This window comes from Perissodus microlepis, chromosome 23 (genome assembly GCF_051167445.1).
Source record: "Perissodus microlepis isolate ML-2025 ecotype Zambia chromosome 23, ASM5116744v1, whole genome shotgun sequence".
Classification (NCBI taxonomy): Eukaryota; Metazoa; Chordata; class Actinopteri; order Cichliformes; family Cichlidae; genus Perissodus; species Perissodus microlepis.
Window position 1 is genome coordinate 22005054 of NC_140482.1, and position 144179 is coordinate 22149232.

General features: G+C 41.6%; 4 protein-coding genes across 6 annotated transcripts in view; 1 reads left to right on the top strand and 3 right to left on the bottom strand.

Annotated features, from left to right (window-relative positions):
• The window catches only part of LOC146361395 (receptor tyrosine-protein kinase erbB-4-like), a 363843-nt gene extending 355879 nt beyond the window's left edge, over window positions 1–7964 (bottom strand). For all 3 annotated transcript variants that reach the window (XM_084922478.1, XM_084922479.1, XM_084922477.1), the window contains exon 1: window positions 7543–7964. In XM_084922478.1, the coding sequence (XP_084778604.1) occupies window positions 7543–7609 (67 nt within the window). In that variant the 5' untranslated portion in view covers window positions 7610–7964. The remainder of the gene's footprint in view (window positions 1–7542) is intronic.
• Window positions 7965–12755: 4791 nt separating this feature from the next.
• Window positions 12756–21362, top strand: LOC146361397 (receptor activity-modifying protein 1-like). Its single transcript, XM_084922496.1, has 3 exons — window positions 12756–12976; window positions 15362–15500; window positions 19184–21362. Exons 1-3 carry the CDS (start codon window positions 12922–12924, stop codon window positions 19437–19439), a joined length of 450 nt encoding a protein of 149 aa, XP_084778622.1. The 5' UTR covers window positions 12756–12921; the 3' UTR covers window positions 19440–21362.
• An 87-nt stretch (window positions 21363–21449) lies between these two features.
• Window positions 21450–24714, bottom strand: LOC146361398 (putative methyltransferase DDB_G0268948). Its single transcript, XM_084922495.1, has 6 exons — window positions 24562–24714; window positions 24287–24447; window positions 23104–23317; window positions 22872–22975; window positions 22651–22788; window positions 21450–22099 (listed from the first exon to the last, which is right to left on the bottom strand). Exons 1-6 carry the CDS (start codon window positions 24667–24669, stop codon window positions 22012–22014), a joined length of 813 nt encoding a protein of 270 aa, XP_084778621.1. The 5' UTR covers window positions 24670–24714; the 3' UTR covers window positions 21450–22011.
• A 13407-nt stretch (window positions 24715–38121) lies between these two features.
• LOC146361399 (Krueppel-like factor 7) lies at window positions 38122–89686 on the bottom strand. Its single transcript, XM_084920932.1, has 4 exons — window positions 89288–89686; window positions 59193–59820; window positions 49455–49578; window positions 38122–43301 (listed from the first exon to the last, which is right to left on the bottom strand). The coding sequence occupies exons 1-4, from the start codon at window positions 89387–89389 to the stop codon at window positions 43250–43252; spliced, it is 906 nt and encodes a 301-aa protein (XP_084777058.1). The 5' UTR covers window positions 89390–89686; the 3' UTR covers window positions 38122–43249.
• Window positions 89687–144179: the final 54493 nt, after the last annotated feature.

Sequence of the window (144179 nt, forward strand, 5' to 3'; positions counted from 1 at the left end):
GGTGGAAAACTCTTGGGCAATGTGCACATGATGTCACATGAGAAACCTCAATAGAAGTCTAGGCGAAAATAATTTTCTATCTTGACCACCCTAAAGACTTTGCTGCTGAGTTTATGGTCATAGTTACTGGTTTTGGTCACACTGATTTTAAAAAAAAAAGCCACTGAGCCTGCAGCTTCAATCAGACCTATCCCCACTCGTCACAGCTGTTTGTTTTTTTCAACCAAGCTAGCGATGCTGGAGTTGAGGCTTCAAAACTGGACCAGTCGGCGACATCACAGTAACTAGGTTCATCTTGTATACTGTGTATGTAAGTGAGGCAATCACCATAGAATACTCGCATGTTAAAAGGCCCTAATGAAACAAGACAAAACAAAATTTTTCATAGCCTAAAACAAAACAAATGGTCTCTACAGCTAATTTCCTCCTTCATAAGCTAGTCAAGCTCAGTGTTTTAACAAATTAAATTAAATATTATAAGTGCCTAAAATGATCATTATTAGATGTGTAGCTACTTTAGCTAGTAGGTCGATGTTGACAAAGGAACAGTGTTGCCAACTTAGCGAGTTTGTTACTATATTTAGCGAGTTTTCAGACCCCCTTAGCTACTTTTTTTTCTAAAAAGCGACTAGCAACAACTCTAGCGACTTTTTCTGGTGTTATTGGAGACTCATTTATGACGACCTATTGACGTGAAAGCGCGTATCGCTTTTACTCTCAACAAGCAGCGGGTGCTGCCATGGGCACCTCACTTGTGCCAAAGCGCTCACGGGCGGAGGATAGTCCTCCCCCAGCTTCTATCAGGGCAGGAGATGTTCGCATCTATGCATCCAAACTGCAAATGAATTGCGCATGAGCGAAGCCACTGCTCCCACACCTACTGTAACGCAGTCAGTTCTTCTTTTACTATTATGTTGTTTTGTGGATCACAAGGTTTAAAACTACTTATAAACACACACACACACACACACAAAGTAACTCCACCAGAGCGCCTATTTCGGGTCACTTTTGCCGGTCCAAGCCCAAAAAAAGGAATAGGGTTAGAACTGTGACATTAAAAAAAAAAGTTTGGTTTGGTTACTTCTGGCTCCAGAAACTAAACCGGTGGGGCAGGTCACAATGGCTAGATCTGCAATTTCATCAGCTAGATGCTAAATAAGTCATTTTGCTTACTGGTTGTGTAAGCATAGTGGCTAACTGTGTTAGCAGCTAGCTGTATTAGCTAAACAGTCTTTAAAAAATCTTTAATATTAAGTTTTTAAAGCTAACCCTAACCGAGACTAAGATGAGCAATTACTGAAATACTTGACACAAAATTAAACCCATTTAAACCCTTGCAAGTCTCCGATTGCACACAGAGACGCATACACACATGTAAGTGACAGTTTGAGTGGTGTGTGAAGGAGCTGCCGACAGCATGTTGTCCATGAAACAAATTGGGTGTCGTAATTAAAGCTGGAAAAAAAATGAGCTGTTTTCCATTCTCCCTGTGTGCTCGATGACAGCCCTGCGCGCACACACACACACACACACACGACTAATGAAAAACAGAAGGAGGAGAGAGAGTGTGTGTGTGATTTTTGAGAAAGAAGCAGAGTAAGAAAGAGTGAGGAAAGGCGAGGAAATAAAAAAGAAGCTGTTAATAAAATGTGGAAAGAAAAGCAGAAGTGAAGGGAAGTGAAAGAGACACACAATGAGCGATGCTAATGAATGAGAGCAGGATGGAGACAAGGTGTGCGCGAGGGGAGAAGAGGAGACGAAGGGATTTGGAAACGGAGGAAAAGGAAAGGAGATGACAAATGTGCCGGACAGAAAGTGGAAGAGAGGTAATGAAATAAAGGACAAAGTAAAGGAGGTTGTGCGAGCCAATCCACACTGCTCGGCAAGATCAGTGTGTATTTGCGATGCTCGATAGTGTGTGTGTATTCGGGTTTTGTGTATGTGTGTGTGTAGGAAGCCCCTCAGACGCAGGATGGAGGCATTTGTCTCTGAGTGGAATTACAAGTGGCGGGTTGAACAAACCCTCCAGTGGTCTAGAAGAAACAGAAGAGGAAAGGAAAAAAAAAGATTCCTCTGTCTTTCCTGTCTTTTCTTTTCCTGGGCCGTGCTTCGCTCAGTGTGTGTGTATGTGTGTTTGCATATGAGAAAGGGAAAGAAAGAAATCAGAACCACCCAACTCTAAAACTACATTCAGTGAGAAAATACAGCTGCCTTCCGCTTTAAAACACACAGCTCACAATGTCGCAGAATCAAAATGCATGCAAAAACGTAAAGAGTGCGTGGATGCGCTGATGTTTACAGTAAATCCTTCTGTGTTTTCGGGCGAGACTTAAGTCTTCCCAAAAAGGCGCGGGGGACATCTGTGCCAGGCTTCGATTGGCCAATCTAACTCACACTAGGAGTTGGCACCGGATGGCTCGGCACAACCATAGCCAGCCCTGCTCATCATTAGGAAGCACAAGCACGGGGGGTGGTGATGGAGGGAGGGGGTTCAAAAGTCTGTCCTGCCAAACACACAAACACGGCGCCAGAGACGAAGAAGCTTCGGGATGATTACAGAGGCCAATAAAGCCGCTATTTTGCACCCGAGTCTTGGATGTTTTCCCTCCCATGCTGTGCAGTTGTGATTCCGCATGTAAATATTTGGGCGGGACGCAAACTCGAGAAACAGAGGCCCCTCTGTACAGCTGGCGGGCGAACAAAATGCCAAGCAAATGGGCTCGTGACGTCGCTGGATCGCTCTTGAATGCATGGGAAAGAAAAGTAGGAGTCAAAAAGAGATGACTTTTTTTTCCTTTGAAAAAGAGAGCAAGAGAGAGGACAGCGTCATCTTTGTTCGGCCCGTGCAGATAATAATCTGAGTGCTGATTCAGCCGGCGAGTACCATGAGAGGTAGCGCGCTGCTGTCTCAGGCCTTGGAAAAGCGTTCCATCACCCCCATGCATCACATAGTCATTTGTAAGGCTTCCCTTACGGCCCGCTGAGACTGTCCGGTTATGACAGAGGAAGCAAATAACAGCCCACACCTCAATGTCACCCTCGCTGAACTGCGATTATTATTATTCTGTGCAAACTGCCGTGCGTTATTCCGTCTCTTTCAGCAGAAGACACTGACAAATGCACAGAAACTGTACAGATCTCCATCAGCTCGCACCGGCATATATGACAAACATCCAGCTGAAGCCTGGCACGGGTCGAGCCTGGCAGATATCAAGTTATGATAGCGGTGTTGACTAATTTAGAGCAAGATTGAATTCCTTCACCCCCCTCATCTCTCATGCTGTCAAATAAAGGCCTCGCGGTCTAGACTGATCCTATCAAAAAAAAGCTTAATTAGCTTGTAATAAATTCTCATTTCCGTCAGTCTTCTACAAAGCCTCGGCCAGCTCCGTGTGTGCCAGCTGACAAACGCCCAGTAATTTGATACTGGCATTCAGCGGGTTCCCTTCCCGCTGCCCCTTTCTCCCCCTCCGCCATTTCACAGGAGATCTTTAAATGTCACCCAAACACACACACGTGTGAGTGCAGCATTTGTCAGGCACTCTCAAGAGCTGGAGGGATTAAAATGTTTGAGCCAGTTGTTTCAGGAAGCAGAGGTAAACAAAAAAAACCAAAAAGAAAGCGGTAGATGAGGATGGTGAGACTACCGGTGTGTGCTTCTTTTATTAAGGTAACACTGGTAGATATCTGTTGATAGCACGTGACCATTAAAAGAAGAAGCTGCTTGTGGCTAGGCAGAGATTTACATCAGATGCCCTTCCTGACTCAACCTCAAAGGGGATTTGTGTCTCTGTTTGGAATTGAACCAAGAAGTGAATATGTTAGCCACAACACTAAGGAGTCATCACTTGCTAATATATTTGATAACCATATTTTTTTCTTAAACGCGGCACGGAAAACTTGATTTCCACCCATTAAATACCTGTAGACGTCATCGATTACTGGAAGGTCCCAGGCGCTTACAGCCTGTTAAGTTCTGGGAATCATCTGAAACAAACCCTCACTATCCTGATCCTGATTACCCAGCATTTTGACCTACACGTTAACATCGCAACTGCCAGCTTTTCAATCATAGCAAAACTTTATTTCCTGTCAATTCCTGGCCTACAAATTCCTGCAAACAATCATTAACCTGCACCTCCGCAGCAATGTGCAGTCCCGTTTGCTGACTCAAACACCGCTTTTCATGCAACGAAATCAAAAGTTGCAAGCCAAAAATTCTCCCTGTCGAGCTCTGCCAAAACAACGTGTTCAAGAGAAAGCCGTCATCTGTGATGTGACATTTTCATGGCACATCTTCTCAAGACACTTAAGAGACTAACTCAGCCGCCCCCATCCTTCAAACAAGTGCAAATCTGACTGAACACACATGACTAACCCTCTTCACAACTACAAGGACAGAGTGTGACTGTTTATTCATGACCTCAGAAAGACAAGTTTGATACAACACCTGCACTGATACACTCTTTCACAATCATAGTCCCTGCACTTGGACCAGGTCAGATATCCCAAGTGTGGCACATTCTCTGGGTTTCCAAGTCCTTGAGTGGAAGTCGATTTATTGAAGTCGCACTCTGGTTTTTTGATGGAAGACTTGCTGAATTTGAAAATTCCCAGAATTCTCAAAGGTTTTTTTTCCCCTTCTTTTTTATTTCCAGGCGGAAATTAAGTAAATTAATGAATTAATTTATGTATTGTTTCACAGTGTAGTGGTTAGTACGTTTGCCTAACATGTGAAATGTCAGTTGGAGACACTGATTGCAAAATCACATATGCAGATCCAACCGCTCTGGTGACCCCTTTCAAATAAAGGAGCAGCTGAAGGAAGCTTTAATCAATTAGTTTAGTTAATTAGTTCACTATTTCACCAATATATAATTCATGAGGCTGAGCTGATTATTATATTCATGCTTCAGACTGGCTCTGTTAGTCAAACTGATGGCTGGATTAACCAATCGGTAGATGATCTGGTTTTTGCATATTATTCAAATTGCTTTCATACAACACGCCTCATTCACGTCATTCTTTTCTACGTGCAATAAATTTGATGAACGCATCAAGAGCAACTCCGGTTTGAGTATACTACCCACGGTAGCTTTTGCATGCACACTGGAGCAGCCGGAGACCGAGCCACCAACCTCACTCTCATGATCTGCTCAGTTCCAGCTTTAGCCTCCTTAACCCTTTTCAAGCTACCAGGACCAGGCTGTATATGTGTTTAAAACCCCAAACTGCATGATGTTCAAACAAGACGGTCAGTATAAGAAGCTCTGACTAAATTAGGTGCAGGTTCAACAGCATCAGTGTGTTTTTTGTGCTTTAATCACACACAGTCCTGGTTATGGGGACAAAAAGGTACAAATCCTCCTAAGCATCTCTATTAACAGGCTTGCTCCTTCTGACCTCACACCCGGGGAGCTGTAATTGGCTGATTTTGGGGGATGTTCTCTCAGGTGGAAATTTCATGCATTGTCACACATGCCAGTTTACTTCTTTAGTCTCAAATCACCAGGAACATTAGGGCTGAGAGAAGTCAGCCAAGGCTTTCTTTTTCTTTTCGCCTTCCATGAGTTTAAAATGACAAAGCTGATCGGGCCCGTTTCCACGTGGTCATCGCTGATCTCTGAATGACTTTTGTGGGTTTCACATTTGTCTAATTGAAAATGAAAAAGCTCTCTGGCTGTGTGAAAACATCCACGCTTGGCACAGATGAGGCGCCCACATAGTTCACAGCGTGTGCACCCCTGTAGACCGGCTGACTAGAAGGACCGCTTCAGACATTTGTCTCGCAGCAGGAGACAGATTCAATCACCATTTTATAAGTGAACATCTTTCGCCTTGACTTACTTCACCCTCGCACGGCTTCACGTGGGATTGATATATGATGTGTGCTGTCATTTTTTATACCTCCAATAAAGACGGAGAGAGCGAGAGAGATGGGGGTGGGGCGGTGGGGTAGTTATAGGAAAGAGTGGAAAGACAGCACACTCAGAACTGCTCAATGCACACAAACACAACATTTTCCCCAAGAGGCATAGCTCAGATTCCTAGGCTACAATTTGCATCACAAATATCCCGGAGTGGGAGTGCATGCACGGAGAATAAATAAACCAGCGAGGGTGCCACTTTACTTCCCCATTCATCCCGGGTGTCACCCATCCATCCGCGCATCCACCCTCTCCATCGCCTTGCATCCAAAGATCCACACGGGACTCAGGGAGAGAAAGAGAGAGGTGGTGTGTATGTGCAGAGGCCAAAGAAAAACAGAGCTGTCTTTAGAGGCGGGAAGGGGGGAAAGCATCCAGGAATTTAATTTGGAATCCTTGGAAGTTTGGGGCCAAATTCACCTCTGAACATGAATCTGACAACTTTCCTGTTGTGCCGCCTCATAAGTGCGTTTCTGTTTGTTTTTCCTTGGCTCAGCAGTCTGTGCCAAACACTTGATTGTGTCAACTAAGAGCCCAGATTATGGATCACTTACTGAACTCCAAATAACTGGACAGAATTCCAGAAGAGATATCTCACCAAACCAAATCAAATTAGAATTATCGATGAGTAAGCGTGGGAACAAAAACCCATTGGAGAAAAGAAAAAAGTTGAACTTAATGATTTACTTCAAATAAGAGCGCAATCAAATCATGCATCATAAACAAAACATCCCAGCGGGATTTAAAACCTCAGCAAACACCCTACAGGGGCGCCAAAGGAAGGATCTGTCAGAGCACATAAATAAAAACACCATTAACTTTACTAAAAATTGACTGTCGAGTGTCACTGACGCATCCGAAGCCAAAACAGGCACGCTGAAGAAGCATTAAAGTGATTTTCGTCAAGGGACCGACTCCACGGGGGTCGCGATGATGATGATGAAAGCGAGATGTTTTCCCACTGCCTGTATAGCCCTCAGAATATCTGCTACATCTAAATTATTCAAAGACAGTAAGGAATTAAAAAAAAACTGTGCCACTGGTGCAGCCCGAGTCTTATATATAAATATATTAGTCTTCGAGTCTTCTGGGGAATTAAACTGAAACGATGGCGCATTCATTCATACTTAGTGTAGGGATCTAAATAATCGAAATCAGCGCAGATTCGCAGTCTGTTTGATGACAGATGTTTTTTCTTTGTTGGGAGATTTCATTTGGTGTTATCGTTTTCGAACCAGCATATCTCGCGTAAAAAAAGAGAAAAAAAAGAAAACTGTGTTAAAACGACAGAAGAAGGACAGTTTGGGGAGCTTTATTTTATTTTACGCAGAGGCAGTTGAATGACAGTTTCCTGTAGGTGCGAGAGCGATAATTGAAATCAGCACCAGCGTGCCAGGATGTGAACTTGTGTTAAGTTTTGGACCAGAAAGAGTCAGAAACCCGGCGACCTTCAGTTATCATTTAGTGGAATTATTGCTAAAGTCTCTGCGGGGACAGAAAAGGATCGACTCTGTTGCTCTTTGGATGTCTCAACTCTCACTTCATCTGTGCTTTTCAAGTCAGACCCTGACCGAAAGACGGAGGCTCAGAGACGCGCATCCCCAAAAGCACTCACCTGATTGCGCCGCACAGGATCCGATCACCGCCAAAGTGACGAGGACGCAAGCTGGGAAGAACTTCATCTTGGGGGGCGGGAAGAAAAAAAGCCTGCTTCTCTTGTTAACTCCCGTAACTCACATGTCCAATTAAGATATCCTCGTTGATCACACGCGTAAAAAAATTAACCAAAAGAGAGAGCGAAAGAGAGAGATAGAGCGAGAGGAAGGAAAAAGAAAAAAAATAAAACCCCGTCGGAGTCTTCTTTTGCGCTTCTTGGACACCTGGCACCGTTTCCGTGCGCCGTGGAGAGCTTTTACGCACCGCGTCTCGTTCTGTTTGCGTGTCGGTTCCTACTCCAGTGTTTAGGTCGCTTTCCACCGCGGATACTCTGAGCCATTTACTCCTCACACTGCCATCGCGCCGGTGGCTGGGGGGAGGGAGGAGGAGGATGGGGGGGTGGGGGGGATGTGCGCGCGCGTGTGCGTATGCGTGTGCGTGTCGGGCGTCTGAACACGCCTCCTTTGGTATGACCGACACCTCCTTCGCCCTATTAAGTCCCATTCAAAAGATTTGGAGCGTTTAATACTTTTTTTTTTTTTGGAAATCCGCCCATACTACTTATCGCCTCTCCTGATTGGCTATTAAGCTCCAACGCTGCCGTCGATACACCTGTTAGGAGCAGGTTTTGTTTTGGTTTCTGTTTGGCTGCTGTGTCGGCCACTGTGCTCTTCGTTATTGCTGGGAAGACAAATTACTTAATATCTGATCCTGATCATGATGTAGGAAGTAGTTTGTTTAGGGGGGTATAATGTGACAGACAGACAGAAGACATCAGTGGAACACCCCACAGTGTAGTTTCAGCAACACCACGAAAGTTTCCTGCTTCGCCAGCAGGGTCAGCTTCTGCAAATACCCACCGCTACGAGGCACAGCCTATAAAGTTTGATTGTGCTGGTGTGAAGAAGCCGCAGTGAAGGCAAAAAGCTGGAGCAGTGTACCATTTTCAGGGCCACTCATTTTACAAGCCAGTCTGCCCACAGATATTCTGCACTCTGCTTTTTATTTGTGGACTGACGTGAAAGTATGAAACGAGCTGGCGAATGGACGAGGACAAAAAGATATTGATTTGCGATCCGTGTAAGGCGAAAACTCGACCGTAACTGGAACTATTGGAGAATTAGTGTGAGGACCATCCTTGATACAGCCTCACGGTGCCTGAAGGGATGGTTTATTTAGTGTCCTTTGCTGCTCTCTAGGGGAATTCACGGGGAACTGCTCGGTTCTGAGCCTTTTGATCATAAAGCTGCTGAGTAGTGCTGTGCAGTACTGCACATTTTGGCATCAATATGATACCAAGTATTGCCGAAATACTTTCTCCGAAAATAATAATATTTTAGTTAATGCAATTCACTGGGATTCATACTGAAGTTAGAGAATAAAAAGTATCAAACTTATCATTGTAGTATTGATCCGATGCCAATACGAGCCCTGATATTGATACTATTGATATAATTTCGATCCACAAACCTCTGCTGCTGAGGGACCTGAAGTGAAGGCCGTATCTCCTCAGTAGCATAAAGACGGACATCAGGACCTTCACAAAAATCATTAAATGGGTTACTTTGTTTGCTTTTCCATCACAGATGTGTGTGTAATCACTCTCTAAAGTTTTCTGCATTTGAAAAGTCACATAAATATTAAACTGTTTTCATACAAGCTGCAGATTATATTGGGATACACACAAAAAAAGGTACTTTAATGTATCTGTAGGGGGCACAACCAAAAGTGAATGGGAGAGTGAACTCCAAGGCACTGCCTTTGTGCATTTGATAGTGCACAACGGCAGCTATTTGTAGCTTTTTGCTTTGTGCATTCCAGAGATCAGTTCTGTACCTCTATAATTGTGCAGCTTTTAAAAAAATTAAACCTTTAAAAAAGGTCAAAATTGTGTATATGGGGTTGTCATGGTTCCCCAAGTAATTGTGTGTGACTTTTTCAGCTTACCTCCCTTTAGCTGAAGATGTGGCTGCCCAGGGCTCCTGGTGCACCCATTTATCATCGACACTTATCATCAATTCAATTCAATTTCATTTATATTATACCAAATTCCAAATTGCAAAGTAAATGCCCTACAACCCTTATAGAGAAAACCCCCCAACAATCATCTATGAGCAAACATTTGGCAAAAGTAGGAAAGAAAAACTCCCAAAACTCAGACCTGCAGGGGGTGAGGGCAATGAGACAGGGCAAAAATACACAGTATACAGTTTATAACCCGCCACTCGCCATTCATCAGGCTGTTGAGCTACCCAGTGTGGTAGCATCACTCAGTCTTCTTTGGTATTTAATGATTTGTTGTTTACATGCCAACCTTACCTGTAGAATCCTTCCTGGTCCATCAGCCTGGCTAGCTTCTGGTCATACCTACAAGCGCCACTCTCACCGCACTCAAGAATACTTACCTGACCCTGTGGAAAGCAGTGAATATTCACCTGCGTTGGAGATTCTGAAAATCAGAATCAACTTACCTGAATGTGAAACTGACAGAATTGGAGAAAAAAAATAGTACAAAGAAACTTTGGCAACTGGACCAAATCCTTTCTTGAGTGTAACTTGAGTTTGATTCTCAGTTATATTGTGAATACTTACCAGTTGTTGTTCATTAAAATTATTACATTTCTTCAATCTGTGTCCTGCAATTAAGTCTTATGCGCAAATCACAGCAGGGTACAGATTCATTTAATAAAAATATTTTAATATGCAGTTGTACACATGGACAATAGGTTGGAACATCTGAACCTAAAGATGCAACTTCACCAGGTAACCTGACACGTAGTCTTTAGACTGTTTGAGGAAATCTGAGAACCCAGAGAAAATCCACCAAGCGTGAAGTGAACAAAAGATGCCACAAGTTCAAACCCAAGAACTTTTTACTATGAAGTGACAGCGCTAACCTCTTCATCACAGTGACACTAAATATATGACAGATACAGAGTGAAATACGTATCCATCTGTTTTCATAACCACTCACCCAGTTCAGGGTCATGAGGGAGCCGAAGTCTGTCCCAGCTATTGTTGCATAGATACACCTTGGATGGGCCATCAGTCTATCACAGGGCCTAAAGGTTTTCTGTTTAAAAAAATGAACATTGAAACAATAAAATGATCAAATCTAAGCGTTAATATTTAGAGTTAATATTCTGCATTTTTTCTTTTTCTGCTGTCCGTTAAAATCTAGAAGAAAAGTTGCCTTGTTTGGTCACACGTCTTAATCTTGTTCAAGCAAATGTGGAGACGCATTAAACCCGTAGTCTTCCTAATGATCAGGATGGGACGACTCTTTCCTCTGGTGATTTTGTTTCTAGTTTCAAATCTACTCCAATACAGCATAATGAAATGGTCCAATATTCATCAACTTAACACATAAATATCAAATACATATAAATAACATGTTGGATGGAAAATAATATGTTGGATGGTTAATGTTGATCTGTAATGAGTGTAAGCTGTCAGTCTGCTGTTTACCTCGGCCTAAATATACAGATGTGGACAGTATCTGGATGTTCACATCTGCATATTTAGGAGGCTGTAAAGAGTCCAATACAAGTTGATGGGTCTGTGAAGCTCACTTTTGATGACATTGATACTAAATGAGTTGTTGAGGATGTGCTGAACCTTTCTATCAGCAAGAATAGCAGTTAGCCTCTGTTAGCCTCTGTTAGCTGCTGTTAACCTCCGTGTGTTGCTGTTAGCTGCTGTTAGCCTCTGTTAGCTGCTGTTAGCCTCTGTTAGCTGCTGTTAGCTGGCATTGATGAAAAGTTCTTTGAAGCAGAGCTAACATTGTTGGACTAATTGAAAAAACTGTCATGTGAAAATGTAATCACATGTTTTTTTTAGAAGGAAAGTGCTACTTTTAGGACATCCAAGCCTAATAATTACCTTAACTTGTAACTAGCTGTTATTATTGTTTAGCCAGTTAATTGTCAGCTGTCCAGAGACGATAGAGTCATGTGTCTAATCTGCTGACAATAAACTGAGCATTCAGTTACTGTGGTTCTGTTATTTTGGACCAGCTGCCTGCTGACATGAGAATAATTACATCTGTGCACGCACTAAGGAAAAAAAAAGAGTCATAATCTTTCTATTCACAAAGGCCAACACTTAATTGGTGTTTTGTTTTGCTTTGTTTTGTTTTAAGGCATTTTTTGCCCACACAGGTTTTAATGTCTTTATCTTCTGTGTTATTAAATATATGCTATATGTTACATAAGTTATATGTAATAAATGTTATTAAATAACCTCAAAAATACTTACAGTACCTTTTAAGTATTAGCATTTTGTGCCATGATTAAGATTTGCTGTTTGCAGACATGGAAATGAACAAATTCACTATCAAACACCAAAATGAACAAAAGCTTTTTAGCTCCACAATGCCTACAAACTTAAAGAAGATCCAGCTTGCACTCTGTCAGTCTACACTCTGTAAAGTCAGCCACATGAAAACACTCATCGGAGCCACGGGATTACTCTCTCACACACCCATCGGCAGAGACAGCCACGCTGGGTGGCAGCACAATGCAGAGCAGCGCTGAGAATACTAATCAATCTGTTCCTGTGCAAAATTCCTCAGATAAAACATTCAATTATAGACATTGCGAGCTGCATGAGATTTGTGCCGATACGAGTGTGACATGAAAATGGGAATTCTGCCTTTGTGTGCTGCTGCTGTGAAATGGGGTCCCAGTGTGAGCCCACCGCCGGGGATGTCTCTGGGTATTCACACTAATGCATTAATCCTAATACAAATAAGAAATGGGGAAAATGTGACATTTAATTAAAGAGTCGTGATGAGTCTGATGACATGCTACCTCACAGTTGGCCTCTGCTGTGAGAGTCATGTATATATGAAAGAAAATCATCCAAATTCTAGATGTTAAATGGTTATAATTGGATTATTCAACAAAAACGTAAATACTGAGGCATTAAAACAGCATACTAGTGTTTTTTCCAGACTCTAAATTGCTGCTATAAAGCATGCACTGTACACTGAACTAATTTTGGTATCTGACTTTGTTTTGTCCCCTGTGAGCAGTTCCACGCAGAAAGCAGCCGGACAAGGGGCTCAGATGACAAGCAGCGCTTCTATGATTAGGGCTGCAGCGAGGAGGGGAAAGGAGGGTGCCACAGAGAAAGGTCAGGGGGGCTTTTACACAAAATCAGTTGCCGCCTTCTTGTTGACAGCACACCGTGAACTGCGGTTAATTTGTTTCTAACGTGGTGGCACCGTGACGTTCCTGACTCACTGGCTAGGGCTATTGGAGTTAGAATGAGGCTTTGCCGCTGATCTCCGGGGAGTGAGCAGAGTGCGTGAAACTTTTTGGGGTTTGTGTTCAGCATGGCTCTGGAGACCGCCTTGCTCCTGAAAGCAGGGTTTGTGCTGCTGATGGCAGGTGAGTCCATGGTACTCAGGCAGAGAGTCGCTATAGGTGGATTAATCTTAAACCTTGTTTATGTTTTTCTTTGAAAAAAAAAGCAGGTCTTTGAAATGTTAGTCTATTTAGAAATTATTAACAAGTCTTGGTTGATTTATGGCAGAAAAAAGGACGAGGGAAGTTGGGATTTTGTTTTCTTGGGTTTCTCGATAATGTTTAGTCTATGAATAGACTTGATCTGTTTGTTAAAAGTCCACTATGCTCAATGCGCTTTTCAGAAAAACCCACCATTATTCACTCATCCCTACATTTCACTAGCATTTGCCCTCATCTCCCTTCTTGCATGCTCAGCAGGCCATTGTCATTGAACGTAACCAGTCAAAAAGAAAAAAACATGGAGCAGCTGTGTGAAGAAGTGCATTTCATGGTTTTACATTTTCAATAACTTTGTTTCAACATTTGAAAATGAAGGCAAATGTGATAGCATATGACCCATGTGACATGTTAGAGAGTAAAGTGGATTATGTCTCCAACATTGCTTGAACCTCTAATATGAAATTCTTGGGAAACTTTTGGGAATATTGATCCAAAAACACACTGGGAATTCCTTAAATTCATCTAGAAGGAAAGACCATATACTATTAAAGAATGATGTAGCGGTTGTGGGTTCAGCAGTTGCTTTCGGGAAAAAGATGTGTTTCATTTGGGACCATAATTTACAAAAGGAACTCTTGTTGAATTTCACTTGAAATAGGAATTTAGATATAAACTTACCAGGAAAAAACAATTACTGAAACCTACAAAAATGAGCTGAAACTTGAAAAAACTATAGAGAGGGAGTAGATTACCTAATCTAAATTCAATTGGGAATTTGTAATTACTAAACATCACCAACAATATGTGAGTAGGTTGTGGTGCTTAAAGGTTCTTCAGTCAAATACAAAAATATCCCCCACACAATCACACCACCAGCAGCAACCTTAACTGTTGATACAAGGCAGGATGACGCCATGCTTTCATCAGCTGACATCAAAATCCGAGCAGAAATGGACACTCATCAGACCAGGCAACATTTTCCAGTCTTCGATTGTTCGATTTTTCCACACAAACTGTAGCCTCAGTTTCCTGTTCTTACTGACAAGACTGGCACCCAGTAGGGTCTTCTGTTGCTTTAGGTCAGCCTCTTCAAAGTAGGCATTTTCACTCAGAGAACTGTCGCTCACTGGCTAGTCTCTCTTTTTCAGACCCTTCTCTGTAAAACTCTAGAGATGGCTGTGTGGTACCCTTTGAGATGAAGAAGTCACAGCATATTCATATTTGTTGATGATTTTTAGAGAATTTGCCAAAATGTACCATATTTACCAAACTTACTGCTCCTAATGTAGGTTTTCCCTATTAGTTAAGCCTAAATATCATCCAAAAAACAATGCATTTCAATGAAAGCCTTTTAAAGGGTTAATGTCAGCATGGAGCATTAATATTTGTGGGAATGATTTCAAACCCCATCATCTAATAATCATGAGAATCAGCTTTTAAAATCCATAAATGTTGAGTCTCAGAGACGCTGACAGAATTTAAGATTCCCATTGGACTGATGCGTGTTTCCTAACCTAACAGAGTTGAAGGCAGAAAGTCAATAGAGCATAAACCTTCAGTCAGAAGAACATTTGTCAAACTATGCCTCCATTTTCCTGGAAATTGTAATCCAAATACAATGCTGGTTAACAGCCAAGTTGAGGGGCAACTGTGAATCCTCCAAGCGGCAGTTGCCATCAGAGGCTGGTGAAACATGACTGTAGATGATAGACAAGCTAATATTCACTCCCTTTTCAGGAGATTACTGTGCGTTCGTTCAGATCTTGCTTTGCCACAACAGTTTCTCACATTCTTCTTTTGTAGCATCTCTTTTGAAGCTCCCGTGTCAACACGTTCAGTCTTCCTTTGAGTGCAGGGAGAGCCAGCAGGGACAGAGCAAACATAATGGGCACACAGTCGGCCCTTATCTGGCCCAAACAGACTGGAGATCCACCATGTTTCTCGATCGTAACAACAACCTGTTTGTTTCCACGCAGGCGTTTTACACCAGATTAAGCCTCCCTCTCCTACTGTACTCCTCCGTGGTGCTACATTCAGCCTTGAGTCCTGCGGGATAGCCGCGGTCTGCCTCCACGTTTAGAGGCTGTTTACACGCATCTCTGAAGTAAACAAATGGGATTGGGACTTTGCCTGCAAATTAAAATCTTTTCTTAGTGAAAGTAACAGCCTAATAGGGAAGAAATGGCCCAGTAGGAATAACCATTGCCAGGACATGACCTTGTTTGCTGCACAAACATATGCTGCTACAGATATAGATTTTTTTATTTTTTTAAATACTTTTGTCTTACTTCTGTTTTTACTTTGTAGCTCAAGTCCTTGCATCAGTGTCTGGCTGTAACAAGGGAGTCTACACGTTTCTTATCAATGATCTCTGCTTGGCGAATTTCACATTCAACATGGAAAATCTGGATCGAGGTATATGGTGCAGCTGGAAGGACACAATGGAGTGAGTTCACTGACTCGAACATGCAAAAGGGAAGAAACGCATGGTGGGACATAAAATCACAAATTGCCCTGCATGAATTTGTACTTGTAAGTCAAAAAAATTGCAATTCATAGAGTCACAACCTCCACACAGACCCTGGTAAACAGCAGATATTGTGTGTTGCAAAGCAGCTTGCAGATGGAGCAGCGGCTGTAGCCAGGGTGGAGCAACTTAGTTTGCTTCACGTGAGGTTTGCCAGGTACACAATTAGAACAATATCAACTGAACAGTTAGCTTATTTTGGCTGGCTTTGAGATCAGTTTAATGAGATTTCTTGACTTGCTGGTCTTATGCTAAATTCAATAAATAATTACATTGTTACTGTTACATACAGCAGAGTGCCTTGAGCCTTGAGCCACTCCTCATATTTTTAAATTGTTTGCCTTGAAAGTAGGAAATAGGTGCAGTGATTTATTGAAATGTGCAAACACACATGTAAATACAGCATTAAGGTAAGCACATGTAAGCTAATGGGCTTGAAAGTGAATATTTGGTGTGACCACTTTTATTCTTCAGCACAGTCTGAACTCTCTTAGGCAGCTTTCTTGTCATGTCTTTAAGTCGTCTTCAGGAATAGTTCTCCAGGCTTCTTGAAGGACATTCAAAGCTCTTCTGGCGTGTTTCTGCCTTTTGTTCTGTTCTCTGTCAACATGACCCCACACTGCTTCAGTGATATTGAAGTCGTGTTCCACTGTGTGTGATTTTTTTATACAGGTCTTTTACTGCATTGGCAGTATGTTTGGGATCATTGTCATGCTGAAAAATGAAGCTGTTGCCAGTCAGATGCTTTCCAGATGATATTACATGGTGTATAAAAACCTGATGGTACTTTTGTGCGTTCATAATTCCACAAATTTTTACAAGATCCCAAACACCACTGGCTGGAATGTCATATGTGGATTCATCCCTCCATCAGACCTGTTGTCACTGAAGCCACCCTTCCACTTAGACCATTTTTGATGAGGCTTCAGTGAACAGTAGATAAATGAGCTGAAGGCACAGATGTATCTCTTAAAGACCTGACACTTCTTAAGGGCATGAATTTTAAATACTGTTTGTGTGCTATAAATAGTTTTTAGGCCTGCTACGTCTTCTGTTGTCCACTCTTACATCCTCAGCGATTGGATGGCTCCCAGGAACTGGACTGAAATGAGTGAAAAGCAGCCATTGTCCAAAGAAAAACTTTTGAAAGGCCTTCAGAAAGCCTGGAGAACTGTTGCTCAAGAACACTTTAAAAAAATCACAAGACAGTCTGGCTCTTTGGAAGAGAGTACAGTGGGTTGGCGTCAGTGTAACAGAAGAATGATGGTGAGAAAAGCTGAAGTCCTCATGCTGTCATGTGCATGAGGATTTTTTGATATCTCAGTCATTTCGCAGTTAAACAGCTATAAGAAGCAGCTGATGGCAGTGTTCTGGATTCACACCCAGACTATATAAGTCTTTAATATGCCAACATTAAGGCCTCGTGTTTATATCATTCACCTCTAAGTGAGTACTAATATCTTAGCAGGTGCACTGACAGACTGGTATTTCTGAGCTTATTAGAGGCAAAAAACTTGTTTATCTATCTGTTTATCTGTTTACTCTCTCATGCACCAACACCAGGGGAAAGCTTTACTGTATTTGTTGGCCATTATATCGTCTCAGTACTTGGTGGCTTCGTTTCCAAACCCTGACAGTCAGGGAGTGAGTCAGACAGGAGGATGAAGGGAGCCGGGGGACCCAAAGAAGAAGCTGCTGTCAAAACTGTGTGATTTCCCTCCTGGTTCACAGTCCTCACTTGGTCCAGCACATAACTGGGGGTGGTGCTCTGTGTGTGTGTGTGTGTGTGTGTGTGTGTGTGTGTCCATGGGTATGTGTGCTCAGTTGTAACTCATAAAGAATTTGCACAGGCAGTTGGAGGGGCTGGCAGTTGCATCACCAAACTCCTAGCAACAACGTTTGACGCCACTGTTCAGGCTCACAGGAAAAAAGCCGGTACAGAGAAAATTACAAGTATTGAAAAAATATTTGTGGATTCAGGCTGTATAGTAATAATGACAAGTAAAACATGAATTCAAAGACCAGACATGTACCATTGCTCATTTTGGTACAATCAGTCTTTTTACTCCTGTTATAGCTTTCCTTAATTAGGTCTGACATGGACTCCACTTCACTCATGTACTGAATATAAGACAGTTGTCATCGTCTGGTTTATGGACTGATGTTTTGAAGCCAAAAGTTTAGCATTTTGACGTTCATTTCCTTTGCTCCAATTAAAATAATTCTGAATGAAGACTTTGGGTCAGTTGATTATCTGCACTGATGCGCAGCCACCTAATTGTAACAGCATGAGACCTGATAAAGTGATGAAGCGCTTTCATCTCCTTCAGTGGCTATTTTACTTCTGGCACCAGTCTGATCATATCTTCCTGTTGTCAGATATCCATCACCTGTTCAGCGCCGATGGTCATGCACACACTTACACTTCGATAGAAGCATCGGAAGGAACTCAGAGTTTAGTATCTCACCCAAGGATACTTCGATTATCTGGGGATCATATCACCCAATTTTCAATTGGTGGACGACCCGCTCTACCTTCTAAACCACAACTGCTCCACAGCAAGGGGCATGAGCGGGTCATGGTCCCTGGCTTTTCCAACCTACATGTCCAAGTATCCTTGAGCGAGATACTAAACCCTGAGTTGTTTATTATTTATGAAAACGTTTGTGCTTCTGTCTCTGAAAGTTTCAGCACTGGACCTTATTAGAATCGTAATACAAGGTACATGTAAACGTAGCTGCTGAGGCACAGGAAAACATTTTGGTGATGAGGGAGAAGCCAAATACATGGACTGATAAATGACAAAGGTAATGCAACGCTAAATACACAAGGAACTAACGAGATATAGGGGAAATCAGTGACCCAGGGACGACAGTCACAAAGGGGGAGAAAAGGCAAATTAAGGAAGTAAAACAACAGTTCACAAACAGGTTGGAGCAGCTAGAGATTCAACCACCAACTCTCCAGTTAAGAGATGACCTGCTGTACCTACTGAGCCACAGCTGCTTCATTAAACCATCTCAGGATGGCCACTGTCGAAGTCGTCGTTGGTGCTGACCCCAAACCTAAGCCTAACTAACCTTAAACAAGAAGATCAAGTTTTGCCTGTTTTTGCCTTTCTGTGCGGTACGGCAGGTTTAGGCTTACACCTCAGAGGGTTAAAGGGTTGGATTTTGTGATCACTTCACTTTCAGAAACACAGTTAGGCACAGTGGCCGTCTGGAACAGAATCTCTCCTGGTATGGTGCAATGCTGTACTAAGGGCAGTACCCTGTTGGTATGCATCTCCATTTCCTCTGCTCCTCACTACTTAGCAGTTATATTTAGCAGTGTTAAGCCCACTGGTAATTCTAGACACTCTTTTGCCTTTTTTTCTCCCCACCAACAGGAATACCCTGCTCTATTCCCTCTCTGAAAGGACGTTTCAAAGACATCACAAGATTCCAGCCGATATTTCTGTAACAATTTGGGTTTTCAGCTTGATTACTTTAAAATGTTTCACCAAACATTCAGAAAAAGGATCAACTTTAGTAACATCTTTTCTTTAATTACACATACTAAGTTCAGCATGAATCTGCCTGTGCTCTGCCGTCCTCTGCAGGATCTATGAGGGACTCACAAACTGCACATACCAGGTGGCCTTGAGGATAAACTGCTTCTGGCCAAATAAGATAGTCGACCGTTTCTTCATGGAGATTCATCAGATCTACTTTCATGACTGCGCTCTGACTGGTCGGCTCCTGCATGACCCACCGATTAGCATCCTCGCCCCATTTATCACAGTGCCTGTACTGGTCACCCTGCTCATGGCGGCTGTAGTGGTGTGGAGGAGCAAACGCACACAGGGAATGCTATAGGGACCGTCAGAGTGTTAGGTTTGGGCTTGTAGAGCGTTCCGGAAGACATTTCTTAAGCATAAAGCATGCTCTTTTAATTTTCTTTTCATATTCCCGTGTTGATATTGAGCATATTGACTATTTGGAAGTTGCAGTGAAACAATTGCATGTTGTGAAAGATGTTAATAGAAATAAATTCTGTATTTGGTATTAAAACTGTCTGTCCAGTCACTTCTAGTGGCTAAGTTCACCTCTATGAAAACGCCTAAGTCAGGGACACAAAACACTTTTTACATAGCAGGCCACATGCAGTCCACTTTGATCTTAAGTGGGCAGAACTAAACATCTGAATCCTGAGATATTGTAATCTAAAAAAAGACACTATTATAGCAGAAATTTCTATAGCAGATATTGGAAAAACAGGAACTTCTCTATTTAATTGTTTATCAATTACATATTGGTGTCGTATGAACAGCAATGTGGGTCGAGTTTTTAGCAACAGGAAAAGCTGCAAAACTTATGACAATACAGCTAAAAGTTCAAAATGTGTCCTCTACTTCACATTTTCTAAAACCTTCCAGTGGGTCAGATTGGATTCAGTGGACTTTTAAAGCCATTTATGTTAATTACCATCTGACATCGCGGCCCTTACAAACAATCTGCATAAATAACACCTGACAGTAGAAGAGACTGACGTGATTGGAGCCATTCGGAGGAGGGTGAAGAGATGAAAAGGAGAGCGGGAATTAGAAAACAAATGTAGGATGAAGAGAGGAAATTGTATGAAATAATTTTAACAGCCAAAATAAACAATGTTACAGTTTTATAGTCCCTCTACATTTGTTTACCTTTGAATAAATTCCACAGTATATTTATTAATCATTTTTGAGGCAACATTTACAATGAAGCAGGCACTTAGTTATCATAACACAAAGACAGTTAAAGTCAGCTAAACGGCATCAATCTGTCCTGTCCTTTGGTGCAAATCAGTGACAAAAACTGCACCAGAGAGGCAACTACAAGACCTCAGGGCATTGCTCTCTCCGTATCCCTACAGTTTTGCTTTTTGCTAGTGTTCTTGTAACTGCAGCTAGCATGACTTTTTGTGCGAGTAGGAGCAGAAGCACCTGGCAGGTCTACACCTGCTGCCCTCTAGTCTTCCCAGATGATTTTGGAGTAACACAAAACGTCTCCAAACTCTTTAATATCTGTCACGTGAGCGCAGTGTTGGCCACTGTTTACAAAAATTATAAAATAACGATATAATAAAATGAGGATATTTATATTTATGTCCAATGTGTGGCTTCAAACTATGCAGCACTTTTTAACTCTGTGTTTTGAAAAGTGCTTTACAAATAAAATTATTGTTAACAAGTTATTATTCTCTTCCCCTTCCTACTTCCACAAAGTAGCAGGTACAACTAGTTTATTAGACAAATAAGCTGCTCAGTCACTGAAAACATGTGGTGCAGAGTTGTTATGGTTTTCTATTTTCTAATTGGTTTTTATTTTTGTTTTGAGGTTGTTGTTTTTTTTTTAATTTGGTGTAATTTCATTTAGTTTCCAGAGTGAATTTTCTCATTTCAGTGTCTGAGAATGTTTAGTTTGTTTTTAATTATTGTTTTTGTCTTTTTTCATTATAAGTTCATGGAGGGCATGTGCCAGAGGCATGATTTAGGAACATTAATACAGGTATTACAATAAAACACACTATGAGTGCATCATAGTATTGTAGACATCTATGTCTGTCAGTGACTCATTAGGCAAGCTGTAATATTTTTTTTAAACCAAACCAAACCACTAAGGATATTTCAACTAATCTATCTATCTATCTATCTATCTATCTATCTATCTATCTATCTATCTATCTATCTATCTATCTATCTATCTATCTATCTATCTATCTATCTATCTATAATTTTATACTTCAATAACTTGTAATTTGAAAATAGAGGCTGGGGTACTTACATATTCATAAAATTCACATTTCATATCATTACAATACACAGAGGTTTCACATCAGTTAAAGAAACTTTTTCTTTTACTGCAGTTCACTTATTACAAAAAGAAACAAAAGTGCACTCAATACTTGTCAAACTCAAGATTTTAAGATTGCACACGAGATTTTCATGGACTTCATCACAACAAAATGGCTCCATCTAGTGTTCACTCTCAGATTTTCTATAAGGCAGTTGATAGTCAGTAGTCTAAAATTAACTGAAGAGCAGCTTCATTTCATTCAGATTCGAGTTAATATTAATAGAAAATTCAGAATTGCATTTTCAGAAACAGATTTTTTTTAAAAAAGGAAGCGCTGTGAGGCTTGTACAACACGGCGCTCATCAGTAGGTCTAAACAACTAAAAAATAACAAAAAAAAAATTGCTAATGCATTGTGTTAGAGTTAAAATCTTTAATAAAAATGTTACGATATTTAAAAAAGTAGAAGCAACTCGGCCAGGATAAGCACGACCTGCACATATTGTCTAAAAAGTCTTCATCAGGGTCTAACAAGGCAGTAGTTTGTTTTAAGTGGTGACGAGCTAAAAAACCTTGGAAAGCAATCCTAAACAGGATTCATGCATTCTGAGTGATCAAGGTTTGCACGCCAGCCAGTAGAAATAATTCATAATCATCGTGACTTCTGTCTTAGGAGAGGACACCTTCATTGCAGACATCAACCTGGGATAAAAGACAGAGAGACAGAATGGTTCATTATGATTTAGAGGAACTATTGGATGACAGATTATGTGAACTTGTAAATTAACAGCAACCTCCAGAGGCTCTATCCTTCATTAAATTAGGCAAACATGCAGGTGAAACTCTTTAAAGAGACAGAACAAAGTGAAACTGTTTAAATCTTCCCAAACTTTAACAGTAATTAAATACAATGTCATACTTATATCCATGTAAAAGTTATGGCTCAGCAATTCTCCTCCATATATTGTGCTTGCTGAGCTATTCTCTCCTGTCACTGGCGGGGGAATTAATGGCGGCTATATTATCAAAGCAGTAAAAGCCTTCAACAGTTAAGCTTAGTCAAGCAATGTTTGGCTTTTCTGATTAATGCCCCAGACTGTGCCAGTATTCAAAGCTGTATTCTGGCAGGTTTGATAATCAGAAATAAATTAAGCTGGGAAGATTACAGGAATCAACGGTCAGTGCCAGGTGAAGGGAGGTGAGGGTTCAAGGCCAGGAGTTAACGATTAGACTGGTGAAGTTCAATGTCTCACTTGTTCCTGATATGGTCAGAGAGATGTTTGGCCTCAGCGGGGTCCTTATTCTTCAGTTTCTGGTAGCTGGAGAAGGTCTCCACCATGCCAATATATTGACTCAATGGCAGGGTCCTTTTCGTCTGCAGGCACTCGTTCCTGGACACATTTGGACTCATAAATAAGTATATTCTGGCCAATGTAACTGAAGTCGACTTCTGGCAAAGCTTCTGAGAACTCACCACTCTTTGTCTGGGTAAGAGCATGAGTTGAACATGTCTAGGTAGATCTTCTTAGAGGATTTTCCAATGTAGGGATCTCGGAATGGAAGCAGGGCACCATAAAACTGGTGGGACAAAGAAAGAAAGCAAAGACAAACTTTAAAGCTTTTTGGGGAAAGCATTCATTTATAGTGGCTGAAAACCTACATCAGTACTCTATTTCTGCACATGAGCTTTTAGGTTTGGGATGAACCTCTTTGCATATGTCATTGAGAGTGCTGGAGATGTCTCCGTACTCAAGCTCCATGTCCATGGTGTAGCTAAGGAGAGCCAGGCAGCCTCCAGGCTTCAGCACCCTGTCAGCCTCCTTGAGGAACCGCTGGTGATCAAACCAATGAGCTGCTGTCATGGCACTCAAAAGGTCCACCTCTCCAGATGCAAATGGTAGCTCTTCTGCTGGACACTGCCTGATGTTAAGGTGAACAGAGTCAGGACAAGGAAAAAAAGGGCCCATTATAGATGGGAGAGATGAATAAGGGAAAAGCTTTGAATAACAAAGCATATTCTTGCTTTTGTGGATGATCTTATTTGGATTCTCTTCCATTTGTAGAGGAATAATATAATTCAATGCTGGTAATTTAGTTTAGGGCTCAAGTCTCCAAGGGCAGTGCAAACATGTCACCACTTTTTTCTCTGGAGTTTTCTTTCAAAATTTTAAACCACTCATCCATTTGCAGCCCATCCAAGTCAGAAAGTGGGAGTGGAGCCCATCCCAGGTGTTGTAGGGTCAACACCCCCTGGACAGGTCACTAATCTCTTGCTAGGCAAAGACATAGAGTAAGAGCCATTCACGCTTACTTTCCCACCTAAGGTCAATTTAGAATAATCAACTAATCTCACTCAATGTTTGTCTTTGGACTGTGAAGGGGAGAAAAGACCCCTGCCTGGATTCAAACCTAAGACCTTCTCATGATGCTAACCTCAGATCGGATGAAACAACCTGCTGAAGTTAAGAACATCAATATGTGTCAATATCTGTCTGACAGGTGGGTGTGGGACTTATAGAAGACCACTTTGCCTGGTACCGATTGCCGGTCCAAGTGCTTCTGATCAAGGCCACGTCCCATGGATAATATGAGGCCACCGGTGACCCCTGTAACACTAGGATTTGATCTTCTATGATGGTTTTGTTTGAGAACGCTACCCAAAGTGGTAAGCTCTTTGCAAAGAACTTACAACCATGTTTATCTAAAGCTATCTTCATCTACAACAATCAAGGAATGATTGACCTAATGTAGCCTTTACTTAAAGAACTGCCCCAAAAAACGAAATAATTACATAATGAAGATGCTGAAGAAAGCACAGAACCTTTGACACATTGGTTTATCTAAATCACAGCCTTTATTTCACATCCACCACATTTTGTTCCCCTTCACCTGTATGAGACATTTGGAGGGTTGTTATTGGCTTGCGCTGTCTCTATCTGGACGGGGCTGACGTCAGTTCCAACCACTTTGGTGAAGTATGGAGCCAAAAGGGTTGTCCCTTGCCCCGATCCACAGCCTACATCCAGTGCAAGGTTGAATGGTTTTGGTGTCTAAGAGAAATGCTTTGATTTTAGAGTACATTTAACTGAATGTAATAGAACATTAATAGATAGAGACACAGTATTTGTTCAAATCCTATCAAGCACATAAGCATAAACACATACCCTTTTCTCCATAAAGTTCATAACTGTGCTGACCAGCTCCTGGGGTGCCACTCTGTACTGCAGGTAAGCCGCTGCATGATCTTTCCCCTCAAAGAGCCGCACAGCCATGTTGCTCCAGCAGAGTGTGCCTGCAGACTGTATGCAATATGTGACTGAATACTATGACTTGGTACTTTGAGCTCGTCTTTATTTAACCACCGAGTTGAAGATTAACTGCCAGAGCTGTGCACTGTGCACCATGTGCTACGGCTCGCAATTAAACTATGCATGGGATCAATTCTTTTAAAATGTAGCATCGCAGTTAATGATCAACTAGGTGGGACATGACGATGGGAATGACATGCATTACACAGGCAACAATAAGCTTAACTTTACATGCATATTACAAAAAATATTCAGGACTTTATATTCAAACATAGCATTTGTCTTATAGTTTTGGTCAAGAATGGAAAAGCATTTTTATTATTATTACTTCTCCTACAGATTCAGTGCTGTGCATTCATACGTCTGCACCTTTAGGCAACAATCAGCAGATGGCAGTAAATGCTCACATAGATATGATGCTGTGTGCTGAAGAAGCAGACAGCTGTTGAAAATAATTTAAAAACAAATTTTTCATCAGTTGAACTTGAAAGAAGTCATCTCCTTGTTTATTCTTACACAGAGTTGTACATTGATATTATCACTATCTGGAGAAAATTAAAGTTTGATAAAAACTCTTATTATATATTTTATACTCAAAAATGTATCTGCTCCTGCAGATCGACTCCATATAATCTGTTCAACCTCACACTTTGGTTCCAAGAACATCCTGAAGTAATTTAAGTTGGAGGCTCTTCAAACAGCCTCAGCCTTGTATTTTCTTACCAATCAACAAACATTGATCCTTCCTGCATCCCTGTTCAATATCTATTGTCAGATATGGTTTGCAATAAGGGTTGTGTTAAAAAAAAAAAAGAGAGATGGCAGGGGTTGGAGTAAAGAGGAGACGGAGGAGGAGGTTCCGGTAAGGTGTCCAACTCTTACCCTCACCATGAGGCTGCGTGCAGCCCTGCAAATCAATCAACTCTGATCAAACCTGTCAGCTATATTCAATTTAAACTGGTCACTGCTCTCTCTCTCTCTCTCTGTGTGTGTGTGTGTGTGTGTGTGTGTGTGTGTGTGTGTGTGTGTGTGATGGCAACACAAAGTTGCCATCCATGTACGTGTTTCTGCTCAAACCAGTGTTGCACCAAGTCTTTATCACCATGTCTTATTATAGTGTCCCCACAAAAACACACACACGCACACACAGGAGTCATTAAAACACAAAGCCAGTGGAGTCAGACAAACAGCCTCACATATTGCTTTAATATCTGCAGGCAGTCCCGACACAGTAAAAAAGAGCTATGGGAGCGCTTCCATCGACTGTGACAAGCAGTGTTGCTAATGCTGCATGGGGAATTTCAACTGAAAAGCAATCACACAGGTAATCCACAGCAGGAGGAGAATTTATTACAGATACTTTATTTAAACGTGGCTTCCCCCCCCCCCCATGAAAGCAGGTCAAATGAAAAAGAAAAATTATATTTTTTGCACATTATATAGTGTAGAATTCCTAAATTTGTATCTGTTTTAAAAGGCAGGAATTATGGGCAAGGCGATAAAGGCTGATGAGTATGTACAGTATAAATCATAAAAATGCATTCAAACCAAAAAATAGATGTGTGTGCAGTTGTAAATACCCACACACTCATTTCCTCTTTCTTCAGACAGCGTGAGTACAGAAACACACAGGGTAGGGGAATGGATAGATGGGGATTGAGTATAAAATCCCACTTCCCTGTGGAAATCTCAGCAGGTAGAAGCAGATTGCAGCTGTTGGATGGAATCCATGAATTTAGAAAACAGTCTTGTCGCCACGCTGAAAGCCGTGATATTTTTGAGGGCGGGAAATTTTTGTCATGGCTTTTGAAGTATTTTCACAGACCCATGATTCCTTCAGCACACTATTATAAAGGAAGCATCATGGAAACCCCCAAATGAAAACAGTGACAGTCTCTGAGAGTGTAGTACTGAAGCCATTTGGAGATTAAATTTAGCCTGGCTATTAGCATCAGTGTTAATAAGAGGGGATTTCCATTCAACTAAACTAAGAAAGGGTTCACCAGAAAAAAATAGCCCTTATTTCAAATTGAGTTGCTACTAAATACTGACTAATATCTACCAAATGTATTGCATATTTATTGCAGAACTTTATTGCGCATATACCTAATTTTAGCCTGTTAGCTTGCTTCCCATTTAGCTTAAGTTGTTTCAATTTAAGATGGTTTATGGCCCATAAAATTGGCATCTGTTAACTCATAACCCAAGTTACATTTCACAAAAGAAGAAAGTTGATTGTAAAGTTTGTGACCTCTTTTTGAACCAAAATACTGAACCGGTTGTGTTAGCATAATCAGTTAGGTTAGCTTAATTGTGTATTTTCTAATCATTCTGAAACCTATGTCTGCATTAAAAAAGAAATACTATTTAAGCTTATATATTATTTTATGGCAGTTTTAACCTAAATAATCATAAAAACCCATATAGCTAGCTATTGTTTAACACTAAAATTGGCGTGAGAGTAATTATTAATCGTCTAAAAACCCTTAAAAACACTCAATCTGATATTTCATGACTTTTGCTAAAATGGTTTTGTTCATCATATAGTGCAGCGGTTCCCAAACTTTTTTTGCTGGGCCCCCCTTGTTTTACAAGAAAAATGTTCGCTCCCCCCCGCGTGCACACGCACGAACACATCCTGCAATCACACACACCCATGTTTTGCTCCATTGCGGTTTATTTCACACCTCAAACATTTAGTAAACAATTAAGCAAATACAAGTAATCTGCAATAAATTACAGGTAGTAAGAAAATAAACTACTAACTCTTTTACGCTACGTCCACACCTACACGGGTATTTTTGAACACGCAGCTGTTTCGTCCACACGTAAACGGCGTTTCGAATCATCGAAAACGGAGATTTTTTAAAACTCCTTTTTTGCGTTTACGTGTGGACGAGGAATACAGAGTTCGTCATGCACCGTCAAAGGTATGTGCCTTTTTTCACGTCACGCTGTGCGCCACGTTATTGTTTACATGAGATGAATTGCAGACTGGGCGATTAACAGACAAAATACTGTTAATCTGACTATCTGCAGGTTTTACACGCTTACATATACACACGCAGTTACTGTCCCTCCATTTACAAAGGCAGAGACGTCACGGTGTGATTATTTTACGTGTAGTTTTTTTTTTTCCCCTGTGTAATAATATTCAACATTGCTATCAATACATTTTTCAAAAAATGCCTCTCTGTGCAAAATAGGTTTAAAAACATAAACAGCTGTGGGATACTGTTTGTCCGTGATTTAGACAGGGGGAACAAATCGTGGCAGGATCAGCCTGATGTTATTTGTATCCCACTGTAACTTTACTGTATAAAGTATAGTATAGTATGTATATCTCCAAAATGTCAGGAGTAGTTAGTCATTACAAGAAGTGTTTGTGAACTAAAAATCACGAATATGGGATACTGTTTGTCCGTGATTTAAACAGCCCAGCGCTGCTCCCGACGAAGGGAAAACCAATTCTGCAAGGGAGACCTACCTCGGCACTTGTGCAGGTGAAGCCAAAGGGAAGATTTGCTTCACCATATTTTCTAGTCTTTGGCTTAGAATGAAGTTGGTTTGGAAACATATTCAGCGATGCTTCATCTCCTGCTTTGTGTTTCTGTAGGCGCCCGTGCTAGCAGTGTCCAAGCGTTTTGTTTTTTTCCCCCCTTTTTCATCCCTCGCCCCCCCTGCCATGGCTCTGCGCCCCTAGGGGGCGGGCCCCACACTTTGGGAAGGTCTGATATAGTGTATGTTGTTAAATGTGGAATAAACAAAATTGCATCACAACACAACTTATTATTAGCTAATACTAGAACTCCCAATAGAATCATTTTGACCCTATAGAAAGCAATGGTTGGAACCCCCTACACACATTTTGACATGAAAACCACTGTAACTATACTATTAGACTGTAGACCACTATTTTATTATTATGATCTGTAATGAAATAATCTGAATCATTTGTGAATTGTAAAACCAGTAAAAACACCAGAAATTTAAACTGAAATTTAAATTCACATCTTGTTAACTCTTATAATGTAAAAACTTGAATGAAAATTAACAATTTAGCTTGAATTGTATAGATTATTAGCCTGTTTCACATTTAGCTCGATTAGCGTGAATATTGTTCAAAACTAAAATATCCTGTGAAATAAACCTTATTGATATCAATTTAGGTTAAATTTTACAAATTCACACCTTAAACTGAAGCTTTGTGTCCAAAATGACTCATTTGGTTGTCACAGTGAGTTAGGTTAGCTTATAATTCTAAATCATTCTGAAAAATATTAGCTCACATGGAAAGAGCATGTTTTTACAGTGGAATAATATGTAAGTTTACATAATGCCTACAGTTTGTATCTATCTAATTTTAAAATTTGTTTGGCATAAGACTAATTTGGAGGTACACTAGCTTTTGAGGTTGAATTTACACACAAACTTTCTCAGATTTAATGAATGTTTGGGGCAGCTCTATAGGCTTCTGGTTTTTCCCAATTAAAGGCATGAAATCAACTGAAGAGAATAAAACGGAAGCCAAGTCTTTCCTTGTCTTTTTACTGGGCCACCAGGCATTGTGCCAAACAGCGCTTGCAATCTCTGGTAGGATATGAGGATCTTAAATCTTCACCCATTAAAACTTCACTGAGACACTCTGTTTTCTTAACAGCCACTTGTAAAGAAAACAAATATCGCAAGTATTGAGGAGATCTGGTTGACTCAGAGGCTGCATTTTTATAGCTGAGACGCTGGCTCCGAGATGCACTCGTACAGCTAATCCCACTCTCAGAGGAGAGCGGTAGGTATTGGCTTTGATGATAGAAATGGATTAAACAGATTACATTAAAGGCCAGTCTAATTGAACCAATCTATCCTGATTCTGCTGCTGTAAGATAAATGATGCGCAGGCCAGATAGTAGATATAGGTCGTGTGAGTGTGTGCTTGGCTCCAGGCTTCTCAATGGACGTTCATAGGCTCGCTTGAAAAATACAGCAAAAGCACTTTAGTCTTGTTGAAAGAGGTTGAAAGAGGGACCACAGTGAAGATTAGCTTGTGAGATACACAAAGAAAACGTCTACAGGACGTTAGTGTCTGTGATTCTGCCATTTACTGTCAGATTATCTTAATTTATTCCAAGATAAAATGAACCCTTACATATACAAAAACCTTAAATATATAAGAGCAACCTTGCAGGCTGATTTAAGTTTCCGAGAACATACAGATGTGTGACCATCAAATAAAATAATAAAAGAAAAAAAAGACAAACTTATTAATTAAATCAAGTGCAGCGTTAAGAATCTTTTTGATTCAAGTGGATTAAAAACAAAACGGTTATGCGTTATGTAAATTTATAGATAATGGGAAAAGAAACATATATAGTCGCCATTATATTACATCACAAAGTGCTGCTAATGCGCAAAATGAATTCCATTAGTCTGAGCTTCACTGCAGAGTTTTAGTGTTCTATGATGGTCTAAATACTCTTTCAAAGGATTAACATTCAAAGGCACAGAATTAAAATAATGAAAGGAAGCACAGAAAACTAGTAACCGTATGGCTAAAAGAGATAAAATATGTATTTGCTGAACAGTATTCTCCCTCACATCAATAAGTGATATTTCAAGCCAATCAAATTCTGATGGCCGACGTAAGTCTGCACCACCACATTCTGCTTCTTAGTCTCTTGCCTCTTTCTTTAACTTTTGGATGATTACCTCTGTGTAGGGTTTTTTATTGACGGTGTCCAGCTGAAGTGAGCGTGACAGGGTGACCTTTCCCTCCAACCTCGTTATCAACGTGAACTCGTTAAGCAGGACTGTTTAATTAGCAGTAGAATGGCAATCAGGGAGAAGGCAGAGATCACTGTGGTCACTGACACGGATCAATGATCTTCAGGGAGCCTTCGCGCTCAGCAGCAGGGGACTTTTATACATGCCTATGCAGGCTGGATGTTTATGCATACTTACATGCATGTATTAAATGTTTAATGCACTATTATTCTTAATCTATTATTTGTAATGTTCTCGTTGAATCTAAAAATATCAGAAACTCAAAGTTGTGGAAATAACTGTTATCTTTCCAACACGACACCCCAAGATTGAGATATGTACAGCCAGTTTCTGAAGATGTCTCGTATTAAAGGCTCCATCTGTACTCCAACAGATGCAAAATGGGGATAAACGTAAAAAGCTAATTTGATTTACATCAAAATTATTACAGTTTATAACCTTTTTAATGGCTAAGCTCGCTGCAGTGTTTTGGAATGTGGCTGCAGGGATTTCCTACCGCAGATGTTGGATGAGGCCGATCAGGTCCAGGCTCATATTTGATGTTCCAGTTCTTTCCACAGATGCTAGATTTCGGTTATAGTTTGTGCTCTGTGTGCAGGCTAATCAAACTGGAAAAGACACATCTTTATGAAGCTAACTTTGTTTTCATGTTGGCAAGGGACCCCACTAGCCCCAAACTCATAAGCCTGGCCATGTCCACATACTTTTGGTCTTGCAGTGTAGGCTTTATCGGCGGTTTTACAAATGCCACGCCACCTGTGACTGCCAAATAATATCCTCCCCACCACAATGGTTGGAAATACCAGTGTGAGACTAATATCCCACTTTTATTGAAAGCCGAGTTCAGTGGAAAACTGATAAAACAGCCCTGGTTGACATGCAGACATGCATGCACACACTCTCAAAAGAGTGTGCAAACACGTGCGTGTTTAAACCCGCACACAGATACACAAACATTCAGGCAAAGAAATGCAAGAAGGGAGCCAAGAGCCACCGCACCTGCTGAGATCCAAGTAAAAGTGAGAAGCATAAAAAAGAGCTGAACGCTCAGGTCTGCTGATCTATTTTTACCGCAGAGCAGAGGGCAGAGGGAGAGAAACAGAGAGAGAGAGAGAGCTTCCTGCATAATGCATGGCTCTGTAGAGCAGCAGTGGCTTTTACACTGCACTCTCTCATTGGGCTTCCAGGTGTCTGCGCTGTCTGTCAAACAAGCAGCTTATAGAAGGGCCAGGTGCTCTCATATGACTCTGTATTCGAGCTGTCTCAGAGCACAAGGCCACCAGCCTATCCAGCTGCTCGGTCTCTCTCTCTGAACACAAGAGCTCACTGGTAGTCTCATTCGAACCTCTCTCTGAAGTGGAAGAGCGTTTAGAAGCTGGAGGGGAAAAACAAGTACAGACTCATGCATATTATACAGCCCGGGCTGGAATGCAATACCATTCTGGGAGAGAAAAAAAAGAGCTATTGTTGCATATATCTTGCAAAGATTGACAGTGTTTATTTTGGTGGCAACTCATGAATTGAGCTCATCTCAGAAGCAATCGTTTTAGCCTAAAATAGTGGGCAGTGAAACCCAATAGGAAGGAATATGCCGCTGAGCTTCTGAATCATTCGAGAGAATCAGCTTTTAATCAGCCACGGTTTGTTTAAATGTTTTTCTAGAGTCATCGAGTCACCCCATACACAGCTGATTTAATGAGCCTAGACATCAGCTCTATATCTAAATGAAAAGCCAAATAAGCGAAAGGGCGAAGAGCTGAACAGTCCCCCCAGTGATCAATCAAATGCAGACTAGCAACCGAGCACCAACTCGCTCTGGGGGTGTAGATGTGAATGTTAGGCCTCAGTCATACAGGCCTAGAGATTGGTCGATCGGAAAAATGTGTCTTTCTTAACTGGCTGGTGAGTGGTTGGTGGCTGTTGCTCTGTGAAATTGGTCACAATAGTAGATTCTTCAGTTTCTCTGCTGTTTGATGGCTAGTTTGACAGTTTACAAGTGTTTGCAGACAAACAGGCATCTTCTGCAGAAACCTGCTAGCAACCAAAGCAATGTGAAGGAGGTTTTCAGTGCAGCATCATGTATCTCTTTGCAACCAATTTGATGCTAGAGACTGCCAGCAACAACCAACCAACTAGTCACTAAATACATGCTCTGTCCTTGTGACTAATGCTTACCGGCAGGTTGCTGACTGGTTTCTAGACCTCCACAAATGGAGCTTTGACAACTTTTTGACAGCCAGCAGACTCTCAACCAATCTGGGAATATATATATTTTTCTCCCCTATTGACCAGTGGTTGCCAGATAGTTGCCAACAGGTCCTTAGGTCTACATGGCTGAGTCCTTATGTCCTTGATTAGGCTCCAGTATACAGCTAGTAAATTAACTTATTGTACTCGTACTAATAATGTTCATTGTTTTAGGAAAATGACAACTCTATACTTTTTACTTTTTCTCTGCTCTACAAACCTCTCTGAGCCAAGTTCTAACTGAGGCCTCTTCCTGCTGAAAGGGAGTTCTTCCTCGTCACTGTCCCCAAGTGCTTGCTGACATTGGATAAACAAAATTTTTACTGAATCAAAAGTAGTTTATTGGTTCACATTGTTGGTTTATTGGTTCATATTTGTGTATGATTGGGAGAACATATTTGCCTGTGCAACTTGTTCAAAGGATGAAGCAATTAGTTTAAAGAATTTTGTCAGATTGAAAGAATATGACAGAAGAATCAACCAAAATTGCATTCAAAGAACTTTAGAAAATTGCTTTTAGAGCCTAACAATAGGACTGGAGACTGGGGATTACCCCCTCCCCCCTCCAATCTCCCCCAATATATTGTAGTTAGAAAATCAAAAATGCCTTCTTAAATTAAAGCCAAAAAATACCTTGATTTGGTTTGGCACTAGGCCATCTGAGCATTCCTAAAGGGGGCTGGGTTGCTGCTAGGCATCATAAGGAGGGATAGTAATGAAAGCTTGATGAGGATGCTTCTCTGAATCCACCAGCATGATTAGGCTTTAATTACAGAGGGCCACCTCGACATATTCCCAATAATTGGAAACACCTAAGAGCTTGCCTGTCCATGGCATGGAACCAAAGAATCCACGACTCACAAACACTGTCAGGACAAAAGCGTCGTTTGGATTTTTGATGCTCTTGAATTTGACACTAAAGACTGAAGCCTGACTTCATGGATATCAGCTGCTGAGTAGTTTATAATTTTACTAAGGAGTTCTTGTTATCACTGGAGACAGTGGCAGATAGCACTGATGATTGGAGCATGGATTACGACAGGATGAGGGAGGCTTTAAACTTGTTGCAGATTCTCAGTATGCCGGCATCTCTACGTTGCCAGATGTGACAACAACATCACTATATGGCTGCCAGACACCTACAAGACACCCGCAGGCATTGGCAGCTCCCTCTGTGAAATTTCCTACTGCACAACCTCATGTAAAATAAAGGGGGCTTTATATTCTACTGGTTAGGTGAATCACTGCCTTGCCTAAAGAATTCAGGTTTCTTTCATAACAGATGCTTCAATTCAGTGCTTCACACCATTTATACCCTCTTTCAGTGGTGGGAACCATGGCTCAGTCATTGTATATAAAACAAAGACAGCGTTTCTGAAATGTGCTCAGGTGTTTTGTGGGTGAATAGCAGAGCAGAGATATAGACGATTCAAGGGCACAGTCGTACGCCTGTGGGGTGCTGAACAATGACACAGTATGCTTAAAAAGCGGATTTTTTTATGTGGTTTGAATTTTTTATCGTTAAATGATACATTTTTCATTTTAAGTTTAATTTCCAATTCAGAACTAGGCCTTTTCTTACAACCTTAATGGCCTCGTCTGTCAAATAATTTATAATTTACCTGCCTGATACCTGGGAAAACCAAAAACAGAGAGCTCTTTTGTTCATACAAAGCATGCGGTTGTCTATGATGCATGTACGAAAAGGTGTATGCACATAAAAAGGTCGACACCTTTTATTAAATTCTGATGCATTTACTGTTTATTCATATATTTACTATAGATTGAAATCCATATTTAGGATAAAATGAGCTTTTATCATGGGTGATGTGATCCTATAGTCTTTCCTGATTCAGATAGATGTTATCTTTGATGCAACAGGGTGAGGGGACAGGGTGAGTGAATACACATAATCAAGGATTCAGCAGCTCTGTTTATCAACTCAGTTTTCCTATTATTCAGATTATTCTGCTTGGCATCCCTGGTGTAATTAGCTGGATAACAAATCCACTTCTTTCCACACTGTGTCTGCATTAATTCCGTTGTATTCACTGAGTGTCAAGTGCTATCAGGAAAGCAGAAAATACATGGAATGGGTTGTTGTTTAATTTTGGATTTTCAATTCTAACTGTGTGATCTGACATGGTTTGGGGCTATTGTGAGCCATTTTTTTAATGGTATTTCATCGGGTCCATCAGATTAGGCTCCAGTGTGAATCCTTTTCTTAGCCTCTAGCATGGCTTGAGGGATGATATGATATTTCTCCTGGTCAAGCCACTGCTTTGGTTCAGAAAGAGACATCTCAATAACTATTGGATGGATGCATTCGTGATCCACAGAGACTGAATCCTACTGGGTTTGTTGGTTCTCTTACTTTTCCGCCAATATTACTCACACTTGAACAACCAAGAGTGTGAACAATCAAAATAACCTATTTGCCATAAGTCCAACCAGCTGATTGATCCTTCTTGAGCTGGTTGACTGCTTGCCTTTATTTTGTTGGCTTCAATATTTTGTGGAAATCTCAGGCACACTTTTTGTTTTGGATTGACACAAGATTGACAGGAAAACCCAGAAGTTGAGGGGTTTTTTGTTCAGTGAACTACTTGGGATTAGTGAAACATGAAGTGGATTGGATTTTTGCATTTGTGAACGAATTGAAATCTATGGGACTGAGTTGAAAGAGGGTTTTTTGTGTGCGTGTGTATGGATTTATGAATATATTTTTGCAGTACTTATTGAAAATGCCATTGGGGTTGATTCCATTTGATGTTCAGGTATTTTTCTTGACTTGTTTCAGGAATCAGACTGGCAGAAAGATAATCCTACATGTCAGGAGATAGACTAGGCTGGCATCCCAGGTCTATAAGACCCAAACCCAAGTAAACTGTCTCGTTGCTTTTTAAGAGACAACCAAGATTTCACTCAGTATTACATAGTCTTTAATGCTCCACAAGCTACAGACATTCACCAACAGATGTCTGTACAAAATCTTGCAGATCCATTGGCCAGAGAAGACTGTCAATAAAAGACCGTGGATAAGAACAAATCAGGAACCAACAGCCACACAGATCTTTAGAAGAAAGTGGAGCTGGATTGGGCACACCTCACTAGACATTACTAGGCAGGGCATGACCTGGAATCCACAGGGAAAAAAGAAGAATTAATGTCCAAGGAACACATGGAACACTGACCCTCCTGGAGGGATTTGCAGGAGATCACCCATATTTGAGTGCACTAGCAGGGAGTTGTCAAGTTGTCTTACGCTACTCATGGGGCAAAAGCTTAAGTTAGGCTAAGACAAACCTTAAACAACAGTAGTTGGGGTCATTTTTATAGGAAGAGGATTATGAAAGACAGAATCTGGGGGCTTAATGTGCAAATCATCTGCATATTTCTTGCTTTAGTCTTTCCAGACAGCCACTGTTGTTAGTGGCTTTAATATGGGGGGAACAATTTTGTGATTGTGGCCATGCCACTGCAACTTTTAGGCACTAGTACCAGGCTTTTATATGTTTCCCATCGACATTGTGTCAGTGCTTTTTTAGTGAAATTTCAGCCTTCATGCATTTTAAGAAGCATCCCCAATTTTAGATTCTGAACAAAATATTACGTAGTATTGGTTTGTATTATGTCATTTTATGTGCGGTCTGCATCTATGAAGGTCTTGGTTTTATGGTAGCTATTCCCATATTCACTGATATCAGTGGCTCTGGTGTTGAATCAGCAAGTTTTTAAACTTTTTCACGTACACAGTGCGGGTGCAGGTGCATAGCAAGTTGTTTCTTGGTGCTTTTGACGAACAAGCTGTCATTTTGACAATTTGGGACTGAAAATTATGTATTGTTACTATAAAAAAATAGTAGTTAATTTGAAGAAAATTACTACCACCAGGCTCTGTTCACCTTGTCTGCAATCCCTCGGGAGTTTCTTGTGGTTGCACATAGCACCTAGGTACTACCTCCCATAGCCACTGACTTTGGTGGTTCCAATGTTATGGCCAACAGTTTTGTGTTACATTGCCATTACCAGCTTTCTGGCATTGACACCGGTGGTAGAAATGTGTTGTAACCAGTTCTAGGTCTAAATCAGGCAACATGCAATTTAAGGCAATAGCACAACATCAGTGTAAAAATGGGGGGAGGAAATGGGACTTATGGCTTTGAGTGAAATGGCTTTGATTGCCAAGAAATCCAGTCATTCATGTTCCCCACAATAAGTTATAAAGTAAATTTTTAATTTGTTTAACACCCATTACATTCTTGTTAGGCTCAGCTAAATGCTGCGAAAAAATCAACATCTTAGCCCTGCCAAGCTGCTACGGACATTTGCCGTAATTGAGAGTTAAATGCACCGAAAGAATTTTGCCCATTGCCCTACAACAATAACATTACCCTGTATGATGGTACTTTTATGAATATATGTGCTAGTGTGAATGTGGTTCTCTGGTCTTTTTCCTGCCAGAACACATTTTGACCATTTAGCTCTGCTGTGAACTCACATACAACCTCATTTCCATCACGGGGAATGAAAATGACGATTGAAAGCCATTCAGGGGACGTGCGACCTTTATTGAAAAATGACTCTATCGTTTCTAATTTCATAATGTGTCTCTGCGATTGACATAGTAGGTATATTTAGGCAGATAATATGCAGCCTGTCTGTAATTAAAGATAAAAGAACATTAAGTTCGACAGATACATGTAAGCTTCTTGATGAGGGTGCCCATTTCAATTAGGGAGCATTAAATGAAACAAAAAACCTTATGGGAGTTTCTCACTGCCAGACCCAAGGAGAATTAATACGCTGCATAGGGCCATTTACCAGGGAGTAATTACTCCCTAATTAGCCATTAGTTATTCGATTAGCCTTTTATCAGCTAGTCATGGTCAAAAGGCAGGAATAGCGGATAAGTCATCACCTTGGTTGGTACCAGATATAATTAACATGCTGTAGCTTCCTCGGAGGGAGACAACGAGAGTGCGCACTGAGGCAAAGTAAAGGTATTCTGGCCCATTTCCCGTGTTTGATCAAAAGAAACGATAAATCAGAGCCCTTTTTACTCTTCCAAGGGTGGTTTGCTGCAAATAGCAGAAATAGGAGGATGTAAATGAAATTACCTGCCCACTTTTACTGAGCTGGTTTAACTGCAGCAAACCCAAATCACTCGGTCCCTGCGAGTGCTCTGGTCGGGCAGAAGAAAAAGCGAAAGGGTTTGTGGAACGTCCTCTAGGAGCGTATTGTTAACAATCTGAATGGCTCTGTGATTGAGACTTGATAAGAAATCATAAAATATTCTATGTGAAGATGGATGATTAGGTGCATATTGTTACAGGATGAAACTGCCATTAACAGACCAGCCAAGAACCATGAATACTCCATGCCAAACTGCTTCTACCATTTATTACACATAATTACATTCTTAAATAAAAACGATTCACCGAACAGTTCCTTGCATAGAGATATTACAATACCAATTTAAAAAAGGAATTATGAAACAAACTGGTAACAAAAATAAATCTTTCTCATTTTTCCATAATAAAGAACATTATCGTACCCATACATCATAATATACAAATGATAAATTTGAAACACTTTTTACAGAGAAAGAAAAGGAGAAAGAGAACAGAGGAGAAAAAATAGAAGGGAGGTGGAGGTGGAAGGGTGGTGGTTGGGAGGCAGGTGGGGGGGGGTTGGACAGAGGAGAGGAGTTGAAAGGGATCATATCTGAGAAAATGGAAGGAAGGGGGTAGGGAGGGAAAGAGGAGGAGGGGGAGGAGGAAGAGGGGGAAGTGAAGAGAGAATGCTGGTAGAAAAACGGGGGTGTGTTTGATTTAAAATTCAGACCTGGTGGAAACAGAAGTGGTGTCACACATAGTAATGCGTGTGCACCCCCCTCTGCTGAGAGCAAGAGCTGCAGTCTGGATCTCCGACTCTCACAAGGTGTAGGAAAAACCCACAAGGAGAGCGCAGGATAGGTGTTTGTGTCTGTGTGTGTTTTTGTGGGTGCGTGGATTCGAGATGTGCTTGTACATATTTGCGCATTTGTGGATGCGCCCAAGCGTGTCTGCAGGCATGCGGCTTGTGTAGGTTTGTCTGCACATCTGCAATGTATGTGAATCCGTGAAGCGTGTGTGCATGTACCTTTTGTGCTAAAAAAAAAACGGCTACTATACAGACTTTTGTGACCAGTGTTTCATCGCCGAGGGGTCGTCGTGTGAAGTATGGTGCACAAGCGGACAGAAAACAGCAGATATGCAAGTGAGCTTTCCAAAAAATTCAGAGTGCAAATACAAACGGACGAAGAAAAACACAGGCACGGCAGAATTAACAATCATTCATTAAGATGACACAGAACTGAACCGCATCCTCAGAGACGACATGAAACGACCTTTCCAAGAAAACACATTCACTTTTGAAATCCCAGTTCTCGAGCTCCCGGCAGATACATGAAGAGAAAAATTGTTTCTGTCAGCTCACAACAAGAGTCAGGTAAAATTTTAAACTGTCCTGTCATTGGGATCCATATCTTTAAACTCTTCAAATTTCAGTCCAAAATATTCCGCTATCCTTGAATAGTAAGGAGCGTGAACACACAAAAAAACCAAACCAAACAAAATAAAAATCTAAGAATAAATTAATAAATCCCCCTTTTCCCATTCATTTGAAACAGTTCACTTCAACACCCTGTTGAAATACTCATATACGCACACGTAGAGCTGCCATCGATGATACAATTTTAACCCACAGGTTAAACTTGAATTCTTCATTTCATCTTCACATGAGGAGAGAAGCTAAGCAGGAAAAACTTGGGTCTGCTAGCCTGGTACGAAATGAAAGACTTCCAAATCATCATTTCCAAATATAAAATGCTTCCAGTATTCATGATTTTCTAATCTGTGTCTCAATTCCGATACTTATGTTAGTAATTTTCCATGCAGGAAGATAAACTGACAATCTGCTAGTTAAGTGACGACGTATCAACCCTGTCTCCAGGTCCAAGCATTTACTGCATTGTCTGAGGCTGTAATGCTTTGTGCTGTGTTTTAGTTAATAGAAAAAAAAGCTGTTTTTAAATTTTTTTTATTAGAAATATTCATGTGCATCACGTCTTTAAGCTCAGTTTTTAAAAGCTCATTATGTGCACTATAACCCAAAGAATCACTCTTAGGCTAGCTCAGATTTCAGTGACTATATTAAGCTTAGGACCAAGATTTTTCTTTTTTCTTTTTTTTTTAGCTAAACCGCACAGCAAAAAAATAACTAACCTCGAGCTGTGGACAGCTTCTCGCCTTCTTCCTCGACACGGAGAACAGTTTAAATCCATCATCTTCCCTGTGCTATTGCGTTTGTATTAGCTATAGCTCTGCAGCTAGCCACCAGGTAGCACTTATTATGTGCAAATATCCATTTATCCCATTAGTCAAATGTCTCTAACTCTCCAAACATTGCTACTATTTAGTGTTCCATCTTTGTTGTTGTCCAAATGTATAGCATTATTGTCTTTTTATTTATTTATTTATTTTTAGAATACTTCAGTTAGAGCATGTTATATGTAGTCCGCTAACTTCCTGCTAACATCTAACCCTGCTAAAGTTACTAACTCCTCTTTTCATGGATGGCTGGACATGAATCTTTATTGTTACACTTGAAAGAAAGCCATAGTAATTGTTTTTATTTGAGCTGAAAGAATTTCAACTGTTCTAAAGGTGCCTTGGTGTTTTGGGAACAGAAGCAGCATTTAGACCTGGAAATGGCTAATAATGTCGGACTTAACAAGTGGATAGCAGCATTTTACCATGCCTCACTTAGCTAATGGATTTTCCTCAAGGAACACACCTGCAAACAGCAAGTATGGAAGTATGCAAGTTGAGACACAGCTAAATACTAACAGTAGTTTCAATCTGGAAGGCCTGCGAAAAATCTTGGCCTCCTTAAAACTAAGTGGTCAGTCTCTTTTGTCTTTGCAAATGGACCTTGCAAAGACATGAGAGAGAAAAAACAAGTTATCTGACAGGTATTTGCTCAAGAACAAATAAACGTCAGACTTGCTTCCACATTTAGAATAAGTTCACTACGTGAAGGAGTTATTGACGCTGTATCTACCTTCAGAGCCACTACTATATCGTGTCTAGAAAATATTGAGCTAGACTGCACTAATGCACAAACTGTTATGTGCCTCCGGTGTAACAGAGTAAAGTAAATGTTGTGTATTTTATTCCAAAATGCAAACAGATGCAGGTTAACTTTTGCTTCAAAGCGAAGCACACAAATTAAAGTCTTAAAATAAAGAATTTACGCTTTGACGCAACTGTCCTCAGTAAAGTTTCGTCAGTATCTTCACAGTCTACTTTTGTTCAAGCTCTCTTCTGTGTTTACCTTCATCTGTGACACGAAGACATTTATGACCTTTTTATCAGTCTTGGTTGTATCTAAGTAAAGTCAGGTCACACAGGACAGATGATAATTCCAGTTTTCTCAGAGTGAATGTATGTGTCTCTTTGTGCGTGTGGGTTTCACTCCACTGCAGTTTTGTGAGCTGATGGGGCAGTTATCATTGCTGACTGAGCAGATCCGATCCTCCCCTAACACACTCCAGACCCACTGGAAATCCATACTCATGACCTCTTAGTGGTCCAGTAAAAGTTACCAGGTGTGACTAGCTAGTTTTCCAAATCGCATTGTTCATTTTAACAGTAAAAAAGTATAAATACAAATGGTGCCTTGTATGATCTTACCAACCACACCTCTGGGCCCAGCAACATGTTTAGACCTGCAATAATACATTCACGCTGATTTGCTCTGAGAAGAGCCACCCAGTTTGTTAAATTTGTTTCTTCCAAAAAGATCTTCTATTTCTGGCAGAGTAGAAATCTGCATTCAGTCCTACATGTTGATCGGGAATGTCCTTTGTTCTGTATAGGGCCATGTTTAAAGAGCTGTTAAATGGTGCTTTTTTTAAAAATTATTTGTTTCTGAAAAGGCTAAGAGCTGCTAAATTGGAAAAAGTAGTATGCAAGGATGGTATGAAAAGGACAGAACCTAGTGGCTAGTTAGTTGCCAATCACTCTCAAGTGCAAAGAGATCATTTTGGGCATCTACTGCAGAGGTTTTTTTTTTTTGTTTAATTGTTTTTTGGCTGCCAGTGAATTCTCCAACGCTGTCTTTTTTAACTGTTTTTTTTCTTCTTCAAAAAAACAGGAGAACTATTTCCTAGAAATAAAATAGCCTTTACGTACATAGTGATTTTCGTTTGTGTTCGGTGTGCTATCGCAGCAAGCTAGCTGCTTCAACTTGTGCATTTGGCTGTCCACGCTCATTTGGCATGTGAAAGCCAGCGTTTGTTGAGTCCCTAATTAATTCCCGGTTCAAGACAGTGGATACATTTTTACAAAAGTTTGCCAACAGAGTCAATTGTGCAACAGTTTTTTGACAACAACTCATTAGAGCTAAGATCCCAGAGAGGAAAAACACTCCTAAGAGCCATCTCGCATCTCTTGAACCACTCAGTTCCAGCTGATGTTCTAGGAGTCTTTCCCAGTGCAGGTAAGTTAGCCTTGCCTAGTCGTAACCGGTAAAAGGAAGTTCATAGAGCAAGCTAACCGCCTATATGACCTCAGTCAGTCTTCACAGCACATCAGTGGGACACACTCCCATTTTCAAGTCTTCGAAATCTAATGGAACGCTCCATTCAAGCAAGTGCTCATATGCCATGAAGTCATAGGGATTTATGAATGGATTCAGTTGGCAGATAAGACAGACGTTCGATGAAAACTGTCAAATATTTGTTGGATATATAAGAAATGGTGAATTCTAAAGGGTGTGGCGAGTATTGAGGGAGTGAAAGTCAGCCTTTGCGCTTGCTTGGCTGAACTGCTATTGACAATGAATGAACTCTTCTTTTCAATAATATGTGTTGTAACAGTAGTACTCCTCGCAGTACACCAGAGTTACAGTACAACTGGTCCAGTTAGGCATTGGTGTCCTAGCTGGCATGTGGAGCACTGCTGCATGAACAGGGCTGGAAGCATTTCACAGAGGGACCACAGCAAGGCAAAGACTGCAAAGGGTGAGAAATAAAAAGCTGCCAACTACAGGCACGTGGCCTGCCGCTCGTCATGTCACATCCCCTCTGAGACACATATGAAGGGTGGGATGGAGCGTCTGTATAGTCCACACAACGACACAGGGGAGTTGGGGGGATGGTTGTGAGGTGAAGATGTGTCACCGTGGAATCATGGACCAACTGGTCGTGCACAGATTGACAGAGCCACTTAGGATCAGTTTGTCTGTCTGCCTGTATTTCTGTCTGTAGTCCCTGTGTGGTTTCAATTTCTCCAGTCGAGAAAGACCAGATCTTGTGTTTTCTTGTTTTTTTTTTTCAATCCGTCCTGCTGTCTCTCTCTGAAATCCAAGGTGTTATTTTTCTGCAGACGTTCCCTCTCTTTCTTCCACTCTGCCTCCATCCTTTTCCTCTCTCTTCCATCCACTCTCCCGCTGACCTCTCCCGAATCTCTCAGATGTGCCTCTTCATGTGTAGCGCCAAGTGATCCGACCGCGAGAAACACCTGCAACCAGAGAGAGAGAAACAGAGAACAGCTTGTTAGCTCGTTACCAATGCAAGGGGAAGAAGTTTGTTTTGTCGATTGAGCTAAATGTTGCTGTTAGCTAGTGAGTGCTGAGCCACTAATGCACACGCAATTAGTATATGTGTAACTAATTCATAATCAGCATTTTCAGCAGCACTCCTAATGACTTCAGCTGCGGCATGAATAACTAGAGAGCCCGCAGATGGATCTGTTGAAACAGTGTGGTGGTGGTAGTGGTGGGGAGGAGGAGCAGCATGCAAAACATGTGCTGTAAAACGATAGCTAAATTAGATGAATGAAAGCCTCTGATCTGAAATCAGGCTTGCAGAATTGCTGGGGCGTAGCTGCACAGTGAAAAATGGAATTGCTCTGGAAGTACATCGGCCTATTTTTTTTTTTTCCGAGAGGGTTTTAAAAATAATTTTTACTAATGATTATTTCAACCTGATTGCCACAAACTGACATAATATATGCTTTCAGCTGGTGTTTTGTTTATGCCACACTTGCTTACATACAGATGCAGCCATTATGAGACCTACTTTTTCATCTCCAGATCAACAGCGTTTCTATGGCATGCTCACTGAACCAACAATACAGCTCCGTTCCCCAGAGAAGCAGTGCTTTCCAAAAAGAAAGTGTTGCTTTCTTTTAGATAATTGGAAGTTGGATGTTTTGCTGATTAGCGTGTGAGAAATATTTTGGATGGAGGCGGAGGCTGGTTTAGAGTTGAGTAAAGTGGATAAATTTACTAATGCTGTGCAGAAAAAAGAAACAAACAGCTTCCAATTTGCAGAATTTTCAAAGCTTCTAATGCTTTAGGAAGTGTCTCTAAACAGAAGAAAGGCTAAGTTTAAGAAAATAGCTGCTGTTTTATGTCCCTTTGTTATGACAGAATAAATAACCACAGCACGCTAGTGTTAAAGTGCATCACTCCCAGCCGTTACAGATGAGTATGACACTAAAGGTTCAAGGAAAATATTGAAAATGTTTCATAGCTAATACACTCTTATTTATACAGCATTTTGACACCATCTACATATCAGACAGGGTGCAACCAGTTGAAGAAACATCACAAGCATGGGCTGGATCTGACTGAAAAACCACTGCATGACCATTCATTAACAAGTTGTCAATCAGAAGGTAGCTACATCTTAAAGAATAGCCTGGAACCATAATTAAAATCAGAATATCCACGTGGTAGTAGCTCTTCTTGCTCAAGTTATAAGTTTTGTTGCTATTGGTTGGCTATATTGCACAAACTAATGAGAATTAAAATCAACTGATAAAAAGTTCTCGTAAAATGGCCAATATGACCTTGATGATGAGCATGATTTGGATTAAGAATCCTTAGGTCAGGGGTGGCCAGTTAATTTTCCCAAAGGGCCACATGAGAAACCACGACTGTTGTGGAGGGCCGGACCACACCAATAGGTTTTTAGAGAGATAAATTTAATGTGGAGCAGAATTTTGTTCAGCTCATTGGTGCAGGCCTCCACAACAGTCCCAGTTTCTAATGCTTACACTCGTCTGAGTATAAGCATGAGCAGTCCACACAAGTTCACAAAAATCTGACGAATACCCTAGTAGTGATCATTCTAAAAATGAAAGTGCTCATAAAACAACCAATATGACCTTGACCTTGAGCAGAATTTGGGTGAGGCCCCTTCAATCAGGGTGGGCAATTAATTTTCCCGAGAGGCTACGTGAGAACCAGGGACTGTTGTGGAGGGTCGTGCCCACAAGCTTATAAAGGGATAAAATTAATACTGAGTAAGACTGAGTTCAGGTTATTGGTGTGGCCCTCCACAACAGTCCCAGTTTCTAATGTGGCCCACTGGGGAAATTAATTGTCCACCTCTGCCTTAGTAAAAAAAACCATGCACACAATGATCATCTAAAATCTGACACCTCTCTAGGAGAATTAGCAATTGTTTTGAACACAGGTACAGATAAATGATGGATGCCTCATCATTGCACAAGCCCACTGGTTCTATGACCAAATGAGTTAAAAATGAGAACAATGCTGTCCAGAATAAGACTTGATACTAGAGACTACAAACACATGAAAGAAGTGTTTACTGAGGTAATAAATCCAGTAAGAAGCAGGGCAGTTTTCCCAAAGATTATGCAGTGTGATTCCTATTTGCCATTAGAGACGTCGCCTCTAAATATTAGTCAGAAGGCTTTTGAGGTTTATGATATTTAGCCGTGGATGTGAGGTAACTTAACCTTGACTGTTAATTTAAGAACTTTTATAGCTCAATCGTAACATACCATAGTCTTTCTTTGAACTCAGATTCTAACATTTATCACTTCATGCCTTCATGTCATGAATTTCTAGAAGATGTTCCTTTCCTACCTTGTTTTTTTTTCGACACAGGTTTCAGATTGGCTCTTTCCACTGAGACAGAGGGAACTGTCTAACACGTCTTGATGAATCAGTGTTTGGCCAAGAGAGGGAGTCACATGTGATGAGCCACCAGTCATCCGTCTTACTGTCATACCTGTGTGTGTGTTACTGTCTTTGTGTGCACGAGTGTGTGCACCCGTACAAACACATGTGGGATAAATGAACGGCTCAGAAGACATTCATGGGTGTTCTGTGTGTGTGTGTCACTGTGAGTGCGTTCGCTGAGACAGATGGTAAAGTATGAGTCACGACTCGGGGGCACGACACCAGCTGGCACACCGTAGGTCTGCCTCCTCCTTCCCTCGTCCCCCAACTTCCCCCATCCTCAATCTTCCACCCTGACTTTTTTCTGTCTCCCCTGTTTCCCCTCTTCCTTCATCTCAGCAGGGTGTGTGTGCACTTGTGTGTGTGAGTTAGGCTGGAGGGGTTGGACATCCTGTGACACATGACAGAGGTGGGCCCAAATTAGGGATGTGCCTGTAGGGGGGTCTGGTAGCGGGGGGAGGTGGGAAATCAAGGGGGAGGGATACTGTATTTACAGTCTCTCCAGCTGAGACCTGATTAAGTTGACACTGCATGGCCCTCTGCCCCCTGACACACACACACACATATGCATACACACTTTTCAATAGGCATCAAGGCAAAGTACCTTAGGTGAGGAGGGAATTTCTTTTTGTCCTTTCATAATGAACCTATGAATGATTCAAGAAGTCATATATTCAATAACACCCTGCACTGTGATCAGTTTTGAAACTGTCAAAAAAGACTGCACTGTCCTTTAAAAGACACACACTGTGTTTTGCTCGCAGCGGTTTTTGACAATAGATGACATCTTTATTCCCTAATTTCTAGCTCCATGAATAATTAAATGCCGTTGCATGTAATTTCCAGAAAAAGAAGAAAATGATTGATTAAAACAAGGCTGTCAGCACAATGTAAAAGATACAATTACAAGAATAATTTGGGTGAAGACAAATGTAAGTGAAACAAATGAAGGAATGGCAACAAATGTAAGTAAGACATGCAAGTAAATGTAAGTTAAAAACAAGTAAATATGAAGATAAATTTAAGTAAGCACATAAGTAAAAGTAAATAAAAGTATTTTATAGAAAACATATCCGTATGTTAATAGCAAATGAAAGAAACTTTCCTGTTAAATTACAATAAGGCACTGGAGAGAAGCTTAAGCAGGATTAAAATGTTATTTTACATGTGCCTGTTGTAACTACGACAGCAGTTCCTTTTTAATGTAAAAACAATCCAGCGCTGTACTGTGAAATATGAGCTTTACAGGATAATACTGCTGTTTGGTTGCCATTATAGAGCTATTTTGGTGTTTCTGCTAGGATCTCCATAAAATGGTTTACTACCGTAAAATATAACTGCATGTTCTCACTCACATACCCAAGGACATATATACAAAAAAAAGCTACAAAAGTCACCAAAAAGCCTCTGTATAGCAGAGGAAGCACATTTTAAGGTGGTATTTACCTTGCAGGTACTACTATAGATATATTAAAAGTTTTTCTTCTGTAGCGCAATAACAAAAAGAACCTTTTAAATTTCCTTTTTTGTGTGTGTGATGAAACCCTTTAAAATGACCCTTTTAATCATGGGATGCCTTGCTGCATTGTGGTAGCTCCTGTAGACAATATTGCTCAGAGATCCCAGAGGTGTCAGCGAGGGCCAGATCAAAGACAGACAGCAGGGTGTAATTAAAATAGGAGTAAAGATTTTTGTGTCGGCAGCAAGCTGATCATTTAAAAAGTGAATAATTGCCTTTAAATGTTTGGGTTTTTTTTTTTTGGTCAGTGGAACCAGATTTAAGGAGCCCTTTCCCTTTGCTTCATAATTAAACAGAAGCCAAGGTGCCTAATTAGGAAGAGTCACAGTCAAATTATAACAGATCACCTCTTTCCGGTGACAGTCAAGGGTGTAAAGGTGCATGACTTTGAGATTCATATGATGTTTGATTTAAAACAGCAAACAAAACATTATCTATGATCTGCAAAGTGTTTAATGGCAATAGTCCATCACAACTATCATAAAAAAACAATTATTGTTAAAATGTTAAGGAACAAAAAAGCAAATATTTAACGCTAATGTTTCACAACTGTTTCTATTATAGGTTTATAAACAATATGGGAGCATTATCTGTTTATTATCAAACTGTTATTGAAAATACTTGTTAAAAGCAGTATATGCAGGAAGTTGTTAGGTTATAAATCAACTGGAGACTGTAGTTTGTGTATTTAAGCATCAAACGTAGGTAGGTTTAGGAAAAGGTTGTGATTTGGTTTAAAACACACTCATTTGCAACATTAAATGTGCATATTTAAAAAATGTCATTTAAAGATTCAATCAATTTTTTTTCCTTTTGTTCTGGCTCTCTCTGCTCTCTTCTCTTTCCCCTAACCCCCAACCGGTTGGAGAGGATGGGTGCTCCATGAGCATAGTTGTGCTGGAGGTTTCTTCCTATTAAAATGGGGGTTTTCCTCTCCCCTTTCTCCAAGTGCCTGTTCTTTAGAGGTCCTGTGATTGTTTGGATTCCTAGTTACATAAATTAACCATAAATTAGGACTTTACTATTGATTTATGTATTTTTTCTGTTTATTGCTAAAACAACTATTAGTTAAAGTTAATTAACTACAAATTTTAAATTCATTAGTTGTTTTTGTGTGGTAAACTTCTCGGATGCTCAGCTTGATCTGCACAAGGACTTTTCAGGTGACAGGGATTATCGAGTTCACCGGAAAGCCTGCCCAATCACTGGGCCAGCCTGGGGCTTTATTTCCAGTAACCCACACACACACTTACACCTGTATTTAGGGTTATGGTGGCTTCAGCAATTCCCCAAATACATTTCCCTCCTGTAAATGTCTAAAAACCTACAAATTCAACCAATTTACACTGTTTAAACTAAAGTCAGTGACTGTTGAGATTAATGACTGTATATAAAAGATAGCCATGACATCACCCGATGGTCAGTGAGGTCCACACTTGAAGACTCAAGTTTTACCCGGCATAGCCTTATGTACCTTTAAGTACATTTTCATCATGTATTAAATAAAACTCTAAGCTAACAATTGAGACCCTAACCTAAGTGTGTAAGAAATGAGAAATGTGGATAATTTGCCAGATTTCTGTACAGTCAGACAAGTGACCCCCTGCTGGGCAAAAAAAGAGCACAGATTGAATGGACTATAGCACCAGCTTCACCCTCAAAGGCTGTGTCTATCTTTTCTTTATTGCCAGTGTTTCTGATAATAAAGCCAGTATTTATTTACTTAATACCCTGCAAATTAAATTAATATTCCAGGTTGTTAGGTGTTTCATTGCTAATGAAACTCATTTTACACCTCTGTCCCGCTCTGAATCCAAATCATGACTATCTATCATCATGTGTGTAGATTCACTATTAATATGCTGCACCGTCCCTAATGTGGGTCTAGAGCTGAAACACTGAGCTCAACTCGCTCAAACACTGAGCGAGTTGGGTCTTGGAGCGCACATTAGTAATCCTGCCAACACACTTTTAAACTGGGTCAGTACCAAAACACATTTCGGGGTGTGTAACCAGCATCTTGACTTCACTACACCAAACACAATGTTAAAACACAGCCTGCTGTGCTTGTGGAAGTACTTCAAATAGCGCTCGGATAAAAAGGCGAAGAAAAACATATAAGACACGGGGAAGGAGGGAGAGGCGTGTTTTGACAGACCTGTCACAGTGGTTGCACTTAAAAGGCTTGGCGCCGGTGTGTTTGCGGTAGTGCCTCGTCAGCTCGTCGCTCCGGGCGAATCGCCACTCGCAGCCCTCCCACGAGCACTTGTATGGCTTCTCACCTAGGGGGTAAAAAAAAAAGCACACGTGAGCACCTGTTTGATCGCTCATACACCAATCACACGCTTATTTGTTGTTCTGCGCCCATGCAAAAAGCTCTTTGCCGCTAACCCTTTATCTTCCTGTTTGATATTGGCAGAGCTTTTATTTTAATGAGTGTGTCCTGTATATTGTGAGTGCATGTTAGCTTCCAGTCTGATAAAGATCCCTGTGCCTCCTGTCACCATTTCCTTTTTTAGGGACTGTAAAGAGAGCAATGGGATGAGATGGAGAAGCTCCCACTGGTCTCCAATCTTGCTGAACATGCAGAAGAGGAGAGGAGGGTTGAGAGAGAAGAGGTTGAGAGGGAGGGAGGGTGGGAGGGAGGGGTGAGGATTAGAGGCAAGGTGGATGAGAGACTGAGAGGAGGAGGTGAGATGAGACCAGGGGAGGGAAAAGTAGAGTAGGAGAGAAGTGTTGCAGAAGTGGATTAAGGCAAAGGAGGCTGCAGATATGCTGGTAGGGAAGGAGGGGGTAGTGATAATTAGGCCAGACACATAATGGCAAGGAGGCCACAATCCGCCAGCTGCGTCCAACTCCGAAGATGTCACCTGCATCAGTCACATCCCATCTGGACTGGTGCTCGAGGCTGACCAACTCTGCTCGAGTGCTTTCACCACGACTACTGGCTTAATTCATTGAATGCGATTATCCAAAGGGACAAAATCAATAGATCAACTGCTCTGTCAAAACTGCAATGAGAGCTTGTGTAAAGTAAGGAGGGGCCACATCTGTGAGCCAAATGTGGGAGATATTCACATAGTATTTCAGGCAGGATCTAAAATAATCAGTACTTTACTCTTTATTTCTTTCTTTTTCAAATTTTTTAAAGTGATAAACCATGTCTATATGCTGATTTTGGCTGTAGCGTACCTGCTTTTATTTGAAGATCTGACTGTAATGATGGGAGCGTATCCATTGCATATGTATCTGTATTTACCCCCCATCTCCTCCTTAATGGGTTGGCCAATCTCAATGAAACTTTGCATACATGACTTATTAACATTTATTAACATTATTTTTATATTTAGATAAACCCCAATTTTTTGTATTTTTATATAATTTATTAATTTCATTACCCCCCTGCCAACAGCGAGCTTCCATTGCAGATCAGCTAAGAGGGAACTTAAATGGTGTAACTCCCTGTGTTCTAATTTCAGTGGATCTGGTACACCTGTGCCATTTATTCCATTCAGTGTAGTTCTTTTGGATATTTAAGTCACCAGGATGACTCTGTCTAGGCCATCAGTTTCGTTTGTGGTTTAAATGTAAGTTTATATCAGTCTGCTGAGTCTATCAGTCAAATTTGGTTTATTCTCATTTACTACCTAACCCTTTTTTGCTCTCCTGGACCTCTTTTGTTTCTAGGATCAGGAGTTACACACAATAGCGCCACAATTGGGCAAGACTAAAACAATCTGGATTGATAAATAGGACTGCAGAACAGAGGCAAAACATATATATGTATATCTATATCGATATAGATATACATATACATATATATGTATATATATATATATGTAAAAAACTACTCAATTTTGCGGTGAACTGTCCCTTTAACAAAAAACTGTAGAGTTTAAAGTGCTTTTGGTCTAGATCCAGAAATTAGTCTTGTCCCCTTCCATCCCAGAGCTGCAGGTTTGGGCCATCCGACTCTGGCCAATGAAATTCCTGGGAGGCAGGAATGCCTGAATCCGTTGCCTAGCAATGGGATCAAGGGGGGTGGGGTGTATCTGTGTGTGAGTGTATGTGTAAGAGAGACGTGGGGTGGGTAGGGGGTATGTGGTGAAACATGAGGAGGCAGTGCAGCTGGCTGGATCTGGCAACGGTACGCCGCCATGCCACCGGCCAATTACTGAGCACGCTGGCAGAGCACGGAGGCAGTTGCCTAGCGACGGTAGCCGTAGAGCTGTACAGGGCAAGAGGCGGGGGTGAGGAGCGGGGCTGAGGGGGCGATGATGGTGGTGGAAGTAGTAGTGGTGGTGCAGGAGGAGGGGGGGGGCACTAAGAGACCAGAGCCTGCAGCAGTACATAACCACTCAGCTACCGACTCCTCCAACGATACACTGCCTCCGTTGCCTAGCAACATCCCCCCCCCCTTTATAAAAAAAATCCACCCTCCTCCGCTCTCTCTCAAGATGCCCAAACAGTGAAGTAGAGCAGGTACCCACTCGCCTCTGCAAACAGACACCGGACTGGAAATGCTACTTGTAAAAACATACAGTCCGACTGATTGACAGTTTTAAACGTCCATCAGTAACCTAATCCACTGGATTAGCCTGAACCCAGCAGCATAATCTGATTACCTTCTGTTACTTTTGGATTACTTTGCCTGTATAATGTAGATTATTGAGCTAAGTGGATTATTGTTATGATTTAAAGAATCAGGATTGTGGACAGTTGGGCGCTGCTTTTTAAAACAATTATTTATTCTGAATGATTTAATAAAATCCACCATTAACCGGCACTTCTCCCTTTTCATTTCAGGGAAGAAATGCATAAAATCAAAATACTCCACCCCCTCCTCCCTCCATCTTTAAAAATGCTTTTTTATTTTAAAATAATCAAATGAGTGCTCACATATTTCTCATCCATAATCTGATAATTGGGTGTTTCCTGAGTCACCGTAATCCCATTAGGCGTAATCTGTTACTTCCGAATGCTCAAACACACGCACCCATGCGCCCGTTCTCTCCAGCCTCTCAGGTGCCAGTGGTGAAGTTAATTACATTCCCTCCATTAGCTGACGCTGAAGCAGGGCATTTGGGTCTCAGAGGTCATTACAGAGGCTCTCGGAGAGGCGGCTTTATAGGCGCCAGCCCCGCAACCAGCACTGCTGGCTCGGAGATGAGCGAGGGGAAGAGACAAAGATGAAATATGGAGGAAGTAATGGAGAATTGAAGTGCGTTAGTAAGAGACGTGAGGATGATGGGAAAGCATGGGATGAAGCCTTTTTTCATAAAAGGCTTAATCATTTCTAACACAGTGCCTGGCAGGTTTTTAAAAAAAGGCACTTTAAATTAGTTTTGTAGTTGATTGAAAAAATATTCTCACATATCCAAAGACACATTGTAATATTTTAAAAGAATAAGAGTGGAAAGAGCCTATTTGTGGTCGTACCACGGTGGTGCCATCATTCTCACAATAAATCATAACAGAGATAGCCTTACATCAAAAATATATGGTAGAGTTATTACTGAAATCATGTCACTACTTGTGTTACAAAGGTTCTTCGGTTATTTGCACACCAGGCGGATACAAAGAAAAAAAATAGTCTGACGTTGGACTAGAGGACAAGAGCGTGATGGTAACCAGGATAGAAGCAAGCGCATTACACTCCTAACACAACTTCAGCTCTTTGCTAGCATCTGCAAAGACAAGCATGCTAACACAAAGCTAACAAAGGCAGTGATGAGGAGTCCAGCTTTTAGCCTCCATTTCTACCTGATCATGTTTCTACTCTAAATGCTCCTTTTCAGACAGTTTTTTCTACTTTTTCCTTTGTATGATGTCACTTAGAGCTGATGCTCCTAATATGGTCACGTCAGACACACAAGCCCCGCCTCACTGTTGTTCAAGCTTTCTGTTTACAAAAGGCAGCCAATCAGAACAAAATTAGAGTCCAGGAATATAAAAAAATATATATACATATACCTAGACCCCCTTTTAAAAAAAAACTAAAAGTGGCAAAAGAGCAGAGTGACAGAATATGAGCCCGATAGAGAGGCAAACATGCAGAGAGAGACAGCGTACTGGCTAAAAGACCGAGACAGAATGAGAGGAGGAGAGAGCCAGAGAGGGAAAATGAGTGCGAGCGAGAGAGCGAAGGCAGAATAACCCAACAGTCCTCGTGTTTTACCCTACCCAAAATCTAATTGTACCATTCCTTATCTCCCATAAGCCTATTCACAAAAAGCTCTACAGGGCACTGTCATTTCAACTCAGCCCGTCTAATTCCAGATTAAATCGTTGCCTTTTCTCCGTCGGTAATTTATGGAAATAACAACTAAGAAAAAGAGGATTTGAGTAATGACATCTTTAAACTTGTCAGGATAATGGCTCAGTGAATGGGGGAGCCCGTGGCACTGCTGTCTTTTTCTGAAGAGGGTCGCTCCACTGTACCTCCCCCATCCCTGTCTTCTGTCTTCATCTACTCTTTGTTTCACTCCACGTCGCTCTTCTCCTCTTTCTTCAGCTTTTGTGGCTCCCTTTGTCATCTTAAGTCGACATTTTCCCCGTTTATCATTCTACCTTCCCGGTTTGAATAACAAGACAGATGTTCTTTTTTCACTGCTTTTATGTTAAAGCACCTTACGTGACACTGATAGGCTCCAAGGGGGAAGGGAGGAAGTGTGTTTTTAATGGTGCTATATGGAAGTTGTGGCACTGTCATTAAATCATTTTAATGTAAATTTTTCTTAATAATTTACAGGGTAGAGAGGGGGGTGATAAAAAGAGGTTGCCACATTGATTTTTCTCTGTTTGTCTATTCAGGTGTGCAATGATAGACACTCCCAACAATTAGTCAATTAGACAAATAGTTAAAGAGAGGCAATTCAATTATAGTTGAAGTGATTGGTCAAGTCATAATATTAACTTAGTGCCATTATAAATAAATATAAACAGAGTGAAAAATGGGGGTGTTATCTTGGTTTAATAACTATTAAATGGTTCATAAAATAGGTACATATTCACTGGGGAAGGACCAAGCTAGCTCCAGACACTATACAGCGTCAGCACAGATGATTGACAGGTGAGCTCCTTCTCCTGCAGCCTTCTACAACTTCCCAAACAGTCAGCTGATTGACACTGCAGCTCCAAAGTTTTCTAGACATTACCCGAAAGGGGTCTTTAAGCAGGCAGCTCCATAGTGCAGCGTCTTTGTAATGTCTGTTTGATGAATCCACTGCTCATCATGTGTCCTGCCTCCTATACACGCTGTACCCGAGCAGCTCTATCGCCTAAACCACACGGAGTATTTCCAACAGTGTGAACGCATCCGAGGCAGACTATTTCCTGCTGTGTGCTGCGCGTGAGAAAGGATCAAAATGATCCCAAACTAATTCTTCTAAAATTGTTTGAAGTTAATGTGGGAAAACAGCTTAAGACATGTTTCTTAATACATTGGTAATGAGTAAGCCATGCAGCCGCTGTTTTTCGAGGTTTGTTTTTCCAAGTTTCCAGAGGTTTGGACCTAAACTGTAACTATGGATCGGAATGCTCCATCTCAAAATTCAAAGATATCACAAGACAAATAAAGGTGCCCACTTTGCTATTTACTCTGTTAATTAACCGAGTTAAACACAAAATATAGTATGGATGTCAGATTACGGTACAGTACTGTGCAAAGTCTTGAGCCATTCCTAATTCTGCTATGGAAATGGCACAGCAGTGTATTGAAACATGTGCAAACATACATGTAAATACAATTTTAATGAGCTTGAAAGTCATGATTTGGTGTGACCACCTTTATTCTTCAGCACAGTCTGAACTCTCTTAGCTAGCTTTCTTTAAGTAGTCTTCAGGAATAGTTCTCCAGGCTTCTTGAAGGACATTCAAAGCTCTTCTTTGGATGTTTCTGCCTTTTGTTTTGTTCTCTGTCAACATGATCCCACACTGCTTCAATAATGTTGAGGTCCGGGCTCTGGGGAGGCCGATCCATGACTGATAGTGCTCCACTGTGTGTTTTTCTATCCAGGATCCAGGTATGATTTTACTTTTAGACTTTCAGGCAAGTCAAGTAACAACAAAGAGTCTAAAGTTACAATTTAAAATTGTTTTTTTTTGCTAAGCTGTGTGTTGTGCGTAGACACAACGCTGGTTTGTCTCTTTAGTTCGGTGCTTTGTTTTATGTTTTAATGGGTCATAGGTCAGTTTTAAGTGGCTTAACAAACAAAAAACTCACCTCTGAAAATGGTCAGGTACAAGGAGTGGATGGAAAATGAGTGGAAAACCAGGCAATGTCCAAATAAAACCTGGAGAACTGTTGTTCAAGAGTGAATTCTTAGAAACAAAATATAAAGAAATGAGTGTTGGCTCAAGACTTTTACATCATGTTGTAGCATCACTATGTTCAGATTCCTATGGTCGGTTCAGCCTTCACATACATTTTAATATCAACTACTGCACACAGCTCTCTGGATTTCAGTTTCATTTAATTGAGACTTCTTGTGATTTGCCTGTATGGATTTTGTGACTGGACAGCACTGGTGGCTCTGGTCCCCCATAGCTGGCCCAGTTGGCATGGAGTCTAATCACAAGGGTTGTAGACACACCACGCTGGGGGAATCAATGATGGCATGTCTGTGCAAATTTGTTCCAACACAGAGGGTGTGATGTTTTCATCATCTCTCACACTCAGATGATGACTTCTTTTCAAAGAGGCAAGCCAGAGCTGGTAAACAAGTCACACGTAGCGTCTTCGCTGGACAGCTCTGGTGATCTGTCAACCAAGCAGTGGATAAATTTAGAAGGCGGGGGAGCAACCCAATCCAATTTGAGTCGCTGTAACTTCATTTACTATGATGGACGCTCTTCGCTGTACCTCCCGCGGTTAAAATAAATAAGGAAACGGCTATATGGCTACCTATCACATGTCAATATCCATCTCATTATACCGCTGAACGCCTCTCTCGGAGTGTGGGGGGTAGAGAAAAGACCGAACAAAAATAACATCGCTCTCAGCTCGCCAACCAAAAGAAGACACACAGAAGAGCTCAAATCCAACCTTTTGAAGGCAAACCATTTCTCACTCACCATCGATAACTCCACAGTTTTCCCTTCTCCTCAGGTTAAGAGCCTTGGTGTCATCCTAGACAGTTCACTTTCCTATAAATCTCACATCAATAATCTCACCCGTTCTGCCTACTTCCATCTACGCAGCATTAACAGCTTCCTTCTCTTTCCACCCAGTCTACATCCATTCTTGTCCACAGTCTTGTTACCTCCCGTATTGACTACTGCAATTCTCTTCTGCATGGTCTCCCCCAAAAATCCCTCCATAAGCTTCAACTGGTTCAGAACTCTGCTGCTCGCATTATCACCAGAACCCCCTCCTACCAGCACATCACCCCTGTTCTTCAGGAACTTCACTGGCTCCCTGTGAAATTCCGGATAATATTCAAACTTCTTCTGCTCACCTTCAAGGCCATTTATAACCTCGCTCCTCCTTACCTTTCTGACCTGTTAACCATTACCTGTTCTGCCCGTTCACTTTGATCTTCTTCTTCTATCCAGCTTGCCGTACCTTCCTTCCGCCTCACCACCATGGGAAGCAGAGCTTTCAGCTGCTCTGCTCCCAGGCTGTGGAACTCTCTGCCCCCAGAAATAAGAAACATTGGTTCTCTCCCCCAGTTTAAATCCCAACTCAAAACTCATCTGTTCAAATCTGCATATTCACTGTGAATCCACTGTTTGTTAATTTTATCTTGTGCTTTTGTTTTATTGTTCTTATTCTGCCATTGTTTTACTAAGTGTTTTATCCTATTGTAAAGTGTCCTTGGGTGACTTGAAAGGCGCTCATAAATAAAATTTATTATTATTATTAAATAAGCTGCAAGTTAATAACAGCAATCTCTGACACACTGGAGAAAACGCTGAGATGGTTATCCCTCATGTCCTGCCTCATGGGATTATAATATAAAGTTACATTTGAAAAATATTTCCCTTGTTCTTAAAAATTATCCCATTACCAACCCTGGAAAAAAAAATCTGACAACTTCAGATTGAGAAACACTGACCTAGACTTATAGAACGCATAGAGGACGGCAAGGCCTGAAATAAACCGAGGAAATGGCAGCCTATCCAGGTCAATCCATCCATCACTGCGCACTTACTCAGACAGAGGACAGCTCCCTGACAGAGGTCTGAGTGGTTTGGGATTGAGATGGAGGAGCGGGAGAGTTATAGCTTCTGAACCCTCCCCCCTTCCTTCATGTGAAGAACCTTGACAAGGAGGACCTACCCTGGTTTGGCCCAGAGAAGTACTTAAGCAGAAAGAATGAGGATAAGAGTCGTGGTTTTTTTTTTTTTTTTTTTTGCCTTTTTCTCAAATCATCACATTTTTATCTTTCATTTTTGATATTTCAATAAGGCACAGACCCTGTTCTGTGATTACAGAGCTGCTGCTTCTTGCACATTCCTTATCGTTTTGTGTGCATTTTGTTCCAAGAATGTGTAGCAGGTGGAGTTGCACTCGGTATTTCCAAGTGAGGTTATCTAAAAATTTGAAAACCCAGGAGGGTGGAAGCATGGACTGTGATAAACCGGAAGATTGTTACAGAACTGCCTGACATATTAAACGCATCTCCCCGAGTGGGCGAGGCTTCGAGACATCACCGGTAGAAGAAAAATGGTCGGACACAAAAAAAAACCCCTCAGTGCTCATCCAAAGACAAGAAAAGAGTCAGAGTGTGTGCTATAAAAAAGAAGAAAATACTCTTTGAATCCTGCTCTTTCATCTTCGGTGTCTGTCTGTGTCTCGCTCGGCGTGCAGCGGTCATTTAGCTTCAGGATTGAGCCTTTTTAACCTGTCACCAACAATGAGCGTCAGTCAGTTTTATTACAGGTGCATGAAGGGGCTACCTCTGATTGTAGAGGCGCCCTCAGAGCTGCCACGCTGAAAGCGGCTTACTGAAATCATATCTGAAAAGTGCCCCAACTATTCTGCTCAAATTCAGAATTGGGGTGTCAAGGTAACTATTTATTGGCATTATTGACAAGATATTTGAAAATGAAAACTTAATATTGTGTGACAATTTCACATACAGTATGATAAGACTATAAATACTTCTGTAGTAGTTCTAATAGTGGGAATCTGACATTGTGCCCTGTGCTGTGTAAGCTATATGCTATGTATGCATTACGTATTCAATTGCGTATGAGTGATGCCATCTGCAAGGTATTTACTTGTGGAACATTTCTGTCCTCTTATTTTGAAAGTACAGTCGCTACTAACCAGCTAGACTCAGGCCTTCCTGTGTCATGTTTCCATACCAGAAGGCTGGCGTCATTTTTGTGGCTCTAGACGTCCACAGCGAGATAGAGGACGACTCTAAGAAGAACCTTCTCCTGTGCACCAAGCTTACAGAGGCTAGAGGACAAGGACTGCTGCCCATACCTGCTGTCCAGGGGATTAGAGACTCACTAGAGAGTAAACGCATGTCAGGGGTGATTTGTGTCAGAAGGATAGCAGCACTAGTGAAAGGAATGGTTTACAGGATGGTAGTGAGACCTGCTATGATGTATGGCTTGGAGAGTGTGGTTCAGAGGCCGAACTGAAGATGACAGGATTTATATTGGGAGTGACCAGAATGGACAAGATTTGAAATTAGTACATCAGAGTGAAAGTTCAGGTTTATTCAAGGATGAGATGGTTTGGACATGTGCAGAGGATAATGGATATGTTGGACAAAGGATGCTGAAGATAAAGATGCCAGGCAGGAGCAAAAGAAAAAAAAGATTTGTGGATGTAGTGAAGGACGGAGGAGGATGCTAGAAATTAAATGGAGGCATATGATGTGCTTGGGTGACCCCTAAAGGGAGCAGATGAAAAGAGAAGAAGAAGAAGACTTCTTACCTGTATGTGTCCTCTGATGGGCTTTTAGGTGGGAGCTCTTGGTGTACACCTTTCTGCAACCATTGAATTGGCAGCGGTGAATCCTCTTCTTGTTTTCTGGTAGCTCTCCAGCCCCGATCACACATGCAGCCCCCTCATCTTCATCTTTCACCTGGACAGGAAGCGTGTGCCCCGCCACCAACCTGGCTGCGCTAAGCCCCACCTTCCTGGCTACCAGCTTCAAGGTGAGTGTCCCATCAGCCGAGGCCGTCAGCGTCTGGTTGGGTTTGACGAGGTGTCGGCCGAGTTCTGGCGATGACGGAGGTGTCAGGGAGGTGACGGCACTCAGCTGAGCCTGGTGGACCCCTTCCATGCCCTCTACATTTTCCAGCCCTTGTCCTTTGGGTTTGAGGTCTCTCCTCACAGCGCCAGGGGAAGGGAAGTTCTTTCGAGTAGGGCAAAGGATCACCGGAGGTGGGCTCGGTGGTTCTGGGAGGCTCGGCAGGCTGGGGAGCAGGGTGTCTGACAGCTCCTCCTCTCCATCCTCCTTCATGTAGGCTGGAGTTAGGAGGCCATCCAAGTCTTGGTCAAAGAGCTCCGACAAACGCTTGGGCTCTGTCTGCAGATAGCGCTCCAATTCCAGGCAGGTCTACAGGAGGGAAAAAGTGGGAGAAAAAACACTCGGTTTAGATTTAACCCAGGCAAATTCACACATTCGGTCATTTGCACACCCTCACTCTCAAATCCCACTTGACAATTTCAACAGCCCATCAGATCATCCGATATGCCTTTACATGCTGTGCAGAGAAAAACCTGCATGGTGCCATCCACTCACCCACACAGGCAACTGAGCAGCTCTGCCAGCTGTCACACACACACTCACACACACAAACACAGATAGCCACCAAGACAGCCAGGATTACCTGGCAACTCCAGCAAGACGGCTGATTAAACACTGATTGATTGCAACCGCTGTAGCACGGGAGGAGAAAAAAGAAAAAAGAGGAGGCAACGGGGAAAGCAGGAGGAGAACTCCTAAACTGTACAGAACTCCTATCAAACAACATTTTATGGAGCTTTGACAAACCATGTGCACACAGGCTTCCACTGAGCCAAGATAGGAAGATTTATTCAGCTGTAGTTATGGTCCGCTTCATCCCTATTACTCCAAACACCTCTCCCCGCGGAGGGCAAATAAAAGGCTGCATCCCAGATTTGTGCGAACTGGCATCCTGAGAAGTCTATTACTTTCCAACAAGCCGGCAAGCTTCTAGGAGGTAGAGCGAGCGTGCGACGGTGGGGTTGGGGAATAGGGGGGAGGAAAGAGACGCTCCATGTCCAAGGATGAAGCTATTACATTTGAATGGCCGACCACAGTTTGATCCGAGGGATCGTTGTGTTTTGCTTGTAGCCACTAACCCGTTTTGACAGCTGAGATGGAGGCTAGCAGCTCCACTGGGCGCGTGCAACTCGCCACTTCATTTGTGTGTAAATAGGCACTGACAGACAGAGCAGCTAGTTCCATTATCAGGAATAAGGTTGTGCAGACTGAACACATCAGAGACATTTACAATCTTACAGCAGCACCCACCCCACCATCACCACCCCTTTCCTTGTTTGCACCTTCTAAAAATAAAACTGCACGTTTTCTTCTCCTGTTTCGAAGGTGAGGTGGAGGGGTGGGTGTGTTGCCGAGGGATTTCTCCTTTAAGTCATTTTCTTCCAGGAACAAAAAGGGATTTGGAGTTGTTGGGTTTTTTTTTTGTTCTTGACTGCTTACAGTATTTGCATACTGACATCAAATTAAAAAGCTGCTCTGGACCACATCTACAGCGAGAAGTGAAGATAATGCACCGTGTCTCCTCCCTAGACTGTACGCCTACATGTTGTTTTTGCTGGGGTTTTTTTACCTGGTGATGGCTTTAAAAAAATTCGTTCTTTCACGCGCCGTCTGAGAGGTCTTTGCCGTTGATGGCTCCGCTGAACGAGAAGGGAGACGTCCTGCTCGCTGTTCTCTCTCTCTCTCTTTGGGAGCGAATTTAATATTGAAGCTGTCAAAATGTGACAGGAGAAGCACCCGTCGGTCAGTGAGCTATAGAAAAAAACGCAACCCTGCTCTGTTTACAGCATGGCCTCTAACACCTTCAGCCCATCCACCGATTGCCCCCCACCCAAAAAAATCAACCTGCTTTTCTTTTTACTTTTCTTTTTTTCCTCCTGCATTGTTGTCCCTTCCTTTCCCAAGGTGAGGACTAATTATCCGCTAAAAACCATCCAGTTAAAAGGTACTTTATTCGGCAAAATGCTGAGGAATGCAAACCAAGGTGAGTGTGTGCGAGGCAGCGATAGTTCAAGGGAGCGGAAAAGAGGATAGAAATGGATAAGTGGAGAGCGGGGCTGAGGAAGGTGAAGAAGAAAAAGAAGAGGAGGAAAAAGGAGACTGAAGGAGAGTGATGGTGGGGGACAAGGTGGGAGAGTGACACAGTGTGAGCGAAAGTCTTGACTTCATTTTCTCCGTGGGGGGGTGAATCCTTTTTGGGAGTGTGACATTTGCCGTAACAGGATCCTGTCAGCGGGCGAGGCACAGGCCTCTTGCACGCAAGCACGTAGGGGAGGGTTCACGCACGATAAATGTTCGGTTACGACCCACGGCGAGGTGCCGGGGGTGTAATCCAGCGTTGCGTGCGTGTGCATGCCTGCATGTATAAGGTGTATGTGCGCAGAATGGGAAGACGCTAACCCTTGCACAGAGGATGAAAGCGGGCCCCAGGTGAGGCGGTGATGGGCAATACAAGCTTATCGTGGGCTCTTTCTTTGAATCTGTCTTTCTTCACTCCAATCACTCCATCAAGCCCCCCCCCAACCCCCACCCCCCACCCCCCAACCTCCCCCAGGTGGTGACATTAACATTGTTAGAGAGAAGGTCATGCAGTTGATCAGCAGTTCCTCTGTGAAGTGGTGTGGGTGTATGTATGTGGCCGCATGTAATTATGCCAGTGTCTTGTGTGTGCGTGTGTGTGTGTGCGCGCACGCATAATTATTGCAAGCGCGCGTGTGTATAATTGCCGTGTGTGTAATCATGCAGCTCTTGTACGGGTGTTTGTGTGAACACCTACGCACGTGCATAAACTGCTCGTTGCTGTTGTGGCCTGAAGTGAATGTGCAATTGGCATCTGTGTGTGTGAAATCAAGAGCCAAAGCATCCCACAACAGCCAGGATAAAGGAACACTCATGGCCCGCCTCGACTCCATTTGGACAAACGCCGATCTGGAGAGCCGGCATCAATTGGCTCTGCACAAAGCCAGGGTCCGTTTCCTAAAAGGCTTTCGGGATGATTCCTTCATGCGAGCCAAGATAAGCTGAGACAATCCAATGGCCGTTCCAGCAGCCCCGCCTCCTCCTCTACCTCCTCCTCCTCCTTCAAGCAGGTGGTTGGGTGACTTCCCAGCAACTCCAGACATCCATGTATTTTTTCATTTGTTGTTTTTCTTTTTTCTGTTGTATTCTGTATTTAAAGAGAAAAAAATCGTGGATGCCATTTGTACACAGTAGATCTACATGCACGGTGGTGTAGTCATTAGCAATGTTGCTTCACATTAAAAATTGTCTTGATTTGAATCAACTAGTCATCTGCAGCGTTTGCTCCTGGATGTTCCAAAAGAAAGATACACTCACCAACTTTAGGAGGAATTTTGTTCATATTCAATCAGATTTAATTAATTAATTTTATATATTATCTTTAATCATATTTAGTTTATCGATTCATTTCCTTTACCCAGTTCAGGGTCTTCGGGAGGGTCTAGTACACCCTGTACAGGTCTCCACTAACACTACTTTAGAATCAATAATTACCTAACATGGATGTCTTTGAACTGTTGTAAGAAGGCAGAGTACCCAGAGATAACATGCAAACTCCATACAAAAAGGTCCCAGGCAGGCGGTGGACATGAGTGCAAAACTTCTTATTGTAAGGTGAAGTGCAAATCACTGCAGCACCATGCTAACCAAATCAAAAAGGAATTAGCGAACAAGGTAATGAACATGGTGATAAATTGTCTGGGATTCCAAAAGTGACAAAAAGGTTTGTTTGTATTATGTATGTAGATGTTGTTAGCATTATTAGGGGGAAAAAAGCTAACACACCACGATCTAAAGAAACTCAAGAACAGGAGAGAAACAAAGTCATTGACATCTATCAGTCTGGAAAGGGTTACAAAGCCACTTCTAAGGGTTTTTACAGCTGCAGGCCTCACTTGTCTCAGTTAAGGTCAGAGTTCATGATTCCACAATAAGAAAGAGACTGGGTAAAAATGGCATCCATGAGAGAGTTCAAGGAGAAAACCTCTGCTGACTAAAAGGATCACAAAGGCTCGTCTCACATTTGCCAAAAACATCTTGATGATTCCCAAGACTTTTGGGAAAATATTCTGTGGACTGATGAGACAAAAGCTGAACTTTCTGGAAGGTTTAAATCCCGTTACATCTGACATAAAAGTAACAGCATTTCATATAAAGATCACCAGAGCAACAGTCAAACATGGTGGTGGTAGTGTGATGGGGCTGCTTTGCTGCTTCAGGACGACTTGTTGTAATTGATGGAACCATGACTTCTGCTCTGAAGGAGGATGTCCGGCCATCAGTTCATGGCCTGAACCTCAAGAGCACTTGGGTTATGCAGCAGGACAATGATCAGAAACACAGCAGCGAGTCCACCTCAGAATGACTCAAAAAAAAAAAAAATGAAGGCCCTAGAGTGGCCGAGTCAAAGTCTGGACTTTTCAGACTGAAATGCTTTGGCCGTTCATGCTGGAAAATCCTCCAGTGTCTGAATTAAACCAATTCTGCAAAGAAGAGTGAACCAAATTCCTGCACAGTGATTTGAAAGACTCATTGCCAGTTATCACAAACGCTTGATTGCAGGTCTTGCTGTCAAGTGTGGCCCGACCAGTTATTAGTGTAAAGGGACAATTACCTTTTCACACAGGGCCAAGTAGGTTTGGATAACTTTTATTCCTTAATAAAGAAAATCATCATCTCAAAAACTGTGAAATGATGTGAGTTTTCTAGGGTTTTCTTACATTAAATTTTGTATTACTATGGCTGTTCTAGCCATTTTTTTTGTTTTTCTCACCATCGTTTGCAATTTGAGCACAACTCTGGTTAATTTCATGCTGTGGCTTCAGAATGCCCAAAATAACCTTTACAAGAAACAAAAGATTGTCTATGCTGAAAAGAACTTCATTTTTATCAGATCATTTAGCACAGAAACATTTTAAAAAGATTCAGCGACACATGGACCAAGTTTCCATCAGACATGCATCTTTTCTCCATGCTGCATGAGTTTCTACTCGTGAGATTTCCTATTTATCTAACAGTTATCTTATTTAACGGTCCACGAGAAAATACATTTCAGCTTCCAAAGTCACAAAGCTCAGGCACAAAAATATAAATAAAAATATCATGAAGCTGGTTTCATGTAAATTTTTTTGATCAAGCTCATATCAACTGAACTAAACTGCCTTTCCTCCTCCTCCTTTGCTGCTTTTTGTTTTACTGAGCCACACTCTGAAATCACACGTGCACAACACACCTCTGCTTAGTGAGGCTTAAAATACAGCAGGTGTGATAAATATTCGCTGATCACAAGACTCACACGCCTTTCACAAAGTCGAGTGGGCTGAGAGCTGTGAACCAGGCCCGATTCACTCACTTGCACTCTTCACACTTTGACTTTTCTCATTTCTCCTCCTCCCTGTCTCGCTCTCACTCCTCCCCTCTTCCATGGGGGCCCTTGGCCTGGCAGCTGATCCTCTCTCTCCATCACCTCCCTTCACATTTGGCCTGCGCTGAGCCGCCTGCCATCACCATCAAAGTGCATGCTGCCTCCCAACTGTTAGCACCCCACTACGCTGCTAATAAAAAGCCTGGGTTATAAATATGAACAGACGAGCATGCATAATGCCCTAAAGGAAGGCCCAAAACACCACTAAACAGATAAATGTAATGGGGTGGATATGGCTCATTAATTTTAGGATGATCGTGTTTAGTTTTTACAGATGCCTTGATAGAGACAAGGTGCTATGAATAATATTCAGAGCTGATGCTAGCAGGGTTGAAAAGGGCAGGGCTATAAGGAGGTCCTGAGCAGGAGGGGTGATGCTGAACTATTGTTAAATACACTGAGGCTGTGAGAGTGGGGGGGATGCTGTCACATCTTTTCAGAGATGACCCATCATTTCCTGCAGCACCTTCTTTGCAGTGTTGCAAGGATATTTAGTTTTCCTGAGAATTAAAGTCTTGGTAGTGGCTAGAGATTTCACACACTGTGAAGTCTGACTGTCATAAAAAAACAAAAACAAAACTTAAATTTAATGCTACAAAAACATCTTAAGCAAAGATATTTGTGATGATAAACTAATATAGCAGTTTGATATTTATATTGACATAACACTTTGACATTTCTGTGATTTTTACCTTTAGCTATATGAAAAGAAATGAAAATATAAAAGCTAGAGCAAACAGCTGGTTAATTTAGCTTAGCATAGGCTAATCTGTAAACAACTAGGCAGTCTGGCAGCACTGTATGTAAAAGATCTATGTAGCCACTATGATGCGACTTGCTGGTTTCTGGAATAACATTAGTACTGAAGTTTTATATGTTCCACAATGTTTAACTAGGAGGATATCATGCCAAGTTACCAGCTTAGGCTAACTAGCTTAGTTAGCTTATTGTGTGAATGCACAAACAGACCTCTTACAGACTCAGATAGGCTGTTATAGCAATATTTTTTGTTAGATGACGCCACAAATATCGTTAAGAGGTGCAGTTTAGTGACATGAATTAGCTGCCATGACGCCTAGCAGACAGTTAGTGGCTACCACTGCTCGTGTCTGAATTCATGTTACAAAAAAGCAAAACTTTAACCTAAAGCTGGTGACTAATTGAAAAGTTTAGATCCTGTGTTGCTGTTACGAAAGAAGAAATCAGAAACAAAACCCAAAATGTCTTCTTGTAACAAGCTTTTAATTTCTACTGTTAAATTGGCTGTTTATTGAGATTTAGAGACACGTGACTACTAACCACTTGATGTTAACTCGTCCATCATTTTGGATGTGGGACAACTATGGTGGCAATGCAGGATCAAGTGTGTTACACCGCCCTAGAGACTGAAAAATATAAAAATCAACAGGCAACTGTGGCAACCTGCCAGCAACCAACAGGAGGTTTTAGAAGAAGAAAGTATACTTTATTGAGCCCCTTGGGGAAATTCCTCTCCGCATTTAACCCATTCACTCAGTGAAGCAGTGGGCAGTCATCGGGCGCCCGGGGAGCAGTGTGTAGGGACAGTACCTTGCTCAGGGGTACCGCAGGGTAGCTGTTCAGTGGATTTGAACCACCGACCTTCCGATCATGGGGCCACCAGGGATTTAGGTGCAACACCATCTTTGCAACTAGTTCATCCAACAACAGTCAGAAACATCCACATACCACTACAATAATACACATTTTCCCCTAGCAACCAATGGTTGTATCATGTCCAATATGGATGACAACCAATCCTTTCCACTACTGTTGCTTTTCTAGGATTAATAATAGTGTTGTATAACAACAGATTACAGTATATTATAAAGTTTGTCTGTGTATAGAAGGTATGGCCCAGTGTTTAGTTCCTGACTGCAATCACCGCTCAGGTGGTTTGTGAAGTTTCACACTCACAAAGTGACCTGTAATTTAGGGTTTAAACATTTCCGTGGTACAGGGACCTCCATCAATCAGAAACATTGCTGTTTCAGTTTTGGACTGTGGGTAGAGTAGTTCTTTCCATGTTATTGTGGATAAAACAAGTTTTTTGGTAAAATAAAGATGATATTCCGCAGTGAGCCGACTTTGGATGGTTACAACATTATGTCTCATAATCAAAATCCCTATGGAGAATATGAACAGGATTTTCTGCAACTTTACTATTGAGCTGTAGGAGTACTGACTCAGCCAGCCTCAAGTGGCCATTAGAGGACCTGCAAATATTGGTACTTCTCCCCTGGCTAATTTTTCTTGGATTGAGAGCAATCTTTATCTTTAGATAGAAAACAGTCTGTATGTTTTCCTCTATTTTCAGTTTTTGTGTTAAACAAAACTAAGCTGTTACAATATTTACAGCACAGACGTGAGTGATGTATTTAGATGGGTGCATACATTAGCCGTGCTGACTTTTGAAGCTTTCAGAAGAACAAAATAGAGGTTGCACAGAATGCGCTTTTGTTTGTCACCCCCCCCTTCCTAAAGAAATCTCTTTGTCATCAACATGACACATTGATTATTTGTTTTGGCCATTTTCATATGTAGCAGGAGTTTGATTACTCATTTTAAAAGCCAGTAACATTCATGTCATGGATGAATTAACATACGGCTTTGCTTCTCTCTGCCTTTTGTTGTGTGTATCCAAGTGACAGTCTGTTTATTGCCTCTTGTATGCTTTTGTTTAAATCACACAATGTCATTGGTCACAGAAAATGGGGCGGCCTTGGCCTCTTTTCACGGGGCGTGAATGCAATAACGCTGTGATATCGGCTGTGATTAAAATCCCTCTGAGAAATTAATCACAGCGTTACCCTACAGGTAGGTAACAATCATATCAGCTTTCACATCTTGCCTGCAGCTGACCAAGTAACCAGATTGTCTTATCCTTTATTTCTTTTTCTTTGGATATCATTTTAGGACAGTTGTTTTTTTGTTTTTTTTAAATCTTGTTATCTGTAATCCAGAAACACGACTCCCACTTGTATCGCAGTAAAAGTTTGGGCGGGCACTCGATTCGGAGAGCATGTCTGAGAGTGTGTCTGTGCGCTATGTGTGTGTTTTCCTGCCCAAAGTGTGTTATAAGGTCTGTGTCTCGCATTGATCTGGTGAGCCGGGCCAAACCATCACTTTGAGGTGACAGCTAAATGACCAGTAGCCCAAGGCGGCGGCCATCTTGCCAAAAGCTTTTGTGCATTTGTGTGTGTGTGTGTGTGTGTGTGTGTGTTTGCTAATCGATACCAAATGATACCATGCAGGAGCTCATCAGCAGTGGCCGTCGCAGCTGACAGAGACGGTAATCTATAGCTTCACTGAGCAATACTCACCCGCCCCCCTCGCCAACCCCATCTCACCCATATACACACACACACATAAAATCTCCAAAAAAGCATGCCCTCCCGACTAAGCTCCCCTTCAGGGTTTTTGCTCCTTGCACACTTAAGAAAGCTGGCCCCCAGATTCTAGACTCCTTGGAGAGAAGCATCGCGTCATCGGCAGATCCCATATGAGCGGGTAACCTGCCTACAGGGCCAGAAGGAGGGGAAGGATGGAGGGGGTGGATGTGGGGGAGACAGGTGGGAGATAACGCCTCATTTTCCTCTATGCTGATCTGAATAGCGGAGCGCCCTCATGCTGCTGCGTTATTCTCAGTGGAGAGAGCAGCAGGGGGTGCGGTGTTTGGCCGGGAGGGATCTTAGAGCTCCCGATGCCCAGGCAGGGGCTGCCGAGCAGCGAAGCAGGGAGAGGAGACACAAAGAGAAGGAGCTGAAGGAGGAGAAACCGAGTTAAATCGGTGAGACGAGACACATATGACAGACAAGTGAGAGATGAAGAAACAGGCCTCAGTGTGTGGAAGATGAGCAGGTTTTGATTTAGGTTAAGTTGAAGATGAGGTACAGGGTGGTGTATGCAAAAAAAGGAAATAAAAGGCTGCAGATTGGAGTAAGGGGGGAAAAACAGGGGAGAGAAGGACAGGAAGCTTTAAATGCCACAGACAGGAGACAGGCGTCCTCCTCTTCCTCACTGACTAACAGCTCCATCTCTCCAGGCAGCCGAGCCTCACCTAGCTTCAGATAACACACTACGGAAACAGCTTAATTACACACACTGCCTTATCAGGCGACATTAGCCTCACAGTAATAATCAGAGCCGCCGTCAAAACCTGGCAACGCAGCAGCTCGAGGCGGCTTTACACAGTGTGGGCTTCGAGCTGATAACAGACACTGCCAGTTGTTAAATCACAATTTGCTGACAGGGTTTGAGGGAATAATGCACATTTGGTTGTTAACCTGACACCTCTTTTATATGCAGTCAATTTTTGTTTGGATGGGCGCACTAATAGGCACAATGGCCACTCGAAGCTGTTTATAGGCGCCGTTTTTCTATCCCTGCTCTGCTGGACTCGCTTTCCTCGAATCCAGCAGGGTTTGCTCATCGGTTACATTCGCAGAGCGACTGCCTCAGTAAGAGAATAAGGTTTATTTTGCTTTTGATTGGAGCACAGTAAGTAAGGCCTCAGTTATGGGAGCTTTATGTGTGTGCGTGTCTGTTTGTGTGTGATCTTCAAAGCACCTTTCATCTAGCAGGAAAACCACAATGATGGAGCACTCAGAGCATAAAAACCTGGTGACCTCTGCCTAATGGAGCAGAAAGACATTTCCCACTGCTTTCTCCGAGCCGACACAACAGAAAGGCACACATCCCCATCACCCTGACACCGGGGACCTCCCACTCTGTTTTCCCATAACAAAACAACATGGATGGCAATGAAATAAATAAATGAACAAATAATACAAGTGATAAAAACAATGTCACCACAAGGTCCACTAACTGTTCACACATGTTGCCCACCATCCTGTTAGGACTTTCAAGTTGTTGCACGCTGGTGTGTGGCTAGCGCGAGTCTAGGCTGTATATAAAAAATGAACAGGGCCAAGGTGACATCACCCACTGGACTTTTGTAATGATGCTGGTTTAAAGTGGTTGGAATGGTAGAGTTATCTAATGCTGACAAGCTCAATTCGCAAGGCACATCTACAAACTGCACGGATGCAATGCACAGACAGGCATCTGCTAATTAGGGTTAAACTGCATGGACTTAATAATGATATATTTACTGTCACTGCACATATACAACATAATTAGGTGAAATGACACATGAGAGCAGAATGATGGAAAAATCATGTTCAGGGACACAAAATAATGTTGAGAAATACGAAAAAACAACAACGTTGAAATCAAGTAATCAGTAAATTTTAATCAGTAGATCACAGGTTGTGAGTATATGGAAGTATAGGAACTGCCATGAGATCGTGATGTATAAAAGTACAAAAGGGAAAGTAAAAGATACACACGAGACATTTTATATTCTATGGGCATTCACTGCACGGTTGATTCTATTAAAATAATAGAATTTTACTGAGCTGAACTGCAGCATGGACTTCCTGCATGTTTAACACAATTAACCACACAGCAAACCGTATTATTGTTAAATAATTGCATTAAAAATGCTCCAAAAGGCACCAACACCACAAAAAAGGTCAAGAGGTCCGGCTCAGTGATTTAAAAATGAGCTGAGGTGAGGAGTAGCAGACAGCTAATCAGCCACAGCTGTCACTCAAAGCGGTCAGAACCTTTACCGTATGTGACTTTAACACTAGAAGTGCCAACGGGGTCACTTTGACCTGTTGGCATTTTAAAAATCATGTAACCCCTTCATCTTGTATTTCATGACCTTTCCTAAAATGGGTTTATTCATCTTTAAAGTGAATTTTTGGACGCTCGGGACAAAAAGAAAAACAAATGACAACCGTCTATACATTAAACGCCTCAAAATGAGTCAATTTCACCGCTGTAAGAAGGTAGCATAAAATGCTGGGCTCGACATTTGCGATATGTAGGTTGCCTGGTAAGTAGAGTTGGGCATTTCATTGAAAAATGAATCAAAACTGACATTCAGAACCTCCAATCGACACCGTCTTGACCATGTGAAAAGCATCATGGAGGGAAATGCTGAGCTGACTGCGCAACAGGAGCAAATAAAAATGCCGTGTCCGTTATTTGGACATATTTTTTGGCTTTAGTAGAGACTGCGTCAAACAAAAAGAAGAAAACTGTAAAAAAAAAAAAAAAAAAAAAAATCTGTTACAACACTCGAAGCACAATCATGTTATTGAAATCAACATCCCAGCTTTAGTAGTTAAGCATATTTACAGTCTAAAGCTTCTAAACTATGAGGGCAAAAACTATATATATATATATATATATGCGTATGTGTGTGTCTGTGTATCGGTGCATAAAGTGATTAATCATTAATTGTAATTCTATGAATGTATTTTTGTTTACTTGCATTTTGAGATGAAGGCTGCTATAACACGAAGTACAGAGGACTGTAGCGAGTATAGTAACAAAGAGTGGGCCAGAGTGTGTGTGGGTTGCTGGCTGTGCAGAGCAGCGGGGGAATCGTAGTTGAACCGAGAAGACAGACTGTGGAGTACCAATCCAAGCAAATAAAGAGTGAAATCCGGAGCAGAGCAGTCGAATTGGACAGGTTTTAACCCTCAGGAGCAGAGCTGAGGAGGGCTGCAAAATGAGGTGGAGCAACGAGATGGTTGCTCTTTACGCCTTGAAAGCCTGCTAGGAGTAATCCTTGAAGCTCTTTTCTAAACTGAGCACTTTCTGTCATATTTCAAGCCTGCTTATGGAACAAAATAACTGGCTGTGCATCAGGAGTTAGAGAGGTTGGGCTCTGTCTATGCAGCTACCCTTGGAAAAACTCGGATCCAGTTCTAAAGGTTATCGAACCACATTTTTATTGATATACACAGAGATGCCAAAACTCGTCATTAAGGGTACCCGGGGGGTCTGGGAACTATTAAACCCCCTAAAACTTAAAAAAAAACAACTTGTTTTTCCTTCGTTGTCATTACTGCTATCCCAGAGGTATTAGTGGTTTCAGTGTTAGGCCTATATCCACTTGTAACAAATTAGTTATATATAAATTAACCACTTGTATAGATGTAATGAAGCTAGACCACAACAGTCTCTACACATGCTTATTTCTGCTGCAGAATTTCACATGGGCATCAGTGGACCTGACTCACTTTTGGCAACTAGAGGAAATGCAGTTTTTGGCACTGGCTTCATTTTTCAGGCCTGCAGGTCAGGTTGCCCTTTGGTTAGAAACTGAATTTGATGGGGAACAGTTGGTGGACCGCAGAGGTCAAACAAACTGTAACTTAAGCAAATAGGAAAAGGCTGCAAAAGCCCACAAAACACAAACACAAAGGAAGTTGAACAAAGCATCTAACCACTCAGGGTCACCATATAAATCTCCAGAAAAGCTACTGAGTGGGACACGTAGATGGTCTTCTATCAGTCTGTCAAATATTTTTTAAGGTTGCATAAAAAATGTAGAGCGATCACTTAGTTCGATAATGAAAACAGAAACAAGGTTCTGCTTGGTTTCTATAAGCTTCAGGCTTAGATCAGAGCTTTCCCAATTTCCACATCACATTTTGAACTTTTGGAAAAATAATGAGTATACACACAGCTTTTCCTAAATATGGAAGCCGCTGTTGCCTTAAGCTGTTTGTACAGTACATGACAAGTTGGCGTGTGACTATTTTTACGCAAATTTGCTACTGTACCCCTTACAGTAAACAACTGCTGACACGTTTGGATAATCCATCCTTTCCACAGCAGACAAAGTGCCACGCGAATCCTCCAAACGCCCAAAAGTACCTCGACAAGTTAAACAGATTGAACTCGAGAAGATCTGCCGACCTTGAGAGCAATACAGACGTTATTAAGAGGTCTTAGCGCCCGGGATACAACAAGTGCACCGAATATAAAGACCTCTCCTGTTCCATCTAAATAGCTTGTGACAAAGTGTGGAAAATGTCTTTGTTCTGGCATTAAGTCGAGGGTAGGAGAGGTGAGGGTGAAATCGGATAAAGGGAAGAGAAGAGAAGAGAAGAGAAGAGAAGAGAAGAGAAGAGAAGAGAAGAGAAGAGAAGAGAAGAGAAGAGAAGAGAAGAGAAGGAGCATCTTGAGACTGAAGATGATGAATGAAGGAGAAGAGGATGAGATAGATGCAAAAAAAAAAAAAGAATAGCGGGCTATGGAGGATGGGGTGGGGTGTATAATCCCGATGACTGAGCCGTGTTGCACTCGCTGGGGAGGGGAACTCTGTCTCTCTTTAACTGGATTTGGGTGAGCTGCTGTTTATCGGCGTATGAGTCGCCAAGTGCTCCCTCTCAGCTGTCAAAACCATCCTAATCTAATCTGGAGACATTTCAGCCATTTGCTTTCAACACAGCACAGTGCATATGGTCATGCTTGTACGCTCGTGTCAATGGGAATGAACCACAACATGTATATGTATGGGGTGGCTTTTTTTTAAATTTTTTTAGTGGGGGTCGGAGACAACAGTGGTTTTACAGCGGGGTTAGAGCAGCTTGCGACAGGATTTGGGGAGTCTGCGCTCCGGATGTGGGGACCCCATTGTGTGCGGCAGCCTGGCTAATCTTCATTACCGCACACAATGACGGGGCAAGAGAATGGGGCCTTGGCTGGAAAAAGGCATGGAGAAACAAAAGAGCGGCGAGCAGCGAAAGACAGGGGAGGAGGGCCGAAAATAACAGAGGGCTAGAGGAGGGAGATAAAGAGAACAGTGAAGCGGAAAAACTCTGTTTCCTCCTCATACAGTAGCAGTCAGCGAGGGCCCGCTCGGTACCCCAATCACGTCCACACACCGTGAAGTGCAACTGTGGCGCCGTGCCCGCACTGATAAGAGCCCAAAACGGTTTGTTTTTACGCGCTGAATAAGAAGCCACAGATTCTGTTTACCCTGCTTTTGCGTTGCAAGTGTTGTGTAACTGTGCGCCTGTCGGAGCCACAGTTTAAGCCTTTGTCACTCATTACAACACCAAATCTGAGGGTTAGCTAAGAAGCAAAAAAAAGGAGGAGGAAGAGGGGGGTGGCAAGAAAACAAGCAAAAGCAGGTCAGTGGCACAGCCTTGCAAGGCCAAGGTGGATTTAGTTCGAGGGGGGGGGGGGGTTGCGAGTGTGCGCAAAGTTACGCAAGGGTGTGCGCATTTTTGGAGCCGCACAACAGGAGGTGGGGGCCGCTGTCGTTCTGTCTTTATTCCAGCTGTAGCTGCTTTCAAAACAAACCTGAGCGACAAAGATTAGCGCAAGCTGCTTAAAATATTGAAAGACGTCTTCTCGCCACCACCGCCACCGCTGCTTTGGGCTCCCCTCCAAGCGATAGTGTAGCGAGGGAGTGAGAGTCAGTGAGTGAAAGTGTGTGCGCGTGTGTGTGTTTAGGTTGTATGAGGATGGGCGGAGGCAGCGCGGCAGGCTGAACCCATTCACCCCTCGGTGCAGAGCGGCTGGCTTTTCAGCAGGAGTGTGAGGACTTTTCACCCCAATTTCATCATGACAATGCACAGCTGTGTGGCGGAGAAGAGGGGACTGGGGTTAGGGCACACTGAGAAAGGTGTTGGGAACTCATTGACTTTGGCCTTTAGGGTCTATGTTAGCCTGGTGAGTTGTACAGGTGGACAGATCGAGCCAAATATCAATAGTATCGATGCTAATGCTGGTATCGGTATTGGACAGATACTAGTGCGATGGGATCGATATTTTGTTTTCATTATCTAAGTTCAGTATGCAGCTCACTGAATTATGTTGCATAAATAATGGTTTTTTGGAAGTGGAAAACATATTTAAACAGAAGCTGACCCAAAGTGCTTTAGAGCACATTTACAACCCAGGTGTTCAAAAAAACCCAAATACATGAAAAGCATGAAAATACATGAAAATGTTTTTTTTTTGTGTGTTTGGTAATTGTTGTGAAAAGTAAAAAATACAGTGATTTAGTGATCATTAAAATGTGTTCAGAATTTTCAAATTGATTATGATTCATCTGCCTTTATAGGTTAAAAGCATCAGTATTGATATCGGTCCTGTATATACTTGGTAAATACGCCCCCTCCTCCCATCTAAGAAGAGCTTTCAGCACAAAAAAGCAGGTGATTACAGGGCAAAAGGGTGAAACCTGGATTAAAAGACGTGTTAAGATTTCAGGGTTAAAGTTTAAAGGCTGGCAAATTAATGTGTTTTAAATTAACGGGAGGTCGTGACAGTTACAGTGAAATGTTTCTAAGACAGGAACAAGTCCGCGCGTTTACACGCACCACCTGCTCCACTGAATATTCAGGGTGAAAAAACAGCCACTTTTCTCCCACGCACGCACACACACATAAACCCAATAAACCCTGCCTGTCTCTGTCTCTTTCTTGCTTATACACACACACACACACATAGCAATGAAAATTATTGATGTGCTCTCTTATAAAACAGTGGCTGCTCCCTGAAGTATTCCAGGCAACATCACAGGCTGAAAATAGCTGCCGACCCAAATAACTTTCCCCGCTGGAACGGAGAAGGAGCCAGACCACAGCCACTGGCGACTGGCTTTACTAATTGGCATCATCTTACAATGAAATAATATCTGGGGCAATAGACTGAATAACACATAGTGGTAAACTGGTGAGCGGGAGCGTATGCCGTGTAGCCACATGAGCTTGGAGGATGGGGGAGCGATGTAAGGGAGGGTCAGGCGGAGGGTGGGGATGCCTTCATTCTTGTTAGCATAAGTTATCAAACTGTTTTCCTCTGAAAATAAGCACAGGGGGGGAATTAGGTAGTGAAACATTTATGTGACACCATCAGTTTAGTTAAAAGATGAGGGAAAACACATCTACAGCGGAGGGTTGTAAATGTTTTTAAGTCACAAACTGGTGTTTTGCTAAGATTTGACACAGATCCCCACAGAGATAGTTTGTTTTCATTAATATAGCATTGAATAATGGATTCTCTCTTTTTTGAGAAAATGTGAGTAAAAAAGGCTACAGAAGCCACATCCGCACACATTTAAGCAAGTACACTTGGGTCTGTGCTTCAGTTTTAGGTTTGAAGGAAAAAATGAATAAATACGAATATCTGCTGTGATATAACAATGCGAAAACATGATGATGGCCATGATAACTGGTGCTACAGAAGCCAGGTGTAGATAAATTCTGCATCTGGATGTTGATGCTAGTGTGGATAAAACTTAAGGCTACTGCTGCTAGTATTGCTAAGGTTAGCCAAAATCTGACGTTGGGTGTTTGCCACATTAGGCAGTGCTGCACATTTCAACAGCTATTTGTCGGCTAAGTTTCAGAGTTTTCTGAAGGTTGCCTTTTAGACTAGTCTAATGTTTTTTCTTCCCTCATTTAAGTGACTATTAATTAGTTGGCAGTAACATCCCATCAGGTCCAGAAGCCTAAGAGCTTTGACAAAATAGCAGTAGTTGATTGAAGGCTGACTGCCTATAAAGGGTGTTTGAGTTGTAGTTAACCTAATGCAATGTTTTAAATGATTCTTACTCTTTCTGATTTTTTGATGGTGGTTTGTTGTTCCTACCTACTTGAAATTACAACCTGTTCCCTTAACTTGATATTTTTATTTAAGTAAATTTGTGCAACTTAAGTTTCCCTTTTTTGTGTTGTAAATTTGTTGGATTGATCTAAATTCTTAAGTTCATCATGTGTTACCAGTTGACTTAATACAATTATGTTGTTCCAACAATTCTCTTTTTTCAGTGGGTGAGGATATTTTAGTATTAATAGTTCTTCTAGTTTACAATGAAAATCATTTTATCATCAATTTCCCTCAAAAGTTGAAAGAAAATCTCTATTTCTTGCACCAAATTGCCACATTCTTTCCTTTTTTACAGCATGACCCTCACTTTACTTTTAAATGTGGGAACAAATTCTCTGTGCGGTGATTTTATTGTACAAGAGCTCCAAGGTGGACTGTGCTGTATCCATTTTTGTCCACCTTGTCCACCTCAGACTATCAGTACAAGTCCAGGTCACGCCACCTACAGAAATACTCTGATGATTCTGCAGTGGGTGAATGTATCAGTGATGGGCAGGAGGAGGAGGAGTACGGTGCACTGGCGGATGATTTTATGTTTTGGTCTGGGAGGAATCACCGGCTTATAAATGTGAATAAGACCAAAGAGATGGTGATTGAAGTCAGAAGGAAGAGGATGGCTAGATGGCCTGTGTCTATTCTGGGACAGGATGTTGATGTAGTGGAGGAGTAATGGTACCTGGGCTTCGACTTTGGCTGAGCTGGAAGACCAGCACAGGGGCTGTATACATACAAAGGGAATGAAAAGTCTTCATTTTCTGAGGAAGCTGAGATCCTTCAATGTGCAGCAAAATGATGGAGACTTTCTATCAGTTACTTGTGGCAAGCACATTTCGAATACTGTTTGTGGCCTGCTAGTGGGACACATCATCAGAGCTGGCGACACCAACAGACTGAATAAAGTGATCAGGAAGACAGTGGATACTGTTGAAGCTGTGTTGGAGAGGAGGTCACTGAACAAACTGTTATCCACCTGCTAGACGGGCAGCAGATCACCTTCTCTAAAAGACTCGGTGCAACGAAAACAGAAATGGGAAATCTTTTGTACCGCATGTTATCACCATCTGTAATACAATATATCTTATAATAATGCATCAAAGAGCTATGCCTTATTTTAACGACTGCGATTCAAGCCAAATGACTAGACAGGGAGATTTTATACCCACATGCTATGTCCAAAGAATCTGCATTTTCGGAAAAAAAGACAACGGTTCTGGTATTCGGATGACCCATGCTCATTTTGCTCAAGGCCCTGCACTTATGTCGACCACAAGACAGACACCACCCAAACTCCCAGTTTAGGCCACAATATCAAAATCCCCCACCACTGCACGAACACATCCTGTAAACTGCTCACACACACACACACACACACACACGTACTTCTAGGGAACAAGCGAGGGAGGAAGGCATAAATACAGATGTCTTTTGGCAGCCTAAATCTTAATTAGCACCAGGAGATTCATCTAATCAAAGGGTTGCCAGCCCATCATTAAGGCTAAAACACACAGTGCTCTCCACATACGAGAACAGAACAATGGGAAACAGAGGTATGCCGTCATGCTGATGAATGGCTCTTCCCACAGGTCTCATTAAATCACAGAAGGGCACTTCCCAGGCCGCTCGAAGAGTTAAGAAGGGTGCGCAATCTTCTCACCCCCTCTGTCTGTCGACGCTTATAACATCCTTTTCCCCCCAAGTAAGCGTGTTAAAATATTATTTTTCATAGTGGAAAAACTGCGCTTTCAGGCTCTGACATACGGACTAATCCCAATTCAAGCTGAATCCGTCTGGTTTCGAGGAAACAAGTCATATCTTTTTCAGACAACTCAACCCTGCAGGGGCTTGGAATGACTGAAACTACATGACATACCCAGTTGGCTTGAGATATCTGTGTCTTTAGGGTAATTTGGGACCCAGTTTAATCTTCCAGAGAATTTAGCGTCAGCTGCTGACAATGGAAAACATGCTTTATCTATTTCCGAGCATCCAGCTGAGTCCTCACCCCTGGCTGCGAGCTGCCAAAACAGGTATGATGCTCTCTAAATTTTAAGTGAATGATGTGAAACAGCTTTGAGGAGGAGGATGACAGAGAAACTAATGCATCGGGGTAGGTAGATTGAAACCGAATCTCATAAACGAGATGAAGGAGATAAGAAAGATAAAAGAAGGATGGGTGAAAAGGGAACAGGATGACACAAAAATACAAAAGGAGATAAAGGAAACAGAGACTGCTGCAAGAACAAATAGATCAATCATTGGAGAGATAAAGTGAGGGAGCGATATAATGACAGATGAAAATGCCCTGTCACGCTGGCCAACCGGCCAGACAGCTTCGGAGTACCAAGCCACTGCACTGGGGGAACAAGTGCAGACCGGCTTTGCATGTCAGCCAACATGCAAAGCACAGTCGGGATTGCATACAAATCTGCAAAGACCCACAAACTCCTAGGAGCTTATGTCATGCACCTGAAAGTAGAGCACACCAATAACTGGCATTGTTATGTCTTTACTGGACACCCCGAGTCCGACCTCAATCTGAGATAACATCCTTTTGTAATACTTTTACAGCACGTCGTCGACAAGGTCTGCCTTGGTTCTTCACTGCTGACTGTCCTGCTTTATAGGCCATCCAGCCGGTTTCAGAGAGTGTCACGTCCTTGCCGCTGTCACCACAGAGAGCTTAGAGCCGTGATTGATGACTTCAGATGACATCAACAAGCGGCGGTGTTTACTCTGGGCAAATTGCCCTTGTCTCCCCCACCCCCCTTTCCATCTCTTTTTACCCCTTTCTCTTTTGCAATCTTTGAAGCGAGATGGTCCACATGGCTGGATTTCTGGTTTCTGGATGGCTAGAAGTCTCTCGGGGTGGGATTAGCCTCACAGACTGACAGCTAAACAAACAAATAGTCCAAAACTGGTCTTCCTGCTTGCTGAGGCTGCCTAGCAACAGGTAGGCTGGAGGAGGGGGATGCAACGCTTCAAACGCTACAGCCGATTATGGCTCCGAAATGCCTGGACATTGTGTGGATGTGTGGGCTTTATTAAAGCCAAGGGATTTCTGAATATGTGAGCAGGCAGGAAGACTAAACACTCGGTTTAGTAACACTCGGTTTTCTTAGTTACTTTCTGTTGTTACTCACAGTTTTTTTTTAAACTGTCAAGGTCTTTTAGATTGCATTCTACTATTTGAATAAAATAAAACAAACAAGGTGGGATTTAACTCCAGCTGGGTGTAGCGAGAAAGAAATGTTTAATGTGCCAGCAGCTACCTGGCAACAGTGTAGGATTACCTTAATATTTACTTGTGACTGCAACTGGAAATCTGTGACTAAATCCATCAGTGTGATATAAAATACCACTGGAGATCCGATTGGAAAGGTAGGAGTGAAATCAGAGTACACATTCTCATTGAATAATATGACAAGAAACGTGTGCAAACATACCTGGAAACACAGTATATAAGGCAAAAACAGGGTTTGTACAGTACTAAACATCTTAAAAATGAATATTTGGTGTGACCACCTTTATTCTTCAGCACAGTCTGAACTCTCTTAGGCAGCTTTCTTGTCATTTCTTTAAGCAGTCTTCAGGAATAGTTCTCCAGGCTATTCTTTGGATGTTTCTGCCTTTTGTTCTGTTCTCTGGCAACATGATCCCACGCTGCTTCAATGATGTTACGCAATTTCGTTTGAAAATGCAGTTTTCTCTCCGTTTTGGTCTCCCGTCCACACTGAGACGGCGTTTTCACTCAAGGAAAACGCAGCGTTTTGAAAACGCTCTCGAAAACGCATACTTTTGACAACGGTGCTTTCACATCGCAGTGTGGACAGCGAAAACTGAGACTTTTTGAAAACGATGACACATTTAAGTCATGTGACTAATTAAACAAAGATAGCAGAGGGCATTATACAGCAGTTGTTTTGTTTGCTCTCAATTTTGACAACCGCATTAAAGATTAATATCAGTCTGTACATGCTTCAGATAGCTTTTCTTCAAATCTTTAATTCTCACTCGCTTTTGCAACTTTGTACTTTTGTGTTACTCGCAGCAAAACTCCACCTCATTGTTAGTCCATTTAAAAAACTCAGTGCTTTTCCTCAACAGTTTGCTGCAACTTTTCAAAGAGCCGGAAAGTAAATAAACTGTAGACACAAATGAGGCAGGTTCGAATCGTCTTGCGTTTCACACATGCGCAGTACTGGAACATAAGCGTTTTCGGCCGTTTCAATGTGGATGCACAACTCTGTGAAAATGACTGAAAACACTAGTGTGGACGCGGAGCCCTTTCAGATGAAAATGCCGTTTTTAAATCTATCCAGGCTAGTGTGGACGTAGCCTAAGGGACACTGATCCATGACTGAGAGTACTTTACTGTATTTTTCTGTCCAGGTATGATTTTACTGCATTGACGGTGTTTTTGGGATCATTGTCGGGCTAAAAAACGAAGCTGTGGCCAATCAGATGCTTTCCAGATGGTTTTGCATGGTGGATCAAAAACCTGACTGTACTTTTCAGTTTTTAATGACACATCCACGCCATGCCAAGATATGACAAGGTTTAACTAACAGCTCTTTGAGAATCACCTGTTGGTGCAAAAATACAATTTTACCTGTCAAACTGTGTTATGTGTGGCATTTTTCATAGGTTTAGCTAAAGAAATTGAAACAAATTGTGCTTTTATGACAGGCTGCTAGTGAAAAAGTGCCTAAAGACACAATTTAAAATTGGTTTTCCCACAAAACTGGCTCATCCCTTGACTTAGGAGCCTTTCTTATGCTTGAATGAGTCATAGACACATGTTAAGAAAAAAAATCTGAAAAAGGTACAAGGACGGATGAAAAGGAATGAAAAAGCAGTCAAAGCCCTTCAGAAAGCCTGGAGAACTATTGGTCAAAACCACTTTAAAAAAAAATTACAAAAAAGTCATTGGAAGCAAAATATAAAGAAATGACTTTTGCACAGTACTCACCTGTCATCTGTGCATTTTTTGCCTCACAGTTCTTTTATAAAGTTAGTGAGTAAACTAAACAGGGAAAAAATATTAAATTAAACAGTAAACTATCCCTAACCCCACTGGAACGTATCAGCTATTGACTGATGACTGTGAGTCTGGGGATAATGGCCAATCTTTTTCACTTTCCTACCAGCAGGTAGGACTTCCTCTGCCATGTGCCGATCATTGTTTACAGATACAGGAAAATTTAAGTTACTTAAAAGCAAAATCTTCATCTTTCAGTGGGCGATTATTTTTGTAAATGCCTTTTCCCTACTGATTCTGCATATTCATAAAAAAGCATGTGTTTATAGAGATTAACCTAACCTTAACCCTAAATGGCTCACCTGACCTTGTGGATTTTAAGGCCTTCGAGAAATGTTTCTGTAAAGCTGAATGCCTCCTGGCTTCAGGTCAGAACATTTTTAACTAACCAAACAACGTCATAAGTCTGGCTGTGATTATTTTGCTAAATCCATGTTTTAGAGTTTTGCTATGCTTGTTATGAGAAGGCCAAGACTACATATCTTCCTGCCAGCATCCACCGATACATGCTTAATCTGCTCGCTCATGATCGGAGCTGCAAACATGGAGCTCACTGTCATCCTACCCTTTCACAGCAATAAACTTTATTGAAATAGCAGAAGGAAAACTATTTTTCGGCTTTATTTGTGACACGCTCCCTGTTAAAGGGCCTTTATTCAGCTTTGTGTCAAATTTTGATTGCGTAACTCCTGAGTTCAACTTTTTGTAGCGAGACTGACTTTAAATGAGGGTTAGAGCAGGGCAAATCAAACAAGGCGGCTGTGACTTCGTCAAAAGTGCCTTCTCAGAATTTGTCAAAGAGCAAAGGAGGGAGACAGCGGGAGAGAGAGACAGTCAGGAGATAAAGAGAGAGGGAGAGAGTTGGTGGTGATTCCAAAGCATAAAATGAGTGTCTGAGACTTCTCTTCCTTTCTCTTTCCTCCCTGCGGTTGCCAAGCCGGATGGCAGCAGCGAAGCATGTCGGATCACTGTAAGGTGCTGTAACGGCTTCCCGATTTCGCCTCAAATGATGTGAAAATCATTGCCAAGCCATGTGTGGTGGTGTGAGGCGAAAAAAATGACTAGCTTCTCTTCTCACTGTTAATCAAACCTGGGGTGGCAGAGCGTTTCGCAGACGGAAGCCATACATAAAGATGTGCTTGTTCACCGCTCTCCCTCCACCAACACCCCCAACCCCACCAACCCTCTGCCATTTTCTCCTACACCACCTACTCTGGCTTTTCTCTGACGCGCCAGTCACCGGAGAGTCAGACAAATGAATACTTGCTCTTTTTCATCAGCGCTTCCCACCTTTTCATCAACGCCCATAAAGCAGTAGCCGGCACCTATCACTGGCAATCGCCTCTCGGCTGCTTGAGTGATGAGACAGAGGTGGCAGAGTTCACTAAGTGCTCTTATGGCAGAATGGATGTTACTGGGTCAGAGGGTCGCTCGTACGTCTCATTACACAGGATACACAGACGCACACAAACCTGTGCACCTGCCCGCGACTGTGTGTGCATACAAAGAAAATGCATCCTGACGTGAAATGATGAGCCTGTGGCCCCCGCGTGTAGCAGCAAACACTCAGGCCTGTGCAATACACACTAGGCTCTAACCTCTAGACACGAGTGCTGTGCAATACTGCAAATTTTGGTGTCAATCCTATACCAGGTAAATACAGGGTCTGTATTGCTGATACTGACACCATCACCTTTTATAAAGCATTAGAGCAGTGAGACATTATTTTTACTTTCCACAACAATTAGTTAACACAAAAAAACACACCGGAAAACCTTTCTGCTTTTCATGTATTTTGAAACTGCTTTTAGTTTTTGGAGACCTGGGTTGTAAATGTGTCTGTCTCTTAAGCATTTTGGATCAGCTTCTATTGTTTAAGTGTGCTATAGGCTATAAATAAAATAGACGTGACAGTCAACACAGAAAGGTTCAAATGTTTTTCTTCTTCAAAAGAATGACAGAAACAAAATATCGATCCTATCACGCTGGTATCGATCTGATACCGATACCAGTGTTGCTATCGATACTAGCGATATTTGGATCAATGCGCTCACCTCTACTAGACATTAAGAAAAAGGTAAAAAATAATGAATGAAATGCATGTAAGCGCAGCGCAGCTCCTCCAAAATGACTATCTCATCAGCTTTTGCTGTGTCTGCTAATTAGATGAACTTGTTGCTCTTTAACTACACACACACATTTATCAGAATGATAACCTTGTGGCTGAAAACATTTAAGAAGAGTCCAGCAAAGACGCTGCATTGTGTGCAACGGCGCACAAAGACTCCCTTTCATGCCTCGCTGCGTCACGTGCCAGCAGGCCATGTCAAACACATTCTACATGACATCCATCTCCCAGATCTCCTGCTTGAACTCGGGTTAAAAAACAAAACACCGCAAGGAATCAATTCCGAACTCCAGCATCATGAGGTAGCACATGCATATGGAAGACGGCTGAACAGAGCCAGACGTCAGCTAAACTAAAACACAATTAATGTTTCTCTCCCTCCCTCCACCCTCGCCTTTTTGGAGAAGGCCCAAACTCGATTTCGGGGAATTCCGCATCTCATACTTAAGAGTCGATGTGACATTTTAATAAAGCAACACGCCGGGAACGAAAAAACACTCGCAGGAACTCTTCTGAGACAAATAAGATTAAGTCCCGGGTTTGTCCTTCCTCTGCCTTGCTGAACTGTGCCGGCTACAGGATTGATTTAATTTTAATTTGCATAAAATTACATCAGATCTCAGGCGGCGAAAGGTCGCGGAGAACACGCGAGACCTGTTCCAGAGCTTCATTACTTGAGACAAAGGTCCAAAAAAGTGGTGGATGCAGGTACTCCACGAAAGCCCTGCGGAGATCAAAAGATCCATACTGTGTCAAATCTATAAGCAGGAAGAAAATAAGGGGGAAAAAGGGGGGGGGGTTGAGCGAAAGGGGAAAACCAGGGATGGAGGAAGACAGGAAGGTGGGCGGCGGGAGCGCAAGTTGGCTGCTCTCCCCAGCATGCCTGCTGTGTGTGAGAAAGCAGCTGTGGCCTACTGAGGATTACATAACATACTGGGACACACACACATATCCAAGGCTGTACGTGGATGCGTATGGATGTGCGCGGTTCCTTCGCTCTCTCAGTCCTCACCGCTGTCTCTCTAGAGGAGGCTGGTGTTGGGGTGAGTGGGGGTATTTTCTCTATGTTTCTCTGGCCCTGACTCCAGCTTAAACGAGCCCAGTGTGGTGCGACTTTTCCCTCTGACTCAAAATGTGAAACGACTCCATCCATCGGCATCCCTACTTCTTCTGTGCATCAGGACATCCTGCTTCTCCACCCCTTTGATTGTCTTTCTATATGTGCGCCTCACTCCTGGGGTGGGGGGGTGGGGTTCAAACCCACCAGACTGTGAAATGCAAAATCTTGCAGTGGAGAGAATGTGCATGCTCTGCAACTTCCTCCACCTCTATCCTCCGCCCACCCCCCCACTCAGTCCCAGACGGAGTCGCCTCCGCTGCCAGTTGGATGTAAGTGGATGCATCTGAGCAGGCGGGCTCGCTTATGGAGGTTGCGCCTGCCATGAACAGCCTGTCCTCATATAGGAGCTCCATAATGCACCGTCAAGCAACGTGCAGACATTTTGCTTGTGCAGGCAGTCGCACTACATGTGTGTACTCTGTGTGTGTGTGTGTGTGCTGAACCTCTGAGGGATAATATATGTGTTGGAGGGTATAAAGTGTGTCCCGAGGTCAATGACCGAGAGCCATCAGTGGTGTCCTGTTACAATCCTGCCCATCAGGGTCAGGTGCGGTGGACTGGGACACGTCATCAGCGGAGACTGAAAAATCCATCATGTCGGCCTGAAATCTGATCCAGATGTTTTTTTTCTTCTTTCTTCAAAAGCCAACCAAGGCTTTCTCTGACCAAAATGCCAGTTTACAAAGGAGCCTAAACAAGCACGGGAAAGAGAAGCCAAGACAGCGAGACAGCAGAATAACACGTGCGCTCTTTGCTTTGAGAGAAACTGGGTCCCACAAATAATAAGTGCGCTCTGACCGGCTCTGCTTGTTCCAAATCCAGCTCAGCCCCGCACTTTGTTCCAACTCTGAACAGCCAACTGTACGGGGATTTGGAAGCGAGACAGTGCGCAGTTCAGCTTGGCACTATTAGGTTCAATAATGGAACAAATAGCAGCCTCAAATGTACCATCTGCAGACCTCCAAAAACACTTTACTGCTTTTCTTCTCCCCATCCCCCTATAACCGGCTGAATCATGCCTCGCAGACACCAACAGGGGACACAGTCATCACTCTTGCCATCGCGTCTCAGGGACCCATTTAGGGGCCGACAACAACGGCCTCCTATCTCGCCATCAGGCCGCCGTAAAAGCATCGAATTCTAAATTGTGCCCGGAATACAGAGGGGACCGCTCAAACTGCAGGGCCTCGGCTGGAGACGGAGCTTTTAAGGCAAGCCACAGCTCATAATTCCTGTATTCAGGGGAGCTCAGTGGCATCTTCATGCTGCTACGATGAGCACAATGATCGATTTGCAAAGCTCAAATCCTTTTGCTCTCAAGGCTGCAGGGATCTTCTTATCTAAACTATAGATAGTTTTTCCGAAAGAAGAAGAAACCTTCTCCTCCGGTGATTTGTAATGGGGCTCGAGGGTTTGAATGCTTTGAGGAAAGCATGCATCTTGTAAAGCAACTGAGAGGCGACTGTAAAAACTGCATGCCTGAGAGTCGGGATAATGACAACACACTTGAGTTGGACTTGACAATGTTACTGCCCCCAACTCTAAACTGTTACTATAGAAGGAAAATGTTCTTTCGCTTTGCGCCCATCTTTACATGATTTACACTTATACACCAGAGACATCAAACATAAGGCCTGGAGGCCAGAATCCAAAGGCACTGGATGGTTTGGGAAAATGTGAAGGAAGGCATTCATTTTGGACTTTTAACTATATTTCAATAGGATTTAAAGCTTTTCCTACTCATAAAGAGCTCTAAAATGGCCATTCACAATACACCAAAGTAATTAAATTATAGATTTCAGTAATTTTCATTCTGAGAGACTACACCCAACTCTTAACTGTTACAACAGAAATGAAACGTTGTACACAGTTAGCTTCATTTGTGCACATCATTACATGATTTACAGATATCCAACTTATTTTACATTCCTGGCAACATACAGACCACTTTGATCCTATGTGGGCCGGACTGGTGAAACTCCAGTTTCAGAAACTGAGGTACACATTTAATCAGTGAGACATCTTAATATAAGAAAAAAGTGCAGGACTCTTTGGACTTAAATTGGAAGAGGTAATTTTTTTAAATTACAAAAATCTACAATTTCATTTCTTTGGTGTGTTGTGACTGGACATTTTGGCGGTCTTTATCGGTACATAAAGCTGTTAAACTTGTGAAAATACAGTTAAAAGTCCAAAAGTTATGTCCTCCCTCACATATTCCAAAGCCATCCACTGGGCTGGTTTGGAGTCTCTGCCAGTTGAATTTTGGCCCCCGGGCCTTATGTTTAACACCACCTGCCTTACACCTTAGTAGGCCAACAAGCATTTCCATTTTGCTACAATTCTTCTAGAAGCAAAGTCTTAAAAGTCAGCAGCCATCTCTGGATTTGTGTTGCCTTCCAAAACCAAAGCGAGGATCTTTCACTTGTTAGACCAGACACAATGGAGCCACTTCCAGTCAAAAACACTAAACAAAAGAACATTTAAAAAGTAGAACCTCTCTCAGTTACATTTCTACATTAAGTTAACCTTACTTATGAGAAAGTAAAATATGCAAATCTTTTACAAAACAAGTAACATCAATTTAAGAGGAGGTGAGTCGTACAACAGTTAGCTTTGTGGGGGTGTGGGGGTTCCTAAGCAACCCCCAGAGACTGCCCTGGGTTCAGTTTAAAAAGTTTAAAAAGTTTAAAGTATTTAGCGCTATCTTGTAGTAGTTTCATTCAATTCCATTTAGTTTTACTTATATTACGCCAAATCACAACAACAGTCGCCTCAAGGCATTATTTAGTATTTGTCTTTTTTTTGTCTCTCTGTTTAATGCCTCTGGTTTGAAGTTAGCCAGCTAACTTTAACTTAACTACACTGCATGTGGGCAATTTGCAGGCAAGGCAACATCACCAAGGTCCCAGAGTTGTATTAGCCAGAAGAAAGGCAGGTCACGGTCAGTTTGATCTTTCCATTTAGCCCAGGCTGAGGGCAAATTCAATCACAGAATTCATCTATGAAATTACGTTTACCATTTTTAAAAAAAATCCCAAAACTACAGCTAATCACACAAAATGATGCCAGACATCCTGGCAAAAAACGAGCCGATCTAAATCTAAAACAGTCAAAGACCAAACAGAGCCCATTAACAGCGATTCCAATAAAAGAAAGCTGACATTTCCCACCCTCACAGAGAAGAGCTTTGCCCACATATCCAGCTGTCTTCTCTCTTCCATTTGCATTAGGTATTGATTTTAAAATGCAGGCTGTGGGTGAGAAGCAAGAGAGAGAGAGAGAGAGAGAGAGAGAGAGAGAGATTCACTCCATATGATGCCCCCCACATGCAATTTAAGAAAAAAATCCCCTGACAGGAGGATAGGCAGGGAGTTGGAGACTTGTTATGAAAAGATGCGTCGGTGGCTAACAGTAGGATGCCAATTAGGCTGCTTGGCCACAACCAGTCACGCACCGGTTTCTCCCTCTTTCTCTTTCTCTCTCCATCCCCTCCCTCCCTTTACTCGTGGAGCATAGAAGTGGGGAAAAACTCAAGCTCATATTTCATGAACAATACCGGCATCAGATTTCTGTGCTGTGATTTTTTTTCTCCCCCTCCTTGTCCGGTAATTCAAGTGCAGCATGGAAAGCATCCTCTCCAGCATCAGCATCATCAGCAGCAATGCAGGTGGGCTCTTATTTGGACACACAAATGGAAAAGAGGAAAGTAGGAGGCATGTTTGGGGGAAGATGTCCCTCTTCTGAGTGACAGGGGGACACCAAACTGAAGCAGTGAAGGGGGAAAATGTAAAAATGAATCATTTGTTCGTTAAAAAAAACTCAGATTTGAAGATTTTTTTTTCTAACACCCACACCCACACCATCATCACCACCACGCAATGAATAAATAAACCCAGCTCTGGTGCCATTTTTTAAACAGTTTTACAAACTAAAGAAGAAGAAGAAGAAGAAGAAAAAGAAGAGGAAGAAGGGACGCGTAAGCGCAGATGGCGTGAAGTCTCTCCGCGCACCCCGGCGCCATGTGGCCGCGTGAAACCCAGACCTTTACACAGCATCTCTCCGTAGACACCCGCTGAATTTGATGAAGCAAAAGGGGGATTTAAAAAAGATGAACAAATAAAAAAATGTGGACATTACTGGTGACAGCTTCTTCCCTCACCTCCTTCTTTCCGTTAATGCTGCTACAGAGCCAGACGCGTTGGGGGATCTATTATGGATAGGAGAGGGGAATTCTTTTCGTGCACGAGGGTTCAAACCTGAGTAATCTGAAGGTTGCAAATCTATTATTTACGTCTAATTCACTCCCTGTTCGAGTGCTCATCTTCACCTCCCCTTACATCATATTTGACAGCTTTATTACGCGCTGCTTTGCGTCCGCATTTTATCCACTTTGCTCATTTATCGGGAAAAACCTGCCAGATACACAAGTGCGTGTTTCTTCTTTTTCTTTGAAAGTTGTGCATCCCGAGCGCAAATTTGCGAGCTCGCGGCTGAAGCTGGCACAGCCGATGCTGAAAGCTGAAAGTTGACACGTACCTGCTGCCAGTTCTCCTCCAGCGAAGGCATGGCCGAGAAGTAGCCGGTGTCGTGCACGAGCTGAAGTTCCTGAAAGATACTGTGGTTCGCCAAGACATCCATGCTTTACGCTCTGGTGATGGGAAAACAAGAATGATCCACAGGGAAGGGGGTGGGAAGCAGAAGAAGAAGGAGAAGAAGAGGAAAAATCTATATATGTATGTATGTGCCTCCTCTCTGGGCTCTGTCAGACCTCTAAATCCACTTCTTTCATATTAGTCCTTAAACAGGGACGTTAACGGCTGAGCGAGGCGGCTGGCTTCCCCGTACCTGCGCGCATTCTCGGGAGTCGGTGCGTAAAGAGGAGGCTGGAGGTGATGGAGGCTCCATGCGTATCCGTGTTGCCAAAATAGACACGCGATAGGGGAACCGAAGGAGGGGGTGGGGCTTGGTAAACGAAGGGGCGTGGTTCGGCTTGTCAGTCAAGCCCCATTTAAGGCGAATGGGCGGTTCGGGAGGCGTTAGAGCGGCTGGGAGAGCGTGCAGAGGCGGGGTTGGAGGGGGGGGTTTCGCCGGGCAGGATTGGCTCCCGTGTCCAGTCACTCACGCCAAATATGGGCTCGATAGGTGAGCTATTTATGGATGGGTATATTAGATTTGGATGAAGGTCTGAAAGACTAGTCTGAGAGGCGAAGCCGTGGTGTAAACATCATGTGCTAACAAACGGGAGCGAGGAGCGGTGCTGATAGCCTCCTATATTGTTCCCCACAGTGCAAATGTTTAATTATAAAAAAGAGCTGCAGGAATATAGGAAAGCATATTCCTGCAGGGATTATGCTTTTAATGAGTTTAGAGTCAACGTATCGCACTTAATGGTGTTTTAATCTCCTGTAATGTTGTTTCAGGGCTTCTGCAGAGACTGTGCTATTACTGTACAGGCAGGAATCTCATTAAAGTGACCCACACAGCAAAACGTGGTGGGAAAAAGAAAAGTTCACAGTGTGTCTGCGAGTGTGTGTGTGTGGAGTGATAAATAAGTATCCAAATCTTCCACCATGAGTCTTGTTTGGTGGTGTGAGTAATCCCGCTTATTCGCCGGCGCCCCGTGTAAGCCAGCGAAATTGTACACTTCCACACGGGCTCAATAGTCCCTCGCACACACAAGGAGAGAGGCAGAGACTGCTGCTGTCTCTAATCTTATTACAGCGCTAGGGGAAGGCTAGCTGAGGGCCCCGGCTACGCAATTTACACATGGCATCTTCGGGAGGGAGACAGATGATGAAGTTCCTGCTGACATTTATCCATTTGACACAACTCACTCCATCTTTCTTTGCCCTGCCTTTCTATTTGTCTTCCTGCTTTCTTTCAAATCTTCACCTTTCTTTATCTGTGAGCCCCCCCACCTCCCCACCACCACCACCACCCACAATCATCTTGTAGCCCAGTCAGAATTTCATGAGTTTAATAAAAACATATAGCAGGAGGAAAACACATGACAGAGACATCTACAGTTGCCATGTGCTTTCTGGAAAACAGTCGAAGTGTGCTCGTCCCTGTTTAGGGAATCTCTTCATGGCTGACTGAGGTGTAAAATATTTACAAGATAAATCCTGTTGTTTTTATGCATTCTTCATGCGGTTCCTTGGGTTTATCAAAGAGGCAGACGAAAACTGACAAAGGGCTAAGACTGTTAAGTTGTTGTTGTTTGTTTTTAAATCACCGTGTACGGTGTAGAGTTTAAATTTGCTGGTGCTTTGTTCATTGCAGCAGTTTTAGGTTAAATTCTGTGCGTAAACGTGCTTGCGTATTATTTGTTATTTTTATTTTACTGTTCTGTGTGAAAAATGTTATATTCATGGTGAATTTCCATTATAATAATGACGTCAGTCTGCCATCAGACACAAACTATACTGTTTAACTGTTAAACTCACATGGCAGGAACTTGACACATTTAGGCATGCAGACATGGTCAAGATGACTCGCTGAAGTTCAAACTGAGCATCAGAATGAGGAAGAAAGACAATTTACGGTTGTCGGTCTGAGTATTTCAGAAACTGCTGATCTGCTGGGATTTTCCCACACAACCATCTCTAGGGTTTACAGAAAATGGTCTAAAAAAGAGAAAATCTCCAGTGAGCGGCCGTTCTCTGAGAGAAAATCCCTCGTTTATGTCAGACATCAGAGGAGAATGGTCAGTCTCCATTGAGCTGATAGGAAGGCAACTGTAACCCAAAGAACCACCCAATAAAACCAAGGTATGCAGAAGAGCTTCTCTCTGAAAGCACATCAAACCTTGAAGGCAGGCAGCAATAGAGCAAGACCACACCCAGGGGTCACTCCTGTCAGTTAAGGGCAGGAAACTGAGGCTATAGTTCACACAGGCTAAGCAAAATCAGACAACAGAAGATTGGTAAAACATTGCCTGGTCTGAGGAGTCTGAAGTTCTGGTGCAACAATCAAATGGCAGGGTCAAAATTTGGTGTAAATAACATGAAAGCATGGATCCATCCTGCCTGGTGTTGGTGTAATGAAGTGGGGGATATCTTCTTAATACCAGCTGAGCATCATTTAAACACCACAGCTTACCTGTGTAATGCCATGTCCATCCCTTTATCACCACAGTGTACCATCTTCTGATCTTCTAAATGTCATGTTTAAAACTCTTTGATGCAGTTTGTTTCTAAAAAAACAAAAACAAAAACAAAAAAACTCATGAAATCTCTGTATATTTTCTTCCCCATTAAAATTAAATTAAATTAAATTAAATTAAGCACACTTCAAACACAGCATGTGTAAACTGTTGACCATGCAAATTGGTCGGCAGTTCATCAGACGTTGTTTGTTTTGGAGATATAATGTGCTCCTGCACGTGGATTTTGATGTGCTGCGACAATTACAACTGCAGACTTAGCCAGTCTGTAGTTTTAATTGTTCTAGTGAGGTTCCTGAGGTATTAATTTCTTTTAAACATTTAACATCTGTGCAAAAAGTTTAGATAAGTGCGAATCACCTAAAAATTAATAAAGATATTCAAGTTTGACGGCATTTATTATAGAAGCATTCTGGCTGTAGGGCAGGGTGTTGTTGCTGTTGCTGAAGAATGTATTATTTACTGAAGTGAGGACGTGGGACAACACTGTCACTGAAAACCAGATGTGAACCAGCCACAGAGGTTTTGTGCCTGTAAGATTGATGTAGCCATGGCGATGTCACCCAGTAGCGATGGCTGTCGTCGTCTCAGGTTTTTCATTCTGAGCGTCACAAGTGAGGAGTAGATCTGACTGAGACTGACTGACTGATTGATTTCTCTCAGTGTGTTCGTGTTATATAAAACAAACACCATGCTGTATTTAATAAGGCTTGAAACAAGTGACTGAGACCACAAACTCATTAGGAAAGTTTTTACTGAGTACGAGAGGAGAAGAAGACTGTTAACAGTAGTGTATTTACCCCCTGCTGAACAGTAGAAATAAGCTACAGAGCCTGTGGTTTCAATGCAGAAGATTAAATATTACAATTAAGACACATTGTCAAAACAAGAAGGCCACGTGAGGCCGACTTGCTACAATTCTGATTAAACCACGTAGTCTATCAATAAAGTGCAGGTCACACACGCCTCAAATAGGTTATAAAAGACTGAATTAAAGCATTGGGGAAAAGTCTTGAGCCACTCCCATTTCTTTATACGTTGTGAGAACAAAATGAAGGTTTTGACTTCAGAGGTGAATGTCAAAGAACGAACAGTTTAAATATAGTTTATGCATCTCGATTCATTTAGTTTTAATTGCCTATATATGATAGGATTACTCAAAGAGAATGTAAAGTTGATTCAGGTGACTAAAATATTGTGTGAGTTTGTAGTGTTTTTACAAGCGTGAGTTGCCTACATGGACTACAAAGGGTCTAACTTTCTCTGACATCAAATGTGAAATGTGTTCGTATAACATGTGGGGTGTTTTCATGAGAAACGGGAGCATGGGACCTTCCCCTCCAGGATAAAATGTGCATGTCTGAGTAAATTGTTGCACTTTTTACTTCTGATTGGATCACTTCCACATTTGTCCCGCCTTTCTACACAATGTACTTCATTCTGATTGGATCTCGTTTCTCCAGAACATTTTCACCTTGTTTTCATTCGTTATCAAACGTGCCAGTCCATTATATCATAGTTTTTGTCCCTGTTGTCTTTTCTTTCTTTTTTTTTTATCAGAAAAAAAAGATTTCTGACAAAAACTATGATGGAAGTTGTTGGTCTAAGAAATTAACACTGCTAAAGAGGTTAAAGCACAGATTTATTCGTTGATCAACATGTATTGGCCTATGGCCTTGATGACCCTGAAGAAGGCCAAACCAAATTGGTCAAGTAGTGAAGCTGTTATTTATGTTCCAAGCATTGATGGAGCAATATGCCAACATATTGGCAAATAGCTCTTTGGGAATCGCCTTGTTAGTGCAAAAATACAATTTTATGTCTGTCAAACTGTGTTATCTTTGGCATTTTTCATTGACTCACCTAAAGAAATGGGAATAGGTTGTGACCAGCTGATACTAACAAAGTCCCAATTATAAAGGTACAATTATAATCAGTTTTTAAGTTGTCTGTTATGTCACACAACACAGGTTCATCCATTGAGTTAGGTGCTTTTTTATGCTTGAATGATTTGCAGGTCAGAGTTAAGTGACTTAACAAACAACAACAAGAAAATTTTCTGAAAAATGGTCAGGTACAAGGAATGGACTGAAAATTAGTGAAAAACCAGCCAGTGTCTGAAGAAACACTTTGGAAGACCTTCAAAAAGTCTGAAGAGCTATTGCTCAAGACCACCTTAAAAAATTCAGAATATAAAGAAATGTGGGGTGGCTCAAGACTTTTGCACAGTAGAGTATACTATCAAAATAAAGGCATACTGAACCACTCCAAACACTGTAAAAGTCCCCATGAAGTTTATTACAGAGTCTGAGGAAGTTTTTATGTCCGTGCATAGCAATATTAAGAGAAACACTTTACCCAGCAATCTTTATGATTGATCTCCCTTTTTATTTTATCAGCCAACCTTTAAAAAAAAGTCTCTAAAACACAAAAAGCTCTCTTCATGGAGTACAGTTACAGTATCCTGTAATTTCGTCCTCCTGGCCTTTGTAACAATTTGTGTTTTAGCTGAGAAGTTTAACAGCATCACCGAGAATCAGCCAAACTGGAAGTCTCATCTTAGTGCCACGTGTGCCGTAACCCCGCCGCCACCAATCCTTTCTCTCCGCAACCTCCTTCTCCTCTTCCTCCTCGGCCCGAAGCCCATGCATATCATAGATAAAAAATAAGTGCTCACCATTATCCGTGGGCACACAGCGTTATATTGTGGATGCTGACATTGCTCTTACCTGGCAGTTGGTGCTTTTACTATATTAATAATGGAGCAGGCTCCATCCATCATGGGGATATGAGGCTGCTAATCATGTCAGCTCCCTGCATATTCACTCCTTTTATCAAAAGAGGAGGCGAGGTAGCGGGAGAGCGGCAGAGGAAGGAAAAAAGTGGGAAAAAAAGCGGGTGAGGATGACGGCGAGAAGCGGCAATTAACAAAGAGTTGGAAAATGATGGAGGAGAAGAGGTGGGGGTTGGGTGGGAGATAGAGGGGGACAGTATCAATGTGCTGGACACATGACAGATGCCCTTGGCCTTTTGCTGAATGGCTTCCCTGTTGGCAGGAGTTAACCAGTGTATTTAAACAGGACAAGACGAATGGGACCTCCACTTCCCCCCCTGCTCACTGAACCAGCCCATTTCTATTCCAACTCACAGCCTTTACCCCATGTGGGAATGCTAATATGGTTAGCTGACATTGCTGGGGTTAAAACTTCATAACAGCATGTTACTGTAATATTTACTGCCGTGTGACCTTTTTTTTCTTCCCTTTTTTGTTTTTTTTTTTATTTCCAGGAACTTCTGCTGAGCGTGCAGAGAGTTATTCAGCACTCCGGCTTGCTTGCAATGCAACAACATAAAAGGTCACTGAGTTCAATGCTGAATTTTGCAAGCGCAGTATGTCTTTTAGAGGTGGGCAGATCGATCCAAATATCGACAGTATTGACAGCAATGCTGGTATTGGTATCAAATCGATACTAGCATGTTAGGATCGATACTTTGTTTCTATCCTCTAAGTTCAGTATGTTCAGAATTTTGTTATTTGCATATGTTATTATCAGTGTAGATCAGCAAGTTTGCTTAAGAAGTTGCATCCAAAACTGAAAATATTGGTAGCACAGATACCAACGCTGGTATTGGTAACTAGGGTAAATAATAGGTTTTTTGGAAATGTCAGAGTCTTTTTGTGTTGACTGTCACATCTGTTTTATTCATTTACAGCCTATTTAAACAACAGAAGTTGAGCCAAAGTGCTTTAGAGACAGACACATTTATGTTCCAGCTCTTAAATTGTTGTTTTTTTAAAAAGAATATGTGAAAATTCCTGTGGGAAGTAAAGTGGTCGTTAAAATGTGTTCAGAATTTGGCAAATTGATGATGATTCATCAAAATAATCCCATTATAGGTTAAAAGTATCAGTGCGGGTATCGGTATCTGCAATACTTACTCTGTATTTATCTGGTATTGGATCAATACCAAAATTTTCCTGTATCACACACCACTAATCTCTTTAGGAAACAAAAAGAAGTCAAATGTCTGGGATATAACATCACGTAACCCACAAAAGTTTCTTAAAACAAGCCAATTTGCATTCCAAACAGAGCCGTATGTTTGCACCCGCCCCAGCTGGCCTCTCTATCCATTAGTCTCTTGCAATCGGGGGACCTTGAGTGTTGCCGCTCTGCTTCATTTTCCCTCATTTGGTGTAATCTGACATCCACATGCCCTGATGTATTTGAACACAACATTTTACTCAAATCTGCTGGGTTTTTTCGCTCTCTCCCTCCAGTCAAAATTGCCTTGGTGTAATGTTATGATAACCTTTATGCTTGGAGGAAATCAAACCGCACATATTTTCCTCCCAACAGCTGTCCTCAAACACGCCTTTTTGCCCAGCAAATCACCGCAGAAGAGGAAATTTGCTTTTGATTGATGGATCTGGTTAAATAAAGATAAGATTTTGAAAACGTGGCCATATGTCTGCCTTGTGCACTGTCTCTTTTTGGCTCTGAGCCTGGTTGCAGAACATCTTCATGCTGCTTTCTCCATGGGAGGGGGGTGGGGTGGGGGAGCCAGAGGAGCAGGGAGAAGGTGGAGACGCGTGATGAGTAGAGGGGGGAAGAGGGGTGGATTTCAGAGCGACAGGGTGACTGAGAAAAGCGATAATGAGCGCTCGGGGCTGTCTGGGGGTGCAAACTCCTTCCCGCACAAGATAGCTGCGAGGGAAGGGAATGATGAAGGGTGGGGAGAAAGGAGTGTAGGAGAAAGTGCCCTCTCAGCTGGGTGATGTCTGATGCAGCGCTGCTCCTTCCTACGCCAAGAAAAAAAAATAGAAAAAGAAAAGGGGAGCGGAAACGGAGCCAGCAAGGAGGCCATGAGGGGCAGCTGTTAAGTGCCAATTAGGTGACGATGAGTGGGAGATGGAAATACCCATTTGCACACAAACTCCTGGAAGCAGGCAGGGAGGAGTAGTCAGAAAGTGAAACAAATAGGGCCTAATCCCTGTCAGTTTTCCCAGAGTTACTCTCCTTCTCGCCCTCTATCTTCCTGCTCGCCTGTTCGGTAATGTCACATCAGTGTCAGCCGAAACTGTGGGTTATGATTTGCTGTTCCATTTAGTTTCTCTTTTTTTTCCTTCTTCTTCTTCTTCTCCCCTGTCTGGCCTTGGCCTCCTCTGAAGGCCACTGAAAGGAACATTTTGCAGAAGCTTGTCACATTGTGGCAAAGGACAATACGGCTTGTCAGGCGTCCAATTAGTGAGGAAATCCACTCACACATTTAGCTCGTGACACAAAAAATGATAAGGTAGGGGTGAGGAAAATGGGGCCACTTTAGCTGGAGCTTGTCAGAACTGCAAACTGCCTTTGCAGCTGTTGTTGTGCATGTGCATTTGTAGGTGACAGTTTAGGTTGTGTACCATCATGCTTGGCCGTATTATAAGCAAGCAGAAGCCTCCTGATCTTAAAAAATGAAGCAGAAATAATCACACTTACAGCCTGGTGAACAGGATGGATTTGGTCTCTATAGCTAATTTAGGTGAAGCTGTTTATAATCATGTGCAAATGTTCACCCGAACCACACCTCTTGTGCTGTTCGTGTCCCTTGGAGTATTTTTTAGTGCAACTGTTTGACAAATAATGGTAACTGGTTCTTATACAGTGCTTGATATGACATGCCTCATTAGCCAATTCACCACAAACACTTTTTAGTGTTTACCAGAGCAACTTGGGGTTGGGGTTCAGTATCTTGCACAAGGATGTTTAGCATGCAGACTGGAGCAGCCAGAGATTGAACCACCAACCTTCCAATGAGTGAATGACCTGCTCCTGTGTTACAGCCACCCCTGATAAATAATGTGGCTTGCTGCATGAGAGCCCATCCAAGAAGTCTGTGTCTTAGTTTCGGTGGGTGAAACTCTAGTTTTTCATTTGTATGTTAACCTGTCACTGGTTAAATTGCCTGTGGCCCAGTTCCAACCAGTTCCTGCCTGCTTTCGCTCCATGTGCACATTCACTAAGAGTGTCCAGCACATTAAGTGCTGCAAATATGCGAGTCTAAGTAAACTTGGGTTATAAAGCCATCCTACATTGAGCCACAGATCTTAGTGCGATTATTGTGGGACCAACACAGAAATTAAAAAAAAAAAATTAACAGTATCTGTGAAACTCTTAAACACACTTGTGCATTTGTGACTTTATCCAGTATTGTGCAAACGTCTCGAGCCACCTGTCATTTCTTGAAATTTTGTTTGCAGGGAGCCAGACTTTTTCAATCATTTTCAGTCCAGTCCTTGTACCTGACCATTTTCAAAGGAATGATTTTGTTTGTTAAGCCACTTAACACTGACCTATGAATCATTCAACCATAAAAAAGCTCCTAAATCAAGGGATGAATCAGTTTTGTGTCAAAATGTAACCGAAAATGTAGCAAGGAAACATTTTAATCTTTAAGCACTTTGTTAGCACTAGCAGCCTGTCACAAAAACACAGAATTTGTTCCTATTTCTTTAGTTGAATCTATAAAAAATGTCAATAATAATACAAAATAGTATTTGTGCACCAACAAGGTGATTCCCTAAGAACTGTTAGCTAAAGCCCTGGCATATGTCAATGTGGTGTGCAGTGTGTCTTAAAAAAATTTGAGGAAATTGGACAAGTGGAGGACAAAAGAAGGAATGTATAATAAGAAACACAGCAGACTTATGATTGTAGTTAATTAAAAAGAAAATGGTAGTTTTGGAACCAAAGATGATTGTTGTGTTGGAAATTTTCTCCTTTCGCTGGCAGTTGCTGAAAAATGACTGTGGTATTCCTAATACTTACAGAACAGCAGGGTACTTTAAAGGAAAACCTTTAAAAATGTAGAAATGGAACCAACCTACTGTCATCCATGAGAGTTCTCACTAGCTTTTCTCACAGCAAAGTCAATGAAGCCAGAGGGTGCGATGAATTTTACGAAGAATGAAAGAACGATGAATAAAAGGGGTGCAGCTTTAGTACAAAATAACTGGCTTGAAACATTCTTCCAAGAAAATACAAAACATAGTAGCAACATCAGTCTACAACCCCCACTGCTAAATTATCACTCCTGACTGTCTAAGAGTAACATTTAGCATTTGCATAGATTCCCTGTGAGGATTGTTTTCCAACACGCCACCCTACCCATTGAATTCAGCTTCAAACCGGTGAATCTCATGTGCGCTAAGCCCTAACACTGATCGCTGATGCGGTGGGCGTGCTGTCAATATTGGCCCATTCACTGTGAGTGAGCAAATCTCCCCTTGACATGGCCAGCCATGCGAGTAATAGCTAGGATTAAGATAGGAAAGTACACACATGAATATACAAAACACAGTATGGCACGGGTGGATCTGAGGGAGCAGCCGAGGGAAATTACTTAGGCCTCAGATGTACAGCGTGCATAGAAACAAGATTGACTGGAAGCTCGGACATGAAAAGACTCATTCATTGTCAGTGACCCTGATGGCGAATGACACTTTTACATTTGAAGCCATTGTGAATCTATCAAAGTAATTTAGTTTGTTGTACGAAATTGCGTGAAAGGATAGAAAACCGTGCGGCTTGATTATGTGTTTCAATGACACGGCGTTTCAATGTGTGCACCTGGAGGTGTTGAAGTAAGATAATGTCAGTGTCTTCTTTTGACTGCAAACAAGGTCAACTGCTTCATTGCAACGACAGTTGCCATAGCTCCCTGCAAAGAGGAGTCATTGCTCCTGCTCAGAGCTCGCTCACCATTATTATATTAGTTTTGATTTGTTCTTTGTCACCATTGTGCAGCTCGAACCGCATTCATGGATGCTCTATAGGAGAGAGCTGCATTTAAAATAAATAAATGAAAAGTCAGTTATGAGTGTCAGGACCTCATCTGGTCATATTTTTCCTCCATTCTTTCTGATTTAACTGGGGTTACAACCATACTGTACTGTATAAAACAAATAAAACCCGTGGTTTTCAGTGCCTTAAGATAATGAAATCAGTAAAATAAAACCTCACAAAAAAGTGGTGGCTATTTACAGAAGATGAAATATCCCCCGTGATGTCACTGTTTGAAGCCTCGGTTTTAGGATTATGGCTGTAGCCATCCTGATTTTTCTTGAGCTTGAAGTAACAATATGTAGAAGAAATGATGGAGTACTAAATTATCAAGATAAAAGACCAAGCTTGCTAAAGAAGTTTCATCCAAAAACTCAACTGATAGTAGAGTTGGGTGGATTGATCCAAATATCGATAATATCAATACGAACGCTGGTATTGGTATTGGATCGATACCTGAGTGATAGGATAGATATTTTGTTTCTATCCCCTATAGTCAGTATGTGGCCCACTAAACGGTGTTGCATATTTTTACTATAAATTGAAAAATATACTTAAATGTGCACTGTGAATTTTTTTGTTGACTGTAACTATTTATTTATAGCCTACAGCACATTTAAACTGCAAACGTAGACTCAAAGTGCTTTAGAGGCAGGTATATTTACATCCCATATTTACATACAGTTCCTGTATTTACCTGGTATAGGACTGACACCAAAATTAGATGTATTGGTTTTTAAAATGTGTTCAGAATTTGCAAATTGGTGATGATTCAACTCATAAATCATGGCACACTGCTCTCCCATACATGAGCTGTTTTACCATTATCCGTATTGGTATCAGAAATATCAACTCTGTAAACACCATTACAAAAAGAAGGTAGAAGAACACTTCTCCAACTCCAACCCCCGACGCATGTGGCAAGGACTTCAGACCATCACAGACTACAGGACCACAAAACCCTCCCCCGCATCCTCTGATGTCTCCTTCCTCAACGAGCTCAACAACTTTTATGCTCGTTTTGAGCGAGGGAACCCCACAACCACAACCAAAGCAGACGTGACGCCAAACCACCAACCTCTGACTCTCTCCCCCACCGATGTAGGAGCGGTGCTGAGCAGGATCAATGTCCACAAGGCTGCAGGCCCTGATGGCATACCCGGGCGTGTTCTCAGAGTGTGTTCTGGGGAGCTTGCAGGAGTGCTGACAGACATATTCAACTTGTCCTTGGCCCACGCTGTGGTACCGGCCTGCTTCAAATCCACCTCCATCGTCCCGATACCCAAAAACTCCAACCCATCTTGCCTCAATGACTACCGCCCAGTAGCACTCACCCCCATCATCACTAAGTGCTTAGAGCAGCTGGTCCTAGCACACTTCAAATCCTGTCTCCCCCCCACCCTGGACCCCCACCAATTCGCATACCGCCAGAACAGGAGCACAGAGGATGCAGTCTCCATCGCACTGCACTCTGTCCTCTCACACCTGGACAACAACAACACCTACGCCAGAATGCTGTTTATAGACTTCAGTTCAGCGTTCAATACAATCCACCCCTCACAACTCATCAGGAAACTGACAGACCTGGGCATCAGTTCCCTCATCTGCAAATGGTTACTGGACTTCCTGACCAACCGCCCCCAACATGTCCGGCTGGATAACCACTGCTCATCTACCATCACAATGAACACCGGTGTACCACAAGGCTGTGTGATGAGCCCTTTCCTCTACTCCCTCTTCACCCACGACTGCAGACCTGCTGATGGTTCCAACACCATCATTAAGTTTGCAGATGACACCACGGTGATTGGCCTCATCAGTGACAACGATGAGGCCGCCTACAGGGAGGAGGTGGATCGTCTGGCTGAGTGGTGCGACACAAACAACCTGCTGCTTAACACCGAGAAGACCAAGGAGCTCATCGTGGACTACAGGAGGAATGCTGACCCACATCCACCCATCCACATTAAGGGGACGGCTGTGGAGCGTGTGAGCAGCTTCAAGTTCCTGGGAGTCCACATCTCCGAGGATCTCACCTGGACGACCAACTGCTCCAAGCTGGTCAAGAAGGCTCACCAGCGCCTCTTCTTCTTGAGGACTCTGAGGAAGAACCACCTGTCCTCAGACATCCTGGTGAACTTCTATCGTTGCACCATCGAGAGCATCCTGACCAACTGTATAACAGTCTGGCACGGGAACTGCTCTGCCTCAGACCGGAAGGCGTTGCAGAGGGTCGTGAAAACTGCCCAGCGCATCGCCGGAGCACCACTTCCTGCCATAAAAGACATCTACAGGAAGCGGTGTCTGAAAAGGGCTGGGAAAATCATCAGAGACCCCAGTCACCCATCACATGGACTCTTCACCCTCCTGCCCTCTGGGAGGCGCTACAGGAGCCTCCGGACTAAGACCACCAGGTACCGGAACAGCTTCTTCCCCACAGCTGTCAGACTCTTGAACTCTGCCTCCTGACATCTGACCCACGTTAACACATGGACTGAACATACACACACCCACAATGGACAACTGTACCCTCAAACACACAATAATAACATGGACTGAACCACCACTCACAACCACTAGCACTTTATATAGATACTGTAGAAATTATCCACATATCTAATTTATCTTAACTGCACTACTGTATAGCTCTGTAAATAATCATTCTGTACATACGATAATTTTTAACCCTACAACTGTTTACAACTTGCATAGTTCCCATTTCTGTATAACTGTATATCTCAGATTTCTGTAAAGTTATTTATTTCATATTCTGTATAGTTTTTCATATTTATATCCTGTTCATAGCCTGTACATAGCTTGTACTCACTACAGCCTGTACATACCTATAGTTATAGAATATTCACAACATACTTCATACCGTGTACATTATAACATACCATAATAGACCCATTTCTGTAATATACTTACATATCTATATTATTGCTAATATATATTGTAATATATCTATATCACTAAAGCACTTCTGGATGGATGCAAACTGCATTTCGTTGCCCTGTACCTGTGCATGTGCAATGACAATAAAGTTGAATTCTATTCTATTCCATTCTACCTGATATCGGGCCGATATCAAAAGTTGCACAGTACAAAAGTTGTACTGTACACAGTACAGTATGTTAGGAAAGCGGTTTGTAACTAAGATTTGTGTTAAGGTTTTAGGCATCAATGGTGCACCAAAAGTGAGTGATTCAGTCAGCATTCATGCTCAGATGATTGCTGTATGTACTTCAACAGCATTTATATTTGTGCAGTGCAAGGAGAAGGGGAATTGTAAAAAAGCTTATATCTTAAAACTGAATTTAAATTTTGTAGCAGATGCATGAGTCATGGTATTTTTTTATGGATATAGATTTACAGTACTTTACTACAAGTGATAAACTGCTTATGGAAATCCCAATAGAACACTTAAGCAGTATATTGGCAACCAAACAGCTGACAGCATTATCCCAGACAGCCTGAATTGAATACACAACAGTAGTTAAATATTTTTACAGCAAGAAACTGCTGTCATCAGTAAAAATAGGTACACGGAAAAATAACTGTTTTATCATGATAAGTTAAGCTATTAGTACTTTACTGTAATTTAACAGGGAAATAAGTCTGTTTCAGTAAAATAACAGTTTTATAATGACGTGTCTACCTTCCAGCAATTTATGAGGTTTTTAACAGTGGAAAGTCTATAGGAGTAAAACAACAGTAAAATAACAGTTTTCTGATGGCACATCAAGCTCACACTGCTTCACTGTAATTTAACAGGGAGATTTGTTTTTATCAGTGAAGTCTATATCAGCAAAAAAAAAACCAAAACATTTTTTTATGATGGGACATGCAATCCTAGGCGATTCACTGCAATTTAACATGGAAATAGGGTTGCTGTGATACTACACTGGTTCATTTAAACATATTCATCCATTGTCCCATTTATTTTCTGTCATCGTCGTAACTTTGTGCTGAACATTGGGGGGGTCAAGATCTCTGTCTAAATAAATAAATAAATCTGGGTAAATTCCCAGATGATTAAACATGCAACTATTTTGCTGGTAATACCTGAAATGAGTAAAGAAAATCAACAGCCTATTTATGCAAGATAATTCATAATTTTATTGGGGGGGGGGTTATATTGGTTGCGTCTGATTATTGGGGGGGTCATAACCCCCCTAACCCCCTGGAAATTACACCCCTGTTTTCTGTGCTTCTGGTGATGCGTCAACAAGAAGATGAGTGTCTAATCTTATTTTTAGTAATGATTACTATTCTGGTATCCTCTTTTTTTTTTTGACAAACTTGCTGCCTATGCCACCTACACAGAGTAAAAGTACAATTTAATTTTCAGAATTTCAGTATCAAATTTTTTCATAGTAAAAAGTAAGTACATAAGTTTTTGGATAGTTCATAATTTAGGTACTGAAATAGGCAATTTTACTTAGTTCCCAGCCTGAAAGTACTGGTAGTGTAGAGTCTGCTGCTTAATTTTCCAATACCTAAACAACAAGTGTATTCACTCAATCTACAAAGTAATGTAGTCTTAACAGTATTGATTATTTTCAGCTTATTAACAATAACCTCTTTAATCAGGAGTCTTTATTACAATTAGATAAAAAGGAGGGATACCCTCTTAGTCATTGATAAATAGTATCACAGATTTCCAGCTTAGTGCGTCACCATGTCTCGACCCTTACTCTTCAATAAAGTCCACTTCAAATGAGCTGTGCACCATGCTGACCAGTGCTGACAGCTGTTATGGATTAACCGGGATTAGGTCACTTCGTTTTAGGCCGGGTCAGGTGCTTTTTGGAATAATTTTGACATTACTTATTTCATTATGACTGCTGGGGCAGATAACCAAGTGCTTCAAGTGGGGTCAAGCCCTGCCATTTCTTAATTTCAAGGAGAAGAAGGGTCAACTGCCATTCACATAGAGCTGTTGGATCACTATGCCCTTAATCTACCTTCTTCTTGAAGTATCCTATGCAAAAACGAAGGCAACCCAGTAGAGATGAACAACTCATTCCCCGCTAAATTGATTTTTGTTTTGCTTCTGCTTGAGTTTATTTCAGTTCATTTGAGTTGATTTTTAACTCAGTTTACTTTTCCTTTCCTCTGCAGTTCAGCTCCAATTCAATAAAGTCGGAGAAAACTCGCTGTCATTTATCAAACACGGCAGCAGTGTCTGCAGCAGCAGCTGGCCCAAACCCCAACTGATCGCTCACACATAGAGGTCAAAAGTTGACAAGAAGCCGACTCCCCTTTCATCCCGTAAACCAGGAGCTTCGTGCTACATTTTCCACTGGCATGTCACCACTTCAAAGGTGTTAGCGAAATGATTTGCAGACGAAAGCGTCGCTGCCGCTCCTCTCTCTCTCCCGGCTGGTTCGCAGTTGTCGCTGTCGCACTTTGTTTTGCTTAAATGAAATGATTGAGTCCTGGCTCGGTGATGCCGTTTCAAGGAAAAACCAGCCTCACATCATTACCGGTGACATTAGCAGGTGACAGCGGCAGCTGCAGAGCTGGCGATGCACTGAGGTTCAAAGCTCTTTAGCTACGTAAACACATGAAACGAAATAAAGTCAGAGAGAGAGGGGGGAGCAAAGGGTAAAGTAATGGTTGGGTACGATGATCACATATCCAGATCTTTACCCCAAAAGTTACACCTTTTATATGATAACAGTTCTTATAGTTAGTTTTTGTCGTTTTCTTCTTAATCCTTTAAATTAAGCCTCTTAAACTTCACATTCAACATCAGAGGGAAGTTACAAAGACTATCTTTTTTTTGTTAAACACCATTTTAAAGCTCTGGTTGCAGATCAATAGTGGAAAAAGAAAAACATGTAGGGTTGTATTTCCTCTGTACCTCTCCAATCTCCCATGTGCAGAGGCCATGTAGCCAGATACAGTAAATTCCCTTAAGGCTATCGATTGAGGTTGCAGGTTGCAGAGTCCAGCACTTCAACGGCAGAGCAGCACTGACCCTGGGGCCGGTGATGCTAAGTTGAAGCATGATATGCTTTAAATAGCTAAATTTCTGAAGTGAAATGTGTTGCGGTAATTGGATTTGCTGCAGAAAAAAAACATGAAGGACTGTTGCCATATGATAGTCATATGATATTGACGTGGTGCTCAGATATGAAGCCTTTGGCTGTGTACAGAAGGGAATAGTGAGTCTTTTGTATCATGTAGCTTGGGGAGGGGGGACGTTTGCTACCAACTTACTGCAGAGGAGTGAGGAAAAAGGACGTTTTCTAACAAGATATACGCAAAGAGTTAAGAACAAGCAACATTTTATGTGAAGGGTTGCAATGTGGTTGCTCTAGTGACGCTCTCCTTCAACACAAGGTCTATTTTGTTCTAACTGTGTAATCTTATTTCATTAAGGCACCTTTCATTCTTTGAGCTGAATGTCCTAATGTCTGATGAGGAAAGTGTGACGCTTTGTCATGGGGTTTTGGGCAGATTCAGCATCGCCGCACAAACAGTAAACAAACTCCTCGTTCTGAGAGCGGGGCGTCTGTTTGTTTAGCAGGAAAACACTCCCCATTAGCGTCTAAATTGTTGTCGGAAATAGAGGCAGTCTACATTAACAACCTCGTCCTCTGTGCATAATGCTCCCAGCGCTAGCGTGCCTTGTCATTATGACCATTTCTGCTCCATTATTTCTACGCCAAATCACCAAAGCCCACCCCGCCCCCTCTCCCTGCCCACCCTCTTCGATTTGTCGTCCCCCCCACTTGCCTCGGTACACTGGCGCTCGCACTTGAAACTGCTCAAAAATGAGCCTGCTTTGCCAGGCCGGCAGCTAGCCAGACCAATCATCCATCTGCAATAATAGAAATCTTCTGGCTGATGATAGACTGAGGCAATCACTGGGCAGGCTGAGTGGGCTCTTCAGTCTGGCCTCTCCACCCCTGCTGCTGGTTGATGGCAGGGGAGGGCTGAGGGAGGCTGGCATGGGTATCTGGTAGGTAGGCCCTTCCTGGCTGGAAGAGTGGATGAATACACATTGAGGGTAAAGGGTACACAAAGCAAGACTGAGGTTGGTGTAGCGATATTAGATATATTTATCATTTAAAGGGACGCCTTGTTCTGGAGAACTCACATATTTTCATTAGAGTAGTTGTCACACGGTTAAATATTTTTAGTAATTTTTTTGTGTGTTCAAAAGAAGAAGTAGGAGTAACTTCAGTGAATTGTATGGTAAATAATTCTGAGGTTAAAATTAAAAACAAAAAGGTTAAAAAACGGGCAGAGCAAAGTGAGTGGATGAAACCATGCTGTGAATCATGAGGAAGAAACAAGACAAATGCAGGAAGTGAAGCTAACACACAACAAAACACAACTTCCAAAAACTGAAAAGGGAAGCGAGAACAAGGAGAGACAGCGAAACTCATTTAGTCAAACCGAGAGGGAAGCACTGAAGAGACGGGCTAAATGTTTACAGTTTGCAAATAAGTGATGTCACCAATGAAATATAAACAAACAAACAAAGATTTTCAGGCTAAGTCAAAATTAAGTTATTATCACAAAATTTCGAGGTAGGTATCTCAAACTCTTCTTTAACTTAGCCTTATTTTTGCTTTCTATTTTCTTGTTCCATTTATCGCTGTTGTTTAGATAACATTTTTGCACACAGTCTAAGGCCTTCACGAGGCACCTGTGGCACTTCTACTTCAACTCTGTGGTTTATTTATTGTAGACTTTACTATTTCTCTTCTTGGTTTATATCAGTAAAGACACTGTTTGACCATCATTAGACTAGTTTCTGGGTTTTTCCAAGGATAATGGTTTATGCAGCTACCCTTGGAATAATTCTGATGCAAACCCAGTCATTTTTTTCCCATAACCAGCCCTAAAATATGTCTGAAGTTCAGTATGGCGCAGTTCAGAAAGAAGCTTCAAGGGCCAGGGCCATCTTAACTGCCTTTCCAATTACTTTAAGCCAATTTGCTTCTGATTGGTTGCTTCTTTGCCAGAGATGTTCACCTGAGATGACTATATTAGACATATCTGCTGTTTTTGACATCATCCAAAGCCAGGAGCAAATAAACACTGAACACATTTCTCACAGAGATTACTTATTTGAAACTTTGTGCGTGTTTAATATGTGCTTCTACTGTTTCCACAGAAAATTAATAAAAGCATAATAAGTCCACTTTAAGAAAAATAGTGTGGTGTTTAATTATTTTGAAAGGATTTTCTCGTATGTTGGAGAATTGCCAAAGTCCACTGAGACTAATGTCCAGCTATGAGCTTCATAACCTCACATGAGGCTTTTTCCAACAGAATGACAAAAACAGCCGGGCTGATATACTGAGTTCATGTTTGAGTCATGGAAGCTGAATCCTACAGTTCCCATAATGCAACTTAGTATAAACGCCTCACTTTTGTCCAAACACCAAGCTCCAAACATGCCTTAAAGAAGAGATAACACAGTAAATGTAGAGGCCCTTTGAAATCCAAAGATAATACCCATCGGGAAAATAAACAAAATCAATAAACCATTGTAATAAAGTAATTTTTTGAGAGGAGCTGCTTCTTGGCATATAGTAATCGATTTCTGCTCATCTACGCTAGAGCCTGCAATTTTGGCTCAGCTGGAGCCCGACGGCAAACAGATATATTCATCCTGACCCTCACCAGAAGTCAATACTTCAACTTTAAAACCCTCTGTTAGCTGCACAACAAAACATACTAAACGTTATCTGGTCTTTTAATGTAGCCATTAGCCTCTTACTTGGTAAATAAAATCAGCAAGGAAGCTTTAAACTGTTCATATATTCAGTTTAATCACACATTATGCACAAAAAGCCAGGCTAACACATAAAGTGCCTCCTGGATCACTGGTGAAAGTCCCCAAATGGTGCTGAATATGATTACTGCATTTATCTTAAAGAGATGAGGATAAAACATGCTAAAATCTAGTGTTTTCATGCAGGCATAAAGAAACATTTATTATGGCTAATCTGCCCGTACAAGTGTTTATTCCTGCTGTACGGCTGGGTAGTCATTGACCCGTCCTGACTTCTTTAGATTCTACCACCCTTCCCGTCTTTCATCCCCTCATTATTTCTCTCTCAACCTCCCGCCACATCCAGGCTCTCTCCACGCCCCAAGCACCACCGTCCCTCAATCATCCAGCACATCCCCCAGCTCTCCACACCTCCACTTCGACCCCGCTTCCATCCCTCCATCCGTCCTTCCACCTCTCCATCGTGTTCATCTGCATGGAGAGCGTCTCATTCTGCCTGGGCTAATTGGCTCTAATTAGAGTCATTCAGCAGGGGTTAATCAAGGATGACTTACGCAGATTATGACTGGTCGGGGGAGGAATCTGAAGGAACAGACAGCCTATGTGCCACGCCAGCAGGAACATATCACTCCTCCCAGCGTGGCCCGGGGACTTGGCAGAGATGAATGCGTTTGAAACGACACCATAATATCATGTTTTAAGACTTTAAAAACATCAATGCACTATTGGTGCATTAAAATACAGTCACGCAAACTTTTCTACTTGGTCAAAATGACATGTGGTGTTCTACTTGATTGAAAGAAAATTACATGATATGTTGAAATGAAGCCACTTCATTACCCTCAACGGTGAATCGGATATGTGATTTGCATTGGTAATATGATATTATCTCTCCCACACTGGGTGACACCTGTTAAAATTTCCTTTTTTTCCCCTAATGCTGTCACATTTCTACTTAGATATATTATTTTTCACATGATGTGGGCTTTGAGTTGGGACCTGAAAATGAGACATTCATAGTATTAAAGGATTGCTGGCTTAGAAAGATGCCTCAGAGGCTTTAAAAACTTGGAAAAATGTAACTGGAAAGTGAAATGTTTTTATTTTCAGGCATCAAATAGATTTGTGTATTGCTTTAACCGCACATTAAATGGACATATATTCCACAGCAAGTCCAAAATACAGCTTGAAATACACTCATTAAAATGCTTTTGAAACAATGATTATGTAACTTGACGGCATGAGGGGCAAGACAAAGGGACCAAAAAGCCAGCCACGGTAGCATCAATTAGGTGTTATGCACCATTGTTAGTATAAAATATATATTTCAATGCCCTTCAGAGGTTGAAATTAGGAAAAGCTGTGTTGAGAGGAGTTCTTTTCACAGATGACTTTGAATTTTCCTATCAGTAAAAGCACAGGAGAAACAAATTCCATTCGTGATGAGCTGTGAAAAGGGCCCTTTTTGTTAGCTCACCAAAGTCAATGAAGTAGAGCTCACACAATTTGATGAACCCATTTATCAGTGGAAAGGAAATTAATTGGCAAGTCCTTCCTCAGAGCAAAAGTTACCAAAATTGGCTGCTTCCAGTCACTCAGATTTCTACTTTTGGGCACTTGCGATAGTCTCTAGTATAGACAAAACAGTTCACTGGCTAAGTTTTGTGCAAGAACAACAAAAGTGTTAATTGGCCTATGCCAACAGTTTGCTGACATTTTAAAAGAAGAGGAGACAAAAAGCGAGCTGAACTGTAATAAATCGGTGCAGGTGTAGAAAGTCCTGCAGGGACTTCCGACCCATGTATTTACTTTATGTGGAGTGTAGAAATTAAAGCAAATGTTCCTACACAGTAAATTATCTGCTTTTAAAAAATGGATCTGAAATCTCAAACAAAGTTTGAGGCATTGAGCGCCAATAATGGGAAATTACATTTTTCCAATTTAGTTTCATTTGTATATCACTAATACAGAGAAAACCCCACCAATCAGACAAGCACTTGGCAACAAAGGGAAGAATAAACTCCCTTCTAACAGGAAGAAACCAGCATCAGCGAGGAGCAGCCATCTGTTGGGACTGTTGGTTGTCAAACCACGTCTTTATTGATATATACCGGGGTGTCATTAAGGGTACTGGGGAGATTGTCAAATGTCTTTTTTTTACTGTGGAAAAAGTTAAGACACCTTTCAAAGACTGTCTGGAGATGTTTACAGGTGTCTACAGTCCTCACTAGGGATCATTGCTGTTTTCCAAGACATCCACCTCGTCCCTTTTATGCTGAAAATGTGGAGTCACCTGTTCCTTTTGTGCCGGAAAGCCTCAAAAGTCGCTACAATCCTATGATAATGTGAGAGCCAACGTTTGACACTGCAAAAATGTTTTCATTCAAGGACCATTAAATTACCACCTAACATGTTTCCAATGCGGCCTTTGTCTCACGCTTCATTTCAGCATAATATGCTCAATGCAGCATTGTGGGTTTCTTTATTGCCTTAGCGTTTTTTATATAGAAATGCTTTGGTAATTATTCAGGCAGGCCGCACTGTCCTGAGACCCCTCTGGGACTGGATACATTATGATTGGGACACACACACACACACTGGCACACTGGACAGAGAGTAATAGCCTAGCCCCTGGTGGTAATGGCTTCCCTTTCTCTGTGTGACTGTGTGTGCACGGTGGCATACATGTATTCCTCTGAGCATGCTCCTACCAAGTCTATTTGATGTGACTAGTCCATTAGATTTTCAATGGGCTCCCACACCATAATCCTGAATATACTGAGGTTTTTTTCTTTGCGATGGTCTCTTCATTGGAGCCACCCCACGGTACAGATTGCTCCTGTCACTGTTGAAGCAGACAAATTCCCCCTCATATCCTGTGCATATGGGATGGGATTGTCTCGTTATGGCCCCGTTACATTCCCCCATGGCAACATTAGCCGGCGGTTGTAAAAAGACTATTAGGATCCAAATCGTTCTGGACCGAAGACAACGAGGATAAGAGAAGTTAGCGAGGGGTGATGAGGAAGAGAGAAAAAAAGACTTTAGAAAGAAATAAAGTAAGCGAGCGGTGGATTAGGTGGTGTGACATGAGAGGGCTTGTTGCCAGTTCGGAGACCTCCAGCGTTGCTCCACACTTGAACATATACTGCACACTTGTACACGTACTGCAGCAATGTAGCCATCCTAATCCACCGCAGCCAATCAATAAGCACTTGACAGGTACTGAAATACAATATAGAGAGCTGCACTAGCCTGCTGGTTCTGCAGTTTGATAGCTGAGGAGGGAAGCAGGGGGGAGATGTATTTGGAGATGTCTCGATTGGCCCTGACATAGAGCTCCTACAGAGGTGCAGAATATTTGGCTGATATAATACACATTTTATCAAGTTAGTTTGGACTATGAGTCCCAGAGGTGACTTTAACCAGTTCCAAAAGAAAGCATGTTTGCTAAATCTGCTACGCGTATTCGTTTTTGAAATTCACTGCATTATTATCAGCCTGCTCAAGGTCCCTCTTTTCAGTGCCAATGTGCTCTCAATTGGGGGGAATAATGTAACATCATTTTGTCAGATGCCACGGGTGTCAAGGCAATTCTGGACGATGGGGGATCCTTGTAATGTTTGGGAGACCGACAAAATGTCCATGTCTGTGCTGCTTTCAATTGCTTTTTACTTTAGCTTTCACTAACTGTTTAGATTTAATCACTGAGAACCAGGTAGACTGGTAAGGTTTAGGAAATGATTGTGTTTGGGGTGAAATAGAGCCTTTTGCAAGAGTAAAGCTGCACAATGTTCAGAGTGACAGATTTGTCACAATGATACTACAACCCAGTGTGGTATGCTCTGCTGAGAAACAACACCGTGTATGTAAATATGCTATACCGGTGGTTCTGACAGAAGAGCATCAGGTGATGTCACAGGAATGAGAATGTTCACAAAACCAGTTTGGGGAATCAGGGATTGGTCCGTCATTGCTTCCACTTCTGCCTGATCCACATAGCACCTGACCTCTAACAGGTGGTGGGTCCACAGGAGCGCTGGTCAGGCCCCATGGTCAAAGACCTAGCCATTGGGCCCTCACAGATTCTGAGCGAGGTGGTATAGTCCGTAACTGCAGTCCTCTGAATCACTCTTATTCTGGATCCTCATCCAGGGCCTGTTTGCTTTGGGAGACTTACCAAGACAACCACCTCAGAAAACAAAACTCCTGGGAACCAATGGGCACCCAAACCATGATAAGGTGGTGATTTGCAGTTCAGGTATGTGACTACAATGCCTCCTAGGTGCGTTTTTTGGGGTATGTCCAACTGATGCATACCTGGAGTACAGTGGAGAGATTATGTCTCTCGGCTGGAGGAGAGGGAGGTCTGAGAATCCCTTCTTAGATAGCTGCTCCCTCAACCCAGACCCAGATGAGTGACAGAAAGTTGAGAAATAAGAACAGTCTTGTAGTGCTCACCTGTTGAGCTGTTATCCTAACCCTCTATGATGTTTTTATTTGTATTTCTTACACATACAGGCAAACTCATAATGTGTCTGTAACCTCAAAATTTAGAAGCTTTATGGCCAAATCATGTTTTAGCAGATTTAGTTCATGATTGCTACAGTCTGGTAGTAAATTATTCAAACCATGCAGCAACATACTAATAGTCTCTGCCCAGGTGCTGTAGCCGTGTCACAAACTGATATTGAGAGTGCTGAATGTGTATTTATCACTCAAGTCGTACCTTAAAGACTTTTAAATTGATTCTGTATTTATATTAGTCCATAATATTTGGTTAGCTAGCTATGGCGTAGCAGCCTTTTGTACTGCACATAAATTAGCTTAACTTCACTAACTTCACTAACTGACTGATATTAGTTTATGTTCAAAATTATAGCATTACTGTACATTTTCTTTTCCTTCTCTTTTCTTTGTTGTTGTCAGAAATATCTAAAAAAAAAAAAGACAACATGCTATACTATCCTTCCTTCAGCTAGGTGCCATGATGCTAACTCCCATCTGCTAACGAATCGATGCACTGAATACTTTAGAGAAGTTTGAAGAATAGGGCTCTTTTATAATGCTCAGTAGTAGACTTTGGACAACAAATGGCTAATTACCCCATACTTTACAAACTGATAGCGTCAGTTCAAATTTGTTCTCACTTTATTTTGTGAACAAAGTGATGCAAGCAGTCAAAATGGTTTAAAATTATTTCTTGCTCACACAAATTTATAAAAATATATCCGTATGCACCTGTGAAGACACCTGGCTACCACCAAATTAGTCTTTCCCATAGACAGGAAGACAGAACGACAGAGAAAGAAAAAGCATCCTTAATTGTTTTTCCACTCTTTCTTTCCCTCTGTCTTCTGTGGCAGATGAGGATCCGGCGCTAATGTCCCTCTTCCATCATCGCTCTTCTCCAGCTGCAAAATGCTGATTGGAGCTAGAACCTCCTCATGATTGCACTCGCTTATTGAGAGCAAGAAAGAGAAGCAAAAAAAAAAAAAGGCAGAAAGAGAGAAAAAATTTAATTCATTCTGCCTATCTATCTCTACCCATCTTCTAGTGTTTTGTGAGGTGGAAATTGGAAACACCCTGCAAATGCATTGGGGAGACTTCCTAAACCAAATCAAGGTGCCATTACCCCGATGGGTGAAGCACAGTGGGACTGAAAAATCTTCGGCTTGCTCTCTCTCACTCAATGATTGTCTCATCAGCTGGAGTAATTTGGGTTCCTGGTTATCGCGTCATTTCTGATGCCGACGAGGGGGAGAAACGGGGAGAGACGTAATTACTTCCCTCGTCAGACAGATGAGGAATCGGGGAGCAATTAATAACTGGCTGGTACCCTACTGGAGCGGAGGCTACCTTCCAGCACCGCTGCCACCTCCTCTGAGAGTGAGACTTTACTCACTGTGAGAAACGAGTGGGAACATACTCCAGCTGCAAGCCTGATGGATCAGCAACAGGCATTTCAAAGAGGGAGAAAGAAAAAGAAATGAAATGGCAAAGCAAGAGTGGAGGAGGCGGGGGAGGCAGCAGAGGGAAGAAGATGAGATGGAGGAGTGATAGGAGCTGAGGAGCGGAGAAAAAGTGAAGATAGGGGATGAAGTGGATGAATGGCGAAGGGACAGATTGGCCTCGGCTTTAGTACAGCTGAGAGGCAGGGGAAGAGAAATGAGGGAGGACTGAGGCGAGCAGGTAAAGAGAAAAGAAGGAGAGGAAAGAGATGCCAGGCTAGTTGAGTAGGTGGATTACACAAAAGTAAGAAAAGGAAAAAAAACAAAAAAACTTCACTTTTGATAAGAGGTTGCCAAATGGGCTTTTCTCTAACTCACTTTTCAGCTGAATAAATCAGGAATATATTACAAAAGGACAGTCTTTTTCTTCCTGACTGTTTTCATTTCCTCACCTGCGTTTGAATAATGTTTGCTTCTTCCGCTCCCATCTCCGGTATGCATAGATTTGTGAAGTTCCCTGGCAACCACATTCACACTGCCGCGCGGGCTTCCTATCTTATCGTCTCAGTCTGAGGCGTGTCGCTTTAGCCTTGACAACACATTAGCCTCCAACACCGCTGAACACACTCTTCTCTTTCTCTTTTCCTCAGCTGAAGTGAGTTGTGAGAAACCTTCAGCAGAGCTGGCCTTGCTGCATAAAAGGGCATCATTTCTTTAGTAATTTTTTTAAAATTAAAATCCTTCCCAGCCTACCACCTCTCTGTGTTTTTTAACTCATGATCTGAAAGTTTGTTGAGCTTCCCATTCTCATTCAGTACCATTTCCCTCTCTCTGTCTCTCTTTGTGTTTAATAAGATCTTGGCGACAGTGGCGGCGGCGTTGTCTGGAGCTGGATGCCGACAACAGTGCAAAACGATCGGCGCTGTCAAAATACAATCTGGAGGCTTAGGTGAAGTCAACAAGATGAGAGGTGGTATCTGAGCGGGAGACGAATGGAGGGCCCGGTGATGATGTTTACCTGTCTGACTGGTGTGTGTCACACAAAAACACACGTACACACACTCCTAAAGAGATAGTTATCTACCAAAGCAAGAGTGCAAACATAAGCCGATAGCAATCGCATGGAATACAGTATGTATAGTGGACATGCATATCCATTTAGAACATATGAGAACACACAAACAGCGATGCTTATCTTCCTCACAACAGCACAAACAGAGGCTGATAGCAATCCCAGACACACCCATAGCATGATAGACCATTTTCATAGGAGCTCCTCATGAGATGCGGTGATGAATATTGTGCTAGAGGAGCATTGCTGCACTCTAATATTCAAAGACGAAGCATAAAGGCTTATTGATGATCAGTGCTGATAAAGCCACAGTTGAACAAAGAGGAACTGAAAGGCAGAGGTAAATGAGTTTGAGTGCACTGAAGAGGCTTGCATTGTTACAGGAGTGTATCAATCAATCACACTCATCAGTGTCTCTGAGAGGTTTTATTAACAATTCAGGAAGCAGCCGGACCCATTTTGATCATTAGCGGAATCCTGCTCTACCGCTCTCTATCTGCATCTATTTTCCAGCTTGACTCCTTCATTTTGTCTTATGCCCAACAGTCTCTGAATCCATTTTCCGCACCAATCAGAAGGCTTTCTAAAAGCTAAGATCTGGGCTATTGTAAAACAGAAAGAAATGATGTGTACGGCGCAAGTATGATCCTTACTTGCTTTTAGTTCTGTGCTGCACTGTGCCTAATCTTCTACAGCCACGCAAAACTGTTAAAAACTTTCAGGTCACTTTCAATTCAATTCATTTCAATTATGTAGCACCAAATCACAACAACCCCAACAATCAGAAAACCCCCTATGAGCAAGCATTTGGCAACAGTGGGAAGGAAAAACAGCTCCCTTTTTAAACTCCTCGCTTTATAAAGCATATACTGTATATACTGGTTTTTATATTCACCATTTAATGAAGCTGCAAATTCAGGTCAGAGCCATGGCAATGAAATTTTCTTCCCTTGTTGGCAACCCATACAACTATGGCTTACCACTGTTGGGCCTTAAGCATACTCATAGAACAAGAGTTATATATAATAACCCTAATTTTTCTCGCAGAACTTTTTCTCTTCTCATAAATTGTTTCTACACTAAGACATTTAATACCTCAACAGCTTATGTAATTATCTCAAAGATTTATTGAAAAATAAATAAATATTGTACTTCGTGTACTTGTACATGAACTTCTACACGCTATCACAGTGCACCTCATGCATGTGACAGTTTATAGGACAAATGGGACAGTTTAAACCAAAATGTGCTTGAAGATGAAGTAAAAATGGCAAAGCCAGTCCAGCTTATGATACAGGGGTGTTATGGAGAGGAAGCAAAGGCTTAGACAGCCAGCTTTTAAAAGCTCCAAGGAGACTGGGAAGGTATTCCCAGTTGTACTAATTCAGTCTGTCTACCAGGAAGTTGCGAGGTAACAGACAGGAAAAATCCAAAGGCAATGAAACAGAGGGGTGATGGTTGGGGAAAATGGGCCTCAGAACACCAATATATTGATTCCATTGTTTTATTATAATAGGTGAAAAGAAATGAGCTTTTCTTTCACAAACAAGGACATTTCTAAGTGTCCAAAAAAATTTAAATGGTCGTATGAAATACATTCTTTGGCCTTTTCACTCTCCTTGTGTTGCATTTCAGAAAAATTGCTGACAAAATTGGCACTGAGAGATTGTTCCAGAATGATCACGCCGCTATTTTACCAAAGTCTAAACTTGCGTATATAACCTCTTTATACACACAATTCCTGAGTTGATCTGCAAACACAATCAGGTTCTTTTCTTTTTCAGTAATATCTCTTATTTCCAGCCTGGTGGTTATATATCTTTTAAGCCAGTGTTTGTGCACAGCTAAATCTCCAATGGGTCCCAATGATGACGCCAGGTTTGGTTGCTAGGTGATTTATGACGCAGCTGACTGCAAAGCCTGTGAAAGTGAGCAGGTAGGAGTGTAGGATCCTCGGCAAAAATACAGACTATCGCAGGGATTTGTAAACCTCTGTGAGCTGCACTCCACCAGGTAACAGGAGGATCGCGTGTTTGTTTCCCTGCCTCCTCTTCTTGTATCCTCTATCTGTTGACAACACCTGTGGAAGGCAGCTGGCTGGATAGCAGGGTGCTTTGCATCACATGCGCAGGCAAGCGGAGGGGGCTGGTTAAATCCACTGGGGTTACAGGGATGTTTCACACCATGACAACAGTCAGAGGCCCCGCTGCTGATGCAACTACCCACATGGGACACACAGACAGGGGCAAACAGAGAAAGGTGTTTGCATGTGTGAGTAGGTGTGTGTTTGTCATTTTCTCTGTGTGAGTGCACACTAAGATGGGTACGTGTGCGTAGGTGAGATACCTGCATCTGTTTAAGCTGAAGAATAGGTGGCAAGCTGTATGTGATGTTTCATATCAATAGAAAGAATAAGAGAAAGCAGAATAGTGGGAAAAAGTATATACTGCTACCTTTTGGTTCAAGTGAAATATTATTGGAACTGTATTGACATTGCTCTTTAAAAGGTTCTGCTATAATGCTGTTCGCATAAAAATGATGGCATATCATATTATGGCATCTCACGAAGGTAAACAATGTTAAATAAGCTAATTTAAGATATTATATATATGAATATTACCTGGAGTATCAAAACTGGATGTTATCATTAGCATTATTGATATCAAGCTAAACGTTTTTCAGTGAGTATCAAAAGAATCACACCCTAATTTTTGTTGTCACTTTCCATTAAAAGGGTAATTTTATGGACTCTCACCAGTGAGCTGGTTGGTGTTTACAAAATTAAAGGATACAAGAACTTCAGTGATGTAGTAACTCACCTGGCTTGTGATTTAATCACAATTCACAGGTTGTTGCCCATAAAACAAAAGAATATGACCTCTACCTTATGTGCAGTTTGAGTCAAGACCCATTACGTGATCACTATGTCTAAGTTTCACTAAAATAAGGAGTAGCGATTCTTGTGAATTGTGGGACTACAGACAGATGCCTTGCAGGTTGTTCAACTAATGAGTTGTTCATCAAAAAATAATAATTGTGCAATAAATAGATTGTTATATAACTTTAAAGGTGCAGAAGAAGTGTTTGTTTTCATTACTGTCAGTAAATGTGTCCTCTTTGGTCTGTTGGCAAGAAAAACCTCAAAGAACTGTAGTTAATTCAAAATTCTACTGAACTGACTGCATTGCATCAATACTTACTGCCCTTCACACACTTCCCTTCCTAGAGTGCAGAAATGTTGCATAACCCAAGTGCTCTTGAGCTTCAGGGCATGAACTGATGGCCGGACATCCTCCTTCAGAATTTTCTGGTAGAGAGCAGAATTCATGGTTCCATCAATTACAGCAAATCGTCCTGAAGCAGCAAAGCAGCCCCAGACCATCACACTACCACCACCACGTTTGACTGTTGGTGTGATGATCTTTTTATTTATTTTCTAATGAAATGCTGTTAGTTTTATGTCAGATGTAACAGGACTCAAACCTTCCAAAAGGTTCATCTTTTGGGCGATCGTGGCTCAAGAGTCCGGAGTTCGCCTTGTAATCGGAAGGTTGCCGGTTCGAGCCCCGGCTTGGACAGTCTCGGTCGTTGTGTCCTTGGGCAAGACACTTCACCCGTTGCCTACTGGTGGTGGTCAGAGGGCCCGGTGGCGCCAGTGTCCGGCAGCCTCACCTCTGTCAGTGCGCCCCAGGGTGGCTGTGGCTACAATGTAGCTTGCCATCACCAGTGTGTGAATGAATGGGTGGATGACAGGTTATGTAAAGCACTTTGGGGTCCTTAGGGACTAGAAAAGTGCTATACAAATACAGGCCATTTACCATTTTGTCATCAAGATGTCATCAAGCAGGTCTTCTACTATTCTAAATGTTGGTGGTTCAATGCCTGGCTGCTTCAGTCCCCATGCCAAATATGCCAGATACTAACCCCAAGTTGTTCTACAATGCATCCATAGAAGTGTGAATGTTAGATAGAAAGCACTTAAGCACAGGTAAATGAGGCATGCTGTAAGTGCTTTGAGTGCTCTGGGAGAGTAGCAAAGTGCCATATAAGAATCAGTGCATTTACTGTGTACCATTCTGGTAAATGTGAGATGAGCCTTTGTGTTCTTTTAGGTGAGCAGTGGTTTTCTCCTTGAACTCTCCCATGGATGCCCAATATTAAAATTAGTTTGACGACCTGAAACATGCAAGTGTGATGAATATGGACAATAAATGAGAAATCAGGAAAGGAGATACACATACTTTTTAACAGCGCTATAGATTTTTTTACGCTTCTATTTGACCTTTCTTAACTAAAAACTTACATATTGCACCTTTAGTCCTAATTTATAACATCTTGCATAGTTTGCTTGTCAGCTCAGTGTGTATGATATAAGTCTGAACATAAATATGAGGTTGTGCTTGTTATCAGGTTTCATATGCAGCTTGAGGTTCAGGGATATATAATAATAATAATAAACCAGGTGCTCAGCAGGAGAGCTCTGATAGTATTACGACTTGTGCCCTGGGTTGGGCATAAGCCTCACAGGCTCCGACGCATAACTTACCCATGTATGCATTTCATAAAAGACATACCCACATGAACATATGCACGCTTCATATACATGTACCGCATAAAAGCAAATACAGATGCGGAAAACTGACAGATGTATTAGATTTTCATACAGAAAAATATTTAATTCATGAAGATTTAGAAAACTCTGGAAACAATCACGACTATTCTTTGTTGAAGTATTGCTCAATCCCCGCTCCCCTGTCTGACGCGACAAATCCCCCTGGCCGGAAATCCAATCCTGCCTCTATGTGGCTGGGGAGGTAGCGTGACAGATGGCTTGTAAGCATCTCACCATGTTTCATCAAGCCTTCTTCTCTCTTTGTCAGGCCCAAAGACTGAAGACTTCCATGCAGCGCCTCACCTTAGGGACGCTGCTATGTTCAATAATTCAGTGGCTGTTGCTTCGGTCCTGTGGAGAGCACTCATCAGTGACCGATGAACATCCCGAGTGGGCCTCAGCCTGTCAAGGCTTCCCCCCCCCCCAAGTAGTTCAAAACTGATAGCAAATTTAACTGCTAATTACTGTATTCTGTTAAAATTAAATAGAGTTTCTGTTATCTCCTTAAAAAAGAAAGTAATTATTCATACAGTCACAATTGTTGCTTTGGTTGAGAACACCTTTCAAGGTTGTGTGTGCAGACTGTGTATTTGTCTTCTTCCTCTCTCTCCCATCTGCATTGACACCTTCATGTGATTATCATAACATTTCAAACTTCAAGATATAATTAATGAAAAGGAAAAACTTGCCTCAAGCGCCTCTCTTTTGGTATTTGATCAACTTAAGCAGAAGTCCCCAGAGCCAAATTTTAAACCCCGGTGTACTTGCCATTCATTTCAGCTACAGCCACACATGTTTTTTTTTAATGGGATTTTCACCTTTTTTAATATCTGAGTGAACATTAAAAGGCAAAAAACAATGCCAAACGCTGTTAAGAGTATATCAAATTAACACATGGCAATATAACTCTAAGTGTATAGAAATGCTGGCCAATCAGAACACATGAAATAAAACCAGGCAGCACAGTCTGACAACAAAAAAGACACATAGGTGCACAGCTTTGACGTTAAAAGATGAATTCTTGTACCATTTACCATTAGTATGCACACACCTTGAAGGTGTAGACTTAAAAATCCCTTTTATTTGTTTACAAAGAGCCTCAATACATCAAAAAAGTTACATTTATTGAAATACCCATGTATAAGTAGATTTTAGCTAATTACAGAAATGCTGTCATGTTTTCAGAGTTGTTATTGCTTAGTAGTGTTGGGATTGTTTTCTGAAAAGTAATGTGTAATGTGACTTAATTACTTGTCCAAGAAGTTAATTAATTAATAATTACACTTCTTGTCACTAGTTTTTACTCAACACTTACATTATTCTTTATTTCTTATGCAAGGTCAAAATTAAGCTAGTGGCTGCTTGCTAAATCTTTCTATTTAACCCTAAAGTTTCATTTAAATGTGAGGATTTTAGATGTAAGGCTTGTCCACAGTATAGTTTCATTAAAAAGTTTTACATAGTTTTGCTATGTAGCTTAACTTGGCTCCAATAAGTTTTAGAGTGCAGGGATGCTATAAGACTGACTCTTACTCTGTTGCTTTGAACAAAGACTTTAGGCCAAAACGTAAAACAGCACAAACTATAACACGACCAGCCAGTTTAATTATTATTTTTTATAAAAAGACATACAATGACAGTTAACTGGATTATGTATCTCTTCTTTTCCAAAGAGCCTTTAATGGTCTTTGTCACAGCAGATGTTTGACTTGTCAAACGTCACACCACAGGTGTTACTAACTGTGTTAATTAAGGCTGGCTCTGTTCTGTTCAAGTATCCCAGGCTGTGTTTGAATTGTCCACTTATTCACTCACTCATCTAATATATTACTATATAGTGGACTCACGAGAGAACAAGAGCAGGCAGCTGTTGATGCATTTTGGACACTATTTCAATATACCACTGAGTTACGCACCGGCTGTTTGTAATTATCTCTGTCGCATAAACAAATGGCAGAACATCTGCACCACATTTAAGACCAAGGACACCTCATTATTGCAATTTCCAGATAAATATATGTTATGAATGGGATATCTCTCAACACTGAAAAAGAAAAGCATTTATATCATAAATTAGCGCATTTTTACATACTTTGGGTGAACTATGACAAAAATGATCACAAGTGTAGCTATAACTGCTGTTCTATCATTAATATACAGTCATGTAAAAAAACTGATATGCTGTGTTTTGTGGCCAAAAATCTCCACTTTGCTTTGCATGTTTGGACATTGTTCCCAGTGTGAAGAGTTTTGAGTGAAAAGAGGTTTTCTTCTGGAAACACTTCCAAACAAGCCATGCTGATGTTGCCTTTGTTTTTTAAAGTTTCGTTGCGCATTGCACAGATTGATCTTGGGGTGAATGTACTGGGACGCTCACTCCTTGGAAGATTGTGGCTGTGTGTTAACACACACCTAAATTCTTCAGAGAAACTACCAAAGCAAACTACCAAAACGTCAGCTTTTATAGAGGTGCTCACACTTGTTAATGATCAGTTAGCAGTGTGCAGGCCCGTGAAAACGTTCTTTTTCACATGTCTGCAATGTGGAATTCCAGATTGTAGAGTTCATTGAATGATTGATTTTAAGCAGCTGCACTTGAAAAACTTGATAAGATGGCTAAACTAATTGTCATAAAAAGTAACAGCACTAAGCATGCTGACTGATTTTAAGTGTGCAGTACTTAGGTTGAATAATTCATAAGAACTTAATAGTACACTGTACCATAGTAAAGCATCTTTAAGCAATTTTAAATTAAATACACTTTACGTATCATTTCATCCATCCATCTGTTTTTACCTGCTTATCCAATTCAGGGACATGGTGGGACCGGTGCCTAGCCCAGCTACCACAGGGCAAGAGGCATGGTACATCCTGTACAGAAATACATCTTTATAATATTTATATTATGTGTTAAGCGACAGAGAATGTTGTTGGATTTATGTGCCCCCATACACCGCACAGCGACACTGGAATTGGTTTTTATTTAAGATCTGAACACAAACAGTGACTGGGAGTCATTAATAACCACAGGAGGCTCATAGTCATGACTAAAATTTTACTCGTGAACACTGGAAACCACTCGACACATTCAAAATAATCACAGTCTAAACACAACATCCTTGAAATTATGATGAGACACATTAAGTTTACATTATTAAATGAAACAACTTTGATTTTTCTCCTAACCCTGCAATCAAAGGAGCTAAATGGGAACCACTGCTTTTATTATATCCTGCTGGCGAGTCAAAATGTCCTTCTTTGAAAAATGGCCTGTTACATTTTACTAGCTAGGTGATCTTCTAAGCTCCGAACTGAATAACAGCCATGTTACTCATTCATGTCACGGACAATTCTGCAGGCTTCTCAGAGTTTTCCAGACACTCTGTATTTTTTAAGGTGTATTTTCTCACATCACACCTTTTTGAATGTTCTCTTATAGAAAAGATTGTATGGTTTTTATGCTCTTTATATAGTCATTTCATGTTTGTGTGTACAGTGTGAGTTTAATTGTGTGTTACTACAAAAAGTTGAATTCTATTTATTTTAAAATGTAAAAGTAATGTGCTTCAACAAGTGATCACTGATCAGTATGCCTTCTCTTGGAGGTTTTATGTAGAAGTGTTGCCAAGCCTGACAGTAAGCCAAAGTTCATCCTCAATCTCTTTCACTCGCTGAACCTCTGGCGCCTGATTCTCAAGCTACAGGATTAGTGTTTTGTGGGAAAAGTGCTGGAGAAGGGGAGGAATCAAAGCTGACAGGCAGACAGAGGGAGACGAATGGAGAACTGGCTGGGCAGACTGGCAGAGGCAGGGCAATGTAGAGGTTGACCAATTAATCGCCACAGGTGAGGTTTGAGTCCTCGGGGGGTTTGGGAGTATTTCAGAGAGCTGGAGGTTAATGTGCATCTGTGGAGAACACAACAGATAAAACCTCCTCCACTGGGAACATCCTGAAAATCAGTGCTTTGCTCCACTCACCTCAGTTTGATTCATTCCCTCATTGCCGCTTGACTGGCACTGTGGTCAAATTTTTTTTAGCAGTTCTGTCCAAAAGTTTGGTGTACATCACACCTTCCTCCCACGGTGATGATATTCACCATGTGGATAGGGAATTGCTGGCTACTTTCTGTTAGAGAGAGAGAGAGAGAGATACACAAATTTTAGAAATCTGTTGGGGTTCGTTCCACAAGCCTTCAGAATAGCTGCACTGGGGTTAAGGTTAATTCTTAATGATCACATCCTACCTTCTTGGTGCCCATACACACATTTTGTGGTCTTGGTAATAGGGAGCCCTTCCTATTCTCTGACTGTCCTCGAGGGAATTTGGACAGCAGTAACTTCTTGCCTGCAACATTTATGTGCAAACCCTTTAACTAGGCTAGCAGCCAGGAAACAGCCAGTGAGGGAACATGGGAGGATTCCTAGGTGACAAGTTAGCGGATCTGCTTCAGGCCTTGTTAGCTGACTTCAGGTGAAGAAACATGGCACAGAATTCAGAAAATGAGGATAATAGAAGATTAAAAAAAAGCATAATATACAGAGAAGAGGTTGTGAAGAAAGAGAGGTTAAAAAAAGACGTGTAACTAACGAGAGTAAAAAATGAGGAGTGGGACTAATAATAATAATATAATAAGAATTACTGCTTGGATTCAAATCATGAATCACTGCAAGAATTTTCCAAAACAACAAGAAACAAGGGTCACTGTCATAGTGAAAAAATAAATTGATCCCACTCAGATGCTTTCCAGATAGTATTCCATCAAAATCAAATGTGCATCATTCATAATTCCATCAGTATTAACAACACCACAACACCAACACCACTGGCCAAAAAGTTATCTGTTATATGTAAGCAAAACATTGGTTCATTCCTTGAGTGACAGTAGGAGACATTTGTATGACTTAGAGTCAGTGTTAAGTGGCTTAACAAACAAACAATATTTGTCTGAAAAAGGACTGGACTGAAAATGTGGGATAAATCAATCAAGGAAACACTTTGAATGACCTTCAGAAAGCCTGGAGAGCTGTTTTTAAAGACTACTATTATAACATTACAGGAAAGTGTAGCTGCTTGAAAACAAAATATAAAGAATGTTGCGCAGTATCACTTGTAGTAACACTGAAGTGTGGAAGTGCATTACTTCAGTTCAGCAGGGTGAAACGACCTCTTGTGAATAGGATAACATCGCAGTAGTTATGGGAGGCTATCCAAGGACCGATAACAGCCATGCAATTGCTGATAACACAACTGGATAGGACAGGATATAATGCTTGGATGGGAAGCTCGGGTGGAAAAAGACTGGAGTTTATAGCAGCCCAGTTTCCATTCAGTCCTGGGATCCCTGAGATGACTTTTTGTGCTCGATTCCTGACAAAAATGCATGACAACTTGACTAAACCAACGTAATAACAATAATTTGTTCCAATCTATAGGAAGCAGCTTTATAAAGGTTTCGACATGCTGAATTACAGCCTTCACAGCAAGACTCAAGTTCTACACAGAATTACAACAGCACAAATGATATACATTCAAATGCAGGACGGCCTTCTGAAAACTCTCAGAACAAAAGGGGGGAGAGAACAATCACAACACATTACACTTTATTGTTTTTCTAGCCACATTAAGGGTGGATGGTGCCAGACTCTGGAGGTGGGCTGTAGGACGCCCATGTAATTAGAAGTTAGAAATGGTACCCCTGTTTTCAGTGCTGAAAATAAGATTTTTACTTTTTTACTTTGGAGCATCTTAAAGTGGGTTTAGCCTCCTGCCCATTGTTTGGACCAGCCTAGAGACAGACAAATGTGGATAACATGGATGTAGTTTTTTCTAAAAAAAACCCAAAACAAAACAAACCAAAACTCATTATTGTTAATTGCTAGTTAAAACATGTACTGTATGTTCATCGTTCCTATTTGGCCATTTGGCACTGACCACTAGAGCCAAATAATGCGGCTGCTGCGGTGCCTGAATAGCCCAACAATAGCATTACAACAGAGTCAAAAAGAAGCTTTGTTTTCACATTACTGCCCATCAAAAGGGTTGCAACCACTGTCAAGCATTTGCACCAAACAATGCAAGAACAACTGCACAGGCATGATAACCATTTCCACTGCTTTGTTCTTTTTCAGCTGCCAATCTCTCTCTGTTGATCTATAGGAGACACATGAAGCATATAAAACATAAGCACACACATTCGTGGGGGCTCTTTGCTCCCTAGTCCAGCAGTGTTTTCTCAGTTAAGGGCTGAGGAAACAGCATGATCTAAATAGCTCATTAACTTTTGATGACTGGGTCCTTTGGCTGTAGATCTTGAAAGCAAACGGGAGCTAGACTCCTTATGGCTATTGATTTAGCAACACCCCCCTCTGCACATCCCAAGGAGGGCTACTAGGGACACCAAATAATTCATGCCAAGATCTGTGCATTTGTTAATGACAGATGGGGACAATGTGCTATTTAAAAGCGCAAACCACATTTGTTACAGCATCACTAACAGCTTTAACACATTATTGATACACTCATGCTGAGACTAAAATAACCCAACAGAGTGTTCTTAGCGATAATGTAAACAGTGGTATTTGGTTTTCAGCTAGGCCAGTGTGCCAAGCACTTTGAATCATAGATCCTCAAAATAGAAAACTTTCCTCTTGTTGCAAGAGCAGTGAGCATTTTCATCAACTCCATGTTGATGAAACCCTGGATTGCTTTTGAATAGAGTGTCATTAGGGAAAATGCCTATTAGTCTTCCACTGATGCAACATACCTGGGGTTGATGGGAAGACATTAGAGTTGGAGTTGTGTTATCCAGCGATGAAACCAAATGGATGAGATGTTTGACTTGTAATAATAAAATAAAAACTCGCACATGTTTGGGACTGGAGCCTATCATGTGTCATAGTCAAGATGATTCCAAAACGACAGACTTATGTGGCTTAGTAAGAGCGGTAAAGTTAGGTTGAAATTCCAAACAGAATAAAACATCCACAATCCTAAGCCTGTAAGAAGGTCTTTGATCTTATCCAGGTGACTTCCAGGTTAACTCTCTGTTTTCTATACGACGAAGGCAGTTCACCTCTTATTCGGGTACATTGCTATGGTAACATATGCTGTTGACCTAACCTGCTTTGGAACAGGTTAGCTCTGCAGGTATGAAATCAACAATCAATTTTCCAAGAAGAAAAGAAAATAGTGCGACCATTCCTGGAACATCCCTAGGACCCTTCTACATGAATAGTGGGAGGGTCTAATGTTTTTCAGTAGTGTCTAATGTATTGACTTTCCCTGATTGATTTCATCGATGCAACGTTATACTGTAATTTTTATCCCTGTTCAGGCAAACAATTTTAGAATGTTTTTGTGCTATAAGCTTTAATGCATGATCCTTAAAAATAACTAACCCTACTTGTGAATTTTGTTTTCATATTTAGTTTACTTGCTCTCCAACTCTTAATCACCCACTGGGTTGTAGATGACAGAAAATAACCACAAAACTCGATTATAATCCATTGAATTCTCCTGAGTCTTAATGATAGTGCTGTACTCCTGAAAAGTATTTCAACTTAGATTGTCGAAATTTTGCGAGAGAAAATGCCTCCCCTTTCATGCGAATGCACTCGTAGCACGATTGATAACGCATGGGTTGCCTGAGTGAGTCGATAACCAGCTTAACCTGATTTTAAGATAAATGTATTCAGATGACTGCATAGGCTGAACTTGCTTCACCACACAGAGCCCAGAGGAAGCAAACCAAGGGAGCACATGAGGGCAGATACACAGACAAAGAACTAAATGGAGACCGCATACACACACAGACGGCTAATCAGAGGAAGTGGATGCAGGACAGAAATGAGTGTGTGCTGACAATCAAGATAGCTGTAGGCAGAAGTAAAACACAAAGCAAGACACGCAATAAATAAAGCAGGAAGTAAACCTGAAGCTGCTACAGAGGTAAGACTCGAACGGAGGGATAGAAGTTATTAAACACTAAAAATAGCTGGAAGTGAAATACAATACGGACCACAGACTAAACGTCCTGGAGTGTAAATGAAAATTAAAACCTCAAACAGGGAACAGACGTAAGAACATGGAATCTCAATTAAATGAATCAGAAAATACCAAATAATAAACCAGGATATTAAACTCAGAGGAACTCAAAACCCTGGGAAACAACCAACACATCCCACAACTGGTGGTTTAAAGACAGCCTGGGACCAAATTCTAACAATATCAAAAATGTACAGTGATCATCTCACAGTGTGACTGCTGCCTTATCCCGCATCTACTAACCGACTACTAGGAATGCAGAGTGAGGTGTACTCCAGCCGTTGCCTTGACCCCACCGAAAGGGGTCATCCAACTGAAAGAAATAACAGAGGAAGTGCACCTGCATGTAGCCTACAAATCAGTATTAGCAGTATTTTTGCACAGTCCACATGTATGAGATCTGATGTTACACTCAGGTTTATTCAAGCTGTGTTGCACAGTGTGGTCTGCAAAAAAACCCTTCTTGAATCTCAATCTGAGGTTCCCCGTACTTAGAATTTTTTTCCGGTTTTGCCACAAAAAGGATATATGAGATGCAGACAATGTGTACAATTGAGGTTATCATCTATTCTGACATTCAGGGAACTGGGCAAAAATCACATCGTGTCAACACCCGCCGTGGGCCTTTGCAATGCTTTGTTTTAATTAAACAGTGGGACTCCCCTGGACCAAACCAGTTCTAAGTCAGTTGCCGGATGCCGGCTGGTCATGAGATGGGTACCACAGCTGAGGTGATCTGTGAACAGGGCCCAGAGTCGCCGCTGGTGGTGGACACTGCCTAATGAAAACCCAGGTTATGTGACTTGCTAAGCACCACAGACATGGGCTGTATCCCAATTCAGGGTCTGCAGCCTTAAAGGCTGCATTTTAAGGCCGATTACGTCACAGTGGCGCGCCGAAGGCTGTCCCAATTCAAAGGCTGCTCGAAATGCGGCCCTCAAATGCGTCCTTCATTCAGTGTAGACTTCGTGGTCCCATATATCCCACAATTCAGAGCGCGGCAGTCGGTGTGGATAATTCTGCCGCAGACGGCAGAAGCGGAGCGGCCGAAGAGTAAACTGTGAAAAGTAAGTACTGAATATTATGTCACTTATTTATGTGCAAATGTTTAATAATAAGGAACATTAAAAAATTACTGTTGGCCACATGTCGGCAAAGTTATTTGCCATTAGCGATGTTTGTACGTTCAGCTTTTACTTGCTTTTAAAGCCTTTAAAATATAATAATACAATAGTCGACCTTAATCTTACAGAGAATGTGATGATTTTGTGGATAATTAAAGTCAGTCATATATCCACAAACACAACAAGCTGAAAGTCAGTGAATGCTGCTCGGTTTGCAGTCCTGAATATCACAGCACAAGCAGGATTCACTGCACTGTTAATGTTAGCTATGTTATATTGCTGCCTCTGTTCGGTGGTGTCGAGCCAAACGGACTTTAATGTGTGTTTGAACGAGCTGACGGTTCACTCGTTAAGCTGAAAGAAAGATGGAGTCACACATGTGTCCACTGTACCATCTGGGAACTCTTCTTGTTTAGCACTGGTAATAACACAAACACTAAATCCTCCTTCTCTTGTGCTGTTTTGTAGCAGTGTATACACCTGAGACTGTCACCTGTCTGTCTGTCCTGCACTCTCTCTCTGTTTCTTTCTCTCTGATTGTGTAATAAAAGTATGAACATTCATTTATAAGTTACATTTGTGTTTGAATCCTGCAGCTTATCACACATTTGATTTCCATGTGTGACAACTGCAAGTGTCCAGAGTGAGGACAGACTGAGGGACCCACTGCTGCACATCATCTGTGAGGCTTTGCACCCCTGATGATCCACCAGGACAAACTCAGCAGTGTGTGAGGAAGAGGAGGAGGAAGAGCCAGCAGCAGCTGACAGATGGAGAGAATAGACAGACTGTTCCCTGTTTGTGAAGGACTGCTAGAAAAGTTTAGAATCACTAATTGTCTGTCCTGAATCAGTCTTATTAGGTAATGTTCAAATAATTTTATCATTCCAGTGTTTTCAGTGTGGGAGAAAGTACTCAGGGCCTTCAAGTTACACACTATGAAAGGCAGAAACAAGTTTAATGTTCAGAAACCTAAAGTATGTATCAGCAGCAGAATGGACCTAAAAATAAATGTTTGTTTCAGTTCGATGAAGCTTTGAGTATTTTGGATTAGTAGCACTGCTGTGTTTGTTGCATCATATTGCTGTAATTGTTTATATGCTTTATATATTCTGAGATAAGTTGATCTATAGTGTTACATCATATTCTATAAGGATGTTATGTGTTTGGATACTTTCTGCCCAGTTTGACCCATTTAGCAGAAGTCAGCCAGTTTAAGGCTCTGATATCTATTCTGTATGACTTAAAGCAGTTATGACATGGTCTGATTTTCTCACCCAATAAAGGAATATTTCATATATCAGTCTACTCTTCATTCTATCAGACACAGTTATCACAGCTCGTACATTTGCTTTTTACACATATATGTAAGCATTGAGCCAAATGTAATAATGCCAACATACTGAAGGAACAACATTTGTCTCTTATATACAATACATCTATATATACACTGTCAAAGTGTTGAGTGAAGATTTAAGGTGATAGGACATATGAATAGCTGCAACTTGAATCTTTACTGAAGCTCAGTATTTGACACAGAGTTCACTCACATGTGCTGTACCAGTGTACCTGCACATGTGATGTGACAATAGAAGTGATTTGATTTGAGAGTTCAAACTCACTGCTGTAATAACTAATAATGATTAGTATAATAACTATAATATTGGCCATATCATATTTACACTGACTCTAGTCTCATGAACAACATTAACTATTTGTTATTTACTAGCTAATCTTATATGACTGTTCAGTACAGATATGAAGCCCAATAATCATGTTTTACTGTCCTGTGGTCTCAGCCTCAGATACTTATTAAATCACACAAAGCTCACGTAGAAACAAACAAACGAACAAAATATGTTCTCCTTCATTTCTGTCAACCACACGTTTCCAGCTATCATGGTTGCTAGGCAACCTGGGCAGCGCGACGGAGGCTAGACCGTCCCATTTCACAAGCCTCACACTTCCGGCCTCAGCGGTCTTTGAGTACGCGGCCCTTGAGGACCATTGAGGCTGCGTACTTTAAGGCTGCAGACCCTGAATTGGGATACAGCCATGGTCTCTACAAGGAAGGCCATGCACCAGTGGCAGACAGAGAGGAAGGCAACAAGATGACTGCTCCCCCAGCCCCATTTCTTACCCCAACCCAACCAGCCCAGCCCTTAGCAACAATCTTTATGGATTTGGCCTGCTGACTTCCTTTAGCTGCCCTGAGGTAACATGCCAGAAGCTTTTCACCTTGAAGACAAACACCTTCACCCCTAAAATTTCCAAGGGCCAGCGAGAGCTCACCGGATACCGCTGGAACCACGACGTAGGGCAGATTGTTGACGCGTGACAGCCTCGCAACGTGATAAATATCAGAAAGCCAAAGGATGGATGGACTATTTTGCTACAACCCTTATGTTGTTTCATTATGTCAATGAATGGTGGCATATTTAAATATATAAAATAGGCTTACACAGCATTTCCTTTTTTTTTAAATAGCAAAACTAAATATTTAATGCTCTAATAACAGGTATAAAATTCTGTATGTGGGTTATCTTATACTGAAAAAAAGTTAATATCAAGAAATACACATGAAAGTAAAAGATGAAAGGTCAGTTAAGCAAAACAAGGTTTGAACAAGACCTACTCCAATAAGAGACAGCTGGACCCAGGATAAACTAGCTGAATAAACCATTTTGAGGGCAAAGATGGAAAATAACCATATGGTTGGCCTCGTAAATTGAGTTAAGCCCATTTAGTTGGCCTCTGTATTTAAACCACCTCCACCCCTCAGCCTCCTCTTTTGTTTAAACCAGGAAGGACTGGAACAGCAGACAGGTAACTCCTGAAAACAGAGAAAAATTAACGTAACCTAAAAATCAGTGACAAAAGTGTAGTGTGATAACTTATATTAAAGCAAAATATCCACATTAATTAAAGCAACTGTTTGCTATGTAACTTTGTAAAACATACACATGAAAATGAGGAGGGAGGGTAAAACCTTAAATCTGTGTCTGATTTATATGAATGTGAGATGTGAATAAATATCACTGAATTTCAGGTGTGTGGTTGTGGACACCACCATCACAAACACACAACTACAAATTTAGCTAAACTCAAAGATACAGCTATAAAAATACACACCAAAAAGGTTTTTTTTGTTTGTTTGTTTTTCCTAAACCCACAACCCTGCACATTTTTGCTATTGTTGAGATCTACTGAAAAATGTAATTTTTTTCTTTCCTGTTTTTGCATTTTTATTTAGTTTTTGGCAGTTTTGGATCTCGGGTCAAAACCATGTTTGTATCAGTCCGACACAAAGCCCAGTGTTGGGGGTTTTTTGCATGGGGGAAGGTGGGGGTTCAGTGCTTTTGATGGAATACCAAACGGAAATGGTGTATGTAAATTTGGATTAAGCAGATAAGGCCCCTGTCACCTTCAATATCCACTGTTGCCATTATGTGTGAGCGTGTGCGTTTCTGTTTGTGTGCAGGTGTTACAGCCAGTTGCTTTTGGCTAAAGAAATGCATATAAATGCACTTTTTACCTGCAGCAGCACTTCAATTAAAGGCCGCACTTAGGCAAGCTCATAAATGAAGTGGGCATGTGTTTTCTTCAGGGATACTGAAGTGTGTGTGTGGGCTTTATGAACATATGTCTCTCTATACACGCCTGAGGGAAAGAACAGTCCGCGGTTTTAAATCACACCTTGAACTGCTTGATGACTGCAGGCTAACAGGGTCCGTGTCCGAAGCTGATAGTGCCGCTCTATGACTCAACCTATATCTGGCGTTTGCGTTTTTCCGGCATCACGTTCCCTCACGGCGCCAGGGGAGAAAGACCAAGGGACCGAGGAAAGCGCTGATAAGACGTGGAGCTTGTCGTGTAGAGGGTCAGTGCGGCAGGGAGATAGGGCAGCTACATGGCAAAAGTAACCCGAGCGTGACCACTTTCTTACTCTTTCACTCATCCTTTCCTGTCTCCCCACCCCTCCGGTCATCCTCAGTATGGTCTTGTTATCTTGCACAGCACTGATGGCTGCTGTGAGTGTGTGTGTCTGTGAATGAATGTGTGTGTATCTTTGCTTGCGTTTGTGCTCCTATTTGTGTATGAATACATGCACACCGCCCTGTCATTTTTTTGTCGCCCTTTTTGTCGCCTCTGTATTCAGTCCCCCTAAACATCATTTCAGCCACTGCCGGGGACCGCAACGGCGAGCACAGAGGCATCTTTTCAGCCTGAACAAAAAAGTGAGGATGAGACGAGGTAAAGCCCCCGCGTCGATTTTTCACCCACTCTTAGGCTGCAGCTGTCCTTGAATATAAATGATGGTGTTTTAACCCACTCCTCTCTGCCAGGGCCCCAGAATTCTGTATGCCTATCCTAGCAAGGATCTTCCTTATTTTTCCAAGCTTACTCAAAACAAAAAAAAAAAAAACCCCGCTCTTCTCACATCCACAACAGCAACTCCAGGATAGACCTTGACATCTTGTCTCATCACCGAAACTCATTTTTGACACCCAAGAGGGAGGCAAACGGAGAGAATTTGATCTCTGTGAGTCTCAGGGAGCGAGTCCTCTAATCTTTCTCCCGACCAATCCAGTGGGGCAGGGACACTTACTGTACAACTCACTCATCTCCAGCGGTTAGCTTTGATTCTCTCGCTCCTCTCTGCTGATTTCGCATAATTAAACGGTAATGAGGTTGGCTGCGGTGCGCTGGCACGGCCCCGGTGCATGGCTAGCTTGCGCTCGCATGTTAAGGGGGTTTTAGTTAAGAGGAAGGAGGAGGAGGAGGAGGAGGAGGAGATGGAAGTAGAAAAAGGTCTGGAGCCCCCTACTTTGCAAGCACATTTGTTAGAAATACAATTACACAGGCGCACAGGAGCATACCGGACTCTGCAATGATTTCTTCATTCCCTAGCCGATGGAGCGGCTAATTTCCTTAGCAGCTAAGTACTTATAGATTGCTCTGTAACAGAAGCTTGCGACAGTGGACAGGGGTAATGTAACGCATGACTGTTTCCGCCTCATATCTGCCATACAGTGAGGCTGGTTCTGAAGCGTGGGCCACATTACGGCGTTACACACTAAGTAGATAAACATTCAGGCTCAGGGTTTGATTTGCACTCCTGCTTCAGGGGAAACAGGTTAAAATGACAGGAACACCTTAGAAGGTAATGCCATCCAAAAAAGTGCAGGGCTATTACGCTTACTTAATTTCAAATAGCCAACACTGGACAATAACTAATTGGATATATATCACATAAGTAGAGTTTTATGGCACGTGCTTTTCTACCTCGTCCAGCTGAACACTTAGAGCACTGAGCGACCGGAGCATGCTGACTGATGCAGCGTTAATAGCGCAAACAGACCATCATTCCAGCACCGCTTTGTCTTCATCAGAGTCAAAATCATTTGCAGTCAAATCAATCTCTGTGCTCCACTTCCATTTCCCCTTCCCCTTCGAAAGTTTGTTCTCCTTGAGAGGAGAAAAAGCACCTTCAGCTGTATATTGCTGCCAGATGCACAATGAACCTTTTCCGGTGCTTAAAACTTCTATTTGAATACAATGAATTACCAACCTTTCTCATGAGGAGTTTCCATCCAAACAAATTCTGAAACTTGTCCCACTAAACAATCCTTTTAGAAGGTTACTGCTGGAATCAGTGGAAAGATTCTCTGAAAAAAAAGAAAGAAAAAACAGTCCTTGGTCCACTAGACCTGGTAAAGAAAAACAGTATGCGACTTTTGTCTCTTTTTCCAGGTTAAAGGTCATGTTACCTAGAGAAACTATGCAGCGTACATCATTCTCTCAATACTTGGGTAACACAACAGGGTATTAAATCCACTGTTTTTTGCAGTTAGTGTGTCTTGTTTGAGCTTAATGCAGCCCTATTCAAACAGTGCATTTGCAAAACATAATTAATTTATTTTAAATTAACATCCTAAAACAGTTGGGCACCGTAGCTATCAACAAGCCTTGTTGTTTGAGCAGGAGTTTAAGCAGATGCAGATAAATACAAATTTAGTGACACCAGGGGACACCACAGTACCCACGTTCATGACTTACTAATGGTCCATTAAGTTCCAACAATATCATCTTTTGAATAAAATTTTGTTTAATTCATGAATTTCTGTCCCATAGAGGAAGCAAAATCATTTCAACGCACAAAAATAACAATAATTTATTCACCTCTAAATGTGCCTCGTCTTTTCAGCAGCATTTGTAAGTCAGTGTCCTATTTACCAGATGGGGCCACTCTTATTTTATCATTCCACTTAATATGCAGTCAGATCAGTGGGACAAGCCATACACAGGTCTGTGCAGGCTTGTGGGTTTTGTGTGAATATCTCATAACATCACAAGTGTGAGGCGTCCCACTGAGAGTGGACATGAGGTGACGGACCGCTGCGAGTTACTGTCAGACTCTGCGGGGGGTGTCGTTTACCCATCATGCAGTGTTGTGGAAAGTGAGGCATCGCGGACCGTGTCGTTAACTCTTTACATTTGGCTGCATCTCAACAAGCAGACATCAAATTGCATTTCATTTTGACCAGCGATACAGTGGTACCAATTTATTGGCATGTTGTAATGCAATTCAGTATGTCAGACCTTATATGTGGCCACAAGGATGAAACTGGAGACTACTTGATTGACTGAGCTTAACCTTTTTGGTGATTTTAGCTCAGAACAAGATGTGTTTGTTATCAGCTATTTATTTAAAATTCACCAACATCTCAAAAATATGTGTAAAATGTTCTAAGAAATCTAGAAAATTATAATATGATTCTAATGGGGTGTAGCATGTTAAACAACAAAATATAACTAACGAAAAAACAAAACCTGCTCTAAAGGGTCAATTCTACATTAATAATTTAATTTAAAGATGACAAGTATCTTTTTTAAGCTATTCAGAACATTTAAGATTAGTACATTTCATCATCTATTTCTTATTATCTCCTTTTCCACTCGAGCATCTGTCTCCTCCACCACGACCCTCTCTCCTCTCTTGTGTCTACTGCTCTTCCTGGTTACCTTGAGCCTCATTTTTTCAACTGAAGTCAAGACTCTAACTCATGAAAATATGCAAAAACAAGCTTATTTATTCCAATTATTCCAATTACTCATTTTCAGGAGATTAGACTCTGGGCGGCTGAGAACGAGCCGGCTAAACAACAACAGCTGGTTATAAGCTAACATAATGCTAGCTAATGTTCGATTTGAATGTCCTAAAAATCTCACCTTTCCCTTGATAAACAGTTTGATTACACTCTCACATCCTATGATAGGTTATTCACTAAGTGTCAGAGTCCAACAATGTTAGCTCCACTTCAGAGAAAGTTTCACTAACAGGGGCTAACAGCGCTAAATACACCAGTGCTTACTGTTTAAGGGTTCAACAACTCATCTCTGTATTGCTGTCACTGGAGAGAAGTTAGCTTCACTGACTCACTGACTCGTATCCGACTTGTTTCACATAGTTTTACAGCCTTTTCCGGAGTAAATAGACGTGGACGTTTCTCACTCGCTGTTAAGAGCTAAACGGTGATCTGACAGACTACATTCACTAGATGAATGCTAGCTAGCATATCTGTGGTGATTAGTGGATCAAAATGTAAAACGTAGCAAAATATTTAATTGTCACACTTTTTAAATTCCAAATTTATTGCAAAGTGTTGATATTATTAAAATATATAAAAAATATCATGTGTAAAAATGTTTTTATGCACAAACATAGCCATTTTAGGGTACAGAGTGTGACTATCCCCACTGTACAGAATGATATGAGTATTCTTTGAATTTCTTGTAGGTTTGTTTTGTGTAGCCAGATTGTTCGGGTATCAAAACAAAGATAGTTTTATATCTTTGGTTTGTTTACTACAGTATCTAAAATCTGATTAAATATAATTTAAGTGTGGTATTTTTTTGAGTGGTCATATAAAAGATGGATAACCAATAGTTTTTAAGCTTTGACTTTTTCTTTGGTTTGTTGATTTTTATGTATTTATTTTTCCTTCTTTTGAGGCCAGACTCAAAGTGCTAAGTTATGAGCTAATGCTACATAGCTTATTTATCAAGGTCCAATCAAAGACTTTATGGGTGCATCACATGGACACAGATACCTGCTAATTAGCAGTAACATGCAGACATAAAACTAGAGCTCTCCTCAATGAAAACCACCCCCAGCCTGGTCTAAGAATACAGTTCAGTGACTCCGATTAACTGAGGTGAAGCCCAGCAGACGGCTGTCAGCACCCACCTGCCAGTCAAAGTAGCCAAGATGTGAATAATGCATAATTTTAAGCCTTAATGCAATCTAAATGGGTAGATTACATTAAATTATAACAAGGGGAAAGGTTAGCTATAGACACCAATGTATATACTTTATTTTATTGTTAAGTATGTTTGTTTGTTTTTAAATTATGTATTTCATGTGTTTTTTTTTATTTGTGTTGTACATTATTTATATATTTTTATTTTTGTTTAGTTTCAAATTATTTATCAGTGTTTAAACTTGAGATCATAATTTCATAATTCTGTTTTATTGTGCATTGTATGCCATCTACAGTGTTATAGTCATCAATAGACGGACATAGGCCATTGTCTGCTTATTAGATTTTTCCTTTTCACCAGAAACTAGCAATGATAGGGATAGAAACACATTAGTTAAGAAATAATCAATAAATAATTATCTAAGATGAATTCATCTTCGTCATGGTTTGTCCCGTCTTCATCATTGTCACAAGCAACCAAATGTTTCTGAGCCTAATGGCTTTGCCACGCATAAACTTTAAATGAACGCATTTAATTGAGAATGTTAAATATCCATCTGGTTTCTGTGTGTTTTGTTCAGCTTTTTGACTCCACTGAGAAATTCATTTTTATTATGAAACATGCTGTTTGCAATAAGAACTGTGTTTGACTGACTTGAATGCCCTAAGCTGATTAAAAGCCTCCTACCCAACTACACACACACACACTCACACACACTCACACACTCCAGCCTACCCCACTGACCTGCTTTCTAAACACAGCAGATACACATAATGTTCTCTCTGCCTTGTTCTTTCTCTTTTCCTTCTTCGTTTTGACTCAAACACACACACACACACACACACACACACACACACACACACACACACACACACACACAGATGAGTGGGTGAAGTGTGGAGAGGTCTTGTGGGTGCTCATCACACACACTTGACAGAAGCAGTGCTCTTGGCAGGGAGGAGCTACATGATATATGAAGATGGCCACTTTGAGCCTGCCACACACACACACACACACGTGCTCCTCACAGGGGCCCCTGCCCTCCAACAAGCTCTTGAGACTCTGATGGTGACATATATGGAGCGCATGCAGACTGAAGCCTTTTAAATATTCATGTCTCGTCTGTGTGCCAGCAAATAGCCGTGTGCATCGCAGACAAAATGGGCATGCTTGTGCATGTGTGTGCATCCATACATCTGCACACATACGTCAGTCCAGGCTCACGGGCGGGTACAGGTAGGCTGCATATTGGTAGATGATTGAATATTTACTGTGCAGTGATGGATACTCTGCAAACGTTTTGAAATTGAATCGCCGTCAGCTGGCAATCCTTTCTTAACATCTAGTCTTGATTGAAAAATTGCTGTGCCAACATCAGAGACAATACCTCGCCATCTGCTGGAAGTCCTTCTTTGGAGAGTCTAACGAGTGAAAGTTTGCGTACAAGAATTGTTATTTATTGTTCAAAACAAAACATTTTACCTTGGGAGACGAGGAAGAAACTCGTGAAAAGAAGCAGATTCAAACTGACTTAAATGCAAGGATGGTACACACATAAACACATAGTGGGTGGAAAAGAAACAATCAGTTCATCATGGGAACCCTGAGTAGCCTCGGTCCATTGCAATGCAATGAGGGGGAGGGATAGCTCAGTAGGTAGCGTGGTCACCCCGTGATCAGAAGGTCGGGGGTTTGAATCCACTGATTCACGGCTGCCCACTGCTTCACTGCATAAATGGGTTAAATGCAGAGAGAAGCATCTCATACCAGTTGTCACTGTGGTGGTAGAGGGTGATGATTTGAGTTTGTTTTACAGCTACAGAACCTGGGCACCTTGTAGTCACTGAGCTGCTCATGAAGTCCTCTGTATACCGAAGAGTCTAATATGAGGCCATCTGTCTGACAGGTCTGATAATGTCCCCAAGCAAAGCAAGAAATCCACAACTGAATGGCTGAAAGAGTAAATAACCAAAGTCTTGCAATGTCCCAGTTAAAGTGCGGACCTCAACCTGATTAAAAAGCCTGTGGGACCTTTAGAGAGCTGTGCATAAATCAGTGCTGTCATAGGTCAGTGAACTGATGTGCGCTGAAAAACTAAAAAAAAACCAAGGGCCCTTGCAATTGCAGGTATTGTTGCAAAAATACAAGTGTTGGAGTTTTTTGCCTTGTAGTATGACTGCTTTTTGAAGAATTAATATCACTGTCTTAGAAGTGTTTGCCGGGTATCTACTGTCCTACATTTCATCTGTAAAACTTTTCAGGCTGAGTTTCTCAGACCCACTGTACATAGAACCATGTAGTTAACCTTGGAAAGTAAGGGAGAGTTTGCATTCTTCACACTGACAGACTTTATTTCTCTGAAATTAAAGCCATAAATGAAATCTATTGCATTATTTCGGTCCTAACAATGCCCCCGGTGTTAACATTTTATATCTGCCTTTTTGGTTGCTTACTTGTTGCTGTGGGCCTCCAATGTGTTATTACCCCAGTGCATCATGTCATTCTGCCAGATGCCACTAGCAAAGTTGTGTTTCGCGCTGGTACATTGATGGATGCCATGATAATTTTGGACACTGAGAAATATCATTTAAGGTTTAAGGAGTGAGAATCCTATAATGTTATACCAATATGCCATTTACAAGTATTCATACATGTTGAGGAAATAGTTAAGTGTAAAGTTGTGGTCAGAAGTTTACTTGCACTAATTATGGGAATGAATGTCATGATAATTTTGGGCTTTTATTGATTTCTTTAAACTGTTCTTCTTCCAGTGTGGAATGACTACACAACATATATCTTTAATGACTTTAAAATATAAGACTTTGGTGAGGTTTGAATTTAATTTGGATTTTCTCTAACCCACACAGGGTCAAAATTATACATACAGGTTCAAATATATACATGACTGCACCTCGACCCAGTGCTTTTGGTAACCATCAACACCATCTGCCATAATTTAGGATGTTTGGATATTTGACCACTATTCTTGGTAGAATTTGTACAGTTCATTTAAATTGGTTGGTTTAAGCGTAGTCCACAAATTTTCATTAGACTTCAGGTTGGGGTTTGGGATCATTGTCCTATTCAAGCAACTTTTTCCAAGTTAGCTGTTGATCTGAGGTGAAGTTGAAGAATTTGGAGGTAGTTCTGACTTATTATTCCATCCACTATATGCAATGTACCACATATGTACCACTGGAAACAAAACAGCCTTTTACTTAGGTACAGTTATTTTAATCGATGATCTTGGAATCTGCAGTTTCTCAGAAATGGTTCAAAGAGACCTTCCCAACTTGTGTAAATATACAATTATCCTTAGATCTTCACTGAGTTCCTTGGACTTTCCCATTGTACTGAGAACTGTCCAAATCCAGTCAGCGCTGTCAAACAAATCCTTTTTATGCTACTACAAAGAGAAACTACCAGCTGTAGTCATGCTCACGAACAAGGTGTTAAAAGCTCTTGTCAGGTTTAAAGACATTGTAGAACCTTCGGCATCACAAAAGATTTGAGAGACCCTTTGACCCTGTTAATCCAAAATAAACTCAAAATAAATTCAAACTTTTTGGTTTTTAAATACATATGCTGTCATTCGAACCTGAAAAAAGATATTTCAAAGAAAGCCCAGTTTTACCATGACATTCATGCACATGATGAAGATATGTGCATTTCTAATCACAAATCTACGTCACTTTTACTTTAACCTGCTGTAGTGCATCAGAGTGTTACAACAATGCACAACTTGAGGCTGTGAAATGCAGCAGCTTTGACAGAACAGCAATATAAGACAACCTGGGAATGAGGACCTTGCATAGCAATGAGCCATCTCTGTTCTTCAAGCATTCTAACAATCTGCCGTGCTCTAACACATCGCTGAAATAAAACAGCTGCCCGCTTTGGATTTAAATGCCTGTACATGTACTGTTCTCCAAACCACCTTTAATCCATTCGGGTCTTTTCTAAGACACCGTTTTAATGAAAGCTTTCGCCCCAAGCTCTGTTCAATGCCGTAATGTATGTTCAAGTGTCTAGGCCTATTTGCCGTTATAACACTTAAATCTAATCAGGGGATAGGCCATTTTTAGAGTGTTTGGAGAAACCACTTGTGCCCACAGGCAATCAACACCTCATCAGAGGACCCCCTCTCATGTGGAGAGAAGGGGGCACAAAGCCCAGCAGTGAAGAGCACAATTTTACCTCCTTATCTTTCCTCCCCTTTCTTCTTTTTGGGTACTCTTTGTTGTTTTTCTCAGTTCTTGTCAAACCTAGTTTGGAAAAATGCAAGCAATACAACAAACTGTATATTATAGTGATCAAATGCAAAACTGTCTTGTGGCTTAACTGAGAGTTGATTTGCAGATTTTAACCACCATCATTTCCTAATTTCATTTCTCATGAGGCCAATATTCAGCCAAGATGAGTTGTCTTCCAGAAGGAGTGCTCATCAGCAAATGAAACGCTTGTAATCATCTTCAGAAAAATACTCCTTTTTGATTTGCAGCATATGAAATTGTGTTTTCTGTTCGTTTCTGCAAGTAAATGCATCCAGAAGAGGTTTAGTGTGACACGTGAGCTGAGGTGTGCACATCCAGTCAGGGCACTCAAGCTGTCTATGTGATATAGCAGTGGATTCAGATCTTTTTTCTGATGTACCACCACAAACTCAAATCTATCCTTTCAATGTTTAACGAATAAAACTGAACCTTTTAGCTTGCAGTGTTTCGTAACAATATAAGCTGTTTATCCATACTATTAGCCAGATCATTAATATTTTTTGTTTTACTTATCTCGCTTCTTTAATTTGTCTTTAAATCTATTTTCTTTGGCTAATGATTACATTTGATTCATGATCTAACTAATAGTACTGCAGTTAGCAACGATCACAAATAGTAAGCTATTACGGGAAAACTTTTCTTTAATGCAAAATAATCTTTTTATAACAAAAGAAATGATTAAACTTTACTTTTTCCAAAGCTGGCAAAAGCAAAGTTTTCTGTTCTTTACAGAGTAACAAATAATTCACTTGAATTGAGTTGTTGTACATCGATGTTCACCTGGCATATTTTAACTTACCAGACGAGGGCAGGTGTGACAGATTTACACAAAGGTACTAGACCACCAACCTCTGTAAGGTTTATGCCACAGCTGCTCTAAATTAACATTATTGGCAATTACAAGAAATAATTTTGATGTTTCAGTAATGTCTGTGAAGGTTCTCAGTCATCCAGGTCATCGTAGTCAAAGGAGCTTGCAAAGAAAAGCGTCTGGACTTCTTTAAGTTACTTGAAGACGTTTCACCTCTCATCCGAGACGCTTCTTCAGTTCTAAGGTCAAATGGTGGAGAGTCCCAGATATAAACCTAGTGGGAGTATCCCCCCACAGAGGGACAAAAGGACCCCCTGATGATCCTCTAATCGCCTGAGCCAAGGTGTGAAACTGGGTGTGGGTCCCAATCAGCCAGAGTTTCGGGTGTGTTCATTGTGAAACCTGGCCCCACCTTATCATGCGAATTCCTGAGGTCAGATGGCCCAGGATGTGAGTGGGCGTTAAGGCGTCTGGGAAGGGATCTCAAAACTGGATTATAGATGGCAGAGAGTTGGTGTTGTAAACCCCCGCCTCTGTTCAAAGATGGTCGCTCACAGTGGACATAGATGGCTTCTTTCACTCCTCTTTCAAACCATCTGTCCTCTCTGTCCAAAATGTGAACATTGGCATCCTCGAAAGAGTGTCCTTTATCCTTAAGATGCAGATGGACTGCTGAGTCTTGTCCTGTGGAGGTGGCTCTTCTGTGTTGTGCCATGCGCTTGTGAAGTGGCTGTTTGGTCTCTCCAATGTAGAGGTCTGGGCATTCCTCGCTGCACTGTACAGCATACACCACATTGTTAAGTCTGTGTTTTGGCGTTTTGTCTTTCGGGTGAACCAGTTTTTGTCTGAGCGTGTTGCTGGGTCTGAAATGCACCGGGATGTCATGCTTGGAGAAAACTCTCCTAAGTTTTTCAAAACTTAGGAGAGTTTTCTCCAAGCAGTCCATCTATAATGGAGAAAACTCTCCTAAGTTTTGAAAAACTTAGGAGAGTAACTTAAAGAAGTCCAGACGCTTTTCTTTGCAAGCTCCTTTGACCATGTTTCAGTAATGGTTACCTAATCTGTATGCAAGCAAATTATTATTGTTCTTATCCATGAATATTCAAATTTACTGTTTTGCAAAAAAGGGGAGAAAAATAGTTTTTAAAAAAAGGGAAAAAAAGCACATTGTTATTTTTATATTAAGATGACAACTCCAGGCCTGTGTGCCATCTCAAATTTGGGTCTAAAAATTTTGTTGTTTTTAATGTGCCTAAAAAATAAAAATATAACTTTGAGTTTTAATCAATTTGTTAAAAGATTTATGTAAAATCTGGCATTATTATTTGCACGTTTCCAATATTGTTATAACTTCACCAGATAACAGGACATCGACCAACTTTTCACTTTCACTCATTTCCATAATTTTCCTCCTAACTGCTTTGATCACAATGAAGCCGCTGCCTCATTACCAGCTCTGAGGTCTGGAAATTTTTAGCCACTTGGCCTTTGTTAGCATTTTTTTTAAAGAGCCTCCACGCT

Coding starts and splice junctions, on each gene's coding strand:
- LOC146361397 (XM_084922496.1), top strand. CDS start 12,922: ATGGCTCTGGAGACCGCCTTGCTCCTGAAAGCAGGGTTTGTGCTGCTG. Junction 12,977..15,361: donor GTTTGTGCTGCTGATGGCAG/GTGAGTCCATGG, acceptor TTTACTTTGTAG/CTCAAGTCCTTGCATCAGTG. Junction 15,501..19,183: donor AGCTGGAAGGACACAATGGA/GTGAGTTCACTG, acceptor CGTCCTCTGCAG/GATCTATGAGGGACTCACAA.
- LOC146361398 (XM_084922495.1), bottom strand. CDS start 24,669: ATGGCTGTGCGGCTCTTTGAGGGGAAAGATCATGCAGCGGCTTACCTG. Junction 24,448..24,561: donor TGAACTTTATGGAGAAAAGG/GTATGTGTTTAT, acceptor CATTTCTCTTAG/ACACCAAAACCATTCAACCT. Junction 22,789..22,871: donor TCTTACCCAGACAAAGAGTG/GTGAGTTCTCAG, acceptor AAATGTGTCCAG/GAACGAGTGCCTGCAGACGA.
- LOC146361399 (XM_084920932.1), bottom strand. CDS start 89,389: ATGGATGTCTTGGCGAACCACAGTATCTTTCAGGAACTTCAGCTCGTG. Junction 49,579..59,192: donor CCATCAGAGGACACATACAG/GTAAGAAGTCTT, acceptor TTTACCCCCTAG/GTGAGAAGCCATACAAGTGC. Junction 43,302..49,454: donor AAGTGCAACCACTGTGACAG/GTCTGTCAAAAC, acceptor CTCTGGTTGCAG/GTGTTTCTCGCGGTCGGATC.